Source organism: Podarcis vaucheri (assembly GCF_965113315.1).
Source record: "Podarcis vaucheri genome assembly, chromosome: 4".
Taxonomy (NCBI): domain Eukaryota; kingdom Metazoa; phylum Chordata; class Lepidosauria; order Squamata; family Lacertidae; genus Podarcis; species Podarcis vaucheri.
The window spans coordinates 75,375,454-75,518,219 of NC_138762.1; the positions used below are offsets into that span (position 1 = coordinate 75,375,454).

The window sequence follows — 142,766 nt, forward strand, 5'->3', positions numbered from 1 at the left end:
ATGTTCCATGAAATCTCTAAACTTGCAATGAAAGAAGGCACGATGCGTGCAGCCAAAATCGTTCAAAATCGTTTTTGTGCGGGGTACCTAACTTCACAGCGATCCGGGGTATGAGCTGAGCGCCCGCCGCCTCCAGCCTCCCTCCTTCCCTTTGCAAACCGGACCCGCTTTCGACGGCTGTGTGAGCAAGATGTGGGAGGAGAATCGCTGGCTGGGCGGAAGGAGGAGCCGGAGGCTGGCTGAGCCAGCAGGGTAGCTTTGCCTTGGAGAGGAATGGCTGCGGGTTTGGGACGGGACGGGGGAGGAGCTGCAGGAAAGGGTGTTTCCTGGCACGGTTTCCTTGTTTGAGTGACTCAGACAGGAAACTCCCTGCTTCGTGCGGCCCTGGGAAAAGGAAAGCGGCCCTGGCGAGGACCCCTCCGCCGACGCAAAGGCACCCTCTCGCCGTCGCGCTCGACGGGGGAAGCGGCGCCTCAGGGAGAGCAGTGCCGGGGGCTCCGTGGGCTCCAAGCGGAGGTAAGCCGCGGGCCTTTTTCGCCCTTGGAGGCTGCGCGAGAGAAACTTTCCTGAGGCGCGCCCTTATCCGCCCGGGGAGGAACTTGCCTTCTGCTAAGCTGCTCCTCTTTGCCTCTCTTGCAACAAAATGCCGGGCATTTAGAGCTTCGGCTGCATGCAAGAGACCCGAGCCCTACTTCCCCCGCTATATGGCCTAACCAGAGGGGCGGACGTCTGTTTCTGCCCGTGGATTTTGGGGCGGGCCTCGGCGCTTCGTTCCAAACTTCCTTGGAAGTTTCGCTGCCTGGGAAGCGGCCCCGTTTCTGTCCCCCGAGCCTCGCCTCATTTGGGAAGGAGCCCTGGGGCCGGAGCATCCAAGGGGGTGGGAGGAAGCCCGGGGTGGGTTTGGGCTTTTGGGAGGGCAAGGCTCGTTCAGTGGCGGGCTTTTGCGGGTGTCGTTTTGCTGCCCGTGGTGAGCAGCGGCCTCGGGCAGCTTGGTAAGGTCGTGGGGAAGGTGCAAAAACAGGAATTTGGAAAGCACTTCCGCGCACCAGCTCTCCTAACGTGCGCGCAAGATCTCCCTGCATCGCTTGGTAAACACTCAGGGTGGTATGTTCGCCCTGCACAACTTGACCTAAGATAAATTTCATTGTGGAGTCGTATAGCCTACACAGTATGCAGAGTTTTAAGTCTCTTCAGCATAGTAAAGAAGCCCAGACAAATTGCTAGCACATAGGTTTTGTTAGTCGTTTGTGGGTCTTAGGTGATCAGAGAGAGAGAGACCAGCCCTCTATTTTGAGAATATTCACAGAAAGCATGAGGAAACTTGAAGCTTTCACAACTTGCTAAGGGACTAATTTGCAGGAGACTTTGGATATGTACTAATACACATTGAAAGAGTGAGAAAGTTAATCTTTGGTAAACACCCCTTGATCTGAAAGGTAGTGGAGTTTGACTGATCCACCGCAGACCTACTCAAAGTTAATGGGACTTGTTTAAGAATAAACATGCATAGAGGATAGCAGCTGAAGTCATTAAATAGCAACTAATCATTAAAAACAATGAACTTGTTTTATAGTGGCCAGGCCAAAGATTGGCAGGCTTTTCCAGAAATGTGTGCCTTTCTCTTGTAGTTTTCTGAATTTCTGCAGTAAGCAGTTTATATAGTGTAGGCTTCAGGCGTTCCAAAATCAATGTCTTTCATTGAGAGGCACTCACATTTCACTACCCTAATACAAAAGTTGAACTTGCAAAACACTGAAATATGACACGGGGTGTTGGAATAGTTGCATTTTAGGCTGATTTTAGTAGCCTCAATTCTAGGGATGGGTAGAGCATTCATGCATAACTAACTACATTATGAACCCTTTGGTTGGGTTTTGGGGTAGTGAACATAATTTACATTAATGTTCTGGCCACAGCATTATGCAAAATTATTTTATAATGTCTATTGGCTATTTTTCACTCTATTCTTAATTTTATTCTTCCCAGTGTTTTCATATTTAGGATACTGTGATTCACATATTTTTCACATGGTCATTCAGGAATGGAGATCAAGAACAGGTTAACTCCTGTGTACAAACTATGTAATTAACACCCTACTCAAATTCACTTAACTCTCACCTGCTCATGTTTTGCTGTTTTAAGCAATCTGTTTGGATGCCAGTGAACTTTCTTGCTTTTATTTCTTTTTCTTTTAGACATTTTACAAATATTTAAAAAGCAAATCTACAGATCCAGTTTACATTCCCTTCGACTTCCCTCCCCTCCTTTCTGCAGTTATTTATTTTATATATTTTTATTACTGCATATCCAATTCAAATCTTTTTACCAATTTCCCCTAGTTTATCTCTTACTGCACATGTTTATATCAGTCCTGCTAATGTTTTGATTTGTTTACAATGCATCTTCAGATAATAAGTTTTCCCCACTCTATTTTTAAAAGTCTTTCTTCTTGGTTTCTTATTTTTCTGGTAAGTTTTGCCATTTTTGCGTACTCCCATTAGTTTTAATTGCTAATCTTGTCAGAACTGTTTCAAACATTCTTGCTTTTAAATGGGATGCGCTGCTGTGGAAAACAAGATGTTAGAATACTTTCTGGCTTTCACTCTTGATTCAGTAGGGCTGCTCTTACAATATGATATTTTTTTATTCATTAATGAAGTCCACCTTTGTACTGCAAGGGATTCTCAAGAGAATATTGAACAATCAAACTTATTAAGTAGCCCAGAGTATTGCAATTAAATGCTGATAATGCAGTTGGACAAAAAAGGAGCTGAAGAAAATACTCTAATGGAATATAAAAATTGAACCCGAGCTTAGTCTTATGTGGCTTGGAAGAGACATGGTTGTAAGAAGGAATTCAGGAGGATTTGTCATGTTCTCGACTTCCATCCCTCAAGGTCCAACGTATAGCCATGAATATGTGAAAGCTTCCTGAAAGTGACTACCAGGAACACCTTGTGTTTTCCTGCCATTCACATGAGGAGTTCCATGGAGTGGTCACACTAAGAGGATAGGGCTATGGATGACTCAGTGACTGTTTTTCCATTGGTGAAGGCAGTAGGCCTCTGAATTTGGGAACTTGCAGCTTGGGACAGCACATGTTGCACTCAGGCCCTGGTTGCAGGCTTTCCATAGGCATCTGGTTGACCGCTGTAAGAACAGGACAAAATGGAACTTGGGCCTCATCCAGCTGTGCTTTACTTGTGTTTTTAAGATCTAGTTCTCAGTGAGATCTAAACTTTTTGGTCTGCACAACCCTAGGCTGTAGACTAGCTCTTACATAACACAATGCCCTCTCTTGTTTGTAGGGCATCCATTCATGTCAATCTACCTGCACTCTTTATCATGGTTGGATATCACTGCAAGATGACTTAAGGAAGAATAAGGTATTTGGCGTAATACAGATACCAGGGTATTTAGCATTTATTTGGCTATTAGAAGTGAAAACCAATGTGATAGATTGTAGGAAGCTGATAAGCATGCACATACATATACACACATAATGTGACTTGTGAATGTGTTGTAGGTTACATGGACTTCTTTAACTAATATAGAAACAAGAAGTTTTTGGGTGTGCACGCACTGTACTCCGTTGGAATTATTGGTGGTTTGGTGGCTTTTCTTCCACACCTGTGTTCTCTTCAGATCAGGGTTAGCTAATGTGGTGCCCTCTCATCAACCTTAGCCATCATGGCCAATGGTTTGAGATGATGGGAGTTGTATTTCAGCAACATCTGGAAAGCACTACGTTGTCTAAAATAGTGATAGGGAAACTTCCCATCAGGAAAGAAATAGTGGAATATTACATGCAGTTTTTGCAGTGTACACTGTAGTTTTCACTTTCCTCAGGGTTCCCCTCCACCCTCTGCCACTCAAGATTTGTCTCCAAGCATCCATAGACTTCTCTTGATTTCTTCCAGTACATTCCAACTCTGTAATTCTAAGGTTTTCTGAATGGATTCACTGCATCTGTCCTTGGATAGGAATTTTCTGAGCAGAAGTGAAAGAGAGGAAGTTGTGCAGATGGTGTTTCATGCACGGAGTAGCTATTTTTTGTATTTCTCTAAGCTGCATATGAAATTTGCATGTGAAAAAGGAATCTTCATCTAAAGATCTTAGATGTGCAAGTTATGTGTCCGGTTTTAACCAGCTGTAAATATACTCTGTACAAGATAACTGTGTGCAGAACTGCATGACTGCTATTTCATAGAATCAGAGTTGCAAGGAACCTCAAAGTCCAACCCTCTGATGGTTCAGGTGATCTGCTACTCGTCACAAGTAGCTTTTTGCTCTTAGGTTTTCTTGCTGGTTTCTGTTGAGAAGTTTCAGCTTTGTTGGGACCATAATTGCCTTCATTATAGTGGAAAGAAATTTTTCAGGGTCTTTGAGAACTTGTTTATAGTGTATATAAAAAAGTTCTTCCAGAAGAGAACTCAACATGTTTGTATGTACATGGCAAATCTTATTGCAGAATTCTTCTGTGATGCCTTTTTATTTGTTTGAAACATTTAGGTCCCTTCTTTCCCAACTAAAAGTTTTTCAGGTTTGTTTACAACAATAAAAAACTATAAAACAATTTATGATGGACTTAAAACATCACAGCCAAAAGGCCACAGTAACAAATATTAAATAAAATAAATAAAAAGCCTTCCAGAATAATCAAGTTTTCAGTGGAAGGTGAGCAGTAATGGAGCCATCTTCAGGAAGAACATTCTACAGCCTTGAGTTCAACTATTTGTGAATTACTGTATATTTGCAGTTTTGTTGCATGCTAAAGTAGGGGCAGAGTACCCTGTTCTTCCTTTCTGCAGTTTCTTGTGTTTCTGTGCTGGGCCTAGAGGGGAACACTTTGCCTCATCCATCCACAGCTTAGAAACCTGAATAAGCTAAAAAAATACTGAATAGGTTTGCAATGTAGACAAGGCGTAGCTATGTGACAATCTGCTGATTTCTTTCTTTTTTTGAATCACAGTGTTTTGTGCTGATGAGCGCTCTTCCTGTTGTTTCTCTATCAGTCAAATTCTGATTTTTCTTGCTTGCTTAGAGTTAAAATAAGGAAGTGTAAGATGTATGCACATCTCTTGAAAAGAAACTACAAAAGGTTTGTTCCATTCACCCCACTTCCAGGCTATGTGCCCAGACAAACCAAAAAGAAAATCCATAGTGGTCTTAGTAATACAAGACATGCTTCTGACTATGTTTAAATGAGGCATGCAAGAATAAATTGACTTTAAAACCAATTGATAATCCAGTGAAGGCTGCAATCCTAAGCCCATTTCATAGAATCATAGAATCATAGAACCATAGAGTTGGAAGAGACCACAAGGGCCATCGAGTCCAACCCCCTGCCAAGCAGGAAACACCATCAGAGCACTCCTGACATATGGTTGTCAAGCCTCTGCTTAAAGACCTCCAAAGTAGGAGACTCCACCACACTCCTTGGCAGCAAATTCCACTGTCGAACAGCTCTTACTGTCAGGAAGTTCTTCCTAATGTTTAGGTGGAATCTTCTTTCTTGTAGTTTGGCTCCATTGCTCTGTGTCCGCTTCTCTGGAGCAGCAGAAAACAACCTTTCTCCCTCCTCTATGTGACATCCTTTTATATATTTGAACATGGCTATCATATCACCCCTTAACCTCCTCTTCTCCAGGCTAAACATGCCCAGCTCCCTTAGCCGTTCCTCATAAGGCATCGTTTCCAGGCCTTTGACCATTTTGGTTGCCCTCCTCTGGACACGTTCCAGTTTGTCAGTGTCCTTCTTGCATTGTGGTGCCCAGAACTGGACACAGTACTCCAGGTGAGGTCTGACCAGAGCAGAATACAGTGGCACTATTACTTCCCTTGATCTAGATGCTATACTCCTATTGATGAGGCCCAGAATTGCATTGGCTTTTTTAGCTGCCGCTTTTTTAGCTACCAGAGTAAGATCCACTGAATCCCATAGGACTTCTTTATAAGTAGTTATGGTTAGGATTGAGCTGTAAATGACTTTGAAGCAGATTTGGTCCCACTTGAAGTCAAGTACAGCACAATATTTGAGAGGCTTTGCTTCAGATATTTATAACAACATGTATCTGGGGCCATTTCCACTTTGCCATTAGAAAAGGGAGCAGGGATCAAACTGGTCATTGAACTTCAAGCGGAGAACTATGATGGAAACATGCGTACCAAGTTTAGTTGGCTATATCAGTCTTTAGTTGGTGATCTCAAACTATATTGATAACCCCAGTGTAGTTTCCTCACAACTTTCCTTAACCATCATTGAAAAATAATGGAGAGAGTTTGGTCTGGAGTTTGAAACTGAAGGACAGAATGGAATGCTGAGTATGCACACATGTTTTCATTCTGATATCTCTCTCTCCCAAGCAGTTACTGGATTACAGTGTGTTTTGTTTTTTCATCCCCATTTTAAAAATGGGGGCAGGGCGGTCACGGACAATTGTGCCCTAAAAATGCTTACAAGATTAAAATTTGAATTTCTCAGTATTTACCTGAAAGCAACACCCAAGCTTGGAAAAGTTGCTTGGTGAGTTAAAATTTTGCCTGTTGAATTAAAATTGAATTTGTTCTAATATAGGAAATAGCCAGGGTACTGCTCTGCCTCTTGCCAATAAAACAACAATAGCTCTTACTAGCTGAATTTGCACATATATTGAGAATTTATGACGTTGATGATGAATAGGTGCTGTTTTTCTACGAGTGGGGTTGTCCTTTGTTTTTCTTCCACTATGTAGGCACAATTACAGGCAAACCATTTGAAAGTGAGTCACTATTTCTAAATTAGTGAGTTTATGCAGTTTGTAGGTTGGCAGTAACCCGGCTGACTAAATTTAGCCCTGCTTACTCAATGACAGAGCTGAAGAGTCATGTCAAGGTATAATGGCACAATATTGAATGCTGGCGATGAAAGGATGCTGTAGAGGCTATACAGTGGTACTTCATGTTAAGAACTTAATTCATTCTGGAGGTCCATTCTTTACCTGAAACTGTTCTTAACCTGAGGTACCTCTTTAGCTAATGGGGCCTCCTGCTGCCGCCACACAATTTTTGTTCTCATCCTGAGGTAAAGTTCTTAACCTGAGGTACTACTTCTGGGTTAGCGGAGTCTGTAACCCGAAGTGTTTGTAACCTGAGGTGTTTGTAACCCGAGGTACCACTGTGTAGTAAAGTAGAAATCAAGTTGCTAGGTTTATCATTGCAAGAGGCATAAGAAATCATTCATGCACAGTTTGGCAACATAACAAGTAAGAAGCCATGATGTGGGAATTGTAGAAGGTTTTAAGTTGAGTCAAGACACTCTAGAACCTAACTTGAGAATCCCTTTGCAGTTCCAGGATTTAGCAGTGAGATAGGAATTATGTAGCAGTGGGTCTCCTGCATCAGAAGGGGATTGGGTTAGATGACCTTTGAGGTCACTACCAATTCTAAGAATAACAATAAATGAGGAACTGCAGCAGATCCCACCATATCTGCATTTCCAGGTCAAAGGAGGTGACTTGGAAGCAGACTTCTAGTCACCTAGAACTTAAATACTGGGTTTTTTTAGCTGGACCAGGGATGGGGAACATTTTTCGGCCCAGGGACCACATTTGCTCACGAATAATCTTCTGGGGGCCACATTTCAGTGGTGGGTCAGGGTCAGAGGGGCTACTGGGTTTTATTCTCCTATAAACCCCTCTCCAGCCTCCTTTCAAGGAAGCAAGAGGCTGTGTAATGATACATTTATAGTGAGGAGCATCACTTCTAAGAGTGTGGCTTTGGGAAGAGTTTTCCCCTTCCCTGAGATAGACAGTGTGTGGTGTGCGAAGCAAGAACCTTGCAATTGTTTTTGTTGCTGTGATAGCTACTAACGTTATGACTTTTGCCTGTCATCTTTGGTGAATGTTTCTTCCGAACGTTTCCTACATGTGGTAAACTTATGAGTGAAAGCTGCCCAGGATGTGGTACTCCTCACATCTCGGTCGTTCTTTAAGAGTGTGATAGGCCGAAGTTATGTCACGTTGACTGTTCTCTGTGAAATACGAATGTAAGGACAGCCTTGTAAATATGCCCACAGGAGCCACTATACTGCATATTATTTATTTGGTTATTTGTTTTACAAGACTGCAGAGGAAGGGAGGAGGCCTGTATTTCTATGCTGGTTGTGGAAGATGGGGCTACACTCCTCTAGTATCTCACACAGTTTTATGCTCAATACAGAGGAGAGATGGAGTGCTTCATCCTTCTCCACCAACCTACTCCCTTGTGGGCAATGAATTCCTCTTTGCCTGTGGCTTCCAGGCTAATGCTTAAACCCAAAAGGAATTGGATCCCATTATTTCCTTTTTTGCACACACTAGACACCTTTATGTCCAGAATATGGGGGTGGGGTGGGTGCCTATCCTGCAGGATCTGAACTCTCTGAGAGGGTTTTTTCTGCCCCTTTTTAGTACCGCTGTTGTGATGCCAAAATGTTTTTTGGTGCCCCTCTCCCATTGTTTCCATGTCTTAATTTAAAAACAACAAAATTCATTTCAGTTTTCTTTTATTGACTACTCTGCTGTGAAACTGTGATGGCAGAAACCATTTATACCACCACAAATGTCCCCCTCAGATTTGTTGGGTTTAAAGGAAATGAAGTGGTTTCATCCATCTGGCCACAACTGCTTTTGCTGTGCCCTCTTTCACATGCTATTCCTTGACGACTGGGCCCATGGGTCAAAATGGCCCTGAGCCTGAAAAAGATTAACCATTCCTGGTCTACAGCATGCTGCAGGTCATCTCTACCTGTTATGGATTTTGCCAGTTGTTTAAAGTTATGTTTTCTCTTTATAGAACCAAAATGACTGCCCAAGTTACCTTGGAGGACGCTTTGTCCAATGTTGATCTCTTGGAAGAATTGCCACTGCCAGACCAACAACCATGTATTGAGCCCCCTCCATCATCCTTGCTTTATCAGGTACGGCATCTGCAAAATGAAATATTTGTTGACCTGTTTAAGACTACCATCTGAATAAACTTCTTCAAGACCTTTGATCATTTTGGTGTCTATTTCTTTTCATGCAGCCAAATTTCAACACCAATTTTGAAGACAGGAATGCATTTGTCACAGGCATTGCAAGATACATCGAACAGGCAACTGTTCATTCTAATATGGTAAGTATTTTTATTGTGTTTTTCTTCCTTCCCTTTTTACAGCAGCAACATAAAAAATACGGGCGAGTGAGGGAAGGGTAGCATGGTAAAAACTGAACAATTTCCTGTTGTCAGGATCTGATTACAGTAGAAGGAAATGGGAAATTATGTTAGTATGTTTCTTTCAACCTGGAAAATTCATATGGTTGTTTTTTTAAAAAAAAAAATAGTGTTAAACTATATGTATATATTCTGCATGTGTTCTGGATAATTTTCAGTACTTTCACCTGTTCTGTGGTAGAAACTTTGGCTTAGTTTCATTCTTTTATTTTTGTGTGTGTATGTGTATTTTCTCAGTTTGTAGCATTGTGATTATTTAGGTCCAACAAATTAAAAAAAAAAACTTCATTAGAAGTTCTGTAAATATAAGTTGTAGGAGGAGGCACCAGAGGAAGCTGGTGAGAAATGCTGACTTAGACTGTCGCAAGTGATCCTTGATTCTGCTAAAATAAGCCGCCTGGTGTTACATTATTCCTTAGTTATACACTGGATTGGCAAGTTTTGCTGCTTAGCCTTCCTTTTTACGATTTAAAGGGGAAGGCTTTGATGGCTAGAGCTGATGGGTGTTGTCGTCCAAAAACACCTGGAAGACACCAGGCTAGGGAAGGTTGGTCGAGGATGCACGATTTCTCACTTAGGATGCTAGTGGTCCTAGGTTCTTTGTAAGGTCCCAGGTCCCTTTGTAAGGGAAGGGCCATGTTCTGTGATGGAGCAAATGATTTGCATGTGGAAGTTCTGAGGCTCAGTCCCTGGCATCTCCAGTTTTGAAATGATTGGGTAGAAAGCTATGTGAAAGACCCTTTGTGTAGGACCCTAAAGAGCCACTGCGAGTCAGAGGAGGCAGTTGGCTCGATGGACTAACAGTCTGACCTGGTATAAATAACACAGCACCCTATATTTCTGCAGTTGGACTGTTCTATGATTCTGCTGAAATGTGAGAGTTTAGTATTGGGCACATACCAATTTAGCATCCCAAGAACCTTTTTCTTCCACCGTTTGTTAGGGGATATGATTCATTCAGTGATTTGTTGAAGCCATTATTGTTGAAAATGAAAGATTTGGCTATGTTCCTAAACACAATTACTTGGAAAAACCAGGGCTTAGAATTCCCAGTTGGCGATGTTCAGAGCTGGAGAAATAGTCAAAGCAAAATTTTGGTCAGTGTTCTGATGAAAGCTTTTAGCTTATCCCTTCTGAGATGCCAGGCAGATGTTTTCTTTCCTTCTTTACATCGCTACTAGCACCAGTAAACTTCCCTTTGTGTTCACCTCTGCATCTTCATCGAAATAACAGCTTTTATTTTTATGATAGAATGAAATGTTGGAAGAAGGGCAAGAATATGCTGTCATGCTATATACATGGAGAAGCTGCTCAAGAGCCATTCCTCAGGTAATGGAGCAACATGGACTCTTTAGTGCTATCATTTTGGCTTCTTACAAATGTGTTGTGTCTTCCATTCCATACAGCTGGCTCCTGGGATAGCTGCCTCCTCAACACCTGTCTACCTACCTGTAGGGTGTGTGCGCATGTCTCAGTGTACAGGAACCACTTCCCATCTTTATCTTGGACGCTTTCTCGTTCTTGCAGCACACATATTTTTTTACTTCAATAGAGGACAACATTAGAAAATTAATGAGGAAGTGCTGTACAGTGGAAAGAGGGCAGGTGCTGACATTGGAGATGATCTTCCTCTATTTTAGTAGTACTAGAGGCAGAACCAATGTGAAACTCTACTCACCCCCTCTCGATCTTTGTAAGAGACACCACCAACCTGTTATTGAACTACTAGGCAAGCCTTTTCCAGCGCTTGACTCAAGTGTGTTGCATTTCGTAGAATAGTTATTGAATCAAGTGCTCAATAAGAAGATGTGTTATGTGGCATAGTGTAGCTTGCATGTTTTGACATAGATATTTTTGTGTGCAGAAGTTTTGTTCTGTGAACTGCCCTGGGACCTCTGGCAGTATATAAATTAAATAAATAATTTTTTTATAACTAGGTGAGGAAGATGTGTATGAAGAGTATATAGAGTATATAATCTGACAAATTCTGCCCTCCCCTTTTCAGGTGAAATGTAATGAGCAGCCAAACAGAGTGGAAATTTATGAAAAAACAGTGGAAGTGCTGGAGCCAGAGGTCACAAAACTGATGAATTTTATGTACTTTCAGGTAAATGAATATTGGTTGCTAACTTGATGGTTGTTCTTCTTCCCCAGTGCTTTCCATGATTGCTGCTTTTTCCAGCATTCTTCCTTCCTCATCTGCCTTGTCTGTTCCATGGTATATATGTGTGGTATTTATTACTTAATGAATGGTTCATTATGAGTCATTTTGTGTACAGCAGTGTATGGACAAATCTGATCACTACAACCTGTGGGTAGCACTCTTACTTTAAACAACAACAACACAGAGATTTGTTTTTATCAACAGAGAAATGCAATTGAAAGATTCTGTGGGGAGGTGAAGCGTTTGTGTCATGCCGAGAGGAGGAAGGACTTTGTGTCTGAAGCGTATCTGATCACTCTTGGAAAGTTTATCAACATGTTTGCTGTTTTGGATGAGCTGAAAAATATGAAGTGCAGCGTGAAGAATGACCATTCGGCCTACAAACGGTGAGATGCTCTGTGGGGATGTGGGGCGGGGGTCAGCATTTTCTATAGTTGGTTTATGTTGTTACTGTGAATCATGCCAACTAGTACAAAGTTTTAGTATCGTGTTTGCTGTTTTATCAGTGCGACGCCTCTGCTAATCTTCTGCATCTGAGCTGCTTGGAACATAACCCTATGCCAGGTGCGACAAGCCTTTGACTTTTCAGATGTTTCTGAAGTACAACTTCCATCATTCCTAGCTATTGGCCATGCTTCCTGGGGCTGATGTTGGAGTTTATCAACATCTGGAGGGCCAAAGGTTCTCCACACCTGCACTGCGCAGTTGCTGAGTGTCATATCTAGGCATAGGCAAACTCTGCACTGCAGATGTTTTGAGACTACAGTTCCCATCATCCCTAACCACTGGTCCTGTTAGCTAGGGATGATGGGAGTTGTAGTCCCAAAACATCTGGAGGGCTGAGTTTGCCTATGCCTTGTCATACCTGTTGAATTAAGGCTACTTCACAGATTGCGTAGTGGCAAACATGTTTTCATCTCCGAATACCTCTGTGGCAGGTTGTTGCGAGACATACTAGCTTCCTAGCATACATGCCTATAGGAATGTGTGTCTAGAAAAATGCAGTCCTTGTGCGCACATATTTTGTGTAACATCATAAAAATTATAATATGTCGGACAACCCTCAGGGTGTTTATATACTGGAAACATACATCTGTTGTTTTCAAACCTCTGTTTGATAGGGGCACATTCTCTGCAAGGAGTTTCAGATTAAGTCTTCTGGCAGCATTTACCCCTATGGAAAAGGAAATATTCTTTTTCTCTTGGCATATGAAGTTACCTATAGCACCACAGGACAATGTGGCCACAAGATGGCACTAGTTGTTTGCTCTATGCTATATTCACATTTTGTCTATACTTGTAAAATATATATCTTCCCTCCACCCACTCCCCAGAAGGTATAAAATGTGTCCTGGAAAATATTCTCACAGTGAGTTGAAACAAGAAGAGGTGGACTCAGGTTAGAAATTGCACAGGATTGGGGACTGGTGTCAATATGACATGCTCCTTACCTGTTTCTCCAGGAAATGTGCATGAGGCAGATAAGAGATGACTTTTGCGCGTGGATATCTTTTTCCTGGAGGGGTGGAATACAAATAGGCTGCCCGTTTTGAAATTGCGTTTCTGTTACAATATGCCTCCATGAGCATCTTTGCAAAAGCACTCCCAGCGGTGATAACTGTTGAAGAGAGGTTGAAGAAAAATGTTGCGCTGGAAAATGCATTAATTCTGGTGGAACTTAATTAGAGCTGGGGCTCAGCCTCAGAACAATTTCAGTGCCCATATCCGGTTATGAACCACATCAGTAGAGAGCCTCTGAAGCATGCTTGTTGGGGTACAGTCCTTCATTTCTGATGCACCACAATTTGAAGCTTTGGGGCAGAACCCAGTATCTCATGGCCGGATCTTGAGAGTGTGCTGGGGGGCGCGAGGGAGAGGGCATGGAATGCAGGAGACATTCCATTGCATGTAAGTGGCGTTCCATTCTGCTCATGGTGGGACCTTGCAAGTCTTGCCAGGTCTGATCTTATTTATTTATCACAATTTTTTAATAAACTGCTGAACATCACAATAATACCATAGCAGTATACCAAAAAAAAAACCCTCTGCAAATAAAATAGATGAGAACATATTAACTGCTCTTGAGTAAACTCATTCTGCGGTAGCTTATAAAAAACCCCGAGAAATTAACGTTAGCAACCTGTTAAATGTAAACCGTGTCAGAGCCTTTCTAACTTCAGTGGGAAGTGTGTTCTGCCACTGCAATGAGGAACCTAGTCCGAGCTACAATGGGATGGACTTGTGGTACACTGCAGCATCACAAGGAAGCAATCTTATTTGTAAGGAGGTTTTAGCACCAGCACGGCTTAAAAAAATAAAAATAAAATCAAGCTCTGGGTTCATCTCATGCAATCCCATGTTTGAACTGCTGTCTTCCAAGTGTGTTATCTCTATGTCCTGTGCCTTAATGCTGCAGTCACCTGCAGTTCATACCTTAAGACTTGCTTCTGTAAAGAAGTGCATAGGCTTGGGTTCCTAGAGAATCTTGTAGGCAACAAGAGGCTGTTCCTCTGAGATAACACCTGCAAAACAATGCCCCACGGAAATGTGCCGGGTGGTTGATTATGATGTTAATTATGATGAATAGCTTCATTAATCCCACACTGCTCCTTTCAGAAAAATCTCATTCTGTGCTGCGGGAAGACAACCACCTAGTGTCTGAGTGTAAAACCACTTGCAATTCAGGCTGTGCTGTTGCTTTTGGACTTCTGAAGGGTAGTGTGTGAGTGAGAGGGGGTGGGGAAGCAAAGAGAGAAGGCAGTTTTCTCAGAGCTCTGTCTTCAGATGGCAGCTGAAAACAACACACCCAGCTAACTCCCACTTTAATGATTTGTTAAAAATTGGTAGTTTGGATCTGCACCCCTTAGGGGTGTATACTAAGTTCTAGGAGGTTTCTTTATGCTCTTGCCTGCATGGTTTGACTTGTTGTCTTAAGTGAGGTGCCATTCAGTCATTGAGTGTTATTTCGCAACCTTTTCCCTTTGTTACCTGTATGACGTCAGTCTAATAACTTCCAACCATAAACAAGGTCCTTGCCTCTCGGTGTATTTTTATATTGTTGCATGTCTTAAAATTTGTTGTCCACTCAAGAGGGGTAAATTAGAAATATAAAAGAAGCAAATATTTTTGCCTAAAAAGGAAGATGGAAAAAAGAAAAAGGTTCAGGAAGGAAACAATGAAGTTGATTTTGGGTGCTGTTCTTGACACACACCTGTTTTGCATTCTGCATGGTTCCTCAAGAATGATTTAAAAATTAGGTAGTTACTGCTGAAAGTTGATTCCAAAGTAGAAGTGGCTCCGCCTAATTACCCTGTCAGAACTGATCCTTATGGAAATCCACTGTTGCAGGATCCGTCTCCCTGAGTCACTAGCATCACAAATTATTGTTGCTGGAAAATAATGACAGAACAGAGTGTGTCGGGACAACAACCTGAGTCTCCTGCCCACTGCACTCGCATTTACAGTCATACCTCTTGTTACGTTTGCTTCAGGTTAAATCTTTTCATGTTGCGTCCTGGAAGTACTGGAAAGGGTTACTTCCGGGTTTCGCTGCTCACTCATGCGCAGACGCTCAAAACGACGTCTCACTAATGTGCAGAAGTGGCAAATCGCGACCCGCGCAGATGCAGGTTGCGTTCTGCTCATGTTGCAAACGGGGCTCCGGAACGGATCCCATTCGCAACCAGAGTACCACTGTATTAGCTTCTACATTGCTCATCAAGGTGTGCACACGTGTGTGCTGGCTTCTTCTCTAGCAGCAGAAAAGCTAGTGGCGGCCAGCAGAGTCTTTATCCAGTGACAACGAATCATTAAGATACAGCAAATGTCCTTCATTCATACACTTGGCTTTGCAGTAATGTGCTTTCTTCCAGGGGCCAGTGACATAGCTATAGGGGCTCTCTGTCTATTGTTCTTGCAAGATTTAACTTCTTTTTCTCCTGTTTCCTTTGAAGGGCTGCCCAATTTCTGCGTAAAATGGCCGACCCTCAGTCTATCCAAGAATCCCAGAACCTCTCCATGTTTCTTGCTAATCACAATAAGATCACTCAGGTATGTTTTTAAGTAAACAAAATTATGATGTCATTGTTCCCTTCTTATTCTTGTGCACAGCACGATATCTTACGTGCTGAATAATATAATAAAATCCAGCTATTTCCATACATATATTCTCTCTTGATTCCCCCCCCCACCCATTGCCACGTACAAAGTTAAACTGGTTTCTGTTCTAGTCTTTACAGCAACAACTTGAGGTGATTCCTGGCTATGAAGAGCTGCTTGCTGATATTGTGAATTTATGCGTGGATTACTATGAAAACAAAATGTATCTAACACCTAGTGAGAAGCACATGCTCCTAAAAGTAAGATATGCTTCTTGAAGCATTTCAACATTTGGGGGGGGGTGGAGGGGAGGAATGCTGGCTGAGCAATGAAAATACTCTTGAAATGGTAGAGGTTTGTTGTCAAGTAACTTGGAATAATTGTTATGCTCTTTGAAGTATTTTCAGCTTCTCTTTTATGTATGTGAATACACTTCTATATGCAGAGGGACTAAATGATTTTAATGAAGGGGGTAGAGAAAAGGCAAAAATGGCATTAGAACGTTTTTGTGTCATTTTGTCATATTGGGTAAAAGATATGCAGAGGCAAATCTACCATTTGCAATGCTTAGAGGAACTAAATTGCTCGGCATTCATTATATTGGCTTTTAGCTAAACGGATATAGTAATGTTGAAAAAAGCAATGTATTTGTGCCCAGGAATTTTTCGGCACTGTGCCTCCAAATGGCTCTGTATGCATTCATTCCATTGGTTGTTAGCCAAATGAATATAGTAATTTTAAAAATGTTGAAAAGGGTAGTTTATTTGTGCTTAGGAATCTTTTTGCAGTATATCTGGGACTGCACAGGAAAGCTGATTTAACAGCTTTCAAATCTGATTACCATACTTGAATAATTGGAAGCATTTATTCTTCAGATGCTTACAGCTCTGAAATGTAGCAGGTAAATTTGGTTGGGATATTCTAAGGCTTCCAGAGCTTATTGTGCTTATTCTTAACATATTTGACTGTGTTTTATTTTAAAAATCCAGGTGCCTGCTTTTATGGCCTCTGGTGAAGCACAGTCTTACTCTGTGTTTAGAGTTAATGATTGATTTTAATATTTTAGGAAGGATAGTTTTGTAATTCACTTGCTTCTGATATCTCCCAAATATATTACAATTATGAAAACTTAAATTAGAAACTAGGCTCTTTTCATAAGAGAAGCTTCAAGATTTCTACATGAACAACTTCCAGATGACTAGGTCTGAGAAAAATGTATATGTACAGAGCATCATGCATATACCCCTCTGCATTTTCATGGTTGTAAAAACGATCGAAATTTTATCTTGGGAAGACTTGGTGACCTCAGTGTTTTGTTCTGGACATCAGTGGTTGCCATATTTGGGACTTGGATGAAATCTCTCCCAAGTCTGAGTGGCGAGTCACCTGGGATATTTTGGTCCTCCAGCACCGAGAAGCAATTTATGTCAGCACTAGCTGATTCTTGGGGGAAGAAAATATCCCCATTGAGTTGCCGTCACGAAGAAGGCTGTGTCATATCTCCATGGGCTTCTGCTGATGGTGGGACCATAAGAAAGCCCTGTTGCAGATCTTAACACACAGCCAGGCTGATAACGGAAAGAGGTGCTCCTTCAGATTCCAAGCTGATTAGGGCTTTTATACTAATTGAATTGAGTTTGGTAGCCTATATGCCACTGATGCAAAGTCTTCAAAATAGATGTGCTATGGTCTCATCTCAATGAGCCATCACATTTTGCACTAGCTGCAACTTCTAAACCATCATCAAATAAAGCCCTGTATAGAATACATTTTGGTAACCTGATTTGGGAGGCTTCCAGATCATAGATAGCTTTGGCCAGGTTATATTGGACCAGGAACAGGCATAGCTGGTACCCTAACTCTAGCTGGAATTAGCCACTCTGCGTCACAGAAACTGGGCTTTTGGTGTCCATGTTTTATCGAGGAGCATCCCTGAGGCACAGCACCTCTGTCTTGTCGGGTTACATCCTTGGTTTATCAGCCATCATGTCAGCTCATCATGGCCTCAAGGCAAAGGTCCAGCATGACTTTGGGGGTACTTAAGTAATAGAAATTTGCGTGCATATGCATGATTAAAAAAGAGAGTTTGGTCAATGATAGAAAAATAAAGAAAATGGTGAATCATATTTATGATGCTTGTGCCGTTATGTTCTAATAAACTTTATTTTGAGGAAGGTTTACAAGGTTTTGTTGCTTTCAGCATTGATCAAGTTAAGAATCAGGCAACAGGTCTTAATGTTGTTTTATTCTCTTTTCAGGTAATGGGTTTTGGTTTGTATCTGATGGATGGCACCGTCAGTAACATCTATAAGCTGGATGCCAAGAAAAGGATAAATCTGAACAAGATTGACAAGTTTTTTAAGGTTGGTTAAGAAGGTTGTCTGTCTTTTGAAAAGGGAGTGGTTATATATTACTTAGGTACGTGGGTGGTTGGTCACCTGAGTGACTAGGTATGCAAACTTTCCTGGCTCTGATTACATCATAAAGGTGGTTTCCTACCTATGATTCTTAAAATACATAGGATTGTATCCATTGAACTTAACCTTTTTGCACAATGATTTCTGCTTGTGCAGTGCAACTTCCCCTCCCTTTTCTTACCTTCTGCCCCTCCAAATCTGTTCTCAAGTGTTTGGGGGACCTCCAGAACCAGATGTGGGGGTTTAAGGGGAGAGGATGTTTTATTGTGCAAGTATATATCGTTGGATGCAACCCGCTATATTTCAAGTTGACAGCATGTCCAGATGATAAATTCCCCGATGCTTAGTGTTGTCCTGATGTTTCAAGCCAGATGTGTGTGTGTTGAAGGCACTATTGCCAGCAGAAGGTGTTGGTTCTGCTGGGAATGTTGTAATTTGCCAGTACAAACCACAAGGAGTTTCTTTTTTGGTACCTTTACAAAATAATATCATTTCCATGGAGAGTCATGATTGCATATCATAGAATTGTAGAGTTAGCTTATGTATTTGCTGATTGTGTGGCTGAGTCCTGAATGAAACCAGAAGGTGCACATAATTAACTTTGTTTAATTTGTTTTCTCTTGAGTCCAGCAGCTGCAAGTAGTTCCACTGTTTGGCGACATGCAGATCGAACTGGCGAGATACATTAAGACTAGTGCTCACTATGAAGAAAATAAATCTAGGTAAGAACTGAAAAGACACGCTGGCTTGCTTTTTCCAAGAACTACAAAATTGCTCCAAGTCATTCTTGCAGTTCACTTAAAGAAAATTCATCTGTGGGGCATGGACCTCTTTGCCATGGGACTGTATAAATTTTATTTTCATGCTTTCTTTTCTCGTTTTTCCCTACCCTAGGTGGACATGCACTTCTTCCAGCAGCAGTCCCCAGTACAATATCTGTGAGCAAATGATCCAGATAAGAGAAGACCACATGCGTTTTATTTCGGAATTGGCTCGTTACAGCAATAGTGAGGTGTGTAGATTAATGCAGGACATGAGTCTTTGGATGGAATCAGGTTTTATATGCGCCCAACTTGTTACATTAGCAGTCCTAAACATAAAAATTTGCACCCTTTTGAGTGGCAAAGTGCTATTAGTGAATTCCACATTTGTGTGTCAGTTTTTAAACAAGTTCCAGACCAGTTTTTTTATACTTCTTTAGAAACAACAACTAGGCACAAGTTTATTTATGAAAATATATAGCCTGAAAAGGCCGCAAGGCATATGATGTGCATTACCCAGGACTTAATTTGATCACAGGGTTCATTTCTTAAGTATATTTCAGCCTCAGTTCTAAAATACGTGAAGTAAGGTCGAGAAAGAGCACATTGGTATATTTAACTGGGTCTTTCCGTTCCCTACCCTCTTATTAAGTGGAAAGAGTTCCAGACCAGAGTTAGCTTGACCAGTGGGGAAAATAGTGGTGTAAATGCTTGTTCATCGTAAATTAAAACGCTACTCATTTAAAGCACATGTCTCCCCCACAAAGAATCCTGTGAATTGTAGCTTGTTATGGGTGCTGAGTAAAAGCTAAAGGACCCCTGGACAGTTAAGTCCAGTCAAAGGCAACTATGAGGCTGCGGCGCTCGTCTCACTTTCAGGCCAAGGGAGCCAGCATTTGTCCACAGACAGCTTTCTGGGTCATGTGGCCAGAATGACTAAACCACTTCTGGCGCAATGGGACACTGTGACGGAAACCAGAGTGCACAGAAACCTTCCCGCTGCAGCGGTACCTATTTATCTACTTGCACTGGTGTGCTTTTGAGCTGCTAGGTTGGCAGGAGCTGGGACAGAGCAACAGGAGCTCACCCCGTCGCGGGGATTCAAACTGCCGACCTTCTGATTGGCAAATCTAAGAGGCTCAGTGGTTTAGACCACAGCGCCACCCATGTCCGTGGGTGCTGAGTGGACCAGCATGGGGCTACACTATGGGGAAGTGGCTCCAATATTGTAATATGGAAAATGAGCCTCAGCATGTTTTTTTACAAAGGTTTGAAACCCGAAAAGCACACACAGATGATTTTGTTCTGCACGCTAAAACAATTCATGTTTAGTCATATATGTACTGCATCTTTTAACAAGCATGCTCTTCATTACAGGTAGTGACTGGATCAGGCCGCCAAGAAGCTCAGAAGACCGATGCTGAGTATCGGAAGCTCTTTGACCTGTCTCTCCAAGGTCTTCAACTTCTGTCTCAGTGGAGTGCACATGTTATGGAAGTGGTATGTGCAGGGCAGGCTGTGGAAAGTTCTAAAGAGAAGCAACTGTGAGGGGGAGTGGAAATGTTTTGTTTTCACTGTAATCTTTAGATGGCATATTATAGAGCAGCATGTGATACTCTGTTTGCACCCTTACTTGGCTGAGTTAAAGATCTCAAATAGACTCAAAGCTATTATGTGGAGCATGTGTCTGAATGTCACATTTGTAGGCTGTGAAGGAATTTTTCGCTAGTTGAGTTGGCATGAGATCTTTGTGGGTTTTTTGTCCACCTTCCTCTTAGTAATATTCATACAGTGGTACCTCGGGTTAAGTACTTAATTCATTCCGTAGGTCCGTACTTAACCTGAAACTGTTCTTAACCTGAAGCACCACTTTAGCTAATGGGGCCTCCTGCTGCCGCTGCGCCGCCAGAGCACAATTTCTGTTCTCATCCTGAAGCAAAGTTTTTAACCTGAAGCACTATTTCTGGGTTAGCGGAGTCTGTAACTTGAAGCATATGTAACCTGAAGTGTATGTAACCCAAGGTACCACTGTATTAGAATATAAGATTAAAAGCCACTGTTTTACTGTTATGGCCATTTTGCAGAAGCCACTGGAAACACTTCCTTGTGGAAGAGTTCCCCAACATGCAAGTTTCAGTGCCAAAGCTACATGTGGTGAACTTGGTAAAAATAGCAATACATTACCTGCACACAGAGAAGCTTGCTTCTATATTCACGTCATCACTCTATTTGTTATCTTGGGATGTTGATCTTCCTATTTTAGGGCTTAGCAACTATTGATCTAATGAAATGCAGTTGCCTGTTCAAACGCACAATCGTATATAAGCTTTCATTCAGCCTTAGTGGTGTATTGCAGTTGTTACTGTGGTTTCTTAGTTCAGTTTTTGTCAGTTCTGGCCATTCTTAACCTCCTTCATCAATTGCAGTATTCTTGGAAGCTGGTGCACCCAACGGACAAATATTCCAACAAAGATTGTCCAGACAATGCAGAAGAGTACGAAAGAGCAACACGATACAATTATACCAGTGAAGAGAAGTTTGCTCTTGTTGAGGTAAGAAAGAGAAATGCCTTCTGACCACGATCACCCCCCACCCAACCTCTTTTCTCTTCGTGACTTGTGCTTTGTCTAATTATGTGAAAACCAATTCCCCCCCCTTGCAGGTTATAGCGATGATTAAAGGGCTGCAGGTTTTAATGGGGAGGATGGAAAGCGTCTTCAATCATGCCATTCGCCATACCATCTATGCCGCGCTCCAGGATTTCGCCCAGATTACACTTAGAGAACCGTTGAGACAGGCCATCAAGAAGAAGAAGAATGTCATCCAAAGGTGGTGGCTAATGCCCTCTCGTGCCATTTAGCTTTTCTTTCAGATGCGCAGTATTTGTTAAAAGAAAACATAGCACCTGAGAGCATCTGTTATAATGCAGTGGGACTGTCTTGAATTCTCCCAATGGAAACTTGAGAATGTTTTTTTGGATGGGATCCACAAAACCTGTTGTGTGCAATCGCTTTCCCTTTCCTAGCCACCCATATCACCCGGCATCATACAGACCACATGGCCCAGCAGCTGTGCAGTATTGCCAGAGCTTCTGCAACTTGTCCAAGGGGTTGTGACAGCTCCATGGCGGCCGTTGCAAGCTCTCTCACGCCATACTTCCCGCAGTTGCAGATGAGCTACTCAGCAACTGTTCTGGCCAGTGATTAGATATTGGGTGGCAATGTACTGGCATTATCTGCCTGTCATTAGTTTGGAAAGTAGGAAGAGGATGCTGTATTCATATTTCTTTGGCAGGGCTTTGTAGATTGCATCCTTAGTGGGGCTATTGGGAATTCGTCTCCTCCCAGAACTGTAGTTCCCTTGAGAGAAAGTAATGACAAAGTCACTTTGCATGATGCCTATTAAACAAAGCCAAACCATACATATCCAGTAACATTTTCCTTCACAAGGGTCTACATCACAGTTGCAATTTTAATAAAAACAACAACCATAACTTTATTATTTATATGCCCCCCATCTGACTGGGTTGCTGCAGCCAGTCTGGGGAGCTCCCAACAAAATATTTAAAACACAATAAAACATCAAACATTTAGAACTTCCCTATACAGGGCTGCTTTCAGATGTCTTCTAAAAGTTGTGTAGTTATTTATTTTCTTGACATCTGGTGGGAAGGCATTCCACAGGGTGGGCGCCACTACCGAGAAGGTCCTCTGCCTAGTTCCCTGTAACTTCACTTCTCACAGTGAGAGAACTGCCAGAAGGCCCCTGGAGCTATAACAGCGCTTCATATGTGCGAAGGGGCCTCTACACATTGAAGAAACAGCAGGCCTGTGCAATTTGTCCAAGCACTGGCATTGTACAGCTTCCCTCCTCACTACAACACCCATGTGTTGAGTGCGGGCATCTTAAGGGGAGAGCACAAGGTTCCACCACCTTCTATAAAAGTTTATGCACATGGATGTCTGTGTGCTGGAGTGAGGGCTACAGATATTCATGCTCAGTGTGTGGATGTTGGAGGCAGGTCTGGGAAGTCACTTGACCCTTTGACACAGGACGCCCCCTTCATGCAAGGAAAGGCGTTACTTGCACTTGAATGGTAAATCTGAAAGAAACCTGCTGTGTTCTCAATTACTGTATTTAAAAGCAGAGGTTTCTAGGCTTAAGAATTCACAAGGATATGGAATGTTTGCTTTAGCCAGTCCGTTGGTGGGAAATGAGGCGTGTTCTCGATATGACAGCTTTAGCCGTCTGGAATGTGCGGTGCCTTTAGAATGCATGTGTCAGGATGTTTGTGGTTGTTATGGAAGAGTTCACACTTTTATCAGGAACTCACATGCCCTCTTGGATCGTGACTAGCGTTCTCCAGGCGATCAGAAAGACTGTGTGCGACTGGGAAGGTGGCCGTGAGCCGTTTAATGACCCTGCGCTGAGGGGAGAGAAGGATCCCAAAAGTGGCTTTGATGTCAAAGTCCCGAGACGAGCAGTGGGCCCCTCCAGCACCCAGGTAATTTCTCTCTCTCTCTCTCTCTCTCTCTCTTAATTCTGGTATGTGTGTCACTGACTTGATACAGGAATTACTGTAGAATGAACCCATTTAAAAAGATTAGTTATATAAATCCTGTGTAAATCTGGATTAGTAAAAAAAAAATAAAATCTCATGCAGGGGTACTGTCATTTTAATTTTCTACGCTGATTATTTCCTTTCCATGCCCCCTCCCACAAGCCTTTCCTTTACAGCATGTACCTCCTGTGGGATTAATGCTTCTATATTTAAATTCTCTTTTTACAAAGTTTTAGTTGTTTGTATGTCTGATGCCCTCGTGTTTATCTTCCTGCACTTAAATGGTATATACCTGTTTTCAGTATGGTACACACACATATACACATGTAATGACTTTTCTCTGCCTATGCCTACTGTGGTTTATTGCTGGGGTATTCTCTTCTGATAAAATCTTTTCTTGGCTGTTTCTACTCGTGTGTAGAGATGGGAGAGGCATCTGCTCTGCTTGCATTTTAAATTGTGAAACCTCCCTAATTGGCATTTCCCAAACCAATATGTGAGCTGAAATGCAGCTACCTGTCGAACTTCACACTCTTGCAGTGCTGTTCTAAAATCTAAAACAATGCATACACCTGTACAGACATACCTTGGAAGTTGAATGGAATCCGTTCCAGAAGTCGGTTGGACTTCCAAAACGTTTGACTTCCAAAAATAATTCGAAAACCGAAACCATCACTTCCAGTTTTCGATTGTTCGGGAGCCGAAATGTTTGAGTTCACAGGCGTTTGGCTTCTGAGGTTCCACTGTATTAGGGAAGACTGCACAAAAATGTGTGTATTAGTAGAAACAACATACAAATAATGCGCAAAACGGCATCAGGGAAAATTGCTTGCAGAATGTGTGTATTAGAACAAATGCACAATAAAGTGCATTAGGATTTTAATGCTGTGTTTAAAACCAAAATCATAAAATGACACAGCAATTGGGAGTGTACTGAAGATTGAAAAAATGAGAATCAGAATCCAAAATTGGCAGATCGGGCCATCAGTACTTGTGAGTACAATTAAGCTGTTTGTTTTAATTTTTTTGTGATTATAAAATACATTTTAGTCATTTAATTTTATTTAACAGGACTTACATACTCCTTAATCATCAAAACCTTTTAATGTGGTTTATATAAAATATAACACACACATCAAAATTACCAATAGAACCAGATGTTAAAAACAAATGAATCTAAAAAAAAATAAAAATAAAATCAGTTTTTAAAACGAACATTAAAATCACACATTTATCAGGTTTTCCTGTCTGGATAGGGTTGGTAGTTTTTAGCAGACGCTGGAAACATTGCAGAATTCCAAAATGTAAATCTTGCCACTAAGAAGGATTGATTCCTTCCAAGTGTGGAATGAACATTATTTGTCATATCCCAGTTCTGCAGATTGAAGTGGTTGAGTGGCACATACGGGATAAACCTGTCCCAAATTGTTAAGGGCTTTATTTTACCAATAGTAACACCTAGTAACTGATCAGCCTGCCTGTGCAGATCTTTGAGCAGAGTTGCAATATACTGACAAGGTCTCACTCCTGCCAGCAATGGCGCTGTAGTATTCTGCATTAACTGCTGTTTCTGGACCCAAGTGCAAAGGAAGCCCCACTCAGGGTTCAATGCAGTAATCCCAATTTTGAAGTCATCGGTGCCTGGACTACTGTGGTAAATCTCTTCCATTCCAGAAATGGCCACGCCTGTCACATCAGCCTCAGCTGGTGAAAAGTGATCCTAGCTATCAAGGCTACTTAGGCCTCGGGGGAGGGGACTAGATACAGAAGCATATCTGTACCTTTAAGAATAGTGCAACTGGCAATTGGCCAATTTCTTACATGCAGGAACCATTCATTCACAGCGCATCTTGTCTTCCCAAGATTCAGGCTCACCTTTTTTTCCACCCTCAATCCCATCCCTGTGTTTGGGCACCATAGCCTTTCCTTGATTCAGATGTTGTGCAGAATTAAGACCCAAATCTCTTAATGACTGCTCCAAATGGCTTCGTATAGATATTAAATATTATTTGGGATGAAATAGTGACCTGTGGCACCCCATTGCATAACTGCCAGGGAGCTGAAAAACACACTCCTAATGCATCTCTCTGGACTCGGTCCCAGACATAGGACAGGATCCACTGCAACACAGGGTTCCCAATCCCCATCCCATGAAGGGGATCCAGGAGAATTCCATGGCCGATCTGTAAGGTGTCTGAATTTTTTCCTGCACCATCTCCCCACCTTTTGCATTAAGCACCTCAAATTTGGTAGCCATATTGCTCTCCCTACTATTTTGAAGGGAGATCTCAAACATCTGACTTTATTGAGCTACCTTAATGTGAGGAGGAATGTAACATCATTATTTTATTTTATTATCAATATGCCACCTTTCATCAAATGATCTTAGGGCAGTTCACAGAATAAAATACAAGATAAACACAAGTAAATAACTAAACCAAAACAACAAAGCAATACCACCCCAACCATCTTGATTGGTTAGCTGAACAGGATGAGTTTATTGATTCCCCCCCACTTCCCCAAAAATCCAATATTAGGAAAACTCTGTAATAATTGTAATATCTGATATAGTAGCTTCTTCAATATTTTAAAACTCAGTGTAAAGTTTGAACACATAACATGGTAAACGTGTGACTTAGCCATAATGCAGAGATTATGACCAGCCCCACAATAAGCAATAGCATTTTGGATTTGTTCATCATGAACCCATGCTGTGCTGTGAAAGAGTTTTGAAACCTTTAAACTTTCCAAAATCAGATTTGATATGGAATGGAGACAGATGGACAGGGAAACTCTGAAGTTCGGTGGTGGTGGTGAACTATTTCTTGTTGGTGCAATACTTTGGGTGCAGCTGAAGTAGCTCTATAGATTGTAGTATAAACTTGTCGTCAGTGTACCCCCCCCCCCCGTGGTTCTCCTTTTTACAGTCAGTTCCACCCTTATCTCTTCCTTCCTCCAGCTCTTCTTCTTTCTCATAGTATAACAGCCTGATCATTTTTGAGAGATAAGAACATTCCAAACACAGCAGCCTTGGAGCCATCTTGCTGTGTAGTTTTGTGCATTGCTGCTATTAATTTATGAATCGCTTTCCCATAAAACATTCCAAAGAGATTTTAGTGCTACAGCAGGTAACATCTTGCTATGTTGCAACTAGAAATCTTTGTAATTGGGGAAACAAATTCCCAGTGAATTTTGCCCAAGACATTGTGTATCTTTTATGACTTGTAGGGATACGAGAGTCTTATGGGCAGCATTCTCAGCCTTTACAAAATGAACAGGCTAAACAACAAACCTGTCCACCTTTGATGTAGACCAGGGTGGCTTCTGCATACTTCACTGTCTTGCTATTCCTGTCTTAACAAACTAATATACCGTACATTTCTTCTGGTTTTGTATTTTCTCCTTTTCTTATTTACCCATGTGGTTTGTTTTTTTAATTAACGGACTCTCTCTTCTTCCCCCTTTTTTGCCTCTTCCTTTTCTGTTGGTTTTTAGCTCTACATGGTCCGCACTATGGCAGAGTCCTTGAACTCTGCTGAGCTGTTGAAGCAGCTCAGATCTCTGGGAATGGAAAAGTTATTGCATGTGATAAACAAGTTTCTGAGGCAGTCCTACATCTATCCCATTCTTTTAAACTATGGTGGTAAGGCATTACTTATTATTTTTTAATAGTGTGGTGACACAAACTGTTCCGTTGCAAATTGTGGGGCTTTCTTCTTCTTCTTTCTCTTTCTCCCCTCACCGCCTTAGGTTTAATGACTTTTGAACTTCCCTATCAGGTTTCAGTTTGAAGTGGAGCAGTCTTTGCGTTGGGCAGTGTGCGTCCGTAATGCTGAACTAATGTTCCATATTGTGTTTCCCCCCCCCTGTCACGAATGTTCTGTTCAATAACACAGCTTTACATGGTGAGAACCATGTTAGAGTCCCTCATTGCTGACAAAAGTGGCTCCAAGAAAACTTTGAGAAGTAGCCTTGAGGGGCCCACCATATTGGACATAGAAAAATTCCACCGAGAGTCTTTCTTCTACACTCACTTGATAAATTTCAGTGGTAAGATACACAGATGATCAGTGTCCAGCTTTAGCATGTCCTAATACCTCTAACATAACCTGGGAATATGTTTCCGATTTTGTGTGGCTTACTTTTGTTTTAAAACGGTCGCCTGGCTGCTCTTAGAAGCAGGGATTCTGGGCGACATGGACCCCTTGTCTAATCCAGCAAGGCACTTCCTATGTTCTTAATGTGTTGCAACATTGCAAATAACACTGGAATTAAGAGGTTAGATGCTTCATTTGCTTTTCCAGTTGGCACGACTTTCCTTTCTTCCTTCGCAAAAAATTCAGCGTACCAAGAGGTCCCAGTATTGAAATCTGCTTAAAATGGCAAAAACGTGTCTGCTAAGTCCTTTTTCTTCTTCTTCTTAAGAGAGAAACCTAATGCCATGCCTTGGGTAAAACAATTTTCTTTGTTTTGGCTGCCATTCTCTCTACTGTTGGCTGTAATCGGAAGCATGTTGTTTTAGTGGATTCACCTACTGACATGTCTCTAGTCTAGTCGTACCACATTGTGTTGTCTTTCCAACTCATGCTGTTATTGGAACTCTGCTTTGGATGGGAGGAAGACTTTATTCATGTTTATAGTGTTGTCGAAGCGTAATGCTCTTCTCTTTCATTAGCCCTAGTGCCCTTGTTGTGCTTCCCGAGTTCAGTGATTCCCAAGCAGTGAATTCGGGACCCTCTAGTACCTTTTGAAATAGGTCCACCACCAGCAATATTGGGCTAGCACAAATCAGAATGACAGCAGAGCAGGCAATCTTTGCTCATTTCTGCCAGCTGCAATAAATGTCCATAAAAGCAGGGCTTCCTGTATGCGCACATCAGACAGTTTGCTGGAAATTTCTCTGTACCCAGCCCTAGTAAATGAATTGCCAAGGCTGAAAAGGAGAATCCTTAGAGGTCTGAGGTATGCACTTTTGAAGTTTGGGAATCACTGCTCTAGTCGACTGAAAACACTGCTGCTATGACGAGCTGGAAGGAACCTTTGACATATCGGATAGTGTCTTACGAGCAATTTCACTTGCTGTAATTACTTTCTGCCCCTCCATATTAAAAAAATTGTACTAATTTTGATCAGCACATACCATACGGAGTGAGAGAATTCCACCATTTAATTGAGTGAATAGAAGGATGACAGATGTTGCAAGACAGTCCCCTCTCTTCTGCACTTCCTTATTAACCAAAGCTGGGAAATGTGGCATTCATGGCACTAGCACAAGCTGGGAGACCAGTTTAGAATGTGTGGGCATGCATGTGTGCGCCCCTAAATTGTCTAGTTGGCCATTCTTCCAGTAGTGTTTTCAGTGATGAAACCATTTATGCTTCTGCTGGGTGGTTGTTGATAGCAGCTGTATTTAACTTTGTAGGTTCTCCATTTGAAAACCGGTTTTGGTTTCCTTTCCATGCATAACTCTAGTCACCCTCTTTCACTTTCGTTTGTTCATTCATACAACACCTGCACCGCTAGAATAGTGCTGCTTCTGTGTGTACGTGTGCTTATTTTCCTCCCTTGCAAGAGTATTGATTCGGTATCATTTCTTCTTTCATAAGAAACCCTGCAGCAGTGCTGTGACTTGTCCCAGCTGTGGTTCAGGGAGTTCTTTTTGGAGTTGACAATGGGCAGAAGGATCCAGTTTCCCATCGAGATGTCTATGCCTTGGATTCTGACCGACCACATTTTGGAGACCAAGGAAGCATCGATGATGGAGTAAGCCTGATGTGATTCTGTCACTTCTTGTTGAGTAGTAGATGCAGAAAATTCTGATGACGGTGATATTAGAGGCTTAGTGGGGTAGTCTAGGTAAACAGAATAGGAACCTCCTTTTCAAGTAAGAAGTTGAAGGAGGACAGGTGGCCCCCAGAATTACCTCCTCTCCACTCATCCACTTTTTCCAGCTTCAGATTGTCGGAGCAGACAAACATCCCCCCACCCCACCCCCTGGATGCTGGGCTCTGCCTGTTGCCTTCTCAGGTCATCTTCAGTACTTTGCCATAAGATTTTTCAAGACCTCCATTGCCCACTTTACTCATGGGCTAAGGATGGGTTCAGTTTTACCAGTCATTTCCCTCTTTTTCTGCTTGTAACATTCTTCCTCCACTTCTAACAACCACTTTAGAGCTCCTTGGTTTGGTTCAGAAGAGCTGCTAGGGTACTGGATTGCTCAAAAAAGAACACTCTTGACACATTCTTAGCTACCTCTAGTCAGTCTTTGTGCCACAGACGTTCCCATGGCCTTTTCGTTTCATTACCTTTGGGTAATGTATATAATATTGGAACATCCCTTCTTCCCACTTGTAGTCATGATGGTTGGAACTGGAGTATTTCTAGATTGTGACTCATCACCAGCTTTGCACAACTATATGCTTGCTAGTTACCAGAATTTTGGAATGGATAACTTTTGCGTTTTGTTGATGGCCATTTATACACTCATTGTATTCATCTGTGGCAAGTCTATTATGTCAGGGGACAGGAATATTTTACACGTGTGCCTGAAAAAATAACATATTGTCTTCTTTTAGATACGTTCTGTATTCTTTGGATCTTTATAATGACAGTGCCCACTACGCACTTACCAAATTCAAGAAGCAGTTCCTCTATGATGAAATTGAGGCAGAGGTAAGATAATTGAATCTGTGCTGATGGTTGAAAATCTGTTCAGCATCAGCACATGCGATTGAATTTATTATTAGGTAAAGATGAAGAGATGGTGTGAGGAGAATCAGAGTGAATGACAGGCACACAAATGCATGTTCATAATTTGCATGCAGGGAACAAGCAGTAGTGAATCTAGCACACAGACATTCCTCATGTCTAGGTCATTGGAACAAAATTTCCTGCGATCCAGTGCCACCCATGTGTGATATTATTTTATTATTAAATGCATTTTCATTGCATTTCTACTCACAAAAAACCCCAAGACAGTGTACTGTTTAGGCAGAACAACTCAGGTTAAAATACCTAGTAGAACAAAGCCGTTATTAAAACCAGAGAGTGGAATTTACAGCCCATCAAAAGCCTGGTGGAACGAAACAGTTTTTACAGCTCCCCTAAAGCTGCTCCAGCCCTAACTTCCCAAGGGAGGGAGTTCCACTGTTGGGCATTGCAGCAGAAAAGACCCAGTTGCAAGTACCAACCAAGCTTCTCTGGGTGGTGAGTTTGAACTGACTCCATTAAGAAGAATTGTGCTTGAAGCTGCATGGATGTGTGAAGGCCTATATAAGTATAAGAAACGGCCTTAGGCTAGGTCAGACTGTGCCTCTCTAGATCAATGCTGCACATGCGTGCTGCTTGTTGGTGTTGATGTGGTGTCCCCTTCGTGTATGGGGCTCAGGGCAGTCCTGTTTCTCCCCCGCTTCATACACACACACACACACACATTGCCTACACCCTAAAAGGGGGGGGGGGCTGATGCAAATGGAAAATGTAGTCTACAAAGGCTGCAGAAGTAGATTTCCAAAGGGAAATGTGCTTAAGTAAATACCGTGTTTTACTGAGCAATTCATATGTTGCGTCTTCAGGTCAATTTGTGCTTTGATCAGTTTGTCTACAAGCTGGCAGACCAGATATTTGGATACTACAAGGTGATGGCAGGAAGGTAAGTAGTCGTGTTAAGCAACTTTTTTAAGCATTCATGTTATGATTTTTGAAATGCAGCTTTTCATCAACTGTTCACCAAATGTTCTCCCTTTCCAAATAGCCTGCTTTTAGATAAACGGTTAAGATCAGAATGCAAGAATCAGGGAGCAACGATTCCCTTGCTAACATCTAACCGGTATAATACACTCCTAAAGCAGAGACATGTTCAGGTTAGTAAGTATATGGCATTCTTGGACTCTCTCTCCCCCCCCCCCCCCGTCTTAATTATCTCTCTTTCAACTTCACTGTGTTGATGCTTGAGGGGCCCATCTTACAATTGCTTAAATGTACAAGACACAAGCTTGTTTTTTGATCAACTTTGCTTTGGAAATCTTTTGGCAAAGTCTCTCACGAAAGGGTCTGAAAGTAAACCTAGCAGTTGGGTGGGTTGTTTTAAGTCCTGGTTTGAGTCACTGATTGGATTAAAGTTTCCAGCTTTGTTTTCTGAACAAGCAAGCATTCTAACTGGGTGCAATTAAAATACATAGTTGCAATTCAGGAGACTCTTTGGATGGAAGATCAAACAGGATGATCTACTCTAGGTTGGCAAATGTTTCTGACTCCAACAAATAACAAAAAGGCTCTGTGCTTCCACCCAAATAGGCTGCTGAAAATGCAGAGAGCTTGAAGGGAAAGGAATAGGGATTGGATTTGGATGTGAAAGGACTTCAAGCCCAGTTCTGGTACTGAAAACCAGTTCCTAGACTGAGCACGCCCTTGGAGGCACCTTAATTTTAAATAATTGCTCCCACTAAATCAGGAAGGGGGAACTTTGGCTCCCTGATGTTACTGAACTGTAATGCCCAACATCCCTGGCCATTCCTGATAGGGCTGATGCTGTCTCACTGAGCACCAGAGTCCAGTTGTTGGACCAGTTGGGTTTTGGTCTAGATCCTTCAAGCCTGTAGTCTACCCATCTTCTGATGTATACCACTCAGGACCAGAATACACAGCCTCTGCTCATGCAACCCATCTACCTTTTTGCACTACAGACTTTAGATCTCATTAAGATAGCAATTGTGAAAGTCCTACTTTCTACCTCTATACATGTATGTAACAGTGCTAAGCAACAAGGAACTCTAAAAGGCAAGAGCTGGAAGTCAGTAGGCAGAACATTACACAGAGAAACTAGGTTTCTGTGCAGTTTGATTTGTTAAATATTCATAATTTTCTCATTATAAACATTTACTGTAATGTATAGAGCAATCCTAATTCTGCCTTAGCTGAGCCACTGCTACAGTCAAAGATGATCAGGGCAGGGTGGATTTTTTTTTCTTTTCTTTTAACAATGATGTAAACAAGATTGTATCCTATATAGGATTGCATTCTCTGTATAGATTTGGGAAACTTGTGTGTCTCTCTGTGTGTGTGTCTGTGTACCTCTTAATTTGATGCAACAATTTGGAATTTCTTTTGCTTCAGCTTCTTGGTCGGTCCATAGATCTGAACCGCCTGATCACTCAGCGAATTTCAGCAGCCATGTACAAATCCATGGAACTAGCCATCGGTCGGTTTGAGAGTGAGGACTTGACCTCCATCGTCGTAAGTGTTGAGGCACATGAGTGCTGCTCAGTTTCATGTGAGGTCAGGAATTGGCTGAAGATTTCAAGTTCAGCAATGTGTCTTTCCTGATATTGCACCAGGTTAATGAGGTTAATGAGGGGAAGGGGGGGGAACCCTTTGTAACATGGCACATCTCTTCCCCACCCCCCTGTCAAATGTTACCTTGTCCTTGACTGCTCAGATGTGCTTGGGATGAGAGGAGGTGAAACAACTCCAATATTTGTGAGCCTGGTTTTATGGCACGGCTAATGGGAAGCAAAAGTTGAAGAGCTCTTAATGTCAGGAAGTGTAGTTTTTAGTTCAAGAAGCTCCTCTTCCTTAAACCTGTGTTAATAAAATATAGACATTTCACCTGTGGGCATTAATTGGGTCTCTGCGGAGACACATAAACAAACCCTTCACATGCAAAACTAAAGTTGTCTGCTCTTAGGAAGCGATTTTAAATACGAAAGAATGGTAACTCCTCTGTGGATTTTATTCTGTCTTTAAAAAGCATGTAATACTTGACTGCTGGCTTATAAACATGTCCAGATTTTTGTGGTCACATTCTTAAAGCTTCTGTTTTGTTGTAGACGTTGGCAAGATTTTCAATGCGTCCTTCCCTCCCTCTCACTGTCTCTTTCCTTCCTTCTTTATTTATTTTTGCTTCTTCTCAGGAATTGGATGGACTCGTTGAAATAAACAAGTTGACACACAAGCTTCTGAGCAGATACATGACTCTAGACAGTTTTGATGCCATGTTTAGAGAAGCCAACCATAATGTATCTGCTCCGTATGGAAGAATCACCCTTCACGTCTTTTGGGAGCTCAATTACGATTTTCTTCCGAATTACTGCTACAACGGGTCCACTAACAGGTTAGTGTCACATATTGTAGTGTGTGTGTGTTTAATTGCATTTATCTTCACTGACTCTGATGCTGACAATATTTGGAATCTACCTTGGTTTGCCAAATATCTACATCTTAGCAGTTGCTCCACAAGCTCAGAAGCTTTGTTAAGAGCAAAAATTAATTTTACTCTGACTACATTGGGATTAAAAAAATAATAACGTGCATTTTTAAACAAGAAAACCCCAAAAACCTAGCCTAGGGTGCTACGTGTTCAGGGACTTCTAATTGTCTTCTGTGGGAAAGATTACGCTAAGCATGCGCGATCGCTTCCTTTTCAAAGAAGAAAATTAACTCCCTGCAGCTGCAGTGCTCAGTGTGCAAAGAGGAACTGTTGGCTTGTGGCCTAAATATTTAAGAATATACAGTATAATAAATTACAAGCATTTTAGTTGCCACCTCCAGCTTCTTTTCATCCAGCAAACGTCAGATGATTTTACATGTTCCCCCCCCATGCATTATTACATATATGCTGGTAGGTTTTTTTAATTGTTCTCATCATGTACATTTAGTGAAATGTCATCTTCTATTGTAGCCTACAGTTTTATATTATGAAACTGTTATGCATGAAGAGGAAGCTTGAATGAACAAAGACTTGGTTGGAGGTTATTTAAGCAGAACAGAATATGTAAAAGAAGTAGGCCCTGAGTCGCGTTTTCTATGCCTACTTAAAATTCACCTGCTCACCCAGCTGTTTCCTGGCTATTAACTTGCTTATGATCAGTATATATTTTTCTGGGGGTACTCAAAGGTACACAGCATCAGCATCTTCCCCTGCCCCCCAAATGTTAAAAATGTGGCACTTACTGTAACAACTTATTGGTGCAGACTGGCACCTTCCCCCCCAAGAACACCTGCATAGGTGTTCCCTGCCAACCCTGTCTCAAAGCAAGTCCTCCTTGGCCACACACAGCTTTGTTCTGTGTGATCGAAGCAGGAACAACCTACATTGGCATGCTACAGGTGGGACACCTGGATGCTTTGCAGGGAGGTGTACCATACCGCAGTGTAGGACCAGAATAAAAGAGTGTTTGGCAAGCTGTGTATGGAGGTGCACTTATGTAAAGCCAATCCTGGGATCTGTGTGTTTATGTGCACACTGGGTCTTACGTTTACTGGGCAAAAGTGCATTCTTAATTGGGTGGAGGAAATTATAATCACTGCCTGACCTATTCTTCAAACAGCAGCTGAACATAGTGCTTACACTTACCAAGTTCTGATTGTTGTGCCCTGGAGGTCGTTTGGGAAGAAAATGACCTCAAGTCTTTCATAAATATCAGATAGATCTAAATAACCATGTGCATGAAGGAAATAGCTGCTAGCGGCTGCTACCACAAGAGTACAGTATACTGTACGTGGGTCGCGCTGTGGTCTAAACCACTGAGCCTCTTGGGCTTGCTGATCAGAAGGTCGGCAGTTCAAATCCTCATGACGGAGTGAGCGTCCGTTGCTCTGCCCCATCTCCTGCCAACCTAGTAGTTTGAAAGCACGCCAGTGCAAGTAGATGAATAGGTACCGTTGTGGTGGGAAGGTAAACGGCATTTCCATGCATTCTGGCTTATGTCACGGTATCTCGTTGTGCCAGAAGCGGTTTAGTCACTGCTGTCACATGACCTGAAAAGCTGTCTGTGGACAAACACCGGCACCCTCGGCCTGAAAGCAAGATGAGCACCACACCCCATAGTTGCCTTTGACTGGACTTAACCATCCAGGGGTCCTTTACAGCATAGATGCTCAACAGCAGTAGTCTTTTCAGACCTGGAACCTCCTTTTAGTCTAAGCATGTTTTTCTTATTCTCCCGCTACTCCCCAATTTATTTGTATGGTAAATAATTTTTTATGGTAAATAAATGTATTTATTTGTACCAACCCTTTATAGCAGTTCTCAGGCTTTTACTTGTGCAACCTCTTGAAACAAGCCTTTACACTAGTGGAGTATTGCACTAGTGGGTTTAGCTTCACTTACCTCAGCAACCCTCCAGGATGAGGTACAGTTTCTGTCACACATTGGACACTGCCCTCATTTGCACCTTAACATTCCTAAGGAAAATTGGTTGTTCTAACATATTTAAAAAGTTCTTCTCTCCACACACACACTATATATATATATATATATGCTTTCGTAGATTTTCACGGGTACAGGAATGCAGGTTTTGGTGTCTTCGGGTGTCTTCCCGTGTAAGAGTCGGGGTGTCTGTGCGACGTTTCGACGAGGTCTCACTCGTCATCTTCAGGCTGGTGCTTTCGGCTTCTTGTTACTGGAACAGAGCAGAGTCTGGTGTTTGAGTTCCTATAAATACTGTTGAGGGGTGTGGTGTATAGCCTCCAACGTTCTGGGCAGAGAGGAAGTTCCTAGATTAGTGTGCCTTTTCTTCTTTTGTTCCTTAATTACTTGAGGGATATCTTGGGTGATTTCATGAAATCACCCAAGATATCCCTCAAGTAATTAAGGAACAAAAGAAGAAAAGGCACACTAATCTAGGAACTTCCTCTCTGCCCAGAACGTTGGAGGCTATACACCACACCCCTCAACAGTATTTATAGGAACTCAAACACCAGACTCTGCTCTGTTCCAGTAACAAGAAGCCGAAAGCACCAGCCTGAAGATGACGAGTGAGACCTCGTCGAAACGTCGCACAGACACCCCGACTCTTACACGGGAAGACACCCGAAGACACCAAAACCTGCATATATATATATATATATATATATATATATATATATATGGCATTCAGCCGCTAAATCACTGGGAATTCATAATTCTGTGTAGTACTACTTGATGCTAGAGAACTCAAGGTTGCAGGATAATCACTTAGATACAGTGGTACCTCGAGTTACAAACGCCTCAGGTTACAAACGCTTCAGGTTACAAACTCAGCTAACCTGGAAGAGTTACCTCGAATTGAGGACTTTGCCCCAGGATGAGAATGGAATTCGTGTGCCAGCAGCGCAGCAGCAGCAAGAGGCCCTATTAGCAAAAGCACGCCTCTGGTTAAGAACAGTTTCAGGTTAAGAACGGACCTCCAGAATGAATTAAGTTCGTAACTAGAGGTACCACTGTATATAACAATAGGCAGGTTATACACAATCACTATATTTATGGCCTTAGCTGCTGCATCAGCTAGAATACGTACATTTAATCTTTTGCTACAAACATATTTTATTGAGCCAATTGTTTGTTTTTGCTTAAAAAAACAACCAACAGCTGCAAACTACACCCATTTTGTTCTGTGGATTTTATATTGATTTTAAATTGTTAACAGGTTTTTCTGCATTTGCAAAAAAGCTTTTTATGACTAGGGTCAAGTATTGAGGTCATTCCTGAAAAAGCATTATGTTAAAACTGCACTTTAAGCTGCACTAACTGTTTGTAATGGTTTGCTTTTGATAATGAAGTAAGATTAAATAGTTGGGTGGTGTGCTATTAAAGCAAGTGGGCATTTACTAATTGCATCTATTTGTATTTGGTCTTCTTTGCATCTATAAGACCAAATGCAAAGGGTGTTGATTTGGGAACATTAGCAAGGAAAAAAGGAAGGGAGGCATTGAAATCGACAGCAAATGCCCATGGTGCTCCTTACAGGATGTACAGTAGCATGATGGCCAGGGCTTTACCTGAAAGTAAGCCCCACTGAATACAGTGGGACCTCAAGTAAACATGCCTACAGTTACGCTGTAAGAGTGTGAGTTTGAAGTGGATTTAAGCAAGCTACTGTTCCTAAGTCACAGCCCCTAGGCTGAGGTGCTATATAAATAGGTAAAGGTAAAGGGACCCCTGACCATTAGGTCCAGTCGTGACCGACTTTGGGGTTGCGGCGCTCATCTCGCTTTATTGGCCGAGGGAGCCGGCATACAGCTTCCGGGTCATGTGGCCAGCATGACTAAGCCGCTTCTGGCGAACCAGAGCAGCGTACGGAAACGCCGTTTACGTTCCCGCCAGAGCGGTACCTATTTACCTACTTGCACTTTGACATGCTTTCGAACTGCTAGGTTGGCAGGAGCAGGGACCGAGCAACAGGAGCTCACCCCGTCGTGGGGATTCGAACTGCCGACCTTCTGATTGGCAAGTCCTAGGCTCTGTGGTTTAACCCACAGCACCACCCGCGTCCCTGCATAATAAGCAAGTTATGTTTCTGTTTCGTCTTGGATATGTTTATTATCATAAGATTTGCATTTTCCTCATAGAGGAAATAGGGGAGTGGGGGGAGAGAGTGCTGCTGTACTCAGGTCCTGTTTGTGGGCTTCTCGCAGGCAACTTTGGCCATTGTGAAAACACTATATGTAGATGGGCCACTAGCCTCATCCTGCAGACTTTTTGTTAAGTTGTGGGCAAACATATCAGACGACACAGCGATTCTTCAAACAGCTCTTCTTTATTCAGATGCCAGAACAGAACTAAGCTGAGGGGCTCAGTCAGCCTGCTTATATAGAGCTCCAGAACAATGTAACTGTTGCCATTTTCTAAAACTATCCAATCACTGAACGTCACTTTTCGATCCTTCATTTGCATACAAAAGTATCCAATCACTGAACGTCACTTTTCGATCCTTTATTTGCATAACTATCTACAGTATCCCCCTGCTGGCCCAGGGTGAGAACTTCAGTACATAACACCTTTCTATTGTTCTTATGATATCAAGAAGGAGCAGTTTAGAGCTCCTTACTCATAATGTGATGGTAATCTATACAAAAACAAGGCTATAAGGTAGGCCAGTATTACTTTCCAGGGATGCTAGTCCACTTCTGTTTAATCCTTTTACTGTTTTGATACATCAGCGTTTGGAGTAATAGTTTGCACACTGTGTTCTTGTACCACCTTGTCCAGCTAATACAGATTAGAAATATTATTGCCAGTGCTTTGTACAACCTGTCGCTAACATTCAGTAAATATTTTGTAGTTGTATTCAGTTTTATTTAGATGGTGCCTCTTTTGTCTGAAACTCATGCTTGGAATTGTACAGCCTGAAAGGGAAATGAAAACACTTTAAAAACCTGGGTGGTGTTTTTGTCAATTGCTCCCCCCCTCCCCCCAAAAAAGCATTGGTAACATTTTGATTTGTGTAATCTACTTTACGTCGACTGCTTAGTGCTCTGCTGATGAAAATGAGTAAATTGCTAGGAAAGTCATCATCCAGAGATTAAAAAGTGGCATGACCTGATTATATTGATGCATGCCAAAAAAAACCCCCCTACAATTTAGCAACATAGCGTAGCGAAGTAGATTTTGGTGAAATAATTTTATCGGAGAAGCTAGAAGGAAAACACATCAGACTGAAAGCGAATCTGCATTATTAATTTGGGTATTTTAACTCTGTAGCTAGTCTCTCTTAGCTGTTTGAACATGTGAGAGAAATTATAAAAGTTATCTGAAGTTAAAATAGGGAATGTTGGTGGGTCGAAGCCAGGGTGTGTGTTCTAAAAGTAGCCTTCAGGAGTGCCTAAACATTATTGAAGATGTCTGGAACAGATCCTTGCCAATGGCCAGTACAATAAAGTTATTTGGATTGGATAAGATGCCAGAAAAAAAGAGTTCAAGAGGACTGTAGAAAAATCTAACACCACTTCTGTTTAGTGCGGGCCATTCAACCACAGTGTGCTATTGATCAGTATATTAATGAGCATTCATTGTAAGAGGCTTTTAAGGGTTGCATCTAATGGTGTACTCATCTGATAGTAAGCTTTCCATCAATGGGAGGGAAGAAGTTGTTGGCAATTCCTGCTCTTCCTTTACCTCCCCCTTTGCTGGTAAATCTCCCCCATTTTGTTGACAGAAACCTTACTGATTAGATATACCGTATTTTTCGCCCCATAAGACGCACCTAGTTTTTTGGGGGGGAAATAAAGGGAAAAAATTTTATTTCCCCCCCCCCAGGTGCGCTGCGCTACACCAGGAGCTTGGGGCGTGCGGAGCTCAGCGCGCCCCAAGCTTCTGCGTGCCTGCAAGGTCTCCGCTAGCGTGGGAGAGCCGGGCGCCTCTCCCAGGGCTAGCGGACCCCTGCGCTAATCCAGAAGCTTGGGGCGAGCTGAGGTCAGTGCGCCCCAAGCTTCTGCGTGCCGGCAAGCAGTCCGCTAGCCCTGGGAGAGCCGCGGGGCTCTCCCAGGGCTAGCGGGTCGCTGCGCTGCACCAGGAGCTTGGGGCGTGCTGAGCTCAGCGCGCCCCAAGCTTCTAGGTGCGTGCAAGCAGTCCGAAGCACGGGGAGCCCAAAGCACGGGGAGCCCGAAGCACAGGCTGCCGCCCCAAGCCTCGCGCACCTGGTGGGACCTCCTGCCGGGTGCGCGAGGCTTGCTGACACTCGCCCGAAGCAGGGGAAGCCCTCCGGAGGGCTCCCCGTGCTTCGGGCGACAGGCTGCTGCCCCAAGCCTCGCGCACCCGGTGGGGCCTCCTGCCAGGCGTGCGAGGCTTGCAGGCATTCGCCCCATAAGACGCACCCCAATTTCCCCTTCATTTTTGGAGGGGAAAAAGTGCGTCTTATGGGGCGAAAAATACGGTAAACATGTGTATCACTTACGCAAGAGACAATAGCAAAAAATGTGCATCAATACATAGTGAAACATAAACCAAACATTAGTTTGTATGGGATCATAGCATCATGTCAGTATGATACTCCCTTCTGGGAGGAATCCAAAGCTTGAACAAATATTGGACTTGCAGTTAGCATGGAAAGATCCAATCCCTCATCCCCAACCCTGTTTAATGTAATCAAATCTTCTATTCTGGAGTTTTCATACTATCCTCAGTATATATAAATCCTGTGATGCACGAGAAAAGATTTCCCCATCATATCCCTCAGAATTTCAGCTCCACATTAGAAATAAGCTGGCTGTTTTTCCAAATGTGGTGTAGAAATGTAAATGGTTGTGTTATCTTGTTTGATTTATATAGGTTTGTTCGAACAGTACTACCGTTTTCCCAGGAATTCCAGAGAGATAAGCAGCCTAATGCACAGCCACAATATCTGCATGGATCAAAGGTTAGAATTTTCCCATACTTGTTTTTTTCTGTGGTAGATGTTGGAAAATTACACTCCACAGCTTATGAGCTATTAATACTTGCACCGTGTTTCTTTATTATCTTCTATCTTAAGCATATTTGTACTGTATAAATCATATGATATAATTATTTGTTTGATTCTGAGAGATAAACTAGATAAAAGTGAGGATTAATGAACCAAGGCACTGGTCCATTTCAGACACAAACAATACAGGATTTTGGCTTTTGTGTTTTGCCCTTGCGTGTTCTGATTACCTTTGGTTTTTCCCCTGGTTTGAACAAACTATAGTTTCCTGCGGCATCAGAATAATAGAGCAAACCATTTATTGCATCCAAAGCAGAACTGGAAATTGTGATTGTGATTTGAAGTTTCATGGCAGATATTAGCTCATGGGACACCTGAAAGACCTAATGCAGACTTACTCTGTGTTAGAACCCAAAAACAATGATTTTCCGTTCTCATTTTACTTTAAGCACTATGTCTGAAATATAACTAATCACAAATGACTGAAAAAAATGGTATTCAGTATCACTGAACAGTAAAAGAGCAGCGGCATCCTTTGTAAATGGCCAATGTAACATCTTTAATTTTAAAGGGCGGAATCAAACCTTTGAAAATAACCAAGGAAAATAAACCCTTATTAAGTGTTAGGTGAATAAGTAGTCTCCTAAGAAAGACTCGTTCGGTATTTATTTGGCAAACATCTACCTTGTGTGGCACCTGGGTTTTTTTTATTTGTCTATCTTAGTTGTACAACCTGTTAGATAATCCACATGCCAGTTTCCTTTATGGTATTAAAAACTGGAATATGTCACAGATTATTTACACATTACTGTGTAAATGAAAACAGAAATATTTACATGTTGCGAGGCTTAGGTTAGTACATTAGCAAAGCAGTCCAGAAGAGACAGCTAGATAGTTAAATGCTAAGAGAAGCATCTATAAAGTACTACAGTGATCAATGAAACATCTGTACACTTTTCTTTATAGTTGCACAAAGGCATGTTAGCTTGGACCATTGACACATAATACATTCCAAATGTCACATCACAAGTATAACTGGTATATGACGATAACTTTCAAAAATGGTACCACTCCTAGCAAAAGCAGGGATGGGGAACCTCTGGCCCTCCAGTTGTTCTTTGAACATCCTTGATCACTGGACATGCTTGCTGGGACCCAAAGGAGACAGAGCCCAACCGCATCCAGGTTCCCCATATCTGAGCTAAGGTGTTAAGAGGAAGAAACTCTGCATGAAAAGACTTCAGGGTAGAATTCAGGGACTATTTGAAAGCAGGATGATCTCTTGACACACTCACCACTAAGATCCCATTGCCTTTTTTATCAATTGTGTATGCAATAGTTGGAGATGATTGAACTGTTATAACCTATGTGGATACCATTTTATCGCTGTTCCAATTGACACATGTTGGCTAAGTCACACAAAACCAATTCTATGCTCGTAGGGGAGTTTTGGATTCAAGTGTCATGGCAAACGACAAACCCCATTTGAAATCAGGGAGGGTTTCTACAGTTCAAAGAAATAAACGACAAAACATTGAGTACTCTTGTGGCATGCCTGAAGTAGCTCCTTGAATCCCAGCTGTTGATTCGTTTTTTCCTGCCCCTTGCCATGCTTTCCTAGTAAAATCAAGGAGGCTATTCTATATCTCCCCCCTATGTGTAGTTTTCTCTGTAAAGAAATAGTGATGAAATGATTTAGCTTTGTATGCTGCAGGAGGTTGTGATTTAGGGGTGTGATTGTGTTCAACAGGGCTTTCAAGGAACAATTCGCAAATAGATTTCAACATACATATTGTTACACACAGCAAAACACTTGTCCCAGTTAAGGATATCTAATTTATGGCAGATTGACAGACAGACATAGGCACAAAATCCTGACTTTTGGAGCTCAGCATGGTGGGCTTCTCAGATGTTGACGGATTTGTAATTATGGTGGCTAGTTGGACACCATCTGTATTTCTAATTTCAGCTCGTTGGGCATGCTGGGTCTGCTTGTTGAATTCCTCTGAACCACACGATTCACTTTTTGCCCATGCCTCTCCCTTATCTTCTGGTCCAATGCTTTGTCTGTCTGAGCTCTCTCTTCTTCTGCGGCACCATAGACGCAAGCAACCATAGACAAAGATGCCAACAATGATGAGAAGCAAGACCGTGCTGGTTAGCCATATACCCACGGCCAGGTCTTTCTTTTTGTTGCTTGTGGATGCCGGGTCTTGTTCAGGGGTGTTAAAAATTCTGCACTGGTCACTGGATGGGTTTGCTGACTGGCACGTCACACACAGAATGTAAGTTGTTAATGGGATCAGATTCTCGATGACAAATGAAGAACGGCTAGCTGGGACTCTCTCCTCTTTCTGAAAATGTTTCCTGGTGTATCCTGACAGCATTTTGTCCCAGTTTGGATTGTACATGATGCTGTAAAAGCTGTCGGTGCAGGTCGCCATTTTGGGCCAGATTACTAGGGCTGTGCTTCCTGTTATGTTTTGTACTGTTATCCCCATTGTGATACCGTCTTCTCAATATTTCACTTCCACAAAGAGCGATAATCCTTAAGATTCAGGAGACCAAAAAGTTTCAATAAGCAGAGTTGAGAGGAAAATGAGAACTGCACTTCTGGAATTTAAGGGTGGGTTGGGGAATAATTATTTGAAAACATTACTTGTATTCCTGAAAGCATTTTCAGACAGTAAGCTGAATTTAATTTATAATAAAATGTAGTCAAATGAGACAAGCATGTGTCATTCAGGCATTTACTTACTACACCACTCTTCCTTTAAAAAACAAAACAGAAACTCAGAGAGGCTTACACAAAGCACCTAGTGGCCTTCCATCCACGCACCAGTCAATTTTTTTTAAAAAAAATTAAGCTACAGAACTGGATAAAACCAGGCTTTTTAGATCCTTGCTTCAAATCACTTAATGCTGTTGGAGTCATAAGACATAATTTGAAGTGCATTTCCTATTTAGTTGGAAATCAAGTTTCTTAAGTGGAATTATTTCAAAGTCATGGAATCTTAGTACAGTGGTACCTCTGATTACGAACTGAATTCGTTCTGGAGGTCCGTTCTTAACCCGAAATCATTCTTAACCCGAGGTACCACTTTAGCTAATGGGGTCTCCTGCTGCTGCTGCTGCGCCATTGGCGCACAATTTCTGTTCTCATCCTGAGGTAAAGTTCTTAACCCAAGGTACTGCTTCCGGGTTAGTGGAGTCTGTAACCCGAAGTGTTTGTCACCCGAGATGTTTGTAACCCGAGGTACCACTGTACCTATATTTTAATGATGTTTCATTGGGCATCTAATCAAATTAGCCATTGATGTGCTTCATTTTCCATTCTTGCCTATCGCTTCCAAGCCAAGACAGTGAAAAACCTATGATGCAAAATGAAGCTTTTGATTGATACAAAATACCATCGAATCCAATTTTGTCAGGGAACAGATCTCGTGTTCAAAGAGAAAAGCTTGCTGTCCCACATTACTTATGCCTTTGAAATTTATAGCCATATTGACTTCTTTATTAGTTACCTTCTGTATAAGGTGATAGTGTAGAATTTGCTAAAATACCACTCTGCCATTCACACACCCTTTAAAATTGCTATAACCATTCCAGGTTGACTTGAAAGATGTGAATTGCACTTCAGATATAAAGGATTTAGCTTTCAGAGAAAGGGCTAAGCACTGTTTAGCATTCAGAATTTGCTATAGTTGTGAGAACAAACAGTAACTTCTTTCAGGTGGTTTACACTGCCTTTTAATGCTGTATTGTTTTTAACTCTCGATTGGGAGCTGCTCAAATTGGCTGAGGAAACTCACCCAGATGGGCAGGGTATAAATAAATTATTATTATTATTATTATTATTATTATTATTATTATTATTATTATTATTATTTTCCCTGCACACTTTTCTCCAACTATGCCCATGCATGTGAAAGTATTGTGCAACTTGACTCTGTATTTAAGCATCGCATATTAGTCATCTTTTAAGTAAATGTGACAAGGTATTGTTCATGACTAATAATATTCAAGTAATAACTCAAGTATTTCATGCAGAATTACTCATAGTCACAGAAAGGAATCAGTTTTGCATCAACATATTGAATTATATATTTAGGCTAATACATGGGGTGTCCCCCCTTGAAATTGGTTAAAAATATTATTGCCTATAGTTGACATTTAAGACAATCATTTGGGATCTGTTTTTCTTTCCAGTTTGTGTATAAAATTGCTGCATAAAAGACCTCACCAATAAGTTTGTGTTGCATCACTAATTGCTAAATAGTATTAAAGGATTGTTATATTTGTTGATGTTGTAGGGTTAAGTGGGAAACATACCTTATTTAGGTTCAGTACTAGACTATAGCAAAATCAAATTTTAATTATATTAAAACAACCCCCCCCTTTTAAAGAAAAACATCTAAGTCTCCTGAGAACTAATTTCTCAAAAACTCTCCTTCAGAGTTTATAAGTTTTAGGTTCTTAGGAGAAATATAATTGTGTTTTTGTTTTGCTCCAAGCTGAGATAAACAAAAGTAGAACATTTTTTAAAAAAATAAATAAATTAAAATACTTGATTTTCAATAAAGTCAAACCAAACCCTGAGAACTAGAAGCCCATTTTCTCTTATTTTCATGAACTTAACAGTAATGGCAAACCTGCTGAGATGCACCACTGTATTGAACAGACATAAATTATTATAGGAGAGGTGCATCACAATGTAGAAATGATTCTGTATTTTATTGTTTTTACCAGATACAACATAATTTTAAAGCTGTAAATGTACATTTATTCTTCTGTTTAATATTGCATAGTTGAGCTGCTGTGCCTTTTAATAGGTTAGAGTAAGTGTGTGATTTGAGGCTTCTACCTCTTATCTGTGTAGTCTTCAAACAAAACAGTCTCTCACTCCCTCTTTCTCATATTCTCATATATATATATATATATATATATATATATATATATATATATGCAGGTTTTGGTGTCTTCGGGTGTCTTCCCGTGTAAGAGTCGGGGTGTCTGTGCGACGTTTCGACGAGGTCTCACTCGTCATCTTCAGGCTGGTGCTTTCGGCTTCTTGTTACTGGAACAGAGCAGAATCTGGTGTTTGAGTTCCTATAAATACTGTTGAGTATTTATAAATACTCAATATAGTATTTATTGAGTTCCTATAAATACTGTTGAGTATTTAATCAACAGTATTTATAGGAACTCAAACACCAGATTCTGCTCTGTTCCAGTAACAAGAAGCCGAAAGCACCAGCCTGAAGATGACGAGTGAGACCTCGTCGAAACGTCGCACAGACACCCCGACTCTTACACGGGAAGACACCCGAAGACACCAAAACCTGCATATATATATAATTTTCTATACACAAACTCACTCCATCCCTCTTGCATATTCACATACATATAAGTTAAAGGCTTTCTTTACTGACTTGCTGAGAGAGAGTGCCCTGTGTTATTTTATCCAGTTTTAAGAGTCCATACTTACCATCAGTGTAAAAATCCTGAGGCTTTCATCAAATACTTGAGGGGAAACCTCCGCTGGGTTCTCAGTATCCTCCTTGGAGCAAATAGCTTTCTTCATGGTCCGTGGTTGCCAGTTTCCCCCCCTAGCAGGCTACATGGACTAAGTTCTCGTTACGTGACACTTCGACAGGGATGCGAGCAATGAGACCTCCTTCGTCACCTTTCTGCCAACCTTCATACGCAAGGGCATCTTGTCTCAAGTGTTCTGTTGCCTAGGTTTTCCGAGGAGAAAAGCAAGTCTTCACTTTCTCTTGCTTTTGCTCCCTGTTAGAAATTGGGCAGCTGGAGTGCTCCAGTTCGGTTCTTCTTTTGTGTTGCCTGGGCTTGCGTTGCTGCTGATGCAAGTGAATAATGCTCTGTTCTTCGGTGACATCACTACTTAAACTCCTGGGCTTGGGGAGGAGGGGGCGTAGCTTTAGGAAGAGCATTTTGACTTCCTTACCTTGACGCAGCTTCTGTCAGATTGCTGCTATTAATTTGTCTTCTGTATCTCTAGATTATATGGGTTTCCCCCTTAAAAGCAGTTTCTCTCAGGTTTGGCTAACATATACACATCAACATAACGCATTAGATCTGTTACGTGTACATAGCATTTCTTGTATAAGATAACATTTCTCGTATAAACAGTTTTAAATCTTTATGTATCATTTCTGAAATATTCAATGCTGACTGCTTGTTGGCAACATTTCTCTCTTTAGTAGTTGTCGTGCCACTACTTCCTTCTAGAGATTTTCTGTTGTACTATAGATCGTGTGTGTTTGTATGTTTCTGTAAAAACACACACATATGCACATGTTCAAACATCTATACAGTATGTAAAAGGGGGGAAATAGAATTTAATCCATGTAGCTGTGCATCCACTTCCAGCTATTTTTTCAGAATCATATTTGCAACCATTGGGGGGGGGATTCAAAGCCTTCAATGCAAATATAAAAATAGGAATCTCATTTAAAAACCAGAGTTGCTGCATTTCCCCCCCCCCCATCCTCCAACACCAAGGTTGGAAATGCGGAAAGAAGGGGGGAAATTATGTTTTAGAGCCAACTGCATATTCCAAATGCAATTAGAAGACCTAATCTTGTAATTAGATGTAGAAGCAATGTAGCTTTGTAAGATCCCTTCATAAACTATCTTTCTGTGTGTAGATATATACTGCAGCACTCAGGAATGTGCTATATTCCAGCAAGCATTCATTTGTAGCTTGATATTTCAATAAAATATTATCTGTCAACAGGATTTAATTTTACCCGGAATTCTTTTGTGCATAGATTTCGATAATCTACCATTCAGTAGCAGCTGTAGCTCCCAATTAAGTATGAATTGCTTCTAATGTAATTGTTTTACACAGCACAGGGTTACAGGTGCACTTTGGGAGGATATATATATTTTAGTTTCTTCCATACATATCCCACCAAGCCAGCATACATGTGGTTCCCAAGCAGTGACCTATAGCTCTCTTAGGCCTCAATTTCCAGGATTCTCTGCTTAATTCTATATTTCAAGTAAATAGAAACATCTACCCAAAACACCTAACATTAAGCCTGGAACAGGTCATAACACTTTTCACTAAACTTTACTAAGATTTCCTTTAGCTACAGGTGTATTTTCTTCCTGTTCATATTAGCAAATTTAAATTGTCCTAGGGTTGCTCAACTACCGCAGTTTGGTAATTTCAAAACAATGTGATATTTTTCCAGTTAACAAAGGGGAGGTTAGTGCAAGGTTTTGACTTTTTGTTTAAGAATATGTTCGAAAATTCTTTTATCGGAATTCTGTTTTTTTATGTCAGTTAAATGCTTTAAAATAACTTCAGCATATTCTGGTTTGTTTGTTTGTTTGTTTGTTGGAAGAATTGTGTGTTACCTTTTTAATAGGTGAGAGTAGAATGAAAAGCTGATACTTTTTCTTCAGTTTTGAATGAAAATGTTTGATCAGAAAAATAATGTTGTTTCCCATGGAAGGATCTCTTAACAGGGAGAAAAGTCAGCCAACTACAATTGTGTGTTTTTTTCCTTCCTCTTTAGGCTTTGAACCTGGCCTACTCCAGTATTTATAGCAATTACAGGAATTTTGTTGGCCCTCCCCATTTCAAAGTCATCTGCAGACTCCTGGGATACCAAGGCATTGCTGTGGTAATGGAAGAGTTACTGAAAGTCGTCAAGAGCCTGGTACGTTGTCCCACACGCTGTTCTTCATTTCAGTATTGATTTTTAAGGGAAGGGGAATTGATTCTTCTTGTTTAGTTCACTGAGCATCCAGCAGACATTTACCTGACTGGGTAAGTGCAGGATAACCATACGTGCTTCTTGAGGTACAAAGGAGAATAGTTTGAGAACAGCAAATACCTGGGGGGGGGGCGGGGGGAGCCTTGTGTGTGAAGAGACACGCCTGAGGTGTCTGATACTTGAAAGCATCATCACACATTTTAAAATTTAAATGAACCTTGTGAGTGCCTTGCATGAAACAAATTCTTGTTTTTGAGGAGAGAAAAAGAAATGGAGTGTGTCTGTGTGAGAGAGACTCTCTAATAATTAAAATGATTAGGAAATGAACAGACATTAAAATCTTGCTACGTAAAACTCCTTGGCTTGCACAGTTCTGCCTACGACGACAAAGTACAGTGATACCTCTGGTTGTGAATGGGATGATCCGTTCCGGAGGCCCGTTTGCAACATGAAAAGCCCGCAACCTGAAGCACCGTATCTGTGCAGGCGCGCAGTGCGATTTGGCACTTGTGCGCATGCGCGAAGGGCAATTTGGCGCTTCTGCGCATGCGTGAGTGGCGAAACCCAGAAGTAACCCTTTCCAGTACTTCCAGGTCGCTGCGGGATGCAACCTGAAAAAACATATCATGAAGCAAACGTAACTTGAGGTATGGCTGTATTTTGAATCTGGCCCAGACTTATCTTAAATTAGGCTTAAAATGCTGCATATTCATTCATACCCCCATGTGGCAGTTTGCCTTACCAAAAAAAAACAAAAACAAAAAAACACATTCACCACCATTGGGACCTTTTTTTCCTAAGCCTACGGGAGAGAGAGAAGGCATGGAGAAGCTTAAATGACTATATGTGGATTGGGGATGGTAGTGTAGGAATGTATGTGACTGGGATGTCCTTCCTTGCCCATTTCTGCCTTCCATCTACCACTGGTATGGAGCCTCAACTACTTTCCCTTGTGGGAATGCAGACTTCAGCTTAAGAGAAGTTTCCCCAGCCCTCTCCTAAGTCTTGTGTTGGAGCCAGAAGATTTTCAGAACCTCTGTCTGTTTTATAATGAACATCTTTAGGTGCATAAGGGAAGTACAAATCAGCAGATGATAACCAGTGGCATTAAATTAAAAATGCCCCAGTTTTCGCATCTCTCAGTTGCTGATTACTCTCCCCCCCCCCCAGCCTTACTGGTTAAAGCAACAGCTAGAAGTCTTATTCTCTCTTTCTCCTTTCAAGCCTTTGTGACCATTGTTCCCGGCAGTTAATTATATAGTAGGCAAAACAGGAGAAGCTATCCATTAGTGCATATCAGATTGACTTTAGTTAGTCTTCAGACCTGAAGGCAAAACAAGTGGTTGGCGTACTAGGAAGACCCTTTGCTGCAAAATTAAAGCTCTTGGGTATGAATCACATTTCATAAGCAGACGAGATTAAAAATTGGTCTCTGTGAAACCAAGAAACACCCGCACACCCTTGTACTGTTTGTCTAGAATAGCTCCAGGCTAATATAAAACTAGTGGTTATTTCTGGGTTTTGCCTTTACCGGGAAACATTGGGTCTTCTTGTGCATGGGAGTTTCCGCACTCCTCCTCTCTCACTGCAGCCCCATGCACACAATCCAAGATGCTACTCCTGGTAGTGAGAGGGTAGACTTGGTGAAAGTTAGGGCAAGGCACCGTGCAAGAAGTAGCTTGAGCAAAGCTGCTTTTGCCTGTTTTGGGTTATTCTCTCTCCCCCCTCCCCCACATACCATACACACCACATTTGAGGTCTTTCCTGGTGATCCCCAAACCGTAGAAGAGCCTCCAAATGGGCTTTTCAAATATTTAGTATGTATTTCAGAGGTGGAGATCATTTTTGGTTCCTTAGGCCAGATTCTTACCAGCATTCACTTTGTGGACCAAATTAAACTGTTGAGTGGGGCTGCCTACCTTTCAAGCATATTATGCAGTTATGATGTCACGTGATCGACAGGTGGACATTGCTACCCACCTTTCAAAATTGCTCATACTGGTTTTCCAAGTGCTCAACAGCTAGGTGGTTGTCAGATGTTTGGGAACATGCTGTAGCTTCAAGGCCCTTCTGCTGCGTACAAAGAACTTTAGGACAGCCTCCGCACTCCCCTTTGAGCCTTCTGTAAGCCCTTTACAAAAGCGCTCTTTGAAGGACCTGCCCCCTCCTTCTCCTTTAACTATTGGAGTGAGCAGGCAGGCAGCAGGTGGTTACGGGGCCGGGGGTGAGGCAGAGGAGAAAAGGGGCTGCATTTACAATTTGGAATAGGAATACGCCAGCTTGTGTTTATTGTGTGTCACAGCCTGACTTCTGTTTTTCTTCAGCAATACTAATCACCTGTGTTCTTGCAGCTCCAAGGCACCATTCTGCAATATGTGAAGACGTTAATGGAAGTGATGCCGAAAATCTGTAGGTTACCCAGACATGAGTATGGCTCCCCGGGTAAGTTACCTTTTAGATCATGTCATTCCAATGTTAAGAGCCGGTTTTGTTCCTTGGCTTTAGAACATTATTTAACAAACAGTTTAGAGAGGCAAACAGTACTGAACAATTTTGTTCTCACATTGTCGTGCAGTGCGTTTCCATATTTTCTCAAAATACATTCTGTGGGTATGAGAGCAGGGCCATCTTTGGGGTGGTGGCAAATAGGGGATACAGCCCTGGACCCCTCGCCTCGTGCCAGTGGTCACAGTCAATGCCCGACTGCCCTCCATCTAGCAATGCTTCCCAACTCCTCCCTTCCTATAGCATGGCAGGAGGCGGAAGGAACTCACTGACAATGCTACCTTTAAACATCAGAAAAATAAAAAGTGTAAGCCACAGGTAGGGGGGTGGGTTCACTGCTGCTAAAGCGCCAGCAAAACAATGGGCAGTATCCAACTAGACAGTTCTGCCAGAGCAAGGTTTTTTGTTGTTGTTACTGTGCAATAGAACCTTCCCACCCTCTATTCTCTTCCACTGCACAGCTAAAAGCCCTTATGTCAATAGAACTATTTAGCTGGATAACACCCAAAGACAACAAAAAGTAAGATGTGGGGAGGAGGGCTCAGTAACACCACCTTTGCCAACGATAGCAGAGGAAGCGGAGAGATTAAGGCTACACAATGTGATTTGCTCTAGGCCCTGTACCCCCATAGGGACAAGGTGCCCCATAAATCAACATTTATTTGGAACACTGAGATCTCATCAACGCTGCAATAAATGCGATACTTGCAGGGAAATATTAGGCTCCTGATTTCCAACAAAGCCTTTCCCTGCTCACCCAGCAGTCAGTCTTTTGTGGCCTTCCTGCACCTTTATAACAGCTTTCAGCCTCAGCTGCCACTCCCATGTGCTCCCTGCATGCACTGTTATTCTGGCCAACTCCACAAGCCCACCTGTCCCCTTAGAGCAGCGGTTCTCAACCTTTGGGTCTCCAGATGTTGTTGGACTACAACTCCCATCATCCCTGAGCTCTGGCCTTGCTAGCTAGGAGTGATGGGAGTTGTAGTTCAACAACATCTGGGGACCCACAGGTTGAGAAAGGCTGCCTTAGAGCAACGTTAAGCTCTCCCCTCCCTCGCCCCCTTAACACAACCCTTAGCTCTCTTTGTATCTCCTCTGCCCCTTTTCGTCACCTTCCTAGCCCTCTCTCAGGTCTCTCCTTCACAGTCCACAACATACTTTGGGCTGGTTCCCACCCAAGGCTCCCAAGTGTGGAGAGCACCTGCAAACATTCTTGCTTATTTCTTGTCTTCTTGTGTGGATGTGGGAGACAAGGCATTGCAGATGCCGACAACGTATGTGCTTACCTTTGACTTCTGGAACACTGATGTGTTGTTCAAAGCTTGTTGTATTCAGTAGGTATTTTAGCTCTTTAATACAAATGGCCCTGGTAAGGGCAGCTGCTCCTGGGATGCCACTTCAGAAGAATTATCACTGATGAGCCATTATTGTTTGACTGCGATTTTGAGATTTATTCTCTTCTCTGAGCCTAACCTCTGCAATTTCAGCATGACTGAATCATTGCCCTTTGTTCCTGGCTTTGAGTATGTTTTCTCCTCCTCCCTCTTACTTCCTAGCTCCCCATATTACTGAGCCTTATTAGAGCTCCTTTGACTTGGATTTAACTTCTTATTAGGTGCTTGACTCCTGTTAGCAAGACTGAACATAAGTCAAAGAGGCTCTGAATTGTTGAACCCTGTGGTTCTCCTTTCGAGCTGATTTACTGCCTCATTAGCCATTGTTAATAAGTGTGAGGGGTTCACTCGTTGGCTACCTTAAAATTAGGCAATGGAATTTTTATACAAAAGTCACACTTGTTTTAGTAAGTATTATGGGGAGTCAGTTAAATAGAAATAAAACTCTATACTCCTATCCCACAGTTACACCGGAGGTAAACGGTGTTTCTGTGCGCTGCTCTGGTTCGCCAGAAGTGGCTTAGTCATGCTGGCCACATGACCCATAAGCTGTATGCCGGCTCCCTTGGCCAGTAAAGCGAGATGAGCGCCGCAGCCCCAGAGTCGGTCACGACTGAACCTAATGGTCAAGGGTCCCTTTACCTTTACCTTTATTCCTATCCCACACCCAGCGGAAAGAACATTGATTGCCATAATCATTACTGAGAGATGGTATTCCAGATTGTATCCAAACTGTATCTGGTTAAATAAACTCTGGCTTTATTTATATTACCTTATTGGCCTGAATATAAGCCTCACTATCCCCCCAAAACTCTGACCGTGAAAAGTTAAACTGTGGCTTAAATTTGCGACCTTACAAAAATTTGCTTTTATGATATTGCTGCTGAAACAGACATACGGTAAAACGGAACGGGTGTGAGTGCCTGCGGAATTTTAAGGGAGCGGCTTATATTCAGGTATTGTCTTTTTTAATCTCTCTCTCTCTCCCCCCCCCCATGAATTTTAAAGGTGCGGCTTATATTGGGGTGCGGCTTATATTCGGGCCAATATGGTAACTCTTGCCTAGCTTCACTTCGCCCTCTAGCAGAATCAGGAGGCATCAAATTTCTAAAATGGTTAATAATAATAATAATAATAATAATAATAATAATAATAATAAGCCTTCTGTGTATCAAAATTGACTCCTTGTTAACGTCGTTTATTATCCAGCTGTCTCCTGTGATGTGTTTTCATACATACCCTAATTTTTCTAAGATGTTAATCCTCGGACAAATACTATTTTAGCCAAACCCATCTCTCTTACAGCTCATGCATGCCTTGTAGTTCAAAGGAAGGTGAAAGTCACCAGCTAACCCACAACTGAAGTTTAAACCAACTTCAGGTCACGGTTTGGCAGATCATGAATGAGCAGCTATGAGAACCTTGAGATTGTGTGCTTTCTGCTACCTGTATGGGAAGGAGAAGTAGACGTTTCTGGTTTGAAGGATCATCTGAATACAATCTAAGTGTTGAGTACACACCCAATTTTTAGCCATCTCCAGTGTCTTGGAGAACAGGCAGCTCCTAAACTCTCATACGGAAAAATAAATGTATTCTTAGGCGTAATTCCTATTATAACTAATGCATGCTTACTGAGTGTACAGAGGGTTATCAAGATTGTTCCCTAACTTTTGGATATTTTTTTGTAAATTGCACTAGCACATATATTTTAACACACTGAGTATGTATGATCTTAGGCCCATGGAATTGGAGGTAAAGATTGCACAAGCTTCAAAAATCGCCAAAAAAACACTTCTTGTTGTTTAGTCGTGTCTGACTCTTCATAACCCCATGGACCAGAGCACGCCAGGCACTCCTGTCTTCCACTGCCTCCCGCAGTTTGGTCCGACTCATGTTTGTAGCTTCGAGAACACTGTCCAACCATCTCGTCCTCTGCCGTCCCCTTCTCCTTGTACCCTCCGTCTTTCCCAACATCAGGGTCTTTTCCAGGGGGTCTTCTCTTCTCATGAGGTGGCCAAAGTATTGGAGCCTCAGCTTCAGGATTTGTCCTTCCAGTGAGCACTTATGTTGAAAAACAAAACAAAACAAAACCTTATGTAAAGGTATAAAATCTGCTTATTAGACATGATTTGTTTCCTTACCACAGAAGTTTGTATGCATGCTTATTTGCACACATCCTACACGTGTACAGAGCTTTTATGTGTCCTCTACGTTCAGAGCTCCTGTGTATGACATACCCAATATTCCATACGAATTGGGGTGACCTTTGTTGTTGAGTGAAGCCCCGTACAGCCTATAGCAGTGGTTCCCATTTAACTCAGCACTGTGGAGCCCCCGTTTTTGAAAACGTTTTTGAAAGCGTTGATATCTCTCTGGTAGTTTTTGTCCTTTGAATGGTTCCACCATACCCACCAACGTGTACTAGCGCAAAACCAGGACATGCATCTTCCGGGCTGTGCTCCTGCACAAGTCATGTGACCCATGCATGATAGCACGGTCCTCCAAGACGGAAATATCCTTGACGGGTATGTGCCATGAGCCCCCTGGGTGGGTTATGCGGACCCTTCTGGGGTCTGCGGACTACACATTCGGAACCACTGGCCTACGGAGTTGTCAAATACAGTATTTTTGTCCCTGTTGAAAATTGCCCTTATGAGAGTTTTGTTCTAAGTGTATACTTGGAAGATGCCAATTTTATGTGAATTTTTACTTTTACTTCCTGGTGCACAAATTCATTGCGGTGTTGATTTATCTTGCTTTCCACAATCTCTGTCTCTCCTCATCTTATGTCTCAGGTATTCTGGAATTCTTCCATCACCAGCTGAAGGATATTGTTGAGTATGCAGAGCTGAAAACTGTCTGTTTCCAGAATCTGCGGGAAGTGGGAAACGCTATCCTTTTCTGCCTCCTCATTGAACAGAGCTTGGTAAGCTGGTGATTTGAATCTATATTCACTTTCAAATACTGTCTGATATTTTACTTGTTTTCAGGTGACACAAGTTCAGCTGTAAGTTTCATGTCAACTTTCCAGTCCTTTATTTCTTTGGAAATAACTTTTTGAGGCGGAGTCGGGGAAAGAATTCATTATGCGAATTAAGATCCAGAATTACAGAAACGGTAGACTTTTAATTTCCTTCCTTTATTTTTATACTTGTAAAGAAATGTTGTGTTCTTCTGATGCCATCTGGTGTCCAGATTAGGAAAGGTAACTGCAGCTTTTTGTAAAAAATAAATAAATTACTATTTATTTATTTTTAAAAAGGGCATGCTGGCAACTCCATCTCTTTTCATGCAGTCTAACAATTCAACCCTGGCACCAAAAGCTGTGAAACTTAGCTTGAATAGAGAAAATAACATGTTACTTAACATGGTGGTAGTTTTTCCACCTTCGGTCCCCACCCTGCACTCAGGTCTCACCTGTGGCTCAACATGAAACAGAGGCCGCCCCGGGAAACAGCTGTGGCTGATGAGCTAAACCAAGGGAGGGTAACTAATGGGTCTCAAACCCTTGGGGGGGGCAGTTTGTGAAAACAGGCTCCGCTGGTTTGAGCGGGTCCAATGGTCCAGAAGGCAGTTTCTACACATGCTGTAGAGGGAAGCGAGGGGCAGGTGAGGCTCATCAACCTAGGAAAGTAGCCCATCTAGGAGAAGGAAAACTCTGATCCTAAAGCTCTGCCTTACAGGATAACTTTGCTAGAACAAAAGGCTAAGGAGCAAACCCTACACAAATCTGAAGTAGAGTCCCTAAAACGGTTGGTTGGCACCTTGTACGCCTCCTTCCAGCAACTCTGTCAGCCAAGCTGGTGCCAAACGCATTGCTCTGCTTTCCTTTGGACCACATCAGGGAGGCTGAGAGGGAGGCTCTTGTGGTCTGGGCAGCCCAGGACTTCCATCCACGCTGCCCAGGCCTGCGCCCCAGGAAGGTCACTTTGGTGCTGCTGACGTTGACTTCATCCTCGGAAGCACACTCCATTGTAGCTCGAGGCAGACAGATGCCAACTTTTAAGGGACCGTTAAGCCATAGTCTCATTGCGTAAAACTTTGCAAGACTATTTCCTTTATTGGTAATGATTATATGGATTTGCAGGTGCCAGACAGATATACCTGCCTTTGGGACTCATAAACATTTCCCCCCCAGAGACAGTGGAGAAGATAGTCATAACGGGACCAAGAGGAACAGGAAGAACATTTTTTTAGTTCAATTAATCTTCTTGCTGGCGCTTCTTCGGATGCAAGTCAGCGTTTAACAGTAGCTGTTAACTAATTTGGTTTTTTGTACACTTGGCACTTGAGCATATATTTTTGGAAATATTTGCCCGATTAGCCAAATGTGACCAACCCTGGTTTTGGCCTAGAACTAATGTGGGTGGTGTGTTTTGTGTGTGTGTGTAAGGTATAGAAATATAAGAAGAAAGGGGTGATGGGTACATATCAGTTCCATTTAAGTTATGATGTGTGGTGTGTGTTCTCTTACACTGAGGGTGGGAACCGAAGGCAAATTCCAGAAACGAGCCCTGATGCTGCCTTGTAAAATGACACTTTGCTTTCATTTTGTCTGCCTGGCTGCCTTGTGAATTTGGAGAGGAAAAACAAAGCAGTTTGCATTGCCAAAGCATGCAAATTTTCTGAGCTAGTTTCATCACTGAATTACCTAGGTTACGGAAATTGCTTCAGAATGGTCAGTGCGCTTACTTGACCAGGTCTTTGAATTGCTGCTCTTGCGGGAACTATCCTTGGGAGATAATGGATTATGGAAATAATGCTGATAAAAATAAAAGCATGAGTCACTGCTTGGTTCACATTCTCTCCGTCTACCACTTGAACATTGTGTTAGGCTTTTTGGTAAAGAATGCTAATAAATTTTCTAATTCTGCCTGCAGAATAGGCTCTCTGTTTTAACAGGAAGGTGGAGCTTTATTAAGAGTCTTGAGGACTGAAACCAATGTGACGCAGAAAATCCAAGATTCAATTTTGCATTAAAACACACACACACACGCACACCATGCACAAGCTTTGATTGGTGTAAGAGGGTTTTTGTTTTAAACCCATTTCCTCTATCTGCCTAATGTGAATCTGCCATAGTACTAATATCTTAAGAGCTGGAAAATGGCGTGGGGTAAATTTTTTATCCCACCTGCTGTTGTTACTTCCTTGCTTTTTGAGTTCTAAGCAGAATCTAGAAATCCAATCCCAGATCTGCCACGTCGCATCTGTTTCAGCCCAAGGCAACCTCTTGCAATTACATTTTGCAAGAGGCCAAGGCGACATGCGCTGCTTCTGAAATGTGCTTAGCTGGCTGAACTGGTGTCGTCAAATGCTGCTGGTGTGTTGTGTTTTCAATGAGTTCTGTCCGCTTTGTTGCAGTCACTGGAGGAAGTGTGTGATCTGTTGCATGCTGCACCATTCCAGAATATTTTGCCAAGAGTTCATGTCAAAGGTATGTCTCCTTATAGTGACCTGTCAACCTGAATGCACTGACCAAGGGTTCTGTCATCTTCCTGATGGTGATGCTTGCTTGGGACTGCAAAAACTGGCGGTGGGGGGAATAATGGACCATGATACATGTCTGCCATTGGTGGTCTGGCAAGTTACAAATTGGGTAGGCCACCTTGAAGCTTGGATAGTAAAGCAGGTTGAGCCACGAAGCCTGAGGAATAGGGAGACCGTTTCCTACACTGAAATCATTAGGATGAAAAACACATTGTGAAAAGTGTTGCTTAGCCCCTTGTGTAACTTGGAGCACTTGCTGCTTGGGAGGTTTGTTTCCTGCGCAATGCAGTGTTTCTCCACCACTTCCTGTTGCCAGCAGCACATATTTCCCGCTGCCTCCCCACCCACCAACAGCATTCTCACTAGTTTGCCAACTGAAGTCAAGCAGTTTCCCCCTGCCTTGCTTAAAAGCAGACAAACTTGTCATCTCAATAGACAGCCAAGGAATTGGCCAGCATCACTGCCAGTTCAGTTCACCCACTTGCTGCAAAACATTTCCTCGTCGCAAATGATGTGTGAGCCAATGCGTTTTGAAAACTTTGAAAATCAGTTCCCCTATACATAAAATTCCATTCCCTGGAGTCTGGAATTTTGTGTTTGATAAGATTTATCTTAATGGATTTTAATGTGTGTGGGAAGAAAAGTATGTTGGAACACAATAGCTTTATTTTAGGAGTCAAGTAAGCAGCTCCCACTGCGAGTGTCCTGCTGTTGTTTTCTTTTCAATTAAAGCAAACTATGGCGGAGGAATAAATCAAGCAAAAGGGAGCCATTTTGATCCTCAGATCTTTCCTTTAAGTGCTAGGTTCTTTAGGACTCTTGTTTTATGTTTTTTTTGTACTGTATTTTATTGTCCTCTTATCGGTAGCCCTTTTTGGTTCCTATCCTCCTTGAGTGCGTAATGCGGAAAATTATGGGATTTTAAAAAAGCAATACAATTAATGCATAACCATTGTTGGAACAATGCAAAGGTGTTTCTCTTTTAAGCACTACTTCCCTTCAAGAAAACTAAGTAATGTTGTCTCATTCCAGAGGGTGAAAGACTGGATGCTAAAATGAAGAGACTAGAATCAAAGTATGCTCCACTCCACCTCGTTCCACTGATTGAAAGACTAGGAACACCTCAGGTACAGCTTTCATTCTTTGGGCAGTAAAGCTGTATTCTCCCCCTCCACCCCCCCCCAAAAAAAATCCACAGTACAAGGAAAAAGATGCCTGGGCATCATTTGGTTTGCAGTTAGGGCTGCTGGATAGAGCAACCAAGCGCATTGCCAGTTGCTCAATGCCAGGAGACAGGGTTCGGGGACATTGCAGTAATTCTCCGGAGGTAATTTTCTTCTTTATGTACTATCATGGTATTCTCTTTGGTTGCAACTGTAGCAAATTGCCATCGCAAGAGAAGGAGACTTGTTGACCAAGGAGCGCCTCTGCTGTGGGCTGTCCATGTTTGAAGTCATCTTGACCAGGATTCGAACCTTCCTTGATGACCCAATCTGGCGTGGGCCTCTCCCCAGCAACGGTGTGATGCATGTTGACGAATGTGTGGAATTCCACCGCTTGTGGAGCGCAATGCAGTTTGTGTACTGCATTCCTGTGGGGACTCATGAGTTTACTGTGGAGTACGTATCTTGAGTGCTTGCTTAAGGCCCCCATATATAACGCTTGCTTATTTCAGTAGCTAGGTGTGGGATGTCACCAAGAAAACGATGAGATCGGTTTGGAATTTTTGATCACATGGCAAATGGAAAGAGGGGAAAAGCCAATCTGTATTATGAGTTTTACTAGGGAAGGAGTGTGATGTGAGCACAGAGCTGAAGCCATCCTGAAATATTAAGTGTGCGATTTCAATTCTTTTTGATCATTGTAGCACTCCCAACATAGTCGCCTCATGTACTCCTTGAATGCCCTTTTTAGTATGACCTTAGAAACAATTGCATTTCTTGCAAAGACCTGCTTTTTGTTGTTGTCTGAGAGGTATATATCCTTTAGAACCAAATTTCTTACCAAGGCTTTACAAATTTGCCTAATAAAACTTTAAAAGGGGGAATGGGAAATGATTTATCCTATAAAGGTTGGGGAGTAGAAATGTAAACCACGATTATTAGCAGTATTCTTGGTGTTATTATTTTTATGGCTGCTCACTAAACAAAATAAATTGAACTGAACATTAGTCACCAAAGTAGTACCCTACTATTAGCCTATGGAAATCTCAGGAAATTGGCAGTGCTTTTATTTAAAAAATGCAACTTGGGTTAGTTTTGTTTTAGTTTTTCAGCAGCTGTATTCTTGCCAGTCACTGGCCTGTTCTTCAGAATCAAGGGGAGATGAGGATGGTAAACTCAGGCAAATGGGATGGTATGCAGTTCTCCTAGCCAGTTAACACTCTAGCATTGTAGGACTGCAAGGTAGCAAGTGTTTGGATGAATAATTCCATGCTGCTGCTTATTTTAGACCTGTAATAATAACTTCATAAGATGTCCCTCTGAACAACATCTAGGCCACTTAACGCTAGAAATCTTAACACAGTTCAGTGTTTTCAAAGTTCTGTGTTTCATTTTGACTCTTTCTACACATCTCACTTCACAGGCAGTGTTTCGGAGATGGGTTGCACTGGGCTGGCTGTATGATAATTGTGCTTTTGGGACAACAGCGTCGGTTTGACGTGCTGGATTTCTGCTACCACTTACTGAAAGTACAGAAACACGATGGCAAAGATGAGGTCATAAAGAACGTGGTAAGTTGACAGAAGCAGTCTCCGTTTCTCATTCTGCCTATTTCTGTTTTTGACACCCTGGCAATATTTTTTTCTGTTTTCTTTTGAATTTCCTGAGGCATAAGTGTAGCCTGGCCTTCTCCTTAACTGTTGCTGTTTTGGTTCTGCAGCCTTTGAAGAAAATGGTCGAGAGAATCCGCAAGTTCCAGATCCTGAACGATGAGATCATTACTATATTGGACAAGTATTTGAAATCTGGTGACGGAGAAGGCACCCCCGTGGAGCACGTCCGCTGTTTCCAGCCTCCCATTCATCAGTCGCTGGCCAGTAACTAGGAAAGATCCACTTTTCTCTTTTTCTTTGGAAAGTATACCTGCTGCATCACAATGCCAGACAAGATTTGATGGCTAAGGGGAGTATTATCTTGACCATCACTGTTTTCTAGTATTGCCTGAGCACCTTCTGTGAGGACCAGGTCTTTAGCTGTTTCCGAGCTTAATAACTGTACACATTCTCAGTTTTTTAGACTATTTTTTATGTACTTTTGATAAAAGGATTTCTACTGCAGCCTCTTTTTTAGCCTTAAAATCCTTTGCATTTCTCCAGCTGTTGTAATCATTCTAGAGAGGTTTATAGTGTATGGGGTCTTCTTCCATTTGTCCACTTACCAGCAAGAATGAAAAGTTGTCCTTTTCAGGGGTGTCTTTTTTTTGTAATTTTCATGTGTAACAGAAGCATTACCCTGCTTTGCTAGCCTTTACGGGAAACGCCCTAGTTTGTAACTCCTCAAGTGTCTTTCATCACTGGAATGTTCTTTCTCGGAACATCTGTAGCCCCAATATCTTTGGAAATAAAGGTTTTAAAGGGGCCGTTTTTAAAAGATTATAAGATGGAAGCAATTAATGGTTTTAATATGTGGAGTGTCTGCCCATGCAGACTTAATGGCTCCTGCTGCTGCTGCTTTTTTAGCTTTTAAAATAAAATGGGGAGAGATCTGAATACCATTTTCCACATTGGATGCAAACAAAGCAGCTGTGTGAGTCACTCTACAACTATATATAGAGCATACTTTGGTTTGATAGAATTTAGAATTATACCCTTTTCAAGTTTTGTTTTGTTTTTTTGTTTTGGTTCATTCTTAGAAAAGGACTCTACCTTTCCTAACACTTAGCCTCTTTCCAATGCCAAGCTTGGTGAATATTTATAATTTTACTTTTGTGAATCATGGGTCAGTAGTTTAACTACTTCTGAAGCTAAATTCTGAATTAAAACATGTTAAACGACAACTATGAATGTAAGAGTCACTTTTGTCAAGCTCCCATCTAGTGAGAGGAAACGGTGTTTGCAAATTGCCCTTCTAGGCGCTGTCACTCACAGGCATCATTCTGACACCCAACATGCTGTGCAGTCCTTTTGTGTGGGTTCGTGTGGGTTGTAATCTTACACTCTCTTAACAATTCAGCCACATTGCAAAGACCTTTTTAAGGTATAGGTTAAAAATAAAGCTGGCACACACAGCAGTAGCTTTCTATTTTACAAGGGCAAATCAAATCCTCTATGGCTTCTTTCTTGGCCTCTTTGACTGGTGTGTGGGAAGAAGAGTTCATCGCTATAATTCAGACACTTAGTTCTGATAGCTTTCAGAACGAAGTTAAACAGCCCTAAGGCTTTTAGGTTGTGTCCCAAAACTATTAGAAATAAGTTGTCTCTCGCTTTTTTTTACGTGGTTTTAAAATGCTATTTGTCTTATAAGGAATAGCTGCTGTACATTTCACCAGCATGCAAAAAAACCATCTCTTATTTAGAATTTACTTTCAGTGGAACAGGTAAGGAGGCTAAATTAATACAAACGTTTGCTGCCTATATACAAACCAATCTCTAAATTGAAAATAACATGTAGGTGGTAGAGTGTGGTGCAAACTGTTTTTACTATCAATGGCTCCAGTTGCTGTCTCAAATACTACTATATGTAATACATGCGGATGAGGGCTGAAACGTAGCATTTACCTCTTCTAATTTGGAGCGTAACGCTTGGTTTTTCAGCCATGCTCCTTTTTCGTTTCTAACAGATATAATATCTTGCTGTGACATTATGTACGCAGGAACTACAGTGGTGCCTCGCAAGACGAAATTAATCTGTTCCGCGAGTCTCTTCGTCTAGCGGTTTTTTCATCTTGCGAAGCAACCCTATTAGCGGATTAGCGGCTATTAAAGGCTTAGCAGCTAAAAGGCTATTAGCGGCTTAGAAAAGGGGGGGGGGAGTGGAAAAAAAACGAAAGACTCGCAAGACTTTTTCGTTTTGAGAAGCAAGCCCATAGGGAAATTCGTCTTGCGAAGCGCATCGAAAAATGGAAAACCCTTTCGTCTAGCGGGTTTTTCGTCTTGCGAGGCATTCGTCTTGCGGGGCACCACTGTATTTTAATTTTAGCAATGCTCCATGAAGTATTTTCAAACAGCCGTGAACATTGCGAAAAGGAAACAGATCCTCCCAAGTTCCAACTTGTGAAGTGACAGTTTGCGTTTCACAATGGACCATGCTTTATTGTATCATGATTACAGCACATTTCTTCCTCTGCTGTGTTTTAAGAGCGGTTTAGATTAACCAGTTTAGTCTGCTGCCTGAACCCTACCTGGCCAGTGATAAATCAATCTCACCTATGGTTCATTTGAAACATGCCAGTTTCAAAATTAGGCAGAACCAGACAATGAGAAGTTGCAAAAGCTTCTTAGTTCCCTCCTTGTGGTTCTACTCCAAGATGGAAAATGTGTATGTTTTAAAAGCACTACTGGTTTTACTCCTGGCGGTCTCTGATGCTTTGATTACATATCCTTGTCTTCCTTCTAAGACCTAAGCTGTTCATAAAACAGAAGGAATGTGTTGTCTCCCCATTTATCCTTCTCTAGTCAGCTGTATAAAAAGCTTCTAGGCATAAATGTATTCCCTTCACACACACACACACACACCATTTTGTTTAATATAGACTCCCTATCTGCATGTCAATAGTTTGTCTCTACCAATGACACATGCTTAAAACCTGTGCTGAACTTCATTTTTAGGTCAACAAAAAGTCTTGGTTCCCATGGAAAACAGGGCAGAGTCGCTCTAAATAGCACTAATTAGGAACTACATTGGTGAGAAAGAAGATAAAAGGCACCTCTCTACAATGTGGTTAATCAAAGCTGGCTTTGTTTAAACTTACAGGGTGGCTATGATGGTTACAGCTAGCTAATGCAGGTGAACTGTTGTTTTTACTTGAAAAGCACTGTGGAAATGTTTAGCAAAATCAGGTTTGTTTCTTCATAATACAATGCAGAGCAAACAAACCTCATGCCCGAACCATATGTTATATCTAAACTGGGCCTATAATCTGTTAACACAAATGAGTGGGTGTAGATGGTATCTAATGCGTCACATAAAAAGAACTTTATAGTAGCAGCATTTTTCTGCTTTTAATCTATGTAGATAGTACTCTGCTGCATTGCAGCTCAAGGTTTTTTCCAGCTGGGAGAAGGGAAACTTTACGCAAGGTTCAGTGGGTTTCACCTAATTCCATTCTCTCAATGTATGAGTAAATTAACAGTTGTTCCTTACACTGAAACGCAAGGCTACCTAACTAATTTAGGAAAGCAGCACAAAAAGATGGCCAGGTATGTGTCAATTCACCCCTCACTCATGCAGAAATAAAGCATTTTATTTGTTAAAATTGTCATTAGTGCAATAAGTCCTAAACAAAAAAATTAGTATTTTACATGTTCACAGGTAATTTAGCGAAACATGTTTTTGAAGTCCTTTAGTATTATTATTTTTTTAAAATGAAAAGTAAGGCAAATAAAAATCCACCACTGTTCTTGGTCCAAGCTAGTCAAACCTAAAAACAAACGATTGTCTATACATACGGTTTAAATACATTGTTTCTGACAAGCACTTAAAAAATGACATTCCACAACAAAGCACAGTTACAGAATTGCTCTCTTCTTAAGATGCTCCCAGGTTTCCGTTTCTCCTAGAGGCCATTCCCTCTGTGGACTGCAGATCACCTACACGGCTTCCACTTTCTTCGTCGTTAAAGCGTTCGTATGTGTTTGGCAAAGAGCCGTTTATTCCTCTGTCATCTTTACGTAAAGACACGGGCAAGTTTGCTAGGGTGAAGTTGACATCCTTAAAGGCATGCAATAGAAATATCCCCACTATTATAGTGAGAAAGCCGCTAAGAGTGCCAATAACGTCGTCAGCTGCCATGTGTTGCCACTCTTTGAAGAGGATAGCGGAGCAAGTTAAAACAGATGTTGTGAAGAATACATAATAGATTGGTGTCACGAGGGAAGTGTTGAATATATCCAGGGCTCGATTTAAATAGTTGATCTGCGTGCTGACGCAGACAATAAGACTTAGCAGCAGAATCCAGGATAAAGGATGCGTCAACACGGGCTTCCCAGCAAAAAGTTCCTTTATAGCGATGCCCAAGCCTTTTACACAGGAAACAGACAGAGCTCCAATGACTGAGCATATTGTTATGTACACAAGAATGTTGGTTTGTCCATGCCGTGGTCCCACCACAAAGATCATTATTAAGGACACAATGACAACAAATGTGGCAAAGACCACAAAACCTGCAACATAAAGAGAAATCACATCAGCCAAAATTCGTGTTTTTTTACTCTATGATTTGGGGGGGGGGGAGTCTGCTGCTCAGTAAAGGGGGGGGGGACTTCCTAATTTTGCAGTATTAATGCCAGAGAATGAAATTCTAACATGTGATTTTAGGAGGCAGAACTGTTTTTAAATTGCTGGTTTTATATTTGAAGTTTTTTTTTTTTAGCAACGTGTTTTTAATGTTAATTTCTCATTGGTATTTGATGAGTATTTTAGATTGCCTTTTGTAAACCAGTTAGGTCTTTAGTTCAAGCAAACAGTATTGAATTACTGTTAAAAACATTGCAGCTAGCTGTGGCAGGGGAAGCACAAAGCACATGGCTGTACTGTGTTGTAAAACACAAACTTCTCTTAAAAGCTTCTATGGTTCTTTTGAACAGTTGGGGGTGCATACCTAAATCTAGGTTTTCAGACACCTTGTTCAAAGTCACACAATACAGTCGTACCCTGGAACTCAGAGGTTTTGGCTCTTGCACATCGCAAACCCAGAAGTGATTGTTCCAGTTTGCAAGCATTATTTTGGAACCCGACATCCGGCAGGGCTTCCACGGCTTCTGATTGGCTGCAGGAACTTCCTGCAGCCAATCAGAAGCCACAATTTGGTTTTCAAATGCTTTGGAAGTCGAATGGACTTCCGGAACGGATTCCGGTCGACTTCCAAGATACGACTGTATTCCTATGAACTGTGCATTTCTCTACTGCTCCTTGCTTTACCAAACAGAGTGCAGGGCTCTCTCACCTGGATCACCCAGCTTGTGGGATATTTCATTCAAAGTTTCCACTGCCTCTTCTTGGGGTGCATGAATTACCATCACGGTTGTACCCAGTACACTTAACAAACACCCAACTTTTCCATGCAGATTGAGCTTTTCATTTAAAAAGTACGATGAGAGAATGGCACTGAAACAAAAAAATATATATAAATCCTTGTTGTAAATTTGAATTGCTCCATTATTATTATTTTTAATAATAAAAACCGTCTTGGGGATTCTGACAAGGTTAAAGAGCAAGATACACACACAGTCTTTGCAATCTGTTTCTCGACAGCTAATATGTTTGACTTTTTAATGTTTTAAAGCTACAATGATACAGTTTAGCTCCAAAACGAGAAACACAGCAACTGGTTACAGTCAATACAAAATACCGAACAGTGTCTAACAGGACCTTGATTTAAGTTGATATGATTAAAACAACTCAATCAATATAGTTTATTAAATTTCTATCCAAAAACCACCCATAAACTGTATACAATTTATTCATGGGGTGGCAGTGTGATGATTGCGGCTGCAAATGAGACCAAATAATTCAAAACAATGAAAAACACCAAACTGATAAAATGGCAAATCTAATGTTAAACTGAAAGTATTGCACACTGGGCAAATAATCCTAGCCATAGACATACAGATGGATTCTTTATTAGCTTCAATTACTCTGGGATGTGATCTTATTCAGAAAACAAGTGACTGTTTTAGGCTGCAATCATATGCATGCTTACCTGGGTGTAGGCCTCATTGAATAAAGTTGGGCAACTTTTTGAGTAAACATGCAAAGAGATTTTGCTGCCTCCATTAATAGGGCATTAAATGCAAGTCAAGACTAAAGATAAAATAAAAACACAGCATAAAAAATGGTAAAGGCTGGTGATAAATGAATTATATAAACCAGCCTGTAAGGGTTTCAAACCAACGAATATGTTTAAAATAAAAAAAATCCTTCCAGTAGCACCTTAGAGACCAACTAAGTTTGTTATTGGTATGAGCTTTCATGTGCATGCACACTTCTTCAGATAGGTATCTGAAGAAGTGTGCATGCACACAAAAGCTCATACCAATAGCAAACTTAGTTGGTCTCTAAGGTGCTACTGGAAAGAATTATTATTATTTTTTTGTTTTGACTACGGCAGACCAACACAGCTACCCACCTGTATCTAGGAGTATGTTTAAAGTCAGAGAAGTGGCAATCAGGAAGATAATGGAGATTTTAAAAAATCTTAAGTATATAAAATTAAGGCAACTGGGGTGGGGGAGTTCAGGAGAAATTGGAATAAGAGGCTAACAGATTTCAACAAGTTTTTGTGTACTCACACATAAGTATGCACTTACTAGCAAATGCAACCACACTGCCTCTGAAAATGCCATATTCCTTACCTTACAAGAACACTTAGAGCTCCTAAGGGAGTCACCAACGTAGCTGGTGCAAATGCATAGGCAGCAAAGTTCGCAACTTCGCCAGTTCCCACTACAAATTAAAATACAAAAGGGGACAAGTTTCAGATAAGCTTTCGAAAACTCAAGCTGACCACCTACCCCTGCAGATGAAAACCAAAATGCATAAAAAGCAGCTTTTATCAACAAGGAAATCCCTAAACAGGAAAATTCAAAGCCAACATCTTTAACAAAAGAATGCCTTTCAGTTTGGGGTCACCTTTCCAGATCTCATTACAACGCTCCACTACTTGGGGTAAAAAAATCTATGGTTTACAATACGAGGGGCATTTTCTCAATTCCCCCTTGTAGAGTCGGAAAGTGATCTGGATTATACTGAATTGGAAGCTAGCAGAAATTGGAACTGATCGTTCTCCCCAGTGTCGAAATGAAATTAAATGCTCAGCAGCACAAATGAATGGGTGTTTGTGTCACAACATACTGTTTGCTGCCTCCAAAGCCACATCTTCCCATTTCCTCTCCAGAATTCAGCCCCATTCTGTCCTAGGGCCCTGTGTTACTTCCCTACCTGGTCTTCAAATTCTTTCACAATACCTGCACTACTTTTCTATGTTCCTTTACTGACATTCCACGCTTAAGATTATTCTCTTCTTCCTTTTGGGGGTTCAGAGATATTGCCACATGCCCCCATTGAGCCCTTGCCAGGTGTTGCTGAGCTGTTCCTCACCTGGTGTGCTGCCAGAGCCCCCATGTAACACGACCGTTGGTTGCTGCCACCGCCGCCAATCACTTGTCTTACTCCCTCCTCCCCGCGGCCATGTTTTATCTGATGGCAGGGGATTATTATGTGAGCCCAGCCAGCACTCAAAAGGTGTGCACTGCTAAGCATCAGACATTGCATCTTGGGGGTGAGGAGGAGATCTGCAGCTGCCTCCTGCGGAACTGCTGTAGGTTGTCTGATCCCATAAGGAGAGACCTCTCTCCCAGTGCCACCAGGTAAGCCACATCTACAGCAAAGAGGAAGTGAGAGTGACTGGCCCTGAAGTGTCAAGTTTCTCAACGTCACACGAGGTCAGAGATGGACCCTTCTAAGCCCCCAGACAGTGCCAACTCTCAATGCAGTCTTGTCTGGATTCACGGATAACCAAAGAGGGCTAAAAAAAAGTATGTTAGCTTAACTTACTTGACAAGAGTCCAGCCCACCAGAGCCACTCTTTAAGGTATGCATGGCCACCTTGTCCTAGTTTTTTAAGAAAAGGGGGGGAAAGTTACTGTGATAATACACAATAGATGCTGCTATTATATTTTAGGTTTTTAATGGTCCAAAAGCTTTTTATTACAATGACTGAAATACTTTTAAAAAATAGTTCTGGAATAATGTTGCTTTGCCCAATCCACGGTGCTGGAAAACTCTTGGGTCCAATATTTGGATATTACTGTTGCTACCATCTTTTACTTGATTTACAAGGCAGCCCTCAGGATGCTAGAAAAAGTTTTACAATATTTCAGATTACATGCATGCACTGATGCAATGCAGCTCAAGAATGTCTGTCTTCCAAGCAGAACACTCCTACAGTGAAATGAAGGAGCTTCTGTGCAATAAAGCCCTGACTCTTCTGTGTGTGAAAATACGGTACACAAAGCTAGGGTTACCTGACATAGTTTCAGATCAGATATATTTGCATTATGCATGGACATATGTTCCCAGAATCAGAGAATTATAGAGTTGGAAGGGACCCTGAGGATCATCTAGTCCAACCCCCTGCAACACAGGAAATTACTAAAATAGGGGTAATTTCCTTAGCATTGGCTTTGTGTAACTTTATATTCCTTGCGTTTTGTTACATTCCAAAAGATTGTTTTTAAAATGCAAATCTGCGTATCGGCCCAGAGAAAAAAGAGAGAACTGAACATACGAATTCATTACTATGCTTTAATTATATAAATATTTTCAAAGTTACTTCCCTAAAAAAAAAGGGTCCCTTCATTTCGACATTGCAATGCTGAAGTCTATCGTAAGCACAAAGAATTTTTGGACGGGCAGAACTAGCTGCTTTGTCCTTTGGATAAAAACCAGGTCTCTCCAAGGTCAGAAAATAAAACCAACCTTATCTACTCAACAACGTCGATTTCCACTTTTATTTTAATCCTATTTTCAACTGGCATAAGCGAAAAATATTCAGAAAACATTAGGTATGCAGTTTGCATAGAAGCCTCTTCTCATTTAATGAACTTTGGGCCGCCATTTTCCTTGACCCTGAAACCTCACAAACCATTGTTGCATCCCCACCTCTCAGGGAATTTAAGGAGCCATACGTTTTTCAAAGATTTGTTACGTTTTGTTTGACAAAACAAAGCTATAGAACTATAAAATTCCACAGAGATCCCAGAGCAGTACAAATCTGTGTGTTTCAGGCAGGAGCTTTTGCTGCCACGTAAGCAGAGTAGGTACCAATTTGCATCATGAAAAGTTCAACCATCCTGCCAAAATGTACGCATGCTAGCATTGATAGTATGCAAACTGTTTTAAATATGCATGTTTCAAAATAGTTAAAGTCTTTAAAAACAGCTGAAGTTAACCCAATTTATTAACTCTGTAATGTGAAAATACAGTGATTCAGCGTACTCAAATAGGAAGACCGTTTAGTCGGAGGGATTACAGTGGTACCTCGGGTTACATACGCTTCAGGTTACAGATTCCGCTAACCCAGAAATAGTATCTCGGGTTAAGAACTTTGCTTCAGAATGAGAACAGAAATCATGTTCCAGAGGCACGGCAGCAGCAGGAGGCCCCATTAGATAAAGTGTTGCTTCAGGTTAAGAACAGTTTCAGGTTAGGAACGGACCTCCGGAACAAATTAAGTACTTAACCCGAGGTACCACTGTATTACACTACAAAATTCATGAGACGCTTTTAAACACCAAGCAGAAAAAGTTTTGCCTCAAGGAAACCCCAAATCTATACTATAAAATATTTGCATAAATAAGAACAAAATACATGTGTGTTTTCAGATACCCTGAGTTTGAGGTATCCTTGTGAGGAAGGGGTTTCGGTTTTTAGAATTACGTCAAAATATAGGGGTTGGGCATAGACATGCTATGGTTAGTGAAACGCGACTGGAGAACCAAGGGGGTGGTGTTACTTCACTCCTTGAACACTGTAAATAGTGCTGAAGAGTTATATCCCAGCTTGTCTACCACATGCTTCCATTGTGAACACTATAAGGAGTAACATTTCAGTCCATATGTATGGTCTAGCTGAGATTCCTGCACTGCAGGGGGGTTGGATTAGATGACTCTTGGGGGTCCCTTCCAACTCTAGAATTCTATGGTTCATACTGACCCAATCACAGCTCTCGGATTTACACAACTGCCACATGGTTCTCAGCGGTGGAGAAACAGATCTCCTTTCTTGCATCATGTCAAGCTGCCCCCATTTTTCACATTTTCAACTCTTTTAAAACCAAAAGGGCACAAACTGGCTCTTTTTAATTAAATAAAAAATGTAGTCGGGATTCTCAGAATTCTGTCCCATATGCTAAATTCTGCATACAATTATAGAAAACTTCATATGAAAGATTTTGTATATGCTTCAAGTTACAGCCAAGATCTGGGCTCAAAGTTCCTGTTTTCCCTTAAACATTTCTCCCCCGTCCAAGCAAACTTTTACCTGCTCTCATGGAGCCCTTCCTAGCCAATCGAAGGAGACCTTTCTTCTTCAGGATGAAACTCCCACCAATGAAAAGGCTGGAGCTCATTGCCAATACCAGACCAATGTAAAAATCATATCTTCCGCTACCCTCAATCATTTCGTCAGTTGCTGAAGCATTCCAGACCGTCACATTGATCAAGGAGCACAGCTGTTGCTGGTACTGGAGGCAAGGCGATGACAAATTGAAACCTAAAAAAAATAAAAAATCATTACAAGAAGGGTCAGCAAGAGAGACAGATCTTTTGTGCCCACCCCAAGTTTCTGAATTTGCTTCAGTGGAAGGGGACACCCATACACCCATCCCTCTGGGACATCCAACTGTCCTCCCAACTCTCCTGAGGGCAAACGGTCTTCATACGAACATGTGCTCTGAATAACTGCTGGGTCTTCAATGCACCTGTCTACTTCATAAGAAAGAAAGAAAATGCACGCCACCAGGAAGGGGCAGCTCCACTTCTTTGAAACTAAAATGCAGGTACAGGGTACACGGGATAAACTTAGAAGCATTACAAGGATGACAGTGAAAAAAACAACAGACCTTAAGGGGGGAAAGCTGTTAAACTAAGGAGCAATCATAGGCACATTTTCCTGTGAGTAGGTACCACTGAACACAGAAACTTACTTCTGGTTAAACATGCATAGGATCACACTGCATATTTACAATGACATAGATCGGCATATCCAAAATTAACCGTTCCGTACAAGAAAACAAAATCCTTATATTGAATCTTATACTATACTTGCAGTATAGCAGGAATGGGGAACCTCTGACACACCACGGAGTCCCAGTTTGGCCCGTAAAGCCATTTCTCTCAAAACCATTCCCATCAGCCGATATCACTGGTGACTTCAGCTGACGGGCAGGTCAGGGTTTAATAATAATAAATTGTGATTATAATCCTGCAATGGCTGTGTGCTGCTGGTGCATAGCAAGGGAAGAGGAAGCAAATCAGCCACCATGCACACATTAGATGTACAGGGATAATAATAATAATAATAATAATAATAATAATAATAATAATAATTTACTTTTTATACCCCGCCCATCTGGCTGGGTTTCCCCAGCCACTCTGGGCAGCTTCCAACAAAACACTAAAATACAATAACCTGTTAAACATTAAAAGCTTCCCTAAACAGGGCTGCCTTCAGATGTCTTCTAAAAGTTTGGTAGTTATTTTTCTCTTTGACATCTGATGGGAGGGAATTCCACAGGGTGGGTGCCACTATCGAGAAGGCCCTCTGCTTGGTTCCCTGTAACTTGGCTTCTTGTAGCGAGGGAACCGCTAGAAGGCCCTTGGCGCTGGACCTCAGTGTCCGGGCAGAACGAGGTACATATAGACTATGAAAATAAAGCTACAAAAAGGAAGTAGGCAGTAAAATGACAGTACATGCAGCAGTAGGCCTAGCTCTATGTGAAAGTAAAGGAATCTTTTCCCCTTTTGAATGTCCTTTGATACTGGACTCAGCCAAAAGGAAAACTTTTCTGTAACACAAATGATCAAACTCCTTGTCAGAAGCCACAATCCCACCTCGTTATGCAAAAGATGTAATGCACAATGTGAGATATGGAGAAACAGAAGTCATTTATTTCCAGCTTGGGGGAAAAATATATCAGACAAGTAGGTACATGAAACAGGGAACAGGCAGCTGCTGTCTTTTTTTCAAATTAGTGGAGAAAATAACTTGTTTGGGGAAAATTGAAAGAACCTTACAAGAAAGAGACAGTCTCTTGCCTGACAAACACATTTGGTTGTTACAAAAGAGTCTGATTTCCAGCAGGAGAAGTCAACTGGTTTAGTCTCTGAAATTCACAGTGTCACTGATAGAGCTATCTGAAGCTGAACCTCAGTATGCAACAGCTTTTCCGTTGGCTATGGTACAGTAAGTATCATTCAGAGAGAGAGAGCGCGCTAATAACACTGAGTTAAACTATGCAATACCTTATACACCTCATTAGCAACTCCACATCACAGATCCCTAGTTTAGGGTCACTAACTTACTTATCTGGTCAAACATTTGGGGCATATGTTTGCCAGATTCAAGGTTCCATTTCTGCTCAATGATCTTACTACAGTGGTGCCTCGCAAGACGAAAAGAATTTGTTCCGCGAGTCTTTTCGTCTTGCGATATTTTTCGTCTTGCGAAGCACGGTCCGTCGCAACTGCGCCTCTTCAAGCGGCTTTAAGAAAAAAGCGCAAGACGTTTTCGCCTTGCGAAGCAGGCCCATAGGGAAATTTGTCTAGCGAAGCAACGCAAAACCGACAAACCCTTTCGTCTAGCGAGTTTTTCGTCTTGCGAGGCATTCGTCTTGCGGGGCACCACTGTAGATTCTCCTGGGGACAGGATATATTAGGTACCTCCCATCTTCATTTTATCACAAAAATATTATGTTCAGTGCCCTAACATGATACGATGCACACAGTTCAGGCTGGTGAGCTTGAACGACGACACTTTCCAAACATAGGTTTGTGGGTCTGTGTTCTCCAGGTGACACACCCCATGAATGTATGGCGCAGAACCCCAGCCACGCAACTTACAGCATTTATTTATTTATTTAGTAAAATTCAAACACTGCACGATTGCAAAAACAAACAAACCTCAAAGAGGTTAACGAAAAATAAACCAAGAAAAAATCACAGCCATACTTTAAAATACACAAGATGTCAAACATACAATGTTACAGTGATTGTAACATCATTTTTATGCGATGTGAAAGCTATAATAGTAGATTTACTGCTTTTTTATTTCAGGTTCCCTTCTGGGTTTTGTATTAAATATGTAGGGCCTACAATCGTTTTCTCTACAATATATGCAACCTATACATAATAATACACTCTTTATTCAATTATGACATTTCCCGATGTACAACTTCTAAATTGGCAGTGACTCCATAACTACAAATCCTGCCTAGGAAATCCTGAGGATTAAATTTTGCAACACCCTGGAAGATTTACACTTAGAATTATTTGTATGCTGTGAATAATTGCACTAATACACTGGTAAGCTTTCCTTCAAAGTACAAGATTAAACAATCTTGCAGCTTCAAACAAATTCATTCTGGAACCTCATTTACAAATGCCAGGCGTGGCAAGAATCAACTCCAAAGAGGACATGTATAGTCCCAAAACATCTGGAGGGCCGAGTTTGGGAGTGCCTGCTTCAGCCACATGACTTAAAGATAAATAATAATGAAGGTGAACAAGATTTCACCTTCACCACATCTGACACAGGAAGAAAATCTCTGACTGAAAGAAACATGCACTGTGTTGTATTAATCAGCTGTACTGTTCAGAAACATTTATCTTCTTATTAAAACGTTGTTGTTGTTGTTTAGTCGTGTCCAACTCTTCGTGACCCCATGGACCAGAGCACGCCAGGCACTCCTGTCTTCCACTGCCTCCCACAGTTTGGTCAAACTCATGCTGGTAGCTTCGAGAACACTGTCCAACCATCTCGTCCTCTGTCGTCTCCTTCTCCTTGTGCCCTCAGTCTTTCCCAACATCAGGGTCTTTTCCAGGGAGTCTTCTCTTCTCATGAGGTGGCCAATGTATTGGAGCCTCAGCTTCAGGATCTGTCCTTCCAGTGAGCACTCAGGGCTGATTTCCTTCAGAATGGAGAGGTTTGATCTTCTTGCAGTCCATGGGACTCTCAAGAGTCTCCTTATTATAACTACCTTCCTTTTAAACTTTAGTGGATAACCTCTTTGAAGAAAACAACTTCTCTTTTTGAGTTTATGTTTTAAGACACCAGGGCTTTTCTTCGCCTATACTTGCATAACTCTTAGTTCTGTAGAGAAGTGCACTTATTCCATATACCGAGATTAAACCGTTGTTACAAATGGCCCCAAATGCCAGTATTTATTCTTCAGCTAAATACAGACGTCTCAAAACAACTGTGTTATTTTGTATTGAAAAGAATTCGCTCCCCGAGCCCTGCCATTCTATACCTAATAGTGTCTGCAAAAGTCCAACTGAATTTAATGGGGTTTATTCCCAGGTAAGTAGGGTTAGGATTTCAGCCTATGTATTCCAAATTAAAAAGAAAACTTGTGACTTATTTCCTCATTTTCTGTCCCATGAAGGACAAGGTTTTGTTCAGGCTAGCAACTGTGCCTTATTCTTTCAAAAGAAAGTAAAATTCACTTCCTAAAGATAGAACCACCATTACTTATTTTGAAATGCCATTGTTCAAGTCTTCCCACATCACTTTTAAAACACACCCAAGCTTTCAGGTTCAGTCTTGCACATATAGATCCCTCCAAAAACAGGTTGCAGTTCTACATTACACAAATGTTATCTTAACTGCTTTCTGTGCAATCTTTACAAAATACACCCTTACCTTTGTGACATTTTACAGACATTTCTTTAAGCCATTTGTCTTCCATTTCACTAAGCAAATAGGCTACACTGAAAAAGAAAGAATGTCAATCCGCACTGTGCCAGACAGTAACTTTGTATTGCGCTCCCCTAATTTGTTTACAGATTGTGGGGATCTGTGAAGGGGGTTGTTTTTCTTTTAAAGCTCTTTACAGAAAGTGTGTTTCCCTCCTCTACAGTGGGGTTCAAAGACTAATAGGTATTAGTTATTTTCAGGGGGTTTTCCTACAGTCAAATATCCTGAACTATGTTTGCTGTTTAATTTCAGCACAAAAAGGCCAGTTCAGCTCTGTGACATCAAACCAAAGTTTAAAATTACCTGCAGTAGCCACAACAAGCCTTAACCAACCCACTGCTCTTTCACATGCAAGATGAGATTGAAAAGCTTCCATCTTCAATGCAAAATGAACCAGAATTCCCTGTTATATCTGAACCCTGCATGTAGTTTAAAAACTCCAGTTACACTGTTACCTCGGGTTACAAACACTTCTGGTTACAGACTCCACTAACCCAGAAGTAGTACCTCGGGTTAAGAACTTTACGTAAGGATGAGAACATAAATTGTGTGGCGGCGGCAGTGGGAGGCCCCATTAGCTAAAGTGATACCTCAGGTTAAGAACGGTTTCAGGTTAAGAACGGACCTCCGGAACGAATAAAGTTCGTAACCAGAGGTACCACTGTATTGAGCAAACTAGGATCATAAAACCATGGTTTGATACTCTTCTGACGTAACTAGAATCTGAGCTAACCAGAGACCCCCAAGTTCATAAGCACTATTAAATGAGACTTTTGTTGAGGTATTACAATTTATATTTGTAAGAAGTTTCAAGAGAGATATCTAGGAATAACTGAATTCAGCAAGCAACAACACTAGCCATACATTTCTAGCCCAAATCGGTATTGTTTTGTGTTAAACACCTGCATTCTAGCAGATCACATAAACAGATTTTTAAAACAGCCTGTTTTTTTTACCATAAAATAAGATCTCTAACTATCACCGCTTTCAAGCAAAAACTAGAAAGTATTTCCCCCCGCAAACCAGGCTTCCAAAATTATCTTCGCCTGTTGAATTTATATCCTTATCCGCCGCAGCATTCACTGTGAATTCCTACATTATTCATGCTGATCTGAATTTGTAAATGTTCCCAATACAAAAGCAAGTAACCAACTTTACTGCGAAAAATTCCTATGAAGGTAATGTTAAGAATTCTAGACCTCTAAATGTTCTCACTGAGCATGCATCATAAAAGAGAGAATGTTAGTATGCTAACAGTAATCTAGTGTACTTTGCATGCCTGGTTCATCTCACTTCTCCTAAAGATGTCTGCATTATTCTGGAGAAGCACAAAGCGATACACAGACAGCCACCTGGGGGTAGGGATTTGAGGAATCCTCCTCATTAATGCTTACCGTATTTTTCGTCCTATAGGGCGCACCGGCCCATAGGACGCACCTCGTTTTTTGGGGGGGAAATGAATAATAATAAAAAATATCCCCCCCCGCCCTGGCTACCGTCCAAAGCCTTGCGCTCACCTGCCCAAAGCACGGGGCACCCTCCGGAGGGCTCCCCGTGCTTCGGGCGACAGGCTGCCGCCCCAAGCCTCGCGCACCCGGCGGGACCTCCTGCCGGGCGCGCAAGGCTTGCGGACACTCGCCCGAAGCACGGGGAGCCCTCCGGAGGGCCCCCCGTGCTTCGGGCAACAAGCTGCCACCCCAAGCCTCGCGCACCCGGTGGGACCTCCTGCCGGGCGCGCAAGGCTTGCGGACACTTGCGGGGGCTGCAGGCTGCTGCCCGCAAGCCTTGTGAGCCCGCGGGACCTCTCACCGGGCTTGCAAGGCTTGCGGATAGCTTCCTGAAGCCTGGAGAGGGAGAGGGGTCGGTGTGCACCGATGCCTCTCGCTCTCCAGGCTTCAGCGAAAGCCTGCATTCGCCCCATAGGACGCACAAACATTTCCCCTTCATTTTTGGAGGGGAAGAAGTGCGTCCTATGGGGCGAAAAATAAGGTACGTGTCCCAGGAACACCCAGATTATCTATTCTGTATCACAAGATAGCAGCTCCCCAATTCTGCTGTTGCCTCTGGCCCCCGTTTCTGCCTTCCAAACTCTCCCCATTCCTTTGCTTAACCTGTAGGGAGACAGTGAGGCTGCAACAAAATATATCCTGTTGAAAGCTGGGGCTGCTTCATGATAGGAAAGGACTGGAACAACATTTTCAGTCACTATGAAGTACAACAGGGTGAGGAGCTGGATCTGTTTGGCAGGCCCAGGTCCTTATCTTCCTAAGCCCTGCAAGTCAAGTTTGACACGTGGGCAGAGTTACCCACCTGCCATTCCCTTGACATCATGGCGACATCAGGTGACTCATTTCTGCCTGTGCAGTTTGAAATCAAACCATGTGGGCAAAGGCTCAGCGCCTTTGCTAACGCCACTTTTACCTGCCACACACCTGACATTATATAAAATATCAGACATAGGGCAATGAGTGGTGCTTGGCCAAAATGGCCCGGCAGGCCTAATCGGGGCCATGGGCAAAGGTTCCCCCACCTTGGAAGTAGAATGTTATATACCATGTTTCTCATTTTTTATTCTCCTAAACCACGGGTGAAAAGGCAATGCTTCTCCCGATGTCGCTGGACTACAACTGCAAATCATCACTGACTATTGGCCATTCTTGGCTTGAGCTGATGGCAGTTGGTGTCTGGCAGCACCTGAAGGGTTGTTAACAACAACAACAACAACAATTTAGTATTTATATCCCACTCATCCGGCTGGGTTTCCCCTGCTACTCTGGGCAGCTCCCAACAGAATTAATGATAATAAAAAAGTGATAACACAACAGACATTAAAAACTTCCTTAAAGAGGGCTGCCTTCAGATGTCTTCTAAAAGTCAGATAGTTGTTTATTTCCTTGACTTCTAATGGGAGGGCGTTCCACAGGGCAGGCGCCACTACCAAGAAGGCCCTCTGCCTGGTTCCCTGTAACCTCACTTCTCGCAGTGAGGGAACCGCCAGAAGGCCCTCGGAGCTGGACCTCAGTGTCTGGGCTGAATGATGGGGGTGGAGACACCCCTACAGGTATACCGGGCCGAGGCTGTTTAGGGTTATCTTTGCTTTAAGCAAATACTGGTCCTTCCAATTCTACAATTGATTCTAAGCTGTCAAACTATCGCCTACTGAAGAAAAATACAGTGCATTTGTTTTCTAGAGTACCTAACTAGACTTAAGGAATGATTTACAACCAGTAAAACTCAGAAGTTCCTATGATGCTAGCCTACCTACTCTAAAATGGCAAAGAAAAATGGGTAACTGAATCATACAAATCGCGTGGCAAATATATCCTTAACTCTGATACTTTGAACTCCCTTATCAGTAGCACTTCCCTTGAAAGTTTTTCACTGCTCTATAATAAAACACTCTGCTCCATTTTCAACGAATTATGGAAGAAATAATTCTGAAAGCTAAGGAAACAAAGGTGATCCACATGTATATGGTTGAGCACAAACTTTTAATTGGGACCAATCAAAATATCACAATATTGTGGCAATATTTTGAGTTCTCTAGAAGTCTTCCAACAAACAATATATTACACAAAGAATGGGGGCTGGAGAAGAAATAACCAAAACAAATTAGAGTAGATATTGTAGGCTCAGTTCCAAGATGGGGACCACAGACTGAGCACCAGCCCCTCTCAGGTGCTGATGTTAACAGATGACAGCTTTAAGATTCTGGCTGTTGCAGCTGCTGAGAAATTAAAGCTATGCTTCCTGCTGGCTAAGTAGTTTTACAACAGCAAACATAAAAGTAATAATGTTAATTATAGTTTAAATGCTTTCAATCCTAGATACTCAGATGCAGCCACAAACTTTCAGGTGCTGGGCAAAATTAAAACTCATTGGACGTGTCAGCAATCCAATTCCCAACACGAGGCCAATTTTCATTACTTCTACATATAGTGCTAGCTTAGCGTATTTATAAAGCCACTGTAGTTCAGCTGCATACATTTTTACTGTATCCTAACAAAGCAACTTCTGTCTGGACATGTTACAAGATTATAGAAAGCCCTTCATGACTATGTCACATGACACTCTTGTACAAGGCGTATCACAAAGGGAACCTAGGACCATTACAGCTTTGAGAATCTGCACAATAAAGTGCTACTAGCCTCTAGTATCTCATACAACACCATGAGGGCAGAATATTGCTTTAGGTCCAAAGTGTTTAACGTGCTGAGCTAGCAGGACTGATCAGTAATTTACATACAGAGGACAATCTCTAATATATAGTTTTTCTCTAGGTGGTGGGGCCTTTGAAAGCACCATGGGCCTGGAAGATCTCAGGCGGCCAGAATAATTGCCATGAAACAGACTGCACATTATTCTCACTTCCTCACATCCACACTGCAGCTCACTTTTTGATGTCAATTGGAGCTTTCTTCAATGTCAGCCTCATTCAGTATTCTATAGTAGTCCACCCTTAAGGTTGCAAAACTATTAATATGTACGATCACTTTGCTTGAACAAAACTGATGTTTTAAATTACGTTTTTGTGGATCTTGACATGATTTTATCCTTATATGCTACACTCTGCCTTCCATTTTTAAAAATGAAAATCCAGATTAAATATGTGCAAATAAATAAAATTATTATTAGTTAAAGTACTTTATGCTGCTTTTCTGGGCAAATGCCCATCCAAAACATCTTACAAGCAAAATAAATATCAAAGTAGTATGTAATTTTAAAAAGCCACAAGTCAACACTTAATAATAATAATATTCTTTCTGTTATATTATTATGGAGTCAAACCATCATGAGATCAAGCATTAAGGGGTAGAACCTCTACATATGTAACATATAAAAGATACTTGGTATATTTTGTTCTAGGAGCAAAGATGAGACCAAGAAACCCCACAGAACCCTGTTCAGCACCTGGAGATTGAGTACCAATCCCCCAAAACAGGTTTATATCAAGTGCATTAGGATTATCCACCAGACTTGCTTTACCTCATCCACTTGGCAAAAACCTCAGTACTAGAACAACTACACCTAGGTATTTAATCTCAGAAATGCAAACTAGGTGTCTTGAGCTGGTTGGTAATACCCAAACTCCAGATCTTTTCCAGCAAGTGCTTTGTAGCAACAGCAGAAACCCCACAAATCAATTCCTGTGGTTCTCAACTCACCTCCCAATTACCACATTCTGGACAGGGTCTGACAGAACCAATTCAAACCAGATATAAGCAGATTTCTACTTTGTTTGGGGGTTTTGTTTTTTGATTTTTACTAAGTCCCCGAAATCTACCAATTCAACCTAGCAGCAAAACACAGAACCTACAAGTTAAAGAGTCCAGGGTTAAGCATGCAATCAATAAAACATAAAGCAGGAAGGAAATAGCTTGTGCCTTTTCACTGAAAGACAGAGTAGAACTATAACCAATAACGGCAACTGTAAAAGCAGCAGCACAGCTACTAGCAATAAGCAACACACAAGGCAGAAAAATAATATTAAAAGTTCTCTTATGGCCAGTAAAGGCTTACAGAAATAGCAAAGTCTTCACCAGCTAGCAGAAGGAGATAGCTAGGCAGGCTTCAGAGGGCAATGAATTCACCCCTATGGACAACACAGTGGAGAAGACCCTGCAACTCACTCTTGAATTTTGCTTTGGCAAAGGATGGCGTATCACCTTCACTTCTTGAGCAGTGTAAGGTAAGGCACTGGTCTTCAACTGGTGATCCTGGACCCACTACTGAGTCACCATACACCCAAAAGCAGGTTACAATGCCGTCTCCACATTGGGAAAATAAATAGAGGCAAGTCTCCAAGTCTGTTTGAGCTAAAGGTGGGTCTTATGGCTAAAAAGGCTGAAGACTAATGCCCTAAAAGGATATTAGACCCACAATATTGACATACAATCACTCAAACTATGAGAAGAAATCCATCCCATGGCTCACTCCTTAAGCACCACAACTTAACTAGAACAGCAGACCAGGAAGCAACCTAGAAATTAACCAACATGCCTTTAATGATCGTAATGAAATGAGGTAAGAGAGATATGAAGCTACAGGCTTCCAAGAAAGGATGGCTATAGTTCCTGGAGCTCCTTCGCCCACGTCATCCTGCCTCAGCCGCGCTCTTAAAAATAAATCAGATTGCTAAATCTCCAAATCACAACCGCCTCAGCCTGCTCTCGCGAAGTGCGTATTTAAGTGGAAGTCGCTCCCCTGGGTGACGCGCCACTCACTTTTATTTTTACTCAAGAGTAAACCCGTTGACATGAACCCGGCTCCATTCATTCCAGCAGGCCTGCTCTCTGCGTAAAAGTTAAATTGACATCACATCCCACCGAAGCGCAACAACTCCCGGGTAAGTGCGCACCATGCAACGGTCACAACAATATTGTGGCAAGGAGAGAGCGTGTGAGTGCCGTGCAATCGCTGGCTCTGTGGAAGCGCCACACAAACCTTCTTGCAACGGCCATCCCCTCCGCTTTGCACGCTCCGCGCGACGCCGGGCAACTAAAGCAAAGCGCCGCTTGGCGAGGGGCAGGAGGCGGGCCGGAGTCGCGCGGGGTCCGGCTCCGCTTCTCTGCGGGGAGACGGAGAGAAGCCGGAGGCCCAAAGCCCGGTTACCTGCAACGGCGGCGCCTCTTTCTTCCTCATATCCCGCCCGCCCGGAGAGGGGCCGCGGCCGGCGCAGCGGCGTCGGAGAGGAGGAGAAGCAGCAGCGGCAGCAGCAGCGGAGGAGGAGGCGGCCGAGGGGAAGCCAAGCGCCCTTGCCAAGCGCGCGCCGTCGCCATGGGGAAAGCCCCGCTCAGGTGCTGGGCTGCTCCGCGCCGCCGCCCGCCCTCCGCGCAAACCCACGCGAGAAACTCCGCCGGCGCCCTCGCTCCCCTCCCTTGGCACGCCAGGCGGAAAGGGAGGAGCCACGAGCCGGGCGGAAGCTGGGGATATGTTTTTCGAGTGGGGAGGGATGTCACGTGAGAGTTTCCCCATTCCTCCTTGCGGGGAGGTGTGTGTGAGAAATGGGGTAAGGGAGACGCCCAAGCTTGCAGTGCAAATCTGCTCAGGAGTCGTGGGAAGTGCGCGCGAATTTTGGAGCAGGGGCCTTGTTTATTACATTTCTGTTGCATCTGTTTATATTGCATTTATTTTCCAACAAGGGAGTTTCAAGGTGGCGTGCACAGTTTTCCCCGGCCCACTACTCCCGTTTTATCTTCACAGCAACCCTGTGAGGCCAGCTGAGCAGCAGTGACTGGCCCAAGGTCAAACCCAGGTGTGCTTCTGGGTGGAGTGGGGATTAGAACCCTGATCTCCCAGTCTGACCACTTACACCCAACTGGCTGTACTTGATATAGGGTCCGGCTGCCGCTGTGTAGCAAATGGGCGGCTTGGCAGTCGCTTTGTCCTGGATTTCATGTATAGGTGTGCCCTTGGCCACTAAATAAAGGTAAAGGTACCCCTGACCATTAGGTCCAGTTGTGGCTGACTCTGGGGTTGTGGCGCTCATCTCATTTTATTGGCTGAGGGAGCCGGCGTACAGCTGGGTCATGTGGCCAGCATGACTATGCCGCTTCTGGCGAACCAGAGCAGCGCATGGAAATGCCGTTTACCTTCCCACCGGAGCGGTACCTATTTATCTACTTGCACTTTGACATGCTAGGTTGGCAGGAGCAGGGACCAAGCAACGGGAGCTCACCCCATCGCAGAGATTCGAACCGCCGACCTTCTGATCAGCAAGCCCTAGGCTCTGGTTTAACCCACAGCTCCACCCGCTAAATACCTGATGGCTAATGTGTGCGTGTTTCCAGTGGAATTCCCATCTATAGAAAACATACCAAAACGGGTTAGAGTACCAGTAGATGACCCTGGAGTCTCCTTCCAACCCTACAATTCTGTGGTTATCATGGACCCATAAAACAGGGAAGAACTACCGCTTGCTATTTGCCCTTCTCACTGTGAGTTGTTTATTCTGTCTCCTGGGGCTACTGCTTTTTGTCTGGCCAGCATCTAATTGCTTAAGGGCAGAGTTCATTTGAGAAATATGAGCCCGCAGTTTAAACACCTGATACAAGGTAAGATAGTGGGAAAAGTTGGCCTGGAGGGTTTCAGACCTCATTAAAGAGGTTTAGTCAGTGGATGTAAACTGTAGATCCTATCTTGGGTGAAAAGGAAAACTAGGAGAAGAGCACAACACGGACACGTGTATGTAAGCCCGGTTGCCCCTCAGCAATTGCTTGTGGGGAGACCTGTGGGGCCTAAGGGTTCAAAACTATGGTAGGATGCCAGGGCCCCAAAATGGCACATGGGGAGAAATGAGACAAACTTAATAAAATGGGGCCCAACTCTATATAGGAGAGTAAGCAAGAGATTCAATTAAATATACAATTTTAAAAACATTGAAAGAGGAGGGGAGTCCCAACGATTTAGGTATATTAGTCTGGCTACTTCTAGGCTGCAATGCAACGGTAGACCCTCAACCTCTGTCCTTCCCTGGCTGTGAGCTGCTGCTGAAGAAACACTGAGAGGTGGACCAGTGGTGCTCTCACTTCTCTTGCCTTCACTGAATGGTTCTGAAAAAGACAGTTCTTTTACTAGTTTCTTTGTGGTTTCTTCCCCTGAAAGCTGTCTGTGATTGATTTTCAATGCATTCCTATGGGAAACCGTGCTTCACAAGACAAAAAACTCGCAAGAAGAAAAAACTTGCGGAACGAATTAATTTCGTCTTGCGAGGCACCACTGTAGTTTAATATATCTGAAAAGAAACATACAGTACTACAAAACTCTAAAGGTCAGATTCACAACCAGTCTGGGTAGTGCAATGGGCTTTTGCCTCTTTTCCGTCATGCCCCCAAGTGGTTCTAGGGGGTCAGAAGAACCCCTAGAACAGTGCATGGGGGCCTTGGGAAAGATAATGGGGAGATAGTTCTGTATGGCAAGTAGAAATCATAACAGTGCGACATCTAATTCCTAAGTTTCTTTTACCTTAAAAGATTTATGATGACTTGTCCAGTCCCTTATTCAAGATCACTATGACAACCTAAATAGGCACAATGGGATATCTCCATGGTACAGTGGTACCTCGGGTTAAGAACTTAATTCGTTCCAGAGGTCCGTTCTTAACCTGAGGTACCATTTTAGCTAATGGGGCCTCCTGCTGCCACCGCCCTGCCAGAGCATGATATCTGTTCTCATCCTGAAGCAAAGTTCTTAATCCAAGGTACTATTTCTGGGTTAGACTGGGTTAGTCTGTAACCTGAAGCTTATGTAACCCGAGGTATTCATGCACTAGTGTAATGAATGTGTTGGTACATTTTAATTATTTCAAATTAAAAGTTATTGTTATCTGTGTCTCTTGTTTATCACTCTCTCCACTGCTACATCTGCTGCTTAGGAGCTGATAACTTTCTCAAACTGCTTGCTTACTCCAGCCAGCATCTAAATCATGAATAATTCGGCCTGCCTTTCGCACACCAGGTGCCTCTGCATGTAACCTGAAGTGCTCTCTCCCACTGCATAATTCAGAGGTGGCTTCCTTGCCTTACTTTTCATCCAGCTTCAAAAACTGCTGTTGCCATTTCACAGTGAGTTCTGGTTCTAAAAACGGGCGGAAGCTCATTAACAAGCCCAGTTCATGTCTTCAAAAGTTCAGACGTGCATATTCAGAGTTTTTCTGCTATGGCATTGCAACCACTCCACCATGCCCCATTTAAACACCCATATTATTAATCCTCTCCTACAGGGCCACAAAAAAAACCACAAATATATATATGCCATTCCTGTGACTTACACTGCAACTGCTACATGTTTGGGGTCAGATATGGCATTTGTCATGCCATTTGGCCTTGTATCGCTGTTTTGTTTTTAATTTCTGGCAGGAGGGGGCACTACAGTTCTGAACAGTGAAAGAAAAGGGGGAGAAGCCTTAAGGCACGGAAGGTGTAATGTTTGCCAAGGCGAAGTCCAAACACTGAAAACAGGTTTTAGAGCTAAGCTAAGCCCCAATTTAAATTAAGCCATAAAAGTGAATGATAAGATTACTTAAGTACTAGGGTCTGTCACATCCCACTGCTAGTAGGTTAGCCGCCTTAGGTAGAATATAAACATTTTCTTATCGTTGTGAAGGAAAAACAATTAGTGATTTTGACTGGAGGATTAGGAGAAAGCCTGCTAGTGAGACTGTGAATTATAATACTCTCCTCAAAAGGTAACAGAGTTACGAAGAAAAATCTCAAAGCAAACACTGAACTAGAATTTTTTTTTATTTTAAAACAGTACACATTAATAAATAGATCTGTTGTCAGAATCCTTAATAAATAGCCTTTGCTAATTTACAAGGCAAATACAATATGCCTATAACTACTTTTTTTTTTAAAGCAAAGCTAAGGTTATTGAGCATTTAACAAATCTATATACACATTGTTTTGGAAGCTAATAAAATAGTCCTCTTTAGTCTGCCTGAAGTAACTATATTGCAACACAAAAGCATTTAAGCAATCAAGCCCATAGCATTTGAGGTTTGCTCCCTTTTCCATTATTTGAATCCGCATTTTTATTTGACGCCAACCAGCCAACACCACTTCTACTACAAGAGAGAACAGAGGACTATTTCACCTCTAGGTCAGGGATGGGGAATCTGTGGCTCTTCCAGATGTTGTTGGACTCCAGGTCCCATCAGCCCCAGCTAGTGTTGTGTGTTGTAGTCCAGAAACATCTGGAGGAATACATGTGCCCCACACCTGTTGGTGTGGCTCTATGTAAGAAGTCCCCCCCCCAAGTGCAAACCTATATACCAACTGTGTGTTCAAAGAGCTCTGAAATCTTTATAAAGTCCTCCATTTATATTAGAAAGTGCGAGTGGTCCATCATGCAAGTACAGTCCAATTTTCAGTACAGTTTATAGGCCCGCTTTATTTAATCTTTAAAAAATCACAGCTTCCATTTCAAAATTCAGTGTATTTGACTTTGTAGCTAGTTTTTTTCAGTATCACTACATTCAGCATAAACCAAGTTTATTACTAAGATAGTTTCGTATAAATGAAATGAACATATTCATATAGATTAATACAGTGCTTTTTTTTTCTTAAAAAATGTTTAGGGGTACTCTCATTTTCCTACTCATTGAAATACTACCGCCCAATGAGGCCAAACTTAGATTCACAAAATGTTTAGGGGTATGCATAGCCCGGCATACACCCAGAAATAATTTCTGTAGGCAGAAACTTAAAAGCCAATTAAAGAGCACTTCATATTTATTCAGAACTAAGTCCCACATTCTTTAATGATGCTTGCTCTCTTGTCCAAGTAAGAATTGCAGCCTTTGTTCTAAGTATTTCTGGGGTTGCTCTATCGAGTTTCTAAGTATTTGTTAGTGGATTGTGCCCAAAGTCTACAAAAAAAGTATTCTTGTGTAAACAGGCTGTGAGTTGCAACCTTGGTTTGCTTTTAAAAAACACACATATAATATTGTGTTGTATTTAGGATATTACAAAAATGTTTTTTGGCTTCATCAGAAAGGTTTATTACTATTAGACTTCAAGTCAATAAAGCAGGGGATAAATATGTAAATCCTACATCATGTTTCTCAAAAGAATTAAGTGTCTTCTGTACATCATTATCATACTTCATAAATATGCTATGAAATGCCTTTAGAGCATGCTCAACTATAGTGCACTGCCCTTCCATGAATATATGGTCCACTGAAAATAATTAGAGCCCAAGCTCATGAAAATGTTTTAAGTGCCTAGGTTCCTGTACAATCAATGTGTACAAACTAGGCAACAACCTAGAAAGTGCATGTCAAAGTTTGAGGAAGACTGAAATTGAGGAGAGAACTGCATATTTATTTCCCAGTATGGGACACCAATCAATACTGTAAGGAACTTAAAACACACAAACAACCAGAGTAGTAACAGCAGAGGAAGATCAGGGAATGGAAGGAAAGTATTGTTACTAGCATTACTATTACTGTTGATTATTTTACACCCGGAGTTCAGGAAAACTGACCTTTACACAGGGTAACAAAAAACAAACAAACAAACAAACAAACAACGGAAGGGAAATCTATCAGTTGAACAGAGTAACAAAAATAAATGCATCTATTTGCCATTCAAAATGTCAAATGCAAAGATATAAATTATGTGCAAGGCCGCTAAAAATATGTCAGAACATTATTCTATTCCCGCTAGTCAGTGCACCTAAAAACAATGCCCATATATCAGAAATCAACCTACATAAGCCAGTTCAAAAAGTGTCACAAGCAGAGAGTGGGTGCATTGCAGAAAGGTGACAGCACCACAAATGGCCTCAGACTGACTTGCCATGCTCTACTGCCCAGACAAGGGATGGCCAGCTGGCAGGCTCCATGGTCATTTCTACCTGTCAGCCCTTCCCTTTTAAAATCAAGGGGTGGTAAATCAAGTATATGTACACTCTTAAGGAAAGCAAAAATGTTTTTTTCACTTGCAAGAATGAGAGAAATCCCATACTTTTAACGCTACATCTCTCTCGGATTTGTCTGAAGCATGTATGTTATACATAAGCATATATATATATTTGTATTTATTATGCTTGAGCACACAAACATACACGCTCCATAATTGTAAAGAGCTTCCTTCAAGATGGCATAATCTTTATTATGGAGCCTGACAGGGTATGTTTGGGTGGCAAAATAGATTTCTGCCCCGAAACATTATTGGGAAGACAGTGTGTCAACCTTCCCCCCTTAGCCATCCCAGGCCCAGACAGACTATGCCTCGTTCAGTCAAGAATACCTTTGTATAGGATTTTAAATGTGCATAAGTACCAGCAAACTTGGTTAGGCACTTTTTCGTAGAGAACAATAATGCACACGAGCATTTGCTCTAATTTCTAGAATGAGATAACGCTCCTAGCCATGTGCCTACCTACATTAAGGAAAACTAAACTGAGGTCATCATAAGTCAAAGGCTAGAAAAAAAATAAACTGTGATTTAATCTCTGGATATATGTCTTTAAAAAAAACAACAAGAAAAGAATTACCACATCTCAATGATTTTCTTTTAAAAACTTTAAATGTCAAGCACACCTTGTTTAAAAAATACAATGCCTTGGAATGATTCCCTCCAGAAACTTACCATCACAAACAGCAAGCTTCCACACAAAACTAATACCTAAACTTTATGAATACTGATTAAGGGCAGTCATCCATAAATCCACCTTTCTCAGACAAGTGTCCTCTGGTGAGCAAGACACATGGTGAGCCGATAAGACCCCAACTGCACTTCTGAAGCAGGTAAGAAACATCAGGATTCCATTCCAAGCACTGGGGGAGAATTCCAATGTTTCTTACTTTCTCCATATCCTACAAAAATAGGAGAAGACCTTGCTTCTATCCCAAGCCTTCTGTTCATGTCAGGAGATTTTGGGAAGGGTTTTGGTGATTACCACCATACAAGCCAACACAACATTTATGGACCCTTGATTAAGGGTCTTTGCACAAGTCACGACTGGTGACCACCATCACATTTAAAGTGGCCTATATTTATCTACTCCAACGTGTAGACACGGTGAAAGAGATACCTATGGGTAATCCAAACATTAACAGTGTACATCTCTTGTATAAACTCTCAAGCAACAATGAGAAATGCCCTTTTACTTTATCAAATTCAGTTTAGAAACTGACATCCCATTTGTAATTTTCCAGACAAACCTTACAAGAATTGCAGAACTTCTGCACTGATTATTTGTGTGAATGAAGAAAACCGACAACTCTCCATGCTGCAGTTGTTTAACTTTGTTGTTTAACTTTCACCCAGCAGGGTAAGTAACATTATTGCCAGGACAGGAGTGGCTTTTAATGAAGTTGAAGCTGGAATCTGAATCCATCGATTCCTTATTTGCTTTGTGAATACAAATACTGAACTTCCAAGTTCACAGAATTTTAAAAGTAATGCATACTTAGGAAAAGGTGTGCATATTTGGATCAATACTTCAATACCTATGTTATGTATCTTTGGAACTGATAGGAAAAATATATTTCTATGGCTGATGTCAAATGTGTTAAAATTAATTACTAATATATATGCAAATACCCGGAAGCTGTTAAAATGAAATCTGAAGGTGCATATAGCAAAGTAAATTCTTAATATCTGACTCAGGTATGCCAAAGTAGCTGGTCGTTTTGCTAAAATGAGAGAGTTGTGTGTCTCAAGCAAATCTGAACTGTTTTCCAGTGATATCCAGGCTCTGTCTTGTGGACTGAAGAGTTACTTAGGCTAATGGCATAACCTTTCCATGACTGGAATTGAACATTTTTCTTTCCTCTTACAGAATCACTTAACCACAACCTTCCTTTTGCCCTCAAAGGGCCAGTTCAAAACCTGACTTCAAAACCTGTGTTATGAAGTAGTTTACTTGGTTAGAAAAAACAACTAGAAGGCTGAGAATGGGCAATTTTAGAACACCTCTCTTCAGAACTCACACACAACAGGAGGTGCATGGAAGTTACCACAAAGTCACCTCAGTTATAAATTCAGACTAGTATATATGAAATTGTGCTGCCGTTTCTGACCACTTTGCATGTTTGTAAGCAACGAAGACTGCCAAATGATAGGGGACACTGAACTGCCCCATGGAGTTTTTCAAGACACACCTTCATTCAAATTATGTGGTCTTCTTTTAGAATGCAAAAGGCACTGAAGTACTTTCCAACTATTTACAAATGACCAACCAAAAAAAAAGTAGAAAAGTGGTTACAATCTGCCATGATCCTCACATTCTTGTCTGTTGATTATTAAAAGCTCCTGAATTCATGTAATGTGTTAATGCACTTCAAATGCTTGCTGTGAACAAAAAGGCGTATCTGTAAACTGACTGCTGTATTTACTTAAGTGTGAGCTACTATGTCCTGGTAAGAAAATATTTTGAGAGACAAATACACTGCTCTGTATCTTGGACTTAATTATGAGCTCTTCAGCGCCGTTCCAGATTACAGAGAAAGTCAGTGAAGGAAGGAAATTTACCAGTGTACAGATTCTGAAACATGGATTTAAAGAACCCTCAAATAAAGCTGTGAGGAAAAATGAATTTTGTGACCTAACGAAAGAGATATTGGGGGGGGGGGAATCCAATCTAAATTTCTGAAGTGTATCTACATTTTTCAAAGTGACAGCTTATTATTCATTACATCTGCCCAATGGAGCGCAGAAGCTGGATTTAATATATTCACAACCATGTTTGAGGAAGACATTTTGAAAACTTCCAGAAAACTTCCACCTTCACTGTATACATCACTTTTCTAGGGTGTAGAAATACATCAGCTTTTGCACTGATGCAGTTCTTACCCGCCTGCTGTGAGGGGTATAAGAGTATTCCATTTTAATACCATTTAGATAGTTGAAGCATGGTAACAGTTAGTTCTAGAGAAACTGGATTGAGAACACCAATTCATTTCACATATTCCAGCAAGGAATGAAAGGCTCTGTTGTTCTCTGGGCTTAGAAATCAAAGTCTCTGTCATTCCCATAGCCTAGAAGTGGAAAGGCTTTTATTATTTTCTGGGTCATCCAGTCCCTTTTGATATCATGGTATTAATCAGTCTTCGTATTGGGCTTATTTAAATCCCCAATACTGAAATTGAACTCCTTGAAGACTTGTATGAGAACAATTCCAATAGATACAGTGGTGAATCCACAAGCCATCCCCAAGAAATCCACCACTCCAACATTACTCCACTCTCTGAAAAGAATGGCTGAGGCCAGCAAGACCAGAGTGGTGAACACTACATAGTAGATGGCACCAAACACAGAGGAGTCGAAGCATTCCAAAGCCTTATTGATGTACCTGAACTGAATTATGATGCTACATCCTAATACTGCCAGCAGGACCAAACAGAGGTACAGTGCTCTTTGGCTCGATGGGTTATTGTGAAAGATATCTTGAGCAGCTAGTCCAATGCCTTTTGTACTGGACACTGTGAAGCTTCCTAGCAATGAGCAAATGCTGATGTAAACCATAATATTGGTGGGTCCGTGAGCAGGTGCAATCCAAAAGATAAGCAGGAGGAGCATGAGAAGGACAATGCAGAGGTAACCCACGAACACTGAAAAACAAAAAGACAGAATGCCAGCACGGTAAATTTCTAAATAAAGGCAATTTTACAAAGGACATTTTTTCATGTTTACAACATGCCTATGCCATATACTCGTAGTCAGAACAGAAAACTGGAATTGGCTTTGAAGGAATATAGAATATAGTGTATGTTTTCTTCTGTTCTGTCACCTATTTCTTGGGTTAAAAGCTTGTATTAAGAGTATATAAAACAAATCAAATTTCCCAAAAGGAATATATCCCTAGGTACTTCTACCTAAAATAATTGCCTATTACTTTAATGCACAGCCTTCTAATAAAAAAACCACTGCTTTGTTTTTTAAAAACTAATACATTGATAGCTGCTACAGTCTTGTGTAATTAGGTTGGTTAAATTCCACTGACTTCAATTCTGCAGGGCTGCAGCTAATTTCTCCTTTAATAATGCACTGAAGCATACCAAGAACTTAAGCAGATAAACAGTTCCTATCAAAAAAAGCAAATTGGCTTGTCTTATTATGCTTCCCGTGTTTTCCTGCAGTCACAGCCACAAATGTTCTCTTACCAAGAAACAAGAAACAACTAGCTGAATTCAATGCAACTTGCTTCTTAGTAAACATTTTTAGGATTGTGGAGCAATTCAACTGCAGTCATTACATTACATTACATTAAGATACAACATCTTTTTCGCAATGCAAAACTGCTTGGCAACAAGTGCAAATGAGGCGTTACCTGATTTTGGACCAACTTACACTGTGTTTTTTTGTTCTGTGAAACTGACACAGTTACCGAGACTCAAGACTGAGTTGGCAATGTGATTATCCCAAGGAATTAAATACCTGGATTTGTGAGCTTCTCTTCAAGCTCGGCCTGTGTGGTGACACTTTCAGACTTCGGAGAATGGATTATGAGAACAACAGAACCTGCACAGCTCAGCAGACAACCCAGCTTGCCAAGAATGTTGAGTTTTTCTTTCAGTAAGTAGGAAGCTAAAATGGATCTTTCAAAGAAGAGAACCAAAGAAAGAGAACATTTTATTCAAACTTTCAATACTGTTAATTTAATTCTAAGGTAAGTCATTACCCTTTATCCTCCACCTTTTTTGGCAAGGCCAGAAGGATTTGCTTGTTCAAAGTGGTTTATCTGTCTCTGAATGTGGAGATAAGGGATCAGTTTTAACATTTGACCTTGGTCTGGCAGGTGGGAGGACAAAATGGGAAGAAGACACTTCCCTGTCACACTTTTGGATGACCACAAAACATAATTTTATGGAGTCTTCCCTAGAAAATGCATGTAGGGTGTGGATATCTCCTTCACTCAGTTCCAGAGGGTAAACCATTATTTATTTTTTAAAAAGGAAAACAATAAGAGACTCTCAAGCAGATGAATAACCCAAATAACGTATATTGAATCAACTGATATCACCTTTTGCCAAACCCACTAAAAATATTTGGCAGCACTCAGTTATTTATGTTGACAATTTATATACCATTTAATTACAATCAGCTCTAAGTGGAGTACAGAAGCTCAACAGAGTAAAACTAAAAAATTAGTCAAAACCATAAAATCAGAATTCAGTTAAAATGGAATAAAAATGTCCTTAGTAGGCATCAGATATTCGACACGGAGGGGGATCTTTTAATCTCAGCTGAAAGGGAGTTCCATAAAAATTGGCACACAGTACTAACCACAGTTCCTGGTGGATGTGAGCCATGCATCTAAGCCATATGGGGTCGCTAACGAGGACTCCCCCAAATACCTCAGTGATCAGACAAGGACATAAGAGATCAGCCCTGTCAATCTGTTTGGGCAATGTAACTTCTCATTTCTCTTTTCCCTTCTCCGTTTCACTGTGTGTCCTCAAAATCTGCTCTTCCTCAAAGTCTGCTCTGGACAGTCCCTCAACCCTTGAGCAGATTTTTGAGGTGCATGGAGACTGTGGGGGGAGAGAAGAGAAAGGAGAAGCTTATCATGTGAGTATATGTCTAGTCAGTGCTATTTTTCTGGAAAATTGGTCCTGGAGCTCACCTCCCTCTTAGAATGGCAATGGCACCCACCTGAGAGGTGCTGGAACTGAGTTCTGGCTGAAAAAAAGCCCTGTGTCTAGTCATTCTAAGTTGGATCTTTGAGGATGGATAGAAGACGTGATCCAGATTAAAAGCAGCACATTTGAGTGGTGGCGCTGTGGGTTAAACCACAGAGCCTAGGACTTGCCAATCAGAAGGTCGGCGGTTCGAATCCCTGCGATGGGGTGAGCTCCCATTGCTCGGTCCCTGCTCCTGCCAACCTAGCAGCTCAAAAGCACATCAAAGTGCAAGTAGATAAATAGGTACCGCTCCAGTGGGAAGGTAAACGGTGTTTCCGTGCACTGCTCTGGTTCGCCAGAAGCGGCATAGTCATGCTGGCCACATGACCCTGAAGCTGTACGCCGGCTCCCTCAGCCCGTAAAGCGAGATGAGCGCCACAACCCCAGAGTTGGTCACAACTGGACCTAATGGTCAGGGGTCCCTTTACCTTTTTACTTTCAAAGGATCAGATGAAAGTATGTGCTGAACTCTCACTTATTGAAATCAATGCCATTTTAAAAAGTGATTATGTTTGGCAAGATTGTGCCCCATGTGCTTCATTTTCTTTGGGTAAGTCTGGAGAGTTAAAACAGGACTGAAGACCAACAAGCTTCTTTCTTTACCCACTTGACCTGTGCCTGCTTGAGCAATGGAATTCTGCTTGCACAACAGGACTTCTGGTTTCTCTGGTTTTTTTTACAGCTGAGTGGAGTTGTTATTCAAAACATCTGGAGGTTGGCAAAGCCTCAATTAGTAGGATAGACATGGCGCACCGTACTGAACTGCTGCCAAGACCCAATTCATTGTCATTTCTTGCTGGTATTCAGATATGAACTTTATATACAGGCATTTATATCTGCATAAACCTCAAAATAAACAAAATCCTTACCCAAATGGAACCCCAAGCGCTCCAAGAGGAGTCACCAGAACAGTAGGAACTGCAGTGTAGGCTAAGAAATTCCCGATTTGGCCAAGGGCCACTGTGGAAAAGAAATGCAAATGTGTCATTGGCAAAACAAAACAGGCTGCTGCTTACGTCAGAATACTGATCAATGATAATGTTACACTTTACTGTTCTGCCTTTTGGGAAACATTGACTCATGCTGCAATCCTATATCTGTTTACATGAAAGTAAGCTTCACTGAACTCAGCGGGACTAACTTCTGAGTATACATGTATAGGATTGTGCTGCTGAGTAAAAATCAGAATTTCCCAGCTATTCACTTAAAAAAACCTACAGATCTTAACATTCTGAAACTTAGTATGGAGTAGTTGCTAATAATGATAATGATATGCTGCCCATCTGACTGGGTTGCTCTAGCCACTCTGGGCATCTCCCAACAAAATATTAAAAACACAATAAAACATTGTGTGTTTAAAAACTTCCCTGAACTGGGCTGCCTTAGAGCATCAGACTAGGAAAACCCATGTCTCTATCATCACAAAGCAATGAAACTCCCTGGATACCCTCAGACCAATCAATCTCTTTCAGCCTCTCCAACCTGAAATGTATGCTGCCTTTCTTTGGAGGAATGGTGAGATATAATTGAAACAAATAAACACATACATTTGCAATAAGAATAACTACCAGTTGGCAAAAATAATCACAGCCCAGTCATGCTTCAGAAATTCAGATCCAGTATGGGAGGACTTTTAATTAACAAGCACAGGAACATGAACATGCTAGCTACATTTTATATTAAGGAACTATTCTGAAGGCAGTTTTTTTTTAATGACTGATGTTTTAATGTATTTTAAATCTCTTGTTGGAAGCTGCCCAGAGTGGCTGGGGAAACCCGGTCAGATAGGTGGGGTATAAGTAAATAATAATAATAATAATAATAATAATAATAATAATAATAATAATTACTACCTTACTATAATTTAGCTGTAGGGAAGTTAAGGATGCACTGGGGCTAATTCCCCCATCAAAAAAACTCAACTTTCGGAAGCACACAGCTAAATGTTAAGGCGCTTCCGTACGTGGGCTTAGGCTAGGACATTTGAAACATGAGGCAAAACTGGGGCATGTTCTTAATTAAGGCAAGATACAGGAGAAACAGAAGAATGCAAAGAGGTAGACAAAAAGAATGCCAAGAAAATAACCAGATGTTAGGATGCTAGGAATCTACTATAATAACTCCAATGTTTAGGCTACAGAAAAGGACACAACATCTGCATAGCTTGCATACCAAGACTACTTAGTCTGTTCTTGTGCATTTTTCCATGTCTAAAGAGAAAACATATCTTTGTCTCACACCATTGGGCATGTTCTAGGTTCCCACAGAAGCGCACAGTAATGAAAGAGTGAAGGAGACATGGTGAAGAAGGCACACTTTGACACAAAAGGAAGATCTCCATGAGAGGCTGGGTCTTATGACAACGGCAACATAACCTATGTGCTCAGCAAAACATATCAACCACATTTCATATTTATGTGTGAGGATATGCCTGCAGACAGTCTGGTCTCCCAGTAAGCTCTTATATGTATATTATTATGTATATATGAATAAAGACCCATATACTCCACCCTGATCTGTTGGGGGGGGGAGTGTTGGCCTAGTGTTTTCTATGTCAAGTTGATTTTAGGTACAGAGAGAATGGTTGCAGGAGCAGAATGAAAGAGAATGAAAGAATGAAAGTGGGAGCAGTCCGGTATTTCTCTGTACCTAAATCATCTCACTTCTGACATCTCTGAAACATCACCAGATCTAAAAAAAAAAAAGAGGTCTGCTGAACCTTCATTGACCAGTGACCGGATTAAATATTCACAAGCTGAGGCCTGACTTACAGGTGTGGTATTGCAAGGAAGTAAGGTGAGGTGGTAGCTTCAGGCAATGGGTGTTAGGAACCATTAGAGATTACGGGTTGTTTATGTATTCCTTGCTGCCATGCATTTTTTTTAAATTATAAAATAGGCTCATGAAAAATCTGCCTGAGGGAAGAGGCAGTGGCAGCAGATGCCTCCAAGTAAGGTTCAACGTGTACACTTCATGCAGGTCGCTAGACACACTGTGGTGCGTTTCTCAACCCGAATGCTGTTCATCGGTCATGAAACATCTGTGGACTTCCAGATGCTGAAAAAAAACCATACCCCTGTTTTTGCAGTCATGAGTTGTCAGAAAAACACAGGGTAATTGAGCTCCTGGTAGGTTGACTGATGTGTCTGGTGAGCTGCTTTCACCCTGGTTGCAGGCTTTCCCTGGAGCTAACACTATAGGGTCAGCAAACCTTTTCAGCAGGGGGCTGGTCCACTGTCCCTCAGACCTTGTTGGGGGCCAGACTATTTTTTTTTGGGGGGGTGAACAAATTCCTATGCCCCACAAATAACCCAGAGGTGCATTTTAAATAAAAGGACACATTCTACTCATGTAAAAAACACACTGATTCCTGGATCATCCGCAGGCTGGATTTAGAAGGCGACTGGGCTGGAAGTGTAAGAGTGTTGGGGGTGGAGGGAGATGCAAATGCTTGGTGGTATCTTAGAAACAATGCCTGTTAGATAAACAATTCTGGACAATGAGTGGTACTAGACCATTCTGTAGAAGGGACTTCCTTCTCAACCTCTTCTCTCTCACTCTCACCACCAGGAGTGGAAACAGGTCTGGAAAGCAGGAATCTGACTATAGTTATCAAGGGAGATAGCCTTCTAGGAGAGTGCAACATCTCCCCTCTTACTGGCAACTCATGTCTAAGAAGCCTTGAATTCCCTTTGTAGACACTCTTCTTGTCTCCCGACAACAAAAGCTGGCTGATGCTCTCTAGGGGCTGGAAACTGCAATGCCAATTCTCTTTCAGAAAAGTGGCAATGGCAAAATCAAAACCTTCTAAAGAAAAAAAAAATTGGTGATGAGTCTGCAAGGTGTGTCCCTATGGAAAACCACTGAGGTGGAATAATTCAAAACGTATTATCTAATCCTAACATTAGCAGTCAACTATGCCAATCATTTTCTAGCCTGACTGACTATGAATGTCACTTATATAAGGTATTCGTGTTTCTAACCATTATCAGCGTCCCACCTTAATTCTCAGGGCTTGCTTCTCCTTCATATCTCATGCCCAAAGGCTGACTCACACAAATGCTCTGAGGTTTCTTTCTTTAATAGCAGGTGCACCAATTTTTCGGGGGGGGGGGGAGGGAAGCAGCTGAAAGGGGTTTGTGTGAATCAGTTCTAACAGCAAGGCTTACTATTGTTGCTGAACTTTGTATTTACTAGCACTGTAGTGTTGCAGTTGAAGGAGCCAGTATTGTTCTACACCTAATGTAATAATGATAATAGTAATAATTAACCAGAAATCCTATAGCAGATATCTGAACACACCAACCTCTGGTATGTTGGATTGTTTGTTTTTGCCTGGCCATGTTTGCCCTGACAATCCACTTGGTGGAGAAATCAGTTATGTTAAACTAGAGGGTATGAATTGCGAGGCAGTGTGGTGTAATGGTTAGGATGTTGGACTAGAACCTAGGAGACCAGGGTTCAAATCCCCACTGGGTGACCCTGGGTCAGTCCCCGTGTCTCTGCTTACCTGACCTCATCAATCTACAGACCTTGGGCCAGCCACCCTCTCTCAGTCTAACCTACTTCACAGTGCTTTGTGAGAATACAATGAAGGTGGAGAACCATGTGTGCCATCTAGAGGTGACTGGAGGAAAGAAAAGATATTAAACGTAGTGAATATGTAAATAAATAAATTTCTCATGTGTGACACGATTCACTTTCAGCTACCTCAAACTGAGTTGTTGAGGATTTTCTGCTGACAGAGGACAACACTAAGGATTTTTTTATCTCTAAAACCGCAGAAGTGGCCTCAACAGTCCTGGATAACTGCTCTATATTTGGCAAAATATTATTATTACCTTATTAATATAGAAGGTGACGATGATTAAAATTTGAGCATTCTAATAAAGGTCAGAGGGGTTAACCTTTTCAGTTACGCTACAAACAACAGAAGCTTTTAAAAATGCGAAATCTTTGATGCTTGAAAGACTCCCTGTGGGGTAACATAATAGGATTCATTAAAAAAAAGAAAGAATCAAAAATGTGCAGCAAGCTAATCAAAGTGCCCATTTATAAGACGTGTTACTCAAAACCTTCAAGTAAGAAGCAAATAGTAACAGAATAGGAGGGGAAAGAACACCAATCTAGCTACGAGTTCCATGCTTTTGTATTTAGCACAAATACAGCACCTTTAAAACAAGACAAGATACAAGTAGGTTAAGTTCACACTCTTTTACAGAACACTCTCAGCACTGCAGAGAGGGACTACAGGAATCGGTGGAAGGTCTGCCGTGCCAGCAGAATGCAACATAAGGCATCTGCATGGCAAATAACATCAGCAGAACTCTCCAGATACACTGGACTAAGAATGTACAAGATGATATGGTATCTATTCCACCAGCCTTGGTTGCCGGTCCATTTCTGGATCCAATTCAAGGTGCTCACGATAGTGTTTAAAGCCCGAAATGACTCAGGCCCCAAACATCTGAAAAACCGCCTCCTTCCCTACAGACCCTCTTGGGTCTTAAGATCAGCAGAGAGGACCCTCTTGTAGTTCCCCTGCCCTCAGAAGCTCAGAGTGGGGCTGGGAGAAGGAGTAATTTGTAGAGGTCCATATGCTGTGGAACTAGCTCCCCACAGAGGGGTATCCTTATACTGTTTTCAGAGAATGCTGAAAGACGTGCTTCTTTAGCCTTTGAGACATGTGATGTCTATTCTTAAAATTATTTTTAGTGTTTTATTTTAAATTGTTGTAACCTTTCCTGGGACCTTAGGCTGAAGGGTGGGTAACAAATTAACCACCACACCTTTCCCCTGCTCTAGTACATAAGAATAGGATTTATTAGTTAGTATACTTACTTGCAATGGTGCCTGACCACCAGACTATGTCAGTTAAATATGAAGTTCCTAGAGAAGAGAAGAAGAGAAGAATCAGAAAACAGAACTTCAACAATACCGAAAACCTTATCTGTATACAGTGGTACCTCGGGTTAAGTACTTAATTTGTTCTGGTGGTCTGTTCTTAACCTGAAACTGTTCTTAACCTGAAGCACCACTTTAGCTAATGGAACCTCCCACTGCCACTGCCGCCGCGTGATTTCTGTTCTCATCCTGAAGCAAAGTTCTTAACCCAAGGCTCTGGTCAGACCTCACCTGGAGTACTGTGTCCAGTTCTGGGCACCACAATTCAAGAAGGACACTGACAAACTGGAACGTGTCCAGAGGAGGGCAACCAAAATGGTCAAAGGCCTGGAAACGATGCCTTATGAGGAACGGCTAAGGGAGCTGGGCATGTTTAGCCTGGAGAAGAGGAGGTTAAGGGGTGATATGATAGCCATGTTCAAATATATAAAAGGATGTCACATAGAGGAGGGAGAAAGGTTGTTTTCTGCTGCTCCAGAGAAGCGGACACGGAGCAATGGATCCAAACTACAAGAAAGAAGATTCCACCTAAACATTAGGAAGAACTTCCTGACAGTAAGAGCTGTTTGACAGTGGAATTTGCTGCCAAGGAGTGTGGTGGCGTCTCCTACTTTGGAGGTCTTTAAGCAGAGGCTTGACAACCATATGTCAGGAGTGCTCTGATGGTGTTTCCTGCTTGGCAGGGGGTTGGACTCGATGGCCCTTGTGGTCTCTTCCAACTCTATGATTCTATGATTCTATGATTTCTGGGTTAGCAGAGTCTGTAACCTGAAGCGTATGTAACCTGAAGCGTATGTAACCCAAGGTACCACTGTACACTCTACAAATCACAAAATGCTGCCCTTTCTCCACATCAGGCCTGTGTCAAATCAAATAACTGGCCCTACTAGAACTTGGTGTATAAAAATGCAAAACATTATTATTCTAACAAGCCTACACACATCTACTCAGAAGTAAGTCCTATTACAGTATGTGGGGGTTGCTCCCAGGTATATGGGTATACGATTGCAGCCCAGCCCTGGTCACTTGTAGGGAAAAGAAGCAACCCTGCGCTTATGGTGTCATTCTCAGTGTTGTGACTATTAAATACAAGTATGTTCACTCTGCATCGTTTTGTAAAACAAAGGAAGAGATTTTGGAAAATAGCCTTTTTGTGACAATGTCAACCCACATCACAAAGGATGGTTTTTCTCTTTTATTTAAAGGCAGTTTAAGAAAAGGGTGTATTTGAGGTCTTCAAGGGGGGAGGGGAATAGGATAGATAAGTTTTGTCCCAGCCTCAGATGAAACATATGAACCAGCAAACTTGTTTTTAAGGTTTTGAACAGAGCAGGAAGTGACCTTCTGTAAACATGAAAGTAGAAACATAACTTTTCTCCCAGCAGTCTTTGAGCAGCATTTGAGCAAAGGATGTGTGTGTGTGGGGGGGGGTACATTACATTATACAACATTCAAAGTGGAAAACCACACCGAAATGAAAGGCTATCTCTTCATGGAAAAGCTGGCCCTATTATATCAGTGTCCAATTCTATAAACAAAATCCAGACAAACATCTGAACAGGTCATGTGCTTATTTTAGGATCCCCTCATGCAGAAGAGTGGCAGGAGCTACCAACTGGATCTTTAGAAAAACCAGACCTTTCATTTGATTCTCGTTTTAACTACAGTTACAAGAGAGTCTAATAACACAAGTTAAGGATTGCAGGAAATGAAAACTAGACATGTTATATCATACTGTCAGCTGATAGTCCTGCAGTTAAAGTAATCTGCTATATTTCAGGACACTCTGAGCTTAATATTATCAGGAACAATATGTTCTTAAAGCAGTGATCAGAAATAGTTTTATGAGGCACACCCAATATTTTGGGAGGAAATTCTAGCTACTCAAGTACTAAAAAAACCTCCTACACCCCAGTTGTTAAAAGAAGGGGTAGTGCAAGCAACCTACAATTATTATGCTGCGGTCTGTTTGTAACAAGGATGGGCAAAACTGTGGCCCTCTGGGTATGCCTACAAACTTCTGAACACTGACCATGCCGGCTATAGCCAATGGAAGTTTGAGTCCAGCAATATCTGGAGGCTAACAGATTCCTCACCTCTGATTTATCAACTTAACAGACCAATCCTACGCAGAGTTGAACATGTCTAAACCCATCCCCCAAAAACAACAACCCCAAACTAGTAGACTTAAGTCCATTTGGTTCCACATGATATTTGGGCCGCTTGGCTGCAATTCTGTGCATACTCTCACTTGGGAGAATCACCTTCCTGAGGCAGGACAAATCCAATACATCTGGCGGCCTCACATCAACTCCCACTGTGCCCCAATTCTGGCAACCATGTGTGCATGTAGATATATACCCTACTTTGGTTCAATCTACTGGTAAATAATATTATTAATGTGGTCTCCGACACCCACCAATGTTTAATTTGCTTAAGTCAGTGAAATGAAACAAAGTGAATTTTAGTACTTTTTGCCACCTTAGGTCTAATCACATAAAGAACTCGGGTAAGATTCCACTCCCTGCCAATCTTTCAGTCGCTAACATGCTATTAACATAAAAAGAGAGCAATATTGTTTTTAAGCTGGACATATTATACATGATCGTTTGACACATGTGAGTTACTTTGTCTGATTTGTTCCGTGAGCTGCCAGTCATCCTGGTAATTCTTCTTTCTGCCCTTGCACTTAAGTTATTCATCACAAACACCCAAATAAACTTTATATAACAGATGACAAGCTGCCGCCAGTCAGGAAACCAGGGAAATTTCCTATGTTGTCTTACAGCAAGGTCTTGTTTAGGTAGCAGAATCGGATGGTTTTGTAACAGGTCCGGGGGCAGACTGAGGGCAACAATGCCCATTCAGCCCTAGTTTCTGGAATGGAACAGCTTACATATTAGAAATGCCATGCGCCAGTATCATCCTCCTGCCTGTGTCTGATTTGAGGATATTGTTTCTGCTCACCTCAGGTGCTCCCACGAGAAAATACAGCAACCACTGGATCTAAGTTACACAAAAACTGCATGCTAACTGCAAAGAGTTGTGCTCTTCAAGTCTGGTCTGAGGAGTTTTATGCTCATTATACTTGTAGTAGAACTAATTATCACAGCAACAATCCAACGAATGAAGCAACTAGTTACATTCTCCCACGGAGGGGTGTGTGTGCCCGTTTTTCAAACTATGGCAGCCTGTACATGCCACATGGAAAAACATTCTTAAAATGGAAGGGATGTTCAAAAGCAATTTTGAATATACTATATGGTCCTGTGGTGTGTGTGTGTGAGAGAGAGAGAGAGACACACACAGAGAGAGAGATCCCACTGGAAATTCTAAAAGTTCTTCTCTGAATACCAACTCCTGTGGATTTTCTTCAGCATCCATACATTGCATTCATGATAATTCAAATTGCTTGCAAGTCCAGTGGGGGAGACCAGTCCTCCCCCACCCCCCTTTGTAAAATAGGAAAAAATAGGAAATCATAAACACTTAATGCCTAAGCAAGTTGCAAGACCTCAGGGTTACAACTTCCTCCCCACCGCTCCTGACATGTTTAGCTTCTTTACTAAACATTGTCACTTTCTGGAGGATAAAGCTTTTAAACTCCTCTGTGGAGTAAATCCCCTGGATCCATAACTCACAGAGTTTAAAAAACAAAAATAAAACTTTCAAACGGCGACACTGACAACACAGCAGTTTCCTTTTGGAAGAGAAACCTATTTTGGACTCAAAGGGTCGCCCCAGCCCACGGGGAGGAGTTGCAAAGACTGTAGCGGGAGGGGCTGGGCGGCCGACGGGGTTCAATTCAGGCACTGCCTGCAGCGGCCATGAACCTGCCCACAGGCTCCAAAGATGCTCTTCTTCAAGTGCAGACAAGGAGCAGTGCTACTACTGCATTGGACAGAGATTTCTCTCCCCCTCCCCTCGGTCACATTCATGCCCACACACAGCCGCACCCCCTCCCTCCAACACCCAACTCCTAGGTGTGATGGAGCATAGGAATTAATGAACATGATGCCTGTTAGACGAGATAGGATCGGATAGCAGGGAAATCATGGAACCCCTGAACAGCATTGGGGTGCTAGGCAGGAACACAGGGGCTGGCGAGGATGTGTTTTGAAGCATGGGGTGCGCCCCCCCACCTCCACACTGGAGGGGAGGAGGTGGTCCTGGGTGCAAATAATAACCGACCCACAACCGTGGTCCAGGAAGAGGGATCGGGGCGAAAAGGCCCGTAGGAGGTGTGTGCCCCCCCCCCAAAATGCCCGCCCCCTACCTCGTCCTCTAGCGCGCACGATCCCTTTCTTTTGCAGCACAAACGTGGATCCATTCACCAGGCTGGAGACCACGGCCACACTGAGACCCAGCGACACCGCCGCGGGGCCCGGATTGGGGGAGCCCCCGTCCCCCGCCGCAGCGACCGTCATCCTCATGTCCGGGCGGCGGCGGTGGTGGTGGTGGTGCCAACCCCGAGGAGGACGTCCAGCGCCTCGCCGACCCGGCTCCTTCTCCGCGTTCCTGAAACCGGCGGCTGATCTCTCCGCGGGATCCGCCCTGAACTACGGAGCTCCTCCTCCAGTTGCTGCTGTTGCAACTGAGATCTCAGCGCCCTCTGGCACCAAAAGCCCCGCAGTCCAAATTTGAGCGGTTGTTGCTCCTGCCTGGCTCTGCCCCCCGGAGATGGACGGGAGGGGACCACGACGACGAAGAAGGTCCGTTTCCAGCATCAGCGCCCCCTCTGCAAGTTGCTGAGCGGCCCGGGCTCTGCACCATGACATCATGGCGTTGCACCATGACGTCATGCCCATGCGGGCTGGTGACGTCGATGGGGAGCCGCAAGCGGAGATTCAGCCGCCTAGGAAGGGAGGTTGCCGCCGAGAAAGGGCGTTGCCGGCCGTTGCTCTTTTAGGAATGTGTACATTATTTCTGTTTTTTTAGGTAGGCTCTGTTGAACTCCATGGGGTTGACCTGCAGAGGATTGCGCTGTTGGTGGTACAATTTGTTGAAAAGTTTGTGTTGTGGGTGTGTTCATGATTTAGCAGTCAGGCTTACTGAGGAACCAAGCCCCTAAACATTCAAATAGCCTTATTTTCAGCGGGAATTGTTTAGCAACTTCAGTGTGATGTATTGAGAGGGTTAAAAATAATAATTCACAGGCAGAAATACCTGACACATTACTTTTTTATTTGCATTAAAAGAAAACAACCTTGGTAAAAACAAAACTTTCATTGACCAAGGGTTTGGGGTGGGGGGAGAGGGGTTCCCACGGGTCAACCAGCCATAAATCAGAAGACTATTCTTATAACATGCTCTACATATCTTAAGCAAGTGGGATTCCATTCAGCTACAAAACTCATTGGGTGACTTTGGATCAGTCGCTGCCTCTTTGCCCCATCATTTTCGCTGAAACTAACCTAGTTACAAAGTGATCACTACCTGATAGCTTCCCTTGACTAGATTACCAGCTGTTGTGGCACACAACTTTTATAATGTCTGAACGACTTGATGTGTATTAAATTTGTCTCACAGTGTTTTCTTTTCTTTTTATTACTGTACTTCTCGTGCTTTCTTCCAGTGATTAATGTAGGCACTTCTCTCCCTTTCCTGCAGCTTTCCCAATTTGTCAACATCCTTCTTGAATTAATGGTACTCACAAAATAAATACAATGATATACAGTAGTGGTTAGAATTTCAGACTAGAACCGAGGAGACCCGAGTTCAAATTCCCACTTAGCAGTCAAGTTAACTGTGTGCCTTTGGGTCAGTCACTGTCTCTCAGCCTTACCTGCCTCACATAGCTGCTGTGATGATGAAATAGGGAAGGGAAAGAGAACCATGTTTAACAGGAATGGGAACGTTGTTGGTTTCCTTATGTTGTCTGAATCCAGCTCCCACCAGCCTCAGCCCACATGGCCAGTGGTCAAGAATTATGTGAGTTGAAGGGTACCAGGTTCCTCAACACTGATGTATGTCAGCCTGCTTTCATTATTCAGATCTAGCAACACAACAGCAAGGGCAAATGCACATGGGCAAGCCTTTCAGATAACTTCGCAATCCCACCAAATATGCATTTGTTCCCTACAAAGTATGGTTGTATGATGTCGTTGCTGCCAAAAAGAAATGATTGCAGTGACGTTTTCTTCCATCAAGCAAATTAATTTGCCTAAAATAAATTAGAGGTCAGAGCACTGATCCCAACATTTGGCAACGGTAATGCATGCACCAGTCTAGAACATTTGGCTGATTTCCATCAGTTCTAGCCACTTAAACACAACCATTTTGAAAAGTATGAAAAAGTTAGTTCCGTGGTGCAAACCAGAGCAAAGCAGGTTCCCACAATATTGCAGGTGGAAGTGTTTCTACTTGGTGGCTGTTTCCCACAGTAGCCCCTTCGGTTCTACCAGCATGCACAGATCAGCTTTCCCCACAATGTTAGCCTCCATTAGGCATTGCTAACAATGTTTGGTGGTGTCAGTGGCATAGAAATGAATCACATTATAGAGATGGGTCCAGGATACATGAAAAGCTTGCTGTGAATAGCTGCTGTAGTAAGAAATTTAAAAAGTCACCATACAGTGACCATATTATGAGAAGTGATATTTGGAGCCCAATCTTACACAGGATTACTTAGAAGTAAGCCTCACCAATTTGTTGTTGTTGTTTAGTCATTTAGTCGTGTCCGACTCTTCGTGACCCCATGGACCAGAGCACTCCAGGCACTCCTGTCTTCCACTGCCTCCCGCAGTTTGGTCAAACTCATACTGGTAGCTTCGAGAACACTGTCCAACCATCTCATCCTCTGTTGTCCCCTTCTCCTTGTGCCCTCCATCTTTCCCAACATCAGGGTCTTTTCCAGGGAGTCTTCTCTTCTCATGAGGTGGCCAAAGTATTGGAGCCTCAGCTTCACGATCTGTCCTAGTGAGCACTCAGGGCTGATTTCCTTAAGAATGGATAAGTTTGATCTTCTTGCAGTCCATGGGACTCTCAAGAGTCTCCTCCAGCACCATAATTCAAAGCATCAATTCTTCGGCGATCAGCCTTCTTTATGGTCCAGCTCTCACTTCCATACATCATTACTGGGAAAACCATAGCTTTAACTATATGGACCTCACCAATTTAAAATACATTAATTCCAAGTAAGTGTGTCTAAAATTGCAGGACTAGTTGAAATCAATAGGACTTTAGAACATAGTTAGGCTAAATCAATCAGTATTAACAGGAATAAGGCGCTTATTTTCTCTGCATTGTACCCTATGTGTTTCGCTTGTGCAATTATGGCAAGAAGAGCTAAGTCTTTGGCAATCCATCCAGGTGCTACTTTGGAGGCTGGAAAAGCAAAGTATTTTACTTTCCTAACTGCTCATTCTAGAAGATAGAGCTAATATCGCCTGCCTGGAAGGGGAAGTTAATTAAAATGTTGGCCAGATATCTACTTATAAGATGCATTTGCATTGCTGCTTTCAGTCTGAAGAGGATTCTGAAATATGTTACATTAAGCACTGTGTCAACAGTGCCAGCCTGTTGGACGAACAAAACATTTGTCCTTGGCACTGGCTGGAGAAGCTATGCAGTCATCTCCTATTCCTCTCCATCTCCAATTGGTTCTTTCCCTGGGGACTTATCCAGTGCTTACACTGGGAGGGGAGTAGAAGTAGGATGGTTTCATTCCAAATTGTGCCAGACTCAGTCATATCCTCTGAAGTGGGATGACAGTTCACACAATCCTACTCCACTTTGAGCAGTGGATTTATTCTCAAGGACAATAATGATAGTACTGTTACACGCCACCCCAACCCCTGAGTGATGTGAGAATCTATGGGTCCAAGCACTTAGCCAGAGTTTGTGTTTCCTTTGGAAAGACTGTGGTATCTTTGTGATACATGGTTTATTTTCACATATATACGAGCTTACAGTGGAGGGCTTAAAATCATTACACTCCCAAGAGAGTCCCGTTTCTCCCACTGCTGCAGTCTCTGATTCGAACAGGCAGCCCACATTATGGTCCACCCCCTGCAATTGCTGCATTTAACAGACTGACACCTTTTTCACTAGATCGTGCCACAGCTACCTGAAACTTCCCCCTAACAAAAATTCTGGCATTTCTTACTATTTCAGAGCTCTGGGTGGGGCTTCATCCATCTGCTGGCTGGCAGAGAGTCTCTGTTGTGCTGATGGCCATTCTCCCTGTGTTTATTATTCTCTGCTAATGGTTCACCTCTCGAGCAATCTCCAGCTATTACAAGTTTGACTTTTAGTTTAACTCTTCAAGCATTGATTAAATTCTAACACTTAATGGAATGCAGTAACACAAACATCCTGTCTCCGTCACTTCCCACTCTGTGGAGTCAAAACATATACCGTCATGGAATAGACAAAAATCCCATGACTGCAATAATGGAGCAGGAATTATAACATGAAGTAGCACTTTCGTTTGTCTGTCCTGAATCTTCTAACACTGCACTGAGGTTTCATAAGTAGAATGTGATCCTAGAAATAAAAGGGAGAGCAACAATGTAGAAAAACCCAATCTGAGTTTAAAAAGTAATTCTTGAAAGATGCAGAAACATCTTTATAACTAACAAACCAGGAACCATAATTCTTCAACAGTTGAAGAGTGGCTGTATCATCAAAAAGTTCTCAGTGCATCTCAGACTGGGAAGCCCATTAAAATGAATGGAAATTGCACAGCAGACAGCTTGGTGGATTGATCCCTCAGACTTTTATCATCATCAGTAAACAATCCAATACACAAATTGAGTCATTTTTCACTCCAGAAATGTGTTTTAAGATTTAGTCAGCTTGTTTTCATGACTCAGGGAATTTCTCCCTGTTATTTGTCATGGTATTTTTTGAAAGTCACCCAGATGGTTATGCAGTATGTGCAATTTGTGTGTCCTTCACTATTTTACCAAGCTACGAAAGTACAGTTTCATAATTTGCAGAAGTTTTGTCCCTGACACAGAAACTCCAGTCATCTTGAAAACATCCTTAATGTGAATCAAAATAAATAATGCAATGCAAAAAAAGAAGAAGCTCTTTTTCAAACAGGACAAGAATAGCATATTGAAAAAATATTCTCTTGCGTTTTTCACATTTGTCTTAGAAATGCTCATGGGCTTACTCTTATTTCATTTACTGTGCCATAGTCTGATTTTCCATCCTTAAAAGGAAGTTCAAAGTTTATTGCAACTTCAAAAATATATGCAACACAAAAATTATCCCAACCAAACAATACATCTCCATTTATCCCTTGGTAGCTACTGTCAAGCCTTTAAATCATATGTCACAAATTAAAAGTGAACACTGTCCTAAACCGTTCAGTTTTCACATGCTTCCTGAGTAGAAAGTATATACTCTGGAAAACTTCCTTGCAGATAGTGCACTGCTCAAAATTATTGTGCACTGCTCAAAATTCCCAGCTCTGTATCTTCATGCATATATGGAAGTTGAAGATGGTCTTACCCAGGGGTCAGCAACCTTCTTCAGCTGTGGGCTGGTCTATATTTTGAAAAATAAATAAATGAACAAATTCCTATTCCCCACAAATAACCCAGAGATGCATTTTTAAATAAAAGCACACGTTCTTCTCATGTAAAAACACCAGGCAGGCCCCACAAATAACCCAGAGATGCAGTTTAAATAAAAGGACACATTCTACTCATGTAAAAACATGCTGATTCCGGGACCATCCACGGGCTGGATTGAGAAGGCGATTGGGCCGCATCAGGTCCCCAGGCCTTAGGTTGCCTAACACTGGTCTTACCTACTTGATATTGCCGTGAGGTTTTTTGTTTGTTTGTTTGTTTTGGTAGGGGGGTAGACCGTATGCCAAGATTATTGTAATTTCTGGGAGGCAACAGGCTGGGGAACAATAGAGTTAGAGTGATGTTTGATTTTTGTTTGAATCCAAGGCTCTCTTGGGATGTGAAAGCTGTGAATCCCTCCATTGTAGGCTCAGGTTGTATATATGTGTAAATAAACTATATATCATAAAGATACCAGTATCTCTGCTGTTCCTCATTCCAAAGGAAATATGAACCTAGGTTAAGCACCTAGTACTTAGTGGTAGTAGTAGTAATAATAGTAATACTCTTACATTCTTGAAGATTTCAAGGGTTTTGCAATTCTATTTTTTTTTTTTTATAATAATTTTTATTACATTTTTTCCAAATTACAGAGAAAACAAAAAGAAAGACAGAGCTAAAGAAAAAAAGGAAGAAAAAACAGAAAATCTCAACCATTTCGACAACTTATTTCAAATTTCCATTGGACTTCCCCACATCTCCCACATGAGTGCATTCTTGATAATAAAATTTGCCAGCAAATTATACCCTTATTTCATGTGTTTCTTTACATTTTCAGTTGCAATTTAAGTTTAAATCTCTTATTCTCCAATTACTCTAAAAATATAACATAATATCCTTTTTACCCGTTTAAACTTTGATTCTTTCATGAATATTGTCAGTTTCATAGATAATTAAATTTCATTGCTGGGGCTAACGTTCCCCATCATACGACGTCTTATGTTTCATACAACTTATAATACTTCTGCAAATAGTCTTTAAATTTTTTCCAGTCCTCCTCCATTGCCTCTTCTCCCAAGTCTCGGATCCTTGCAGTCATCTCGGCCAGTTCCATGTAGTTCATCAATTGCGTCTGCCAGTCCTCCAGTGTGGGCAAATCTTGGGTCTTCCAATGCTTAGCAATAAGGATTCTTGCTGCTGTTGTAGCATACATAAAAAAAGTTCTATCCTTTTTTAACACCTTCTGGCCGACAATGCCCAGAAGGAAGGCCTCTGGTTTCTTGGGGAAGGTGTACTTAAACACCTTTTTTAACTCGTTATAAATCATTTCCCAAAAGGCCTTCAATCTTGGACAAGTCCACCAGAGGTGAAAGAATGTCCCTTCAGCCTCCTTACATTTCCAACATTTATTGTCAGACAAATGGTATATCTTAGCAAGTTTGACTGGGGTCATGTACCACCGGTATACCATTTTCATAATGTTTTCTTTCAAGGCATTACATGCCGTAAATTTCATACCGGTGGTCCATAACCTTTCCCAGTCTTCGGACATAATATTGTAACCAATGTCTTGAGCCCATTTTATCATGGCTGACTTAACTGTCTCATCCTGAGTGTTCCATTTAAGCAGCAAGTTGTACATTCTCGATAATACCTTGGTCTTTGGTTCTAGCAACTCTGTCTCAAGTTTCGATTTTTCCACCTGGAATCCTACCTTTTTATCTAGCTTAAAAACCTCATTAATTTGGGCATAGTGTAACCAATTTTGCACCTTATCCTTTAGTTTTTCAAAGCTCTGCAACCTCCAATTACCTCCGATGTTTTCTATTATTTCCCAATATTTCGGCCAATGTGCCTCCATATTGGCTGTTTTCCGAGCTTTGGCCTCTATTGGTGAGATCCACCTCGGAGTTTTACTTTCCAATAAGTCTTTGTATTTTTTCCAGACCATATATATTGCTTTCCTGACAATATGGTTTTTGAACATTCCATATGTTTTCCCCTTGTCATACCACAAATACGCATGCCAACCTAACGAATTGTTAAAGCCTTCCAGATCTAGGACATCAGTGTTTTCCAATAAGATCCAATCCTTCATCCAGCAGAAGGCCGCAGCTTCATAGTATAACCTTAAGTCCGGCAGGGCAAACCCCCCTCTCTCCTTTGCATCAGTTAGTATTTTAAACTTTATTCGGGGCTTTTTGCCCTGCCAGACGAACCTAGAAATATCCCTCTGCCACTTTCCAAAACATTCCACTCTGTCCACGACCTGCAAGGCTTGAAACAGAAACAACATTTTTGGCAAAACGTTCATTTTTATAACTGCAATTCGGCCTAACAAGGATAATTTCAGTCTTGACCAAATTTCAAAATCTTTTTTAACCTCTGACCAGCATTTTTCATAATTATCTTTGAATAGATTCAAATTCTTAGAAGACAGATTAACCCCCAGGTATTTCACTTTTTTGACAATGTTTAGTTCTGTTTCCCTCTGGAACCCCTCTGTTTCAATAACCGTCAAATTTTTCCCTAACACCTTAGTTTTTTGTTTGTTCAACTTAAAACCCGCCACCCGACCAAATTTCTGAATCAATTCCAAAACTCTTTTTGTACTAGGTTCTGGCTCCTGTAATGTTAAAACCAAGTCATCTGCAAATGCTTTCAGTTTATATTGTTTCGCTCCGACCCGTATTCCTTGTACCTGCCGATCCTCCCTTATCATATTCAGCAAAACCTCCAGAACCGAAATAAACAACAGAGGGGATAGGGGGCACCCCTGGCGTGTTCCTTTTTCAATATGAAGTTCTTCTGTCACCACATTGTTCACTATCAACTTAGCTTTTTGTTCTGAATAGATTGCCTCTATTCCATTCTCAAACCCCCTTCCCACTCCCATCCCTTCCAAGTTTTTCTTCATAAATTTCCAAGAAATGTTGTCAAAGGCCTTCTCCGCATCAATAAAAATTAACACTGCTTTGGTGTTAATATTTGTTTGTAAAAGTTCCAGAATATCGATAATGTTCCTGGTGTTGTCAAACAAATGTCTGCCTGGGAGAAAGCCTGCTTGGTCCTTATGAATTACTTCATTTAATACTTTTTTAAATCTATTAGCTAAAACATCCGCAAATATTTTGTAATCCACATTTAGGAGTGAGATGGGTCGGTAGTTCTTAAGTTGAGTCTTTTCAGTTTCCACTTTAGGTATCAGTGTGATGAATGCTTCTTTCCACGTATCTGGTGCCCTCCCTCCCCCCATAATCTGGTTACAAACCTCCATTAATGGTTGTATCAAGTAGTCTTTTAAAGTCTTATAGTATTTGGAGGTGAGTCCATCAGGGCCTGGAGATTTGCCTAGCTGCATATTCTGAATGGCATCCTCAATTTCCTGTTGTGTTATTTTACAGTTCAAGATTGATCTCTTTTCTTGTGATAATTCTGGAAGGCCGTTTTCTTTCAAAAATTGTTCTATCTCAGTCGCATCCTCGGATCCTTGTGTATACAATTTTTTAAAATATTTCTGGAAACACTTTCTAATTTCTCCCGGTTTCTGAATGTTCTTTCCTTCAACTTCTAGATTGGTAACATAATTTAATTTTTGTCTCTTTTTCAACTGCCAAGCTAGCAGTTTCCCACATTTATTCGCCGACTCAAAAGATCTTTGTTTCATTTGTTTAATCTTCCATTCCACTTCTTGATTAATCAGTTTCGCATATTGTGACTGGTGGAATTTAATTTCTCTTAAAGTCTCCTTTGATTTTGGGTTTAATCTTAATTTTTTCTCACCATCTCTTATCTTCTCCAATATCTTATCCTTTTTACCATTCCAGAACTTTTTCTTGATCGTATTCTGTTGTATCAGAAACCCTCTCATAACAGCTTTACTCGCGTCCCAGATTATTCTTTTTTCCACCGAGGTATTCAAGTTAATTTCAAAATAGTCCTTTAAAGCTTTTTGGGCCTTCTTTACAATCTCTTGATCTCTTAGCAAGTTGTCATTCATTTTCCATCTGAAGGAATCGGCAGTAGTTAGTCTCATTTCCATTTTCAAAGCGTTATGGTCGGAGCATGTCTTTGGGCAGATTTCTATTTTTATAGTCTTAGGTGCCAGCCCTCTAGTTGTCCAAATTTGGTCGATTCTTGTCCATGACAGATGGGCCTCAGAAAAGAAAGTTCCTTCTTTACCAAGGGGGTTTCTCGTCCTCCATAAATCAATTAAATCCATATTGTCAGTTAATTCAAAAAAGGTTTTTGGTAGTCTTCCATCTTTGGTCAAATTCTGGTTCTGTGACTTATCCATAAAAGTAGAGACAACCCCATTCATATCTCCCATCATAATGATGTTAGAATAGTCCAGATAGTCCAGTAATGTCTCATGCAGCTTCTTGTAAAATTCTGATTTCCCCTCATTTGGTGCGTAGATTCCTAATATCAATATTTTCTCTCCTTGGGTCGATATTTCAATAGCCAGGATTCTTCCTTGTTCATCTTTGAACAAGAATTTTGGTGAAAGGTTCTCCTTGGCGTAGATCACCACGCCTCTCTTTTTAACTCTGTCTGATGAAATAAATTCTTGGCCTAATCTTTTATTTATTAACACCTTCTTGTGTAACCTGATCACATGAGTTTCTTGCAAACAAATTATATCCAAATTTTCTTTCTTTAGAATATGGAAGATCCTTTTGCGTTTTTCTGGGGAATTCGCGCCATTAATGTTCCAACTATACAGCTGCAGAGACATCCTGTATCGATCTGTTGTTACTCTTTATTGGGTGTCTTCTTTTTTGTCCGGGTCCGAAGGTGGTGGCTCTTTCCCAGACTCTGGTGGTGGCCAAATAGCTGCTGCTCCTTTCTGCAAGTCTTCTCCGTTGTCGTGTAGGAACTTCTGGCTATCCTCTTTCGTTTTGATTTTTATCTTCTTTCCTTTGTATTTGAATGAAAGGCCTTGTGGAAACTCCCACCTGTATGGTATTCCGTTACCTCTCAAAAGTCCAGCTAGGTCAGTATAGTTAGATCTGAGATCCAGTAATTGCTTAGGGATGTCCTTGTAGATTTGTGCTCTTCTGTCCTGTATCACAAGTGCTTTGTTAAAATGTAGGTCAAGTAGCTTGTCTCTCTCCTGTTTAGTCCTTAAGATGATCAAACAGTCTCTAGGCCTGTCTTTTCCAACGACTCTTCCCAATCTAAATGCAGTTGTTATTTTAAAGTCTGTGTCTTCATTAATACCCCAGAATTTAGAGAATTCTGCTGTTAGAAAACCTATCAAGTCCTCTTTCTCAATCTCTGGGATAGAGCGTAATCTCAGATTATTTTCCTTGTTTCGCAGTTCCACCAAAGACAGGTAGGCCTGCTGGTCTGTAATATGTTTGTGGAGCGGTCTTACCTCTCCTTTCAGTTCCTCCACTCCTTTTGCTGCGGCCTCTGCTTTTTGGTTCGCAGCCTCCGCCAATTTCCGATTTTCAGATGTTGCGTCGTTTAGATTTCCAATGTCTTGTGAGTGCTTAGCCACCTGTTCTGAAAGTTTGGTAATTGAGGATGTGGCTAAATCAATTTTTGCAGTTTGGTCATCCACTTTTTTGTTCAAAATTGCAAATTGTTGTAACATTTCCTCTAACAAAGTGTTAGACCCTCCAGATGCCATATCCTCACCTGTTAATTGTTCAGCTTCTTCAGCTAGAGTTGTTGGCGAGGGTGCAGTCTGCAAGACGGCAGGGACTGAAGATCTGCGTCCCTGAGAAAATAGGGTTGTTTGTGTCAGTTTGCCTTTCCCTGCCTTCGACGCAGCTCTTGTTTTTACTCTGTCGCTCATTCCCCACCTGTCTTTGGAAATATGAACCTAGGTTAAGCACCTAGTACTTAGTGGTAGTAGTAGTAGTAGTAGTAGTAATAATAGTAATACTCTTACATTCTTGAAGATTTCAAGGGTTTTGCAATTCTAAAGTTTTAAAGATCTATTTGTTCATTTATTGATATACTCTGTTACCTAATTTATTTTGATACTGGTTTTGTATTTTTATGGCTTTGGATTGAACTTTAATGCATAATTTTTATTTGAAGCTGTCCAATAAATGTTTAACTAAACAATGCTAAATTGATCTCTGTTTGCTCCTTCAGTTAGTTTCATATTTTATTACTTTGATACTTTGATACTTTGTCAGTATCCTCCTAGGGTCTAAAACCTATTTGTTTGCAGTGTTGTTTGGTAGCCCTTAGGGTGTTAATAAATTAACATATTTCCACATGCTTTAACAGGACAAGGTGTTTGTTAAGGTATGTGGATCCCAGACTGTTTTGTTCCTGATGCTATCAGTTCCAGCAAAATTTTGTGTTTTATCTGAGAACAGATTTGTGGCCTGCAAATTGTAGAGTCACAGAATTTAACACAATAGTGGGCAGGGAGCCTGTAGAGACTTACTGGTAGGTTCCATCTGTTGAGAGACAAAGAGAGAGAGAGAGAGAGAGAGAGAGAGAGTGTTAAGGAAGCAAATATTATTTTGATTCGTAAGGATCAGCATGAACTAAAAACTACAGAACTGATATCAGGTAAATGCCATGGAAGATTGCACCAAATCTTAATTATCACCAAGGTTGATTTCTAATATTCCAAGTCAAATGCCATTTTCTTTCAAATGCTCTAGACTTTAGAGTTTAAAATGGCAAAATGGTCCTAAACAAGAGAACAATGACTGCCTTGTTCTGGAATGAATAGTTCTGCCTTGCTGTTACAGAAGTTGCTTTGTTTTGCCTTCATGCACCATATAATTATCAGTACCCTCTGCTAAAGCAAAATAGATTATCTATACTTTGGTCCTATTTCATAATTTCAATGCCGTCAGTGTGGCCTCTAAGCACCATTCCACTGTCAATAAAAATAGCTTGCTAATCTATAAAAAAATATTCTTGGAACCTTAGCTTCCATTACAAACACTGATGAACACTCATGTGATTTAAGGTAAGTTACAAATTAATATCCTTTATTTCAGGTGAAAGCAAACGGCAACAAGCTATTCTATCCATGCTTACTCAGAAGTAAGTCCCATATAGGGCTGAAACAGACATGCAGATATACTGTAATTTGTATGTAAGACCAAGGGGAATACTTTCAGGGCAAGGACCAGTGTGTGAGAGTGTGGAGTATTTAACTCCTCACATGTCCACTGATTATTTCCTGTAAATGCCCCCTAAAGTTATTTCCCTCAGCCCCAGCCATAATTAAATAAGTTTCAGGGTTTGGAGGAGCTATCTACAGTACAAATTAGCAAGAGAAGAAAAGTGTTCAAGCAATCTCCTCCCATTTAACAATTCTCTTCTGCAAGTGCCCTCACCCACCAACATTATTGGGAGAAACCCAGGAGTTGGTGTGTGTGTCTCTCAGCATTTCCTCTGTTCTGCCTTATTCAGTTTACTCTCAAGAATGAATAGAACTGCAGCCTCAGCAAAACTTTTTTTATAGTTCCACCATATGTATACCTGCTTTGGAGTGGGACCTTCTTCTGAGTAAATATGAATACAGCCACATATAGCTGTAATAGAACAGAAAGAGGTTTAAAGAAACACAACTACAGCATCATCTTATATGGCAGAGAGCCTTCTTGGTAGTGGCGCCCGCCCTGCGTAATGCCCTCCCATCATATGTCAAGGAAATAAACAACTATCTGACTTTTAGAAAACATCTGAAGGCAGCCCTGTTTAGGGAAGTTTTTAATGTTTGATGCTTTATTGTATTTTTAATATTTTGTTGGGAGCCATCCAGAGTGGCTGGGGAAACTCAGCCACATGGGCGGGGTATAAACAATATTATTATTATTATTATTATTATTATTATTATTATTATTATTATTATTAGTGAGGCCAGTGGGTGAGTCCAAACGTGTATACTGTCAGTTCTCCAATTCTATTATACATAATGGCTTTCTGCAAGTGTCAGATGATTCTATGTTTCTATGTGTAGGGCTACAATGATATAGCTAGCTGTGCAAGCGGACACAGGAACTACATATGAGTTGTTGTCTCCAGTTCTGTCTCACACATCATCCTCTCCCATTTTGCTTTCTGAATGAGGTGTGTAGTGTACCCAGCAAACGTGGCTGTTCTTGCTGCAGCAGGTGGATCCATGCTCCTACACCAATGCTTGCAAAACCAGTACAGTACTGCTCTTGGGCAACAAGCTGCCCTAATCCCCAGTCCTGCATAGTGATATAGATTTGACTCTTATATTTTTTAATTTAGGTATTGATATTTTAATGAAACATTGTAAGGCAACATTTTAATTCCACTGGTGGCGCTGTGGGTTAAACCACAGAGCCTAGGACTTGCCGATCAGAAGGTCGGCGGTTCGAATCCCTGTGACGGGGTGAGCTCCCGTTGCTCGGTCCCTGCTCCTGCCAACCTAGCAGTTTGAAAGCACGTCAAAGTGCAAGCAGATAAATAGGTACCGTTCCGGCAGGAAGGTAAACGGCGTTTCCATGCGCTGCTCTGGTTCGCCAGAAGCAGCATAGTCATGCTGGCCACATGACCCGGAAGCTGAACAATGGCTCCCTCAGCCAATAAAGCGAGATGAGCGCTGCAACCCCAGAGTCGGCCATGACTGGACCTAATGATCAGGGGTCCCTTTACCTTTTAGCACCTCACTGATCTGTTTAGCAAACACATACCATGTACAGTAGTTGGGTTATTCTGTCTGCTTTAGTGTAGTTCTGAAGCTTTCCTTTCAACCCAGCTCCACCCGCCTGTCAAAATTGGTTGGAGGCAGGAATGCTTCTGATCTGAATACCAGTTGTTGGGAGCCACAGGAGGGGAGAGTGCTATTGTGTTCAGGTCCTGTTTGCAGGCTTTACATAGGCATCCGGCTGGCCACTTTTGAGAACAGGATGCTGGACTAGATGTGCCATTGGCCTGATCCAATTCTCCCACCTCTACACAAGTTAAGTCCATCCTCAGTTTATCTTCTTGCTTCAAAGATTTTATGGGAGATGCATCCCTGCCTTATTTATCCTGATGGGGGCAGGGGGCAAGTAAGAGGCAGTTGGCAAGAGCAAGAGTTGGCATCATGGTACTGAAGGTGGATAGAACACATTTATTTTTTTTTAGCGGGGTGGTGGTGGTACATATATTTGCTGAGTGTGAAAAATAACCCCCAAATGTAGCCTTACGTCGTTTTGCTCTTGCAATTTATGTTAAATGGCATACTAAACGTTAGCCACCAAAAATGGGAGAAATTAGAGGACTTCGGTGACGAAACAACTTGCATCTGGGAGGATCACTGCTACCATCAAGACTAACTGTTCTATATAATAATTGTGAAGCGTTCTTTTCTCTTTGCCTCTTCAGAGTTATACATGCAATGGGGATTTTTCCTCCCCATTTTCTTGGGCTGAAATATGCGCCTCCATTGTCCCACAATCCGTTTTATGGGAAAGGCAAGCCCGATATATATAATATATAAACACGACAGCACTATTCCGACGTAAAACCCGCAGAACTGGAGGCAGCGCTAGAGAAAGCCACCGCAATACACCTGAAAGGAAAGACCTGCCATCGGAAAACCAGCACCGAACGGGCGCTCCTGCAGCCGCTCCCCTCCCCGCCTTCGCCCCCTGCCGCCGCAAAAGCAAGCAACTCCTATGGTAACCGGAGCCCTTCTCGCCATTTCCTCTCTATGGCTTCCCCCCCACCCGCTCTGCTCCGGAGAGGAAAGGCGAGGTATCCCTGGGAGCGGATTGGCTGGAGCTTGCCCGGCAGCTGCGACCTGATTGGGCGGAAGGGGGACTAAGCGGTGTTTCCCTTTTAGCCCGCCCCGCTAGCCTCCATCCGGTTTGGCTAGGGATGTGGGGAGGGGGAGAGCGGACAAGGAGGAGGGAGAGGGGGGGTATTAGTTGGAGCTGCGCGGGGGCCTGACAGGACAGCTGGAGCCGCCGCCAACTCCCGCGCGGAGCAGGCGAGGCTGCTGGGCAGGTGAGTGTGGGGGTTGCGGGTTCCGGGGGCGGCGGCAGCGCCCCCCTAGACACCCCCCCCGCCGTCTCCCTGGAGCCCGAAAAGCAGCAGCAAGAGAGGGAGGGGCGAGCTGGGCCTCTGCGTGCATCGATAGAGGTTGGGAGGGCGGTCAGTTCACCTCCCTGTTCGGAGGCTGGGGGCGTCCTTGGGATGGAGGCGGCGGCGGCTGCGGGGTCTGTGCATGATTTAGGTACGTGCATGTGTGGCTTCGGTGTATTTAGAGGTAACCTGCCGCATGCATGCAAGCAGAGATCCCAGTTCCTCCACGCACCCCTTGTGTCTCTCCTGACAGGCGCAACATGAAAGATCTGGCATAAGCAACGCGTGGTGGGGGGACGGGACACGACGGACGCTTGAACATGGTGGCTCCCCTTTTCGAAGGGAGCTTGGGCAGGGTCGCATGGTGGGCTCCTTTTTATGGTGGGTGGGCTTGCGGGGAATGGATGCAAGGAGGGATTTTGCGCCTGCTTTTGGACGGGGAGAAGGTTTAAGGGTGCAAACGGGTGTGTGAGAGTGTATACGTATGGGGAAATATAAATATATATGTATATGTTCATGGCTTCCTCTTAGAGAAGAGAGAGGGGCTTGGGTGCATATTGATCCACAAACAGCCCCCTCCTCCTCCTCCAGCCCGCCGGTGTTGGTTTTATTCTTTTGTTTTCAGAGATGGCCTCAGAGCAGGCAAGCAGAAAACTGTTAAATTGTAGCCTTGCTTGGTTTTAGATCATCCCTCCCCCCCCCCCCCGAAACCACACATTTTTGGTTAGTTTCCGGCTAGCGGAGAGGCAACTGGAGACAGACAGCAAAATGTGTGTTTATGATGACAGTAGGTCCTGCTTGTCATGGAAGTTCGTTGGTGTAGTTGGGAAAATAATTGGGTGTAGGGGGGAGACGTGGAGAGTTTTTTCTTCATCTTTCCATGTTAAACTGGCTATCTCCCTTTACTACTCCTTCAACGTGCTTTTTTCAGGGTGTGGAGGGATGAATGGTTTGGGTTGGTTGGCTTGTATAATCGTAGATCAATTATTTATTTCATGCACCAGTCACAAGTCTGAAAGATAGCAGCAGCACAGGTCTCTCACAGTGTTGCATGGTGCAATAGCGGAGGATGTTTTCGACTTCTGGTCTGGGAGGAGGCTTGTATGGGGTAAACAGCACTCTTGTAAACAGAGTACTAATGCTCTTGATTCCCTGCCTATAAATGCTTTGTATTTCATAGCTCCAGCCTGTTGTAGTGAGTCTTCTCTTTCTATGAATAATGGTTGTTAAAGAAGATGGAAACCATATGGTTGCGTGTGTGCAGATACAGTTATATGTAGATACTGTACTTTCATTGCTTTTAGTAACACACACACAAACATTTTGTGACAGATTGTCCAGCCAGCTGAAAAGACTGATTTGAAAAGGGAAGATGTCTTCTGAATCTTTTTGTTTGGCTGCTCAGACCCGGTTTGATTCCAAATGGCTGAAGACAGACTTACAGGTAGGAACTCCTCTTTAGTGTATATAATAATATGATGTGTGTCTGTGTAACTTGATACAATGCAATCTATTCTGCTAATCAAAAAAACAGAGCCAGGAGATTGTGTATAATTCGCTTGTTAATTTCATACTGACCTGACAATTGCACAATAGAGGTGAAATATATTTTTGTGATATTGGAGATGTAGAATTTTGTTTACAGCTGGATTGAATTACATTTTATGTTTTCTGCTGAATGTTTCAAATGGCTAATTCTTTCTAAAGTAGACGGTATCTTAAGGTGTGCATCATAAGATTACTATAAATAGTTTTGGTGTCTCGCTCACTTGATTTATATATAGAAACTCTATGCTACTCTAGACTATGGAAATCCGATGAATTGTTATAGTTAGTGGTAAGAGACCTCAACTGTCTAAACATGAGTCTTTTGAGTGATCCTCATTAGAACTGAGTAGTCTTGGATGGGCTGTGAATTTGGGTGGGTTAAGAAACCTGGAATATTGCCCCACTAGAGACCCCATCTTGCTGTGTTAGTTGCTATTTGGTCTTCTTAAAAATTTGACGAAAACTGAGATGGCTGGAGTGCTATGGATTTACACAATAAGAAAAGTTTTGCTTGATATCTGTTTTTATTTTTCATTTGTATTGTTTCATTATATTCCATGTAACAGTCATTGGGTTGTATCCAATGCTGCTTTTGCACTCACAAAGCAGACTTCCACTTGTACAGTGGGGTTTCCCCTACTCTGCTGCCTCCTGTGCACGCCCAAAATCTGCTCCAGGGGGTTTGGGGAGATTCTGAGGCAGATTTCGGGGGCACAGGAGAGGAAGGGGAAGTTCTGTTGCACAAATGGAACTCTGTTCATACATTATTGGATACAACCCTTCTTTTAGTTCTTTCCTCACCCCCATTGCATAAAATTAGAAGAGTGAGGCTGGGAATTGGGCAAGGGCTTTTAAAATTTGTTGTGCTGGTGAGTTGAGCAGAACTTAAAAGTTGCATTGTGCTCCTCTATTCTATGCATTTTTAACTTTCTGAGTACAGGCTGGGTCAGTTTCTACAGCAATTGACCTCACTTTTGTTGTTGTTTAGTCGTTTAGTCATGATGGATAAATTGCCATAGTCCTTTCTACTTAGTGCTTCCATGTATCTTGGACAGGATAGGAGGAAATTTTCCTTCTAATAAAGGATGCAAGGTGTACTGTAACCTGAATGGTGTCTGAATGTGATGTCTGTCCTGAATGCAAACCGTAGGTTTTGAATCTTAAATCAAGTTTAGTGTGACCCGCTTGAGAATGAAAGAGAGTCCATTGATGTCCTCTTATTTTTCTGTTTTGTAGCATCCTGATGGCTTTATGGTAGCTAAAATGAGAAGGGTTTCACTTTGCTGGGCTTGTGGGATGAATCAAATCCTTTTTCAGTGATAGAATGTTTTATAATGGGTCCTCCTTCTCTCTTTTGTTTATGAAGGAAAATATTAGTGTGAGCTTGAAATTAATGAGATGTGGGAAGTTCACTCAGATTTGTTATTAGATTTCAGGTTTGATGATAAGAAGATTAAAGGTCAGATGAGAGACTGTAGGTAAATGACAAACTATATCTTTTGTGTACAGAAGATCCCAAGTTCAGTCTCTGGTATCTCCAGGTAGAAAGAAGGACTAAAAAGCAGGTGGCGAAAGAGATCCTGGATAAACAATTCCAGTGAAGTAGATAATACTGTGTTGGAACTGTGGGGTGTTAGGCGAGGAGTAATACCCCTAGTGGGGGACATGTTGTGCTTCTTCTGGGGTAGTTTGTCCACCTTTGGTCCCCTCCCTGCACTCTGCTCTCCCCTGTACCTCCTAGAAGCTGTCAGCATGTGACAGCAGCCACACCCTGGGAATAGCTTCAACAGACTGGCTAAACCAGGGTAGCTAATGGGTCCCAAACCCTCGGTGAGTTAGGGACTGTATGCGAAGACAGGCTCTGGCATATTGAGTGGACGAGATCAGTGGTGGTTCCAACAATCAGAAGGCGGTTTCTGCACATGCTGTAGAGGGAAGTGACGGGCAAATGAGACTTGTCAACTTGGGAAGGTAGCCCATCTAGGAGAATGAAAACTCTGATCCTAAACCTCCTCTGGGATATCTTTGGGAGAAGGTCACTTGCTCTGCTTTCCTTTGGAGGCTGAGAGGGGGAGGTCTTGTTGTCTGGGCAGCTCAGGACCTTCATACATTCTGGCCAGGGGCGTTCCCTGAGGAGGTCACTTTGGTGCAGCTATTGCAGCGCTTTGACTCCACCCCTGGAGGCGCACTCCATTTATCGAGACAGATGGATGCCATCAATAACAAGTTTGACCTGTAATAAGAAAGTGTACTATGTTCCTCAAGTAAGAGAGCCTACTGCTGATATATACAGTAGTCAAGCTTACCATATGGTGAGGGCTACTTTCATGGTAGGTTTTAAACTGCAAGCATTTGGGTCTCTTAAATAAAACCCAGATTGGTCTTAAGTAGACAAATGGAGATGCAAAAATCATTGAGTTAATTAATGCATTACCGTGCAGTCTAGGACTATAGGCCACAATCCTATAGGACTTCCTCATCGGTTTTGCGGCCTCAGAATTGCATGTACAGCCCCATTCACAGTCACGAATGGGTTAGACTTTTATTTTGCTGCTTAGCCTTAAAGATCCCGTAGCATTTGAGGTTAGAAAGGAGAATGAGGTGCATATGCCTTAATCCCCTGTAACTTGCTTCAATGTGGTCAGACAATTTTCATCCATTGTGGATGACCAGGCAAGTTCTTTTTTACCAACCTGCTGAAGATGATAAAGGACTGATAGTTGCATCATAACTTAAGGTAGGCTTGGCCATGTGTCCCTGAATAAGAATAGAGATGCCAATATATCTATTACATTAAGCAGGAGAGAGCTTTATTGCCCAGCTACAGTAATTATCTGGCAGGGATGAATTTTGGACAAACCAAGTCAGTGGATAGAAGCTCACAAATGATGTAGAAAATTGATTTCAAGTTGATTTGGAAGGCTAATATGGGAAGAACCATAGGCAAATAGGTTACATTTGTTTTTTTTTTATAATATTTTTTATTAGTTTTACAAAAGTTTTTATAACAGACAAACACAAAAAAGAAAACAAACAAACAAACAAGTATAATTTCATAATGTCATTTCATAAACTTCTTTCCTCGGACTTCCCCATACCTCCCCTTTCTGCATCCTCATGTCCAAATTTTTTAGCAACTTATAAATGTTTTTCCAACTCTAATTCGTCATAGTCCTTTCTTATTCTAATCTTATATTACTGCAACCCTTTCTCTCTATAGAATCTCGACATTCTAAACTTCATCAAGTTTATAATAGTCCTTAAGATAAATCTTGAATTTCTTCCAATCTTCTTCCGCAGTCTCCTTTCCCTGGTCTCGAATTCTGCTCGTCATTTCCGCCAATGTCATATAGTCAATCACTTTCATCTGCCATTCTTCCACGGTGGGTAGATCTTGTGTCTTCCAATACTTTGCGATCAGTATTCTTGCTGCTGTTGTTGCGTACATAAAGAAAATTCTATCCTTTTTTTGCACCAATTGGCCGACAATGCCCAAGAGAAAGGCCTCTGGTTTCTTAAGAAAGGTATATTTAAATACCTTTTTCATTTCATTATATATCATCTCCCAGAAGACCTTAATCTTCGGGCATGTCCACCAAAGATGATAAAAAGTACCTTCAGTTTCCTTACATTTCCAACATTTATTGTCAGGCAAATGGTAAATTTTTGCTAGCTTAACTGGGGTCATGTACCACCTGTATACCATTTTCATCACATTTTCCTTTAAGGCACTACATGCCGTAAATTTAATTCCGGTGTTCCACAACCTTTCCCAGTCAGCAGACATAATATTATGACCAATGTCCTGTGCCCACTTAATCATAGCTGATTTAACTGTTTCATCTTGTGTATTCCATTTCAACAGCAAGTTATACATTCTTGACAAATTCTTAGTATTGGGTTCTAGCAGTTCTGTCTCGAGTTTTGATTTTTCCACCTGGAAGCCAATTTTCCTGTCTTGTTTAAAAACCTCCGTTATTTGATAATAGTGGAGCCAATCTTGTACTTTGGGTTTTAGTTTTTCATGGCTCTTTAATTTCATTTTCTCTCCATCCTGTTCTAAAATCTCACAATACTTTGGCCATCCGACCTCCATGTTAACTTTCTTATGGGCCTTCGCCTCTAAGGGTGACAACCATCTAGGGGTTTTATTTTCCAACAGATCTTTGTATCTCATCCAAACATTGAACAACGCTTTCCTTACAATGTGATTTTTAAAGGCACTATGCACTTTGATTTTGTCATACCATAAATATGCATGCCAACCGAATGCGTTATTGAAACCTTCTAAGTCCAAGATATCTGTATTCTCGAGGAGCATCCACTCTTTCAGCCAGCAGAATGCTGCTGCCTCATAGTACAATTTTAAGTCCGGCAGGGCAAATCCCCCTCTTTCTCTTGCATCTGTTAATATTTTATATTTTATTCTGGGCTTTTTGCCCTGCCAGACAAATTTCGCAATATCTTTCTGCCACCTCTTGAAACAGTCCATCTTGTCAATAATCTGCAAAGTTTGAAACAAAAATAACATTCTAGGCAATACATTCATCTTTATTACTGCAATTCGGCCTAACATTGATAATCTCAAATTTGACCATATTTCTAAGTCTTTTTTAATTTCTAACCAACATTTTTCATAATTGTCCTTATATAAATTCAGATTTTTAGATGTTAAGTTAACCCCTAGATATTTCACCTTCTTAACCACCATCAAACCCGTCTCTTCTTGAAACTTATTCTTCTCCATATCTGTCAAGTTTTTCCCTAAGACTTTAGTTTTTTGTTTATTCAATTTAAATCCAGCTACCTGGCCAAATTGTTGAATTATCTCCAACACCTTTTTCGTGCTAGTGTATGGCTCTTGTAAAGTCAGAACTAAGTCATCTGCGAAAGCCCTTAACTTGTAATGTTTTGCTCCGACCTGTACACCTTTAACTTGCTGAATCGTGGAAAGAAGCATATATTTCACTCATACCAAAGACAGAGACTGAAAAGACTCAATTGAAGAACTACCGCCCAATTTCGTTACTCAATGTGGATTACAAAATTTTTGCAGACATTTTAGCAAAAAGATTCAAGAGAGTATTGATGGAAAAGATTCATAGAGACCAAGCAGGCTTTCTCCCAAAGAGACACCTCTCAGACAATGTTAGGAACATAATAGACATTTTGGAAAAGTTAGAGGTGAACATAAATACTAAAGCAGTTTTGATATTTGTGGATGCGGAGAAAGCTTTTGACAACATTTCTTGGAGTTTTATGAAAAAGAACCTTCATGGGATGGGGGTAGGACAAGGTTTTGAGAATGGTATGGGTGCAATATATTCCGAACAAAAAGCTAAGTTGATTGTAAACAATGTAATAACTGAGGAACTTAAGATAGAAAAAGGAACACGACAGGGGTGCCCAATTTCCCCATTGCTTTTTATTTCGGTCCTGGAGGTGTTGCTGAACATGATTAGGCAAATAGGTTACATTTGAATGGACTGTAAACACTAATCTAAAATATTGTGCTTTTCTGTTTGATCACTTGCACTGTTTCCTGCAGAAGAAACAACATTTCTTATTTCTCAGATGCACTAGGAAGTATAAAACCCTTGAAAAATAAAGCTGAAGCTACTGTAATGTGGTTAAGTAATAGGGGTGAGCATGCAGGGCCTCACAACAAACTGTTGCAATGTATCTGTGGCATATGTGTGTTTGTTTGTTACCCAAGGGGGTTGAAATAAAACCCAGATGTTACCTTCAAAGACAGGAGTCCCTGCTCTAATGTAGGTTTACTTCTTGTGTCTGTGGTTTTTGTTTTTTTTAAAATTTTTTTGAATTTTTTGATCATTTAAAGATGCTTGCAAGTCAATGAAGCATGAGGCCTCAGCATGCAATTGATGGCTTGATTTAGTCAGAGGGGGACCATTTTTCAATTGACCTTTGTTGCAACCTAAGAGGTTTGCAATCTGGCTCTGAAACAATTCCCTTTCTCAGCTCAGAGAGAAAGTGAAGGACTCACATTTCTCAAGGAAGAGAAAATGAGTCAATTCATTTGTGTATTGCTTCTGTGTGTGTGCGTGTTTGTGAGAAAGAGTGAGTGAGCGGGGGGGGGGGCATGATTGTGTGTGAGAATGGCTTGTATGAATTTTGGTTCTCCCTATTATGGATATTGTCCCCATTCACTTTGTACATTTTTTGAGGGGGCGGGAAGACTTTCAGTTATGGGAGCCTTCATCTGCACACCAGTGGTACAGTTGAGACACAGGTTTATCACCTCATTTGCTGCTTGTAAAAGTAAGCTTAGCTGCTGCTACATCTGCCATAACGCATTTATTTTTAAATTCTTCATATCGCTGAGGTTAGTGGAACACTGATAACTCCTGTGGTGTAGATTGACAGCTCAGTTCTAAATTTAACTTATTTTACTATAGCCTTGTTTTCGAAATGTAACAATTCAAGATTCTAAACTTTGTATCCGTCTTGTATCACAGGCTCTAAAAATGTTAGAACAGTGGTGCTTAATGAGCTTATTCTCATTGTAGAAAGCTTTAATGTTCTTTGAGTATTGAGAGGCATGTAAATATCAACTTGACTTCTAGATTCCCTCCATGAGCAAGGTGACCAGGTAAAGCAGCTTTTGTAAATAGGAAGAGATTTGTTTCTCCTTCAGGCTAGCAGTGTGTTGCAAACAAGTGAGAAATTGGGCTGATAATTTTTGTGGATTTATTTGTTACAGTGAAAATGGCTATATCCTGTACATATTTCTGACATGTAATTTTCTTGTGTGTGGGGCAGTTGTTCCCAATTGGCTAAGTACTGCGGAACCCTGTTTTTCAAAGCCGAGTCATGAAAATTTGAAAATGTTGGTATCTCTTTGGTAGTTTTTGTTATGTGGATGGTTCCACCATGCCCTCTAATATGTTCCAGTACAAAACTGGAATGTGCGTTTTTGGGTGCCGTGGTCTCACATGAGATGTGCATCTAGCTGCAATTTCTCATGTTTTGGGGCACTGTGCTTTTGAGTGAGAGCACGGACCCCTAAAATGGGATATCCCAGACAGTTGAGGGGTGTGTGCCATGAATCCCCTGGGTGGGTTACATAGACCCCCGTTGGGAACTGCTGGTGTAGAGCATTCTGTGTATCTCTTGTTTATGCTATCCATACTATGTGATCTGATGAGTGTGCATGGGTCCGTTTTGCTACTGTACCTGCTCTGGAAATCAGTCGCTGGATGTCATTCATTGGAGTTTTGTACTATCTGTTTGCATAACGCAGGAAATTGCTTGCACACAGATAAAATCTGTGCAACAAAATTGCTACAAATGCTACATAGGCATTTGTGTTGCAGCCTTGCCAGTAGATGATCTAGGTTGGATGTACTCATCCAAATCATTAGCATGCTTGAATTCCTGGTGCTATTCCTGGTTCAAAAGGGGAGGTGGAACTACACTGACTAGACTTGAATCTTTAAATTTCTATAGATAAGTGTCTTCCCAGCCTTTTGAATTGTAGGCAGACAAAGTTTAAAACAGTTGCTTTTATTGATGATTTTATGTGCCTTTTTTATTCTCTTGCTCTTTTATGGTATTGTTTGTATCATTGTTTGTCACCTTGAACACTATTTGGTGGAAAGGGTACAAAAAAACATGTTTATGATATCACATTCCCCACCCCCTTTTCCTCTAAAAGCTTGCTTTCACCCGAGATGGACTCTGTGGCCTTTGGAATGAAATGGTCAAAGATGGGGAAATTGTATACACTGGAACAGAACCCTCCCAAAATGGTGAAGCTTCTCCACGGAAAGGTGAGTTTCATTGTGTTGTGTATCTGTATAGTTCAGTAAAGACAAATGTGCCTAAATTTTTATTGAGGGTTTATTTGTAATGAATTCAAAGGGTTTGGGGGCTATGCCTTTCTGCTCCCTATGTTGCACTCTTTGTATGGTGGCTTTGTAATCTGTCTCTTTGACTTTTGGTATGCATGCCAACAATAACTTTTTAGTTTGAAGATCTTGACATTTCTAACGAATGACAACAGTGTCAATCATCTACCTATCATCTATCTATCTATCTATCTATCTATCTATCCATTGGGTGCTGAGACAGACTTGAAATCCCCTTTCTGACAACAGTATAAGATCAAGACTGCAATCTTGTGCTCACTTATGTGGGATTAAGCCCCACTGAAATAAATGAGACTTCTGAGTAAACTTGCATCAAGTTACACAGTCGGTGTCAGAGCTTTATCAGCTAGTGGGTAAAATGCTGCTGCATAAAATAGAAAGTATGCTCATTTAAGTTAGACTTGTGTGAGATAAACTTTACTGAAGCATGCCCACAGTACTGCTTCATTTCTCAGATCCATACCAACATCATTGGCAAGCAAGCCTACTGAATTTTTCAGAATCTGAACTTGGCAGGCTAAGTTGTATGTCCTGAAGACTTGTCCTTCAGTTACTAATCCCTTAAATGCTTGCACTATTGTGACTCTAATGACAAATGGTATAACTATGATTTATGAGCATATTAACTCATGTGGGGAGGGGGCATACCAAGTTTTTGATCAGAAATAAATCCTTTCTGGGAATGATGCTGTTAACATTTTGGCAATAGAGTAGAACTGCTATTTTGCCCTTTAGGTAGAGGTTAAATTTAAAAACACCTCCATTGCCAGTAAGAAGTGCATTCCTACTTATTATCTTGGTTTATCATTTCTAAACATTATAATTCCTACAAACATCTTCAGTATTTCTGATTGTGGTAATTTTTTTTCTGGGAACTGAAGTAAAAGAATTTTCTTTCCTAGTGTCGTAGATCTTTGCAGCTATACCCGATATGGTAATGTCATTCTCGTTGCATTCTGATTTTATGCCTATCTGCAGTTATTTATATTACTCAAGATCAAAATGATTTGCAAGTCCAGTGTAATCTTCTGCCTTTGTGTGTGGGTGAAGGAGCAGATCCCCCCCCATGCCATATTGCAAACTACTTTTGATGGCACCCTCAGTTTCAAAACCAACTGGGTCTTGTGGTTTCTTATCCCCAAAAACCCACAATCAGTAACCAAGGTTTGTTCTTTGCTTACTGTATCAGGAAATTTTTAATGTCTGATGTGCTATAATTTTTTATATATATGCTGTAAGCTGCCCAGAGTGGCCGTGGAAATCTAGCCAGATGGTTGGGGTATAAATACTATAATAATAATAATAATAATAATAATAATAATAATAATAATTTAATTAATTGCAGTTTTTTTGGTGCAGCTAACCATGAGTCTGGGTTGGAGCAACATGGTTTGTGACATGGTAGCAGCAAGAACAGGAGAGAAACAAGTCTTTCTCATTAAACCATAGTTTGTTTTAAACTATGGTTTAGTGTGACGTGCAAACTAGGCCAATGAAGCCTCTGGTTTCTATGTAGAAGAGATCACCATGTGACCCAGTAAAACAAGAGCTATAACATCTGTGGCAGTGTTTTCCTTTCTTCTCCATATAACTATAATATTAGAGTGAATCTGAGAGCATAAGATGACCTTTTTCAATACTGGGGCTCAGAATTCTGATGCAAAAGGAATGGCTTTACAAAAATGATTTACTCAGTTGCATTTATGCTTTTTTTGTTGTTGTTCTATAGATGAAAGCATTGAAGGTCAGACTGGATCAAAGAAAGAAGATCAGAATGACAAAGAGAGGAAAGACGAAGAAGATGCACCATTACCTACATATAGAGCCAAATCAATTGTTGAAAGTTGGGTTTGGGGCAAGCAGCCAGGTAAGGTCTTTCTGGTTTTCTTTCAACATGGCATTTACTGTTGTATTACTGTGTGAAATGGTGCCCAGTATATATTTCATGAATATATTGTTTCTTAATAAAGTCTTCGGATTTTGCTGATAAGTTTTTACTGGACCATTAAAAAAAAATCCTTTAATTTACAAACGTCTATACATCTTCATTTAAATGCTTGTGTAGCAATTTGTTTCCTTTCAATTAATATGCAGAAGGCAGCTAATACTGTTGGTGTTGTGCAAAGAGATTAATAAATCAATACAAAACAGAAAATTGACAACTGGCTGCCAATTGATGATGGCAGTCTGGAGTGATAAGAGGTAGCAGAAGGGATGCAGACAGTCCTTGGCCCTGACAGTTGTTTGAATAAAATTAAAGCTTCTTCTTTATTTAAGTAGACAGAAATTTGGTTGCTCTGCTCTGGAGTGTGTCAGTTATGACTTGGCCGAGATTTCTGGAAGCATTGAAGTATGTGGTCTTGTTGCCAGGGTGAGATGTTTTAGGATTCTGTCTGATGGGTGAACAGGTAATCAAGGAGCTGGTATGCCTTAAGACCCTGATGTGAGCATCATCTTGAACTCTTGAGATATGGCCTGAACCAAGACCTATTGCAACAGCAAAGTCTCCAGTCATGCTTAAAACTGCCACCCTAGACAACCTATGAAGACCCTGTTCCTAAATTATTTATTTTGCTACATGTTAAACTAGTTTACTTCTCTGTTAAAAAGCACTTTGGTTTTACTGATTCCTAAGGACATCAACTTCATGTACATCTTTTATGAAAGAGACTGCTTGATAACATACTTCCTGTAAAACGGCTTCGTGTACAAGTTAGCAAGGAAAGGTGATCATTGACTTTGAAGGAGTAGTACTAGCAGCAGATATTATTTCGTGCTCAGTTTTGTGGTCTCCAAGTAGCCCTTAATAGTAGTTGAACAATGACCGTTTTGGGAAAAGCCCTTGCTACCTGATGAAATGACAAAAATGGGTTTGGGCTCAGTGTTTTACTTCTCTGCAGGATTTAATGGACAGTACAGTGGAGATAAAATTCTCAGTACATGGCTACATAGTCAGAATTGGTTTTGTTAATTAATAAAATGCAGGTTTTGTTGCTAGTGTTGCAACACAGCAGCTCATGAAGTCTTCGATTTGACAGGATAGAAGTGGTCTTTCTTTTGGCTACATAGTATTTTGGTGTCTTCCTGTTGCTAAACAAAACAAATAGTGTCAGGAAATCACTGTAAGTGCCCCATTTTGACGAAGTAGTCCTATGAAGGCATTGTAAGCAATTGGCATACCAGCTGTAATTGAAATATTTTAAGGCTACCTTAAAGCAATTTTTCTGGAAGGTCCCTAGGTTGTAGCCTGTATTCAATAGATTGGGGCTACAATTTCTGCTACAACCAGTGGGGTCAAGTAAATGTTTTTAGAATTGGGATCCCAGTTAAAAACAGCTTATATATAAATACATGGTCACTAAGAACAAAACTGGGACATGGGTGGTGCTGTGGTCTAAACCACAGAGCCTAAGGCTTGCCGATTGGAAGGTCGGCGGTTTGAATCCCCGCGATGGGGTGAGCTCCCGTTGCTCGGTCCCAGCTCCTGCCCACCTAGCAGTTCGAAAGCACGTAAAAGTGCAAGTAGATAAATAGGTATCGCTCCAGTGGGAAGGTAAATAGTGTTTCTGTGTGCTGCTCTGGTTAGCCAGAAGCAGCTTCATCATGTTGGCCACATGACCCAGAAGCTGTCTGCGGACAAACGCCGGCTCCCTCGGCCTATAGAGCAAGATGAGCGCTGCAACCCCAGAGTCGTCTACGACTAAACCTAAAGGTCAGGGGTACCTTTACCTTAAAAAAAAATTTTTTTTTACATAATCTCAATAACCTGACAAAAATAAGTATAAAACAGTATTCAAATAATTGGAGGTTGTAGTCTCTTGTATGCATAAGCGTGAATTAAGAGTTCCAGATGGAGTCATACTGTGTGGGTGGCTCTCTGTTGTTGTCTCTTGCTAACATAGGTGATGAAATTGTACCAGACAGGCATAAATTTATCCAGTTTGGTTTGACCCTTACATCAGCTTTTCTGCCAGTGGTTGTGTAGAACCTCTTCTAACGTATCAAAAATGACATACTTAGTAATTTTTCTTCTCACATCTTTGGTTGTTTGCTAGGTTGTTGGGGTTTTTTTTTGTAACTAACTGAAAACAAATTGAATTGCTTTTCTTTTGCTGTTCACTTTTGAAGGGCTGAAATGTTTGAGCTTGGCATTCTATGTGTACCACACAGGAACTTTGAGTCGGCAATTATTAGGTTGCAGTGGTGCGGACCAGTCCATTTTCTTCACTTCCTAAAACAAATGTAGAGGCTGCTTCACTTGTGATGTTTATGCAGCTCTGCTTTGAAAATATTGGATGGAATTCATCATAGCATCATAAGGAGATTGTTCTGTCAGTGGAAGCATATCTGCATGCTCAATTTTTAGTGATCTCCGCTTTACTCCCCTTGTATACTGTTCTGGAGGTTGCCCCGACCCTCCAGATGGGATTTGGGGGGAGGCACCTTTCAATCCCATGAGTCCAAGTAAATTCTTTTCAGTGAGGGCAACCAAGGTTGCTAGCTTGGTTGCAAAGTGTCTGTACTCATTGCAGAGTCCCCAGTTGACTGAAGTGAAAGGCATGTGCAGAGTGCCAGCTGAATCGAGCTCTTGAGTAACAATAGTATGTAACACTTGGTGTCTATAGTATGCCAGGTGATGCCCTCTACATTGAATTGACCTGCATTTGAATTCTCAGACAGGTTATAGTCTAGGCAGTGTTCTTCAATCTTGAGTACCCAGGTGTTGGATCACAACTCCCATCATGCCTGACTATTGTCTAAGTTGGCTGGGCATGATGGGAGTTGTAAAACTGAGCAACTTCTGTGGACCCAAGGTTGACCAACACAAGTCTAAGACTTTTGCCTGGGTTTTAATGCAGTGATAATTCTCCATGCTGGAGTAATATGCCTGCTTTAGCTAAGAAACATACTTCTCTTTGATGGTCTTTAGTGACCTGGAAAATGGTTGGTAATACTTCAGGTAGGGTCTACCTGATTTGTCATACTTTGAGTAGACCTTTGGAAATGAATGGGATTTCATTAATCTATTGATTTCAATTGGTCTACTCTGAATATGACTTAGTAGGATGCAACCTCTTGTAAATAGCTCCTAAAATCATGAGAGTAGAGACTGGCGTTTGCAGCTATGTTTTCAATACATGCTGCAAATGGTTAGGTTTTTTAATTTTTTTTGACGGGGCAAGGCGAGTCAATGCTGATACAGCTGGGCTGCTCGCAGTAGATTTGGAGCAACCCAGGCCTGCTGCTGATACCGGACAGGAATCAACTGTTACGAAACACTGACATGCAGAAGGCCATGTGCTGCACTCTGTTCCCTTGGGATTCTGTTTACAAAATAAAGTCTGCTGATGCTATGGCTACAGCAACAAATAAACTGGCTCTGTTCTTTCATGCAGTCATACAGTTAAATTTCACTGGATGTTTTGAAATGTCCCTTACAAAGGACTTGCATCAGTTTTAATGTTTACTATGCTAAATTCAAGGAAAATCTCATGTTCTTCCTGATCTGGTTTCAGCGTGGATGCCTCACACCTTATCTTGTACTTTCCATTAGGCTCAGTCATGTGTCTTGGAATCCAGGAATCTGGTTTACAGCACATTGCAGTCAGTGTGACTGCTAATAATTCTGAGTATACAATTCTGGTTTCGTTTTTGGGGCCACGGTTCTAAAAAGACAGCCTATACCTAAACACAGCAGTGGAAAGGACAAATTGAAAGTGACTTGAGCAGAAAAATCCTGTTGCAAGGGGTTCGTTTCATAAATTGACACTGAATAGTTTGCTTCATTTCACAAGATAGGAAATATGAGCAGCATTTCGTAAGTCTTGGGTGTTGAACAATGAGATAAAAACCCTTTAGTCACTTGACAAATTTGGGTAGAGAACTCAATCAGCATGACTGGAAATTCCCCCTGGAAACATAATTTGTGTAATCTGAAGATCTATATTTAAAGTTACAAGAGAAGCAGTTTTAATTGTTCGATGAGCCATTTTTAGCTTCAGATGAATCATGTAACTGTTCTAGACTAATATTTTGAGGTGTGGAGTTTTTCCAAAATATGGATCAGTTGGTCAGGATTAACTAAAATGATGCTTAATGTTTTCCCGATAGCAAGTGCTTCTGGGGTCAAACTAAATGAAACAGAAGCTCCTGTCTCTCTTTAATTTATTTCTTAAGAACCGGGGTGGTGGTGGGAGAGCTGGCCTTCATATATAAATGACGAGTCCCCTCTGGTTTCTTTTCCGTAACGTCTTCAGGTTTAAACTTAAATTATGAATATGTTTGTGTAGTCTACAATCTTGGGCTCTGTTCTGCAGCTTTTTAGAGTTACCTTTTAAGTAACAGAGAACTTAAGATAATTAACATCAGCTTATAAAATGCAAGTAATGCTTATTGTCCCCACATACGCAGGCCTCTTAGCAGTGTCTTTTAGTGTCTGCCGGTGATAAAAAAAACCTTCTGTGTGGTGTTTTTTTAGAGTGCTTGAATGCTGGAGGAGATGGTCACAAACAGAAATCATAAGTGAAATGAGAAAGGTCTAGTCTTAAGGATTTACTGTGTGTGTCATTGCTGAATTGAAATTGATCAGTCATTCAGTATCTACGTTGAAGAGCACCTGGGAATTGATATAAATGCCATTTGGACCTATTTTTGTTTCAAATTATACCACTTGAAGTAGGGCCAACTTTGCTGTTACAGCTTGCTATAGCGCAAAGATTTGAAATGGCAGCAGCCTTGATGGTAAAATTGCACTCACCCATCATGTGTTGGCGTCCTGGCCGCCTGTATGCCCTCTTGTCCCTCCTTCTCAAAGAGTAGCTCAAATATCCCATCCAGGGCAGAGAAAATATAAATGTGAACATGCTAAATGACTTCTTGGAAGTGGTAAACAGCTTTCCTTTAGCAACCCCTTTAAAAGAAGAAGCAAATTTTCTCACAGGTGGCCAAGTCGCAGCATGGGTGCTGCAAGATACAAAGCAAGTAGATGCTTATGGGACACCTCGAGAGCAGATGGCAAGTCCTTGCTGGCTGTGGCAGGGAATCAGGCCCACATTTCTGCCTACCCAGCCAGTGCTGCTTGGCTCAATTACTCTGAGGTGGGAGAGGGGACACATATGTACTGCAGCTTGCTTGTAAGTGGCCCAGTCTCATTCCTTGCCTTGCTAAAATGATTAATGTTCCAGTTAAATTAGCAAGAACCTCTATGGCACGTGTTTCGCAAACCAGCTTTACTGGGTGTGAAGTACCTGAACGCTGCAGTTCAACAAACCGTAATAGATTGGGGAAAGCATAAAAATGATAATCAAACAAAACAAATTGCTTTTGTTCTTGTGTAGTGGTTTTTCTGGTACTTTGAGCCTGCCAGATAACCTTACGTCTTGGGTGGATTGCTTGTCACTGATGGGGAGCAGACCTCTAGAGTGTTTGGTGTCCATAGGAGCTGTTAAAATACACTTCTTAATTTGTCTAGATGGGAAAAAATTAGCTAATATGAAAGGCAGTTATTACTATACCTGAATCATCCAGGTGTTCAATACCTACGATTAAGATTAATTGGGGAGTGCATGTCAAGTAAGTCATGCAACATCTACTCACATATTTCCGAATATACATGGAGTCCTATTGAAACTTTCTCTTGAGATGTGTGTAATCCTTTTTTATAAGGAGTGAGTAGTATTTCAGGCATGTTACTATTTAATGAAGGCAGATGCTGAAGCTAAGCAGGTTTGCATCTGACCAGTGCCTGAATGAAAAATGTCCCATAACTTCCTGTCCTATACCTTGCTGGAAGAAATGTAGGATATAAATGAAAACAATGAAGTATGTGCCCTTTCAGAATCTTGGCTGTATATTGTACTGCATTGTACATCAAATGTGAAAAATTGCTGTTCCTAAAATGGAGGATGTATTATTTCTTTCCCTTGCCATCAAACACTTGTATGCATCATGCCGAATGTTTCAGATGAGTAATATAGTTCTTCTGATTCTTCTAGATGCGAATGAGCTGAAAGAGTGCCTTTATGTACTTGTGAAGGAACAGCAAGCTCTAGCCAAGAAAACAGCCACCACCACACTCTCTGCTCTGAAGCTGAAACAGAGGCTTGCTATCTTAGAGCGCTATTTTATTGCATTAAATAGGACTGTTCTTCAGGAGAATGTCAAGGTTAAGTGGAAGAGCAGCAATATTCCCCTGCCTGCAGTGGACAAGAAAAGGTAGTGTCTTTCTCAAAGAAATCTCTTTCCCTTGTAGTGTTGCCTGCCTTTCCCCCTTCGCTTATTGGTTACTATATAGCTACAGTTTTGGTTCCTCAGTGTGGGGAAATATCAGCTGCTTATAATCTTTCTTTTTGTATGGACAAGAATGTTAATGTGTTATGCAGCTGTTGAAACCAAATTGGTTGCAGAGTGGTAGAGCGGCAGTTTCCTAGCCATATACCAAAGATGTTAGTGCACTGTTTGGATATTTTGGGGTAGTCAGGATTGATTTCTGGCTCTTAACATTTTGAAGGACATTTGTATAGATGCTTAGTTTAAGCAGGAGGTACATTATTCTCTAATCATCTTTTTGTTGGTTACAGTCCCAGACCTGTAGGCAAAGGTGTAGAAGGTCTTGCCCGGGTAGGATCCAGAGCTGCCCTTTCATTTGCCTTTGCATTTCTTCGGAGAGCTTGGAGATCAGGTATTGTTGGAAGACACTGTATATCTTATTAGGCTGGTAAACATATTGCCATCTAACTGTTGTGTTGCATTTAGGTATTTTCCAGGGCTATCTATCTATGTCTGTCTGTCTGTCTAAGTTCATTCTCATTAGCAGACACCGAACAATGACTACTTGAGAAGTTGTGCACACTCATGGTTTGGGCACTGGTGGAGCTTCATGCTCCAGCACAGGGGGTGGAGAGCAGGCAGGGCTGGTGCGTGTCCTGGGGCAGCTGCCATGGCACCCTACTGGGATCATGCTGCTGGGGGCGGGGCACACTCCTCTTCCTCTGCCAGTGGGTTTGGTGACATCTCTCAAGTTGCAGAATGAGTGTAGGAACAGAGGAAGCGGAGTTAAAATGGAGTCAGACCAGTGATCCATCTAGCTCAGTGTTGTCTAGCAGCAGCTTTCCAGGGTTTCAGACGGGGTTCTCTCCCAGCCCGGCCCATACATGCTGGCAATCGAACCTGGGACCTTATGCATACCATTGAGCTACAGTTCTGCTTTGACAAGCACAAGCCTTGCATATGCAGAACTGTTTGCTATGGCTCCTTAGCCTTGTTTGCAAAGTGGTTTGTGGGCGATCTTCATTCTCTCAGCTTCCTGGAAAGAAGGCTTCTATTACTTCTATTCTATAGATGCAGGGTTATATCAATTCAATTTATGGTCTGGATTTCCACTGTGTATGTTTAGATCAGTTGTGAGGGATTGCCATTAACCTGAATTGCACTGTACCATGAAGCACCCTAACATGGCTAATGTTGTTAGGTGAGGATGCAGATCTTTGCAGTGAACTGCTACAAGAATCCCTTGATGCCCTACGAGCATTGCCAGAAGCATCCCTCTTTGATGAAGGAACCGTATCATCTGTATGGCTGGAAGTTGTGGAAAGAGCAACCAAATTTCTAAGGTCTGTTGTAACTGGGTAAGTCTTTCTCTAAAGAGTGCTTGAACTTTTTTTTTTTAAGCCGCGTTCAAGGTTTCATACTGAACAATAGTTCCTGTGTTCTTTTCTTGAATACCTAGATAGCTCAGTTGGTTAGCGCATCTGTCAGCCTAGATAGCTCGGTTGGTTTGAGCATGATGCTGATAACTCCAAGGTTGCAGGTTCAATCCCTGTATGGGACCGGTGCATGCATTGCAGGGGGTTGGACTAGATGATCCTCAGGGTCCCTTCCAACTCTACAATTCTGTGATCTCTATGACCTATAAGGAAACTAGAGTTAAGCGTTTGGGCATCACTTTTTTAATGTCTTGAAATGGCAATACGGTGAATATGAACTCTGGCTTATACTTCTTTCTTTTTTAAATGGCGTACCCTTGGCTTATTCATAGAGAATATATATATATATATATATATATATATGCTTTCGTAGATTTTCACGGGTACAGGAATGCAGGTTTTGGTGTCTTCGGGTGTCTTCCCGTGTAAGAGTCGGGGTGTCTGTGCGACGTTTCGACGAGGTCTCACTCGTCATCTTCAGGCTGGTGCTTTCGGCTTCTTGTTAGCTCACGCTAACAAGCTGCCAGAGCGTGAGCTAACAAGAAGCCGAAAGCACCAGCCTGAAGATGACGAGTGAGACCTCGTCGAAACGTCGCACAGACACCCCGACTCTTACACGGGAAGACACCCGAAGACACCAAAACCTGCATATATATATATATATATATATATATATATATATATGCAGGTCAGTGTGGAGTAATAGCCTTGCTGCATTTAAAGTTTGCATATAAAGAAATTAGTAATGGAGGAATGAAAAAAAAAACCTGCCTTACACCAAATCAGACCTTTAATCCATCTGATTCAGTATTGCCTACACTGACTGGCAGTGGCTGTCCTGGGTTTTGAAGAAGGGTATTTCCTTTTGGTACCTAATGAATGCCAGGATTGAACCTGGGGCCTGCTGCATGTGCTCCGGGGCCTGAGCTGTGGCCCTTTCTCTAAGCTGGGGAAGAATAAAATCAGCGAAGTCGCTTAATTATGTTGTGAAAGGTGTCTTCTGTCAAAGCACGGAATACAAACTGGTTTTTTACTTTCATATATTGGAATAATTGCCTTTTAAATTTCCTCCCTTTTAAATTAGGGACATCCATGGAGCTCCAGGGACAAAAGGATCTGGAAACATTCCGTTGCAAGACCAGCACTTAGCACTTGCTATTCTACTAGAATTGGCTGTCCAGAGAGGCACACTAAGGTGAGTAATGCAAGGATTTCATCAGTTCAAAATCTGTTCATAAGTTACATCAACACTGCAGTTTTGGTTTCATCATTGTTAAAATTTGGTAGCAGTGGGGAGTTCTTCGTGAAATAGGAGCAAGGTGAAAATGGTAGCAATGTGAGGTTTGTTCTACAGCATTTCCAACTTTGGTCATTTCCCCCCCCCCTCTCAGCCAAATGTTGTCTGCTGTCATGCTATTGCTCCAACTCTGGGACAGTGGTACACGGGAAACGGATAATGAGCGGTCAGCGCAGGGAACCAGTGCTCCCCTCCTTCCTTTGCTGCAAAGGTTTCAGAGCATCATTTGCAATAAAGAGATCAGCAATACCGAAGAAGAGCTTCAGGTATGTACCTTTATGATGAGTTCATTTAGCCTGTGAGCCTGTACACCCAGAGCCGTGCAACGTGAAACAATATTTAATTGATGTTAAGGGAACATATTTATGTAGCTTTCCTTTACGGGGATCGAACCTACAGCCTTGGCGTTATCAGCACCACACTCTAGCCAACTGAGCTATTCAGCTGACTTTTCATTTTTTTGCTTTAGATGCTGTCCTACCCATTGAGTCCAAATGAAAACTTCTTAAGGTATCTAATATTGCCACAGGATAATGAGCTGGCCATTGATTTAAGGCAAACGGCAGTTGTGATTATGGCTCACTTAGACCGCCTGGCTACTCCCTGTATGCCTCCACAGTGCAGTTCTCCAACATCACATAAGGTAACTTGCATATGCTGTCTGCTAACAGCTTTCTGTGGATAAAGTTAACTGGTAAATTAGAACTTAACAAATCTGATTGGGATCTCAAGAGGCGCTTATGCTCATGCAAGAGCTCATTTTAGCCCAGTGACATTTTTTACTTTGAGCACCTGGCTTCTGCTACCAGAACCTGCTTTTGTAGTTTCCAAATCAGTTTGTCACACAGCGTAGAGAGCTCCTTGAATTTCTTGTTCTGCTGTTAATCGTTCTGCATTGGAGGGTCTCATACTTTTCTGGAGAAGGTTGAGGGACTAGAGTGGATGAGGGATGGCATTGCAAAGGCTTAGAGGTGCTGAAGTATGGGTTGAATCTCTGCCTCCTTCCCTTCCAAATCCTAATAGATAGACAAAGCAATCAAATATGGCCCCTTGTAACTTAACTTTGTCAGCCGCTGACATCAAGTTTTGAAATGTGCATACCAATTTCCAGAGAGTAAAATACTATTGTACATTTAAAGCAATTAAATTGAAATAACACAATGCAAGTACTTTAAACCTTTTTTCTGTTGTTCCAAAGCTTTCACCATCTTTAAAAAAACCATATTTACTTACATTCTCCATTTTCTTTAGGTAGCTTTGGGTCCATAAATCTGGAGCCAATTGAAAAATTAGTTGAAGCACTGTAATTTCTAGAGATTCTAAGTTTAGACAGATGTTTGATAAAAGTTCTTAAATTATGAATTGCTTTCCAGGGCTCTTTGCAAGAGGTTATTGCGTGGGGTTTAATAGGATGGAAATATTATGCCAACGTGAGTGGTCCAATTCAGTGCGAAGGACTTGCCAATCTTGGAGTGATGCAAGTTGCTTGCGCAGAAAAGCGCTTCTTAATCTTATCTAGAAATGGACGTGTTTACACACAAGCATACAATAGTGATACACTGGTAGGTGACTTCTGATTACTTCCTAATTTATTTTTTTTAAAAATAACTTGTAGCTATTAAAATAATGTTTTTGTTGCAGGTATGATGGAGCTCATGATAGCAAAATCTCCTTTTTTCACTTTGCCTGGCAATGCAGTATTCATATCTGTTTTTAAAGAAACTCCATTGCTTCATTTCTGGTGTTAACGAATACTTCCCTGAACTGCTTCTTGGACACAGCTTACTGTATCATTTCTGCCTTTGTAATTGAGTATATGAAATGCCTTTTGCAAAGCTGATTTTGATCAGTGGATGTGTTTTCTTCCTTCCAAGCTTGACATGATGTGGAAGAAGTGTACATTAATACTAATACCATTATTATTATTATTATTATTACTATTTATTTATTACCTTCATGCATCATTTGTAAAAAAAGCAGCTGTGGGAACTCCCAATAGGGGAGGGAAGGAGGTGTGACCTTCCCCTTCACTTTCCAGCTATGTAAACCCTCCTGCTGTTGCCAATACTCTATTCTTAGCTATGGGAAGGATCAAAGATGCAATATTATACATGCCCGTCTTCTCATTAGTGGTGAATAGCAGGCATGAAATAGGGGAAGCAGTTGAGAGGGAAAGAAGATTTTAATTTTTTTTAACTGAACAAACAGTATTTCCCAGTGGTGCAGTCCTGATCCAGTTTGAGGCTTAGGTTCATGGATTTCCCATGTAGTTTGGATCTTAAGGTTTCTAAATATAATAGTTTCTCAGAACGTTCAGCTATTGAAACTTCTTGCCTTGTTAATTCAATTGAAACCCATTTTCTAAAAACCCCCAAAAAAGATATAACCTATAACTTCTTTGTATAAAGTTTCTTAATGCTCGTCTGTTTGCTTCCATTTCTCTGTAAGTCATAACATGTATGCATGTTTTGTTGTTGTTGAACTTTGTAGGGACCTCAGCTGGTGCAGAGTCTTGCTTCTAGAAACATTGTCAAGATTGCTGCACATTCAGACGGCCACCACTACCTTGCCCTGGCAGCAAGTGGTGAAGTTTTCTCTTGGGGGTGTGGAGATGGTGGGCGACTCGGCCACGGAGACACTGTGTAAGTATCCTAGAATAATGGTGACTTATATGCATAATGAAATAAAATAGAGTAGGATATTTGTTCTGCTTCTGCTGTGAATTGGGTGGCATTCCTTTTAAAACTTCATTTTACTTGGGTCCCCCCCCCCCGTCACCCCTTTCCCCGTGTCTTTTCTGTATTGAGCATGCTAAATTGTAGCTGTCTCTTTCTTTTGTGGTTCTGATGCATATTGATCTACAGTAGACTCACCAGGAAGCCTTCATTCCGAATGGTTCAATAATCCAGTAGCTATCGAATTTCTATTTTCTTTGTAGAGAAGAGGTAACAGTCTGGAAGACAGCTAGCCAGACAGAGAGTGAATGTGTGTTTGTGTGTGTATGACTAAGTGATTTTGATGGCTCAGTTGATATTTCAGCTTGATAGTGAAGGCGGTGACGGTCCTGTGTGAGTGTCTGGAGGTGGTTGGAGGATGGATGGCGGCAAACAGATTGAGATTGAATCCTGACAAGACAGAAGTACTGTTTCTGGGGGACAGGAGGCAGGCAGGTGTGGAGGATTCCCTGGTCCTGAATGGGGTAACTGTGCCCCTGAAGGACCAGGTGCGCAGCCTGGGAGTCATTTTGGACTCACAGCTGTCCATGGAGGCACAGGTGTCCAGGGCAGCTGTGTACCAGCTCCATCTGGTACGCAGGCTGAGACCCTATCTGCCTGCAGACTGCCTCGCCAGAGTGGTGCATGCTCTGGTTATCTCCCACTTGGACTACTGCAATGTGCTCTATGTGGGGCTACCTTTGAAGGTGACCCGGAAACTACAACTAATCCAGAATGCAGCAGCCAGACTGGTGACTGGGAGCGGCCGCCGAGACCATATAACACTGGTCTTGAAAGACCTACATTGGCTCCCAGTACGTTTCCGAGCACAATTCAAAGTGTTGGTGCTG

At 41.7% G+C, this 142,766-nt stretch overlaps 5 protein-coding genes and 2 long non-coding RNA genes across 17 annotated transcripts in view; 4 read left to right on the top strand and 3 right to left on the bottom strand.

Annotated features, from left to right (window-relative positions):
• The first annotated feature begins 355 nt into the window (after positions 1–355).
• Positions 356–61,533, top strand: CYFIP1 (cytoplasmic FMR1 interacting protein 1). 2 transcript variants are annotated; one of them, XM_082220015.1, is made up of 31 exons: positions 356–516; positions 8,815–8,938; positions 9,046–9,135; positions 10,486–10,563; positions 11,240–11,341; positions 11,603–11,784; positions 15,352–15,448; positions 15,628–15,756; positions 17,755–17,859; positions 18,544–18,635; positions 18,808–18,925; positions 20,052–20,174; positions 21,101–21,226; positions 21,337–21,503; positions 23,031–23,178; positions 26,731–26,878; positions 28,842–28,998; positions 29,811–29,907; positions 30,810–30,886; positions 30,989–31,097; positions 32,350–32,469; positions 33,147–33,346; positions 40,262–40,349; positions 47,945–48,088; positions 50,497–50,587; positions 54,840–54,970; positions 57,409–57,481; positions 58,567–58,661; positions 58,915–59,153; positions 60,121–60,268; positions 60,418–61,533. In XM_082220015.1, exons 2-31 carry the CDS (start codon positions 8,822–8,824, stop codon positions 60,580–60,582), a joined length of 3,756 nt encoding a protein of 1,251 aa, XP_082076141.1. In that variant the 5' UTR covers positions 356–516; positions 8,815–8,821; the 3' UTR covers positions 60,583–61,533. The 2 variants fall into 2 exon arrangements, with proteins under 2 accessions (XP_082076141.1, XP_082076140.1); XM_082220014.1 differs by lacking the exon at positions 26,731–26,878 and adding an exon at positions 27,132–27,285 and having other exon boundaries at positions 357–516.
• FNDC9 (fibronectin type III domain containing 9) lies at positions 42,172–46,528 on the bottom strand. Of its 2 annotated transcripts, none has more exons than XM_082221078.1 (2): positions 45,883–46,528; positions 42,172–42,942 (listed from the first exon to the last, which is right to left on the bottom strand). In XM_082221078.1, exon 2 carries the CDS (start codon positions 42,893–42,895, stop codon positions 42,227–42,229), a length of 669 nt encoding a protein of 222 aa, XP_082077204.1. In that variant the 5' UTR covers positions 42,896–42,942; positions 45,883–46,528; the 3' UTR covers positions 42,172–42,226. The 2 variants fall into 2 exon arrangements, with proteins under 2 accessions (XP_082077204.1, XP_082077203.1); XM_082221077.1 differs by having other exon boundaries at positions 42,172–43,007; positions 45,883–46,526.
• Positions 61,534–63,918: 2,385 nt separating the features above from the next.
• NIPA2 (NIPA magnesium transporter 2) lies at positions 63,919–82,042 on the bottom strand. Of its 3 annotated transcripts, none has more exons than XM_082220133.1 (6): positions 81,783–82,042; positions 70,737–70,967; positions 68,250–68,306; positions 67,049–67,139; positions 65,641–65,801; positions 63,919–64,858 (listed from the first exon to the last, which is right to left on the bottom strand). In XM_082220133.1, exons 2-6 carry the CDS (start codon positions 70,873–70,875, stop codon positions 64,224–64,226), a joined length of 1,083 nt encoding a protein of 360 aa, XP_082076259.1. In that variant the 5' UTR covers positions 70,876–70,967; positions 81,783–82,042; the 3' UTR covers positions 63,919–64,223. The 3 variants fall into 3 exon arrangements, with proteins under 3 accessions (XP_082076259.1, XP_082076260.1, XP_082076258.1); XM_082220134.1 differs by lacking the exon at positions 81,783–82,042 and adding an exon at positions 80,691–80,822; XM_082220132.1 differs by lacking the exon at positions 81,783–82,042 and adding an exon at positions 75,117–75,193.
• Positions 75,317–79,694, top strand: LOC309530924. The gene is made up of 2 exons (XR_014218954.1): positions 75,317–76,528; positions 79,451–79,694. It is a non-coding gene; the product is annotated as an uncharacterized lncRNA (long non-coding RNA).
• Positions 81,211–94,164, top strand: LOC309530931. Of its 2 annotated transcripts, XR_014218963.1 has the most exons (4): positions 81,211–81,516; positions 92,418–92,515; positions 93,115–93,190; positions 93,986–94,164. It is a non-coding gene; the product is annotated as an uncharacterized lncRNA (long non-coding RNA). The 2 variants fall into 2 exon arrangements; XR_014218964.1 differs by lacking the exon at positions 93,986–94,164 and having other exon boundaries at positions 93,115–93,385.
• NIPA1 (NIPA magnesium transporter 1) lies at positions 85,394–104,014 on the bottom strand. Its single transcript, XM_082220151.1, has 5 exons — positions 103,484–104,014; positions 99,145–99,192; positions 94,173–94,263; positions 92,057–92,217; positions 85,394–91,230 (listed from the first exon to the last, which is right to left on the bottom strand). The coding sequence occupies exons 1-5, from the start codon at positions 103,638–103,640 to the stop codon at positions 90,719–90,721; spliced, it is 969 nt and encodes a 322-aa protein (XP_082076277.1). The 5' UTR covers positions 103,641–104,014; the 3' UTR covers positions 85,394–90,718.
• A 14,557-nt stretch (positions 104,015–118,571) lies between these two features.
• Positions 118,572–142,766, top strand: part of HERC2 (HECT and RLD domain containing E3 ubiquitin protein ligase 2) — a 101,081-nt gene continuing 76,886 nt past the window's right edge. For 3 of the 6 annotated variants that reach the window (XM_082219998.1, XM_082220000.1, XM_082220002.1), the window contains exons 1-12: positions 118,572–118,682; positions 120,093–120,204; positions 127,987–128,101; positions 129,930–130,067; positions 136,195–136,414; positions 136,780–136,880; positions 137,670–137,826; positions 138,989–139,099; positions 139,296–139,467; positions 139,671–139,844; positions 140,575–140,763; positions 141,692–141,843. In XM_082219998.1, coding sequence (XP_082076124.1) covers positions 120,133–120,204; positions 127,987–128,101; positions 129,930–130,067; positions 136,195–136,414; positions 136,780–136,880; positions 137,670–137,826; positions 138,989–139,099; positions 139,296–139,467; positions 139,671–139,844; positions 140,575–140,763; positions 141,692–141,843 — 1,601 coding nt within the window. In that variant the 5' untranslated portion in view covers positions 118,572–118,682; positions 120,093–120,132. Of the gene's footprint in view, positions 118,683–118,893; positions 118,912–120,092; positions 120,205–127,986; positions 128,102–129,929; positions 130,068–136,194; positions 136,415–136,779; positions 136,881–137,669; positions 137,827–138,988; positions 139,100–139,295; positions 139,468–139,670; positions 139,845–140,574; positions 140,764–141,691; positions 141,844–142,766 lie in introns of those variants that run through there. The other 3 variants (XM_082220001.1, XM_082219999.1, XM_082219997.1) reach the window with 3 other exon arrangements.

Excerpts from the sequence above, each read along its gene's own strand:
- CYFIP1 (XM_082220014.1), top strand. The coding sequence starts at position 8,822 with ATGACTGCCCAAGTTACCTTGGAGGACGCTTTGTCCAATGTTGATCTC. Across the intron at positions 10,564-11,239 it reads GCTCAAGAGCCATTCCTCAG|GTGAAATGTAATGAGCAGCC; the intron begins GTAATGGAGCAA and ends TCCCCTTTTCAG. Across the intron at positions 27,286-28,841 it reads TCACTTGATAAATTTCAGTG|AAACCCTGCAGCAGTGCTGT; the intron begins GTAAGATACACA and ends TTCTTTCATAAG.
- FNDC9 (XM_082221078.1), bottom strand. The coding sequence starts at position 42,895 with ATGGGGATAACAGTACAAAACATAACAGGAAGCACAGCCCTAGTAATC.
- NIPA2 (XM_082220132.1), bottom strand. The coding sequence starts at position 75,162 with ATGGAAGACAAATGGCTTAAAGAAATGTCTGTAAAATGTCACAAAG. Across the intron at positions 65,802-67,048 it reads GCTCTAAGTGTTCTTGTAAG|TGCCATTCTCTCATCGTACT; the intron begins GTAAGGAATATG and ends TTTTTGTTTCAG. Across the intron at positions 64,859-65,640 it reads CCACAAGCTGGGTGATCCAG|GTTTTGTGGTCTTTGCCACA; the intron begins GTGAGAGAGCCC and ends TTTATGTTGCAG.
- NIPA1 (XM_082220151.1), bottom strand. The coding sequence starts at position 103,640 with ATGAGGATGACGGTCGCTGCGGCGGGGGACGGGGGCTCCCCCAATCCG. Across the intron at positions 99,193-103,483 it reads CGTGCGCGCTAGAGGACGAG|GAACTTCATATTTAACTGAC; the intron begins GTAGGGGGCGGG and ends TCTCTTCTCTAG. Across the intron at positions 91,231-92,056 it reads AGAGAAGCTCACAAATCCAG|TGTTCGTGGGTTACCTCTGC; the intron begins GTATTTAATTCC and ends TTTGTTTTTCAG.